This window comes from Spinacia oleracea, chromosome 4 (genome assembly GCF_020520425.1).
Source record: "Spinacia oleracea cultivar Varoflay chromosome 4, BTI_SOV_V1, whole genome shotgun sequence".
NCBI lineage: Eukaryota > Viridiplantae > Streptophyta > Magnoliopsida > Caryophyllales > Amaranthaceae > Spinacia > Spinacia oleracea.
In genome coordinates, this window is record NC_079490.1 from 172,598,967 (window position 1) to 172,742,335 (window position 143,369).

At 37.8% G+C, this 143,369-nt stretch overlaps 10 protein-coding genes and 2 non-coding genes across 37 annotated transcripts in view; 2 read left to right on the forward strand and 10 right to left on the reverse strand.

Annotated features, from left to right (window-relative positions):
- Nucleotides 1–2,630: 2,630 nt before the first annotated feature.
- On the forward strand, nt 2,631–8,624 carry LOC110786649 (monosaccharide-sensing protein 2). Of its 4 annotated transcripts, none has more exons than XM_021991212.2 (6): nt 2,631–2,954; nt 3,473–3,590; nt 4,339–4,905; nt 5,597–6,534; nt 7,341–7,528; nt 8,003–8,624. In XM_021991212.2, the coding sequence occupies exons 2-6, from the start codon at nt 3,512–3,514 to the stop codon at nt 8,427–8,429; spliced, it is 2,199 nt and encodes a 732-aa protein (XP_021846904.1). In that variant the 5' UTR covers nt 2,631–2,954; nt 3,473–3,511; the 3' UTR covers nt 8,430–8,624. The 4 variants fall into 4 exon arrangements, with proteins under 4 accessions (XP_021846904.1, XP_021846905.1, XP_021846906.1 ...); XM_021991213.2 differs by having other exon boundaries at nt 2,733–3,320; XM_021991214.2 differs by having other exon boundaries at nt 2,733–2,949.
- Nucleotides 8,341–12,421, reverse strand: LOC110786605 (RING-H2 finger protein ATL80). 3 transcript variants are annotated; one of them, XR_008932368.1, is made up of 3 exons: nt 10,050–12,421; nt 9,462–9,645; nt 8,341–8,895 (listed from the first exon to the last, which is right to left on the reverse strand). XR_008932368.1 is itself a non-coding variant. In XM_021991156.2 (2 exons), the coding sequence occupies exons 1-2, from the start codon at nt 10,605–10,607 to the stop codon at nt 9,628–9,630; spliced, it is 576 nt and encodes a 191-aa protein (XP_021846848.1). In that variant the 5' UTR covers nt 10,608–12,421; the 3' UTR covers nt 9,223–9,627. The 3 variants fall into 3 exon arrangements, 2 of the variants coding, with proteins under 2 accessions (XP_021846848.1, XP_056698871.1); XM_021991156.2 differs by lacking the exon at nt 8,341–8,895 and having other exon boundaries at nt 9,223–9,645; XM_056842893.1 differs by lacking the exons at nt 8,341–8,895; nt 9,462–9,645 and having other exon boundaries at nt 9,821–12,412.
- Nucleotides 12,422–13,130: 709 nt separating this feature from the next.
- On the reverse strand, nt 13,131–14,569 carry LOC110786650 (homoserine kinase). The gene has a single exon (XM_021991215.2). It carries the CDS (start codon nt 14,443–14,445, stop codon nt 13,333–13,335), a length of 1,113 nt encoding a protein of 370 aa, XP_021846907.1. The 5' UTR covers nt 14,446–14,569; the 3' UTR covers nt 13,131–13,332.
- A 7,679-nt stretch (nt 14,570–22,248) lies between these two features.
- LOC110786651 (glutamate receptor 3.2-like) lies at nt 22,249–28,132 on the reverse strand. Of its 2 annotated transcripts, none has more exons than XM_056842894.1 (7): nt 27,747–28,132; nt 26,637–26,913; nt 24,540–25,876; nt 23,976–24,253; nt 23,673–23,704; nt 23,177–23,571; nt 22,249–23,026 (listed from the first exon to the last, which is right to left on the reverse strand). In XM_056842894.1, exons 1-7 carry the CDS (start codon nt 27,807–27,809, stop codon nt 22,526–22,528), a joined length of 2,883 nt encoding a protein of 960 aa, XP_056698872.1. In that variant the 5' UTR covers nt 27,810–28,132; the 3' UTR covers nt 22,249–22,525. The 2 variants fall into 2 exon arrangements, with proteins under 2 accessions (XP_056698872.1, XP_056698873.1); XM_056842895.1 differs by lacking the exon at nt 27,747–28,132 and adding an exon at nt 27,464–27,650 and having other exon boundaries at nt 26,637–27,005.
- A 4,986-nt stretch (nt 28,133–33,118) lies between these two features.
- On the reverse strand, nt 33,119–41,140 carry LOC110786652 (putative disease resistance protein RGA4). Of its 3 annotated transcripts, XM_021991218.2 has the most exons (5): nt 36,880–41,140; nt 35,957–36,078; nt 34,722–35,128; nt 33,959–34,034; nt 33,119–33,363 (listed from the first exon to the last, which is right to left on the reverse strand). In XM_021991218.2, exons 1-2 carry the CDS (start codon nt 40,314–40,316, stop codon nt 36,072–36,074), a joined length of 3,444 nt encoding a protein of 1,147 aa, XP_021846910.1. In that variant the 5' UTR covers nt 40,317–41,140; the 3' UTR covers nt 33,119–33,363; nt 33,959–34,034; nt 34,722–35,128; nt 35,957–36,071. The 3 variants fall into 3 exon arrangements, with proteins under 3 accessions (XP_021846910.1, XP_021846909.1, XP_056698877.1); XM_021991217.2 differs by lacking the exon at nt 34,722–35,128; XM_056842899.1 differs by lacking the exon at nt 34,722–35,128 and having other exon boundaries at nt 33,959–34,076.
- Nucleotides 41,141–42,085: 945 nt separating this feature from the next.
- Nucleotides 42,086–51,789, reverse strand: LOC110786654 (putative disease resistance protein RGA3). 5 transcript variants are annotated; one of them, XM_056842898.1, is made up of 5 exons: nt 51,604–51,789; nt 47,212–50,418; nt 44,352–46,682; nt 44,119–44,230; nt 42,086–43,667 (listed from the first exon to the last, which is right to left on the reverse strand). In XM_056842898.1, the coding sequence occupies exons 2-3, from the start codon at nt 50,127–50,129 to the stop codon at nt 44,366–44,368; spliced, it is 5,235 nt and encodes a 1,744-aa protein (XP_056698876.1). In that variant the 5' UTR covers nt 50,130–50,418; nt 51,604–51,789; the 3' UTR covers nt 42,086–43,667; nt 44,119–44,230; nt 44,352–44,365. The 5 variants fall into 5 exon arrangements, with proteins under 5 accessions (XP_056698876.1, XP_021846912.1, XP_056698875.1 ...); XM_021991220.2 differs by having other exon boundaries at nt 42,086–42,816; nt 43,029–43,667; nt 47,212–51,789; XM_056842897.1 differs by having other exon boundaries at nt 42,086–42,850; nt 43,029–43,667; nt 47,212–51,789.
- Nucleotides 51,790–54,112: 2,323 nt separating this feature from the next.
- On the forward strand, nt 54,113–56,869 carry LOC110786598 (protein FAR1-RELATED SEQUENCE 5-like). Its single transcript, XM_021991150.2, has 3 exons — nt 54,113–54,912; nt 55,122–56,556; nt 56,648–56,869. The coding sequence occupies exons 1-3, from the start codon at nt 54,113–54,115 to the stop codon at nt 56,867–56,869; spliced, it is 2,457 nt and encodes an 818-aa protein (XP_021846842.2).
- An 18,376-nt stretch (nt 56,870–75,245) lies between these two features.
- Nucleotides 75,246–88,986, reverse strand: LOC110793323 (protein NUCLEOLAR COMPLEX ASSOCIATED 4). The gene is made up of 15 exons (XM_021998186.2): nt 88,486–88,986; nt 87,962–88,054; nt 87,768–87,841; nt 87,069–87,130; nt 86,917–86,959; nt 85,651–85,748; nt 84,034–84,125; nt 83,027–83,128; nt 82,324–82,382; nt 82,060–82,234; nt 81,786–81,959; nt 76,832–76,991; nt 76,632–76,689; nt 76,426–76,531; nt 75,246–75,679 (listed from the first exon to the last, which is right to left on the reverse strand). The coding sequence occupies exons 1-15, from the start codon at nt 88,867–88,869 to the stop codon at nt 75,548–75,550; spliced, it is 1,812 nt and encodes a 603-aa protein (XP_021853878.1). The 5' UTR covers nt 88,870–88,986; the 3' UTR covers nt 75,246–75,547.
- A 2,573-nt stretch (nt 88,987–91,559) lies between these two features.
- Nucleotides 91,560–91,666, reverse strand: LOC130460457 (small nucleolar RNA R71). Its single transcript, XR_008920322.1, has one exon. It is a non-coding gene; the product is annotated as a small nucleolar RNA R71 (small nucleolar RNA).
- Nucleotides 91,667–97,662: 5,996 nt separating this feature from the next.
- Nucleotides 97,663–97,769, reverse strand: LOC130460169 (small nucleolar RNA R71). The gene has a single exon (XR_008920113.1). It is a non-coding gene; the product is annotated as a small nucleolar RNA R71 (small nucleolar RNA).
- A 22,106-nt stretch (nt 97,770–119,875) lies between these two features.
- On the reverse strand, nt 119,876–129,460 carry LOC110793324 (alpha-1,3-mannosyl-glycoprotein 2-beta-N-acetylglucosaminyltransferase). 14 transcript variants are annotated; one of them, XR_008932373.1, is made up of 20 exons: nt 129,156–129,458; nt 128,412–128,462; nt 127,341–127,428; nt 125,801–125,863; nt 125,412–125,446; nt 125,239–125,315; nt 125,063–125,108; nt 124,902–124,964; nt 124,157–124,223; nt 124,015–124,083; nt 123,831–123,900; nt 123,562–123,623; nt 123,221–123,311; nt 123,020–123,113; nt 122,367–122,429; nt 122,193–122,231; nt 121,591–121,761; nt 120,684–120,810; nt 120,311–120,368; nt 119,876–120,213 (listed from the first exon to the last, which is right to left on the reverse strand). XR_008932373.1 is itself a non-coding variant. In XM_056842903.1 (19 exons), exons 1-18 carry the CDS (start codon nt 129,222–129,224, stop codon nt 120,315–120,317), a joined length of 1,272 nt encoding a protein of 423 aa, XP_056698881.1. In that variant the 5' UTR covers nt 129,225–129,460; the 3' UTR covers nt 119,876–120,213; nt 120,311–120,314. The 14 variants fall into 14 exon arrangements, 8 of the variants coding, with proteins under 8 accessions (XP_056698881.1, XP_056698880.1, XP_056698879.1 ...); XR_008932372.1 differs by having other exon boundaries at nt 119,876–120,225; XR_008932371.1 differs by having other exon boundaries at nt 119,876–120,232.
- A 10,197-nt stretch (nt 129,461–139,657) lies between these two features.
- Nucleotides 139,658–143,369, reverse strand: part of LOC110793325 (uncharacterized) — a 12,850-nt gene continuing 9,138 nt past the window's right edge. Inside the window, exons 11-13 of the mRNA XM_021998192.2 lie at nt 143,062–143,369; nt 141,661–141,772; nt 139,658–141,268 (exon numbers count right to left, since the gene is read on the reverse strand). The exon at nt 143,062–143,369 is cut by the window's right edge and continues 32 nt beyond it. Coding sequence (XP_021853884.1) covers nt 140,126–141,268; nt 141,661–141,772; nt 143,062–143,369 — 1,563 coding nt within the window. The 3' untranslated portion in view covers nt 139,658–140,125. The remainder of the gene's footprint in view (nt 141,269–141,660; nt 141,773–143,061) is intronic.

Consider the following 143,369-nt stretch of genomic DNA (forward strand, 5'->3'; position numbering starts at 1 on the left):
AAAATAAAATAAACGGGCTAACCCGCCGACCAAAATCTATAACTATACTCAAAAGCATGTTGTGCTTCATACTCACGATTACAGGTTGATTTTTATTTATTTTTGTTATTGTACCTACATGTTCATTTTTACCTTATTCCATGTTCATATTTAGCAAAAACCTAAACTACATGCAAGTAGTAATCCGTACATATTAACCCCCTTTTAATATAAATAAAATAATGTTTTAAAAAATGAAGATGGGGACGTGCATGTTTATTTGAAACTTACGTTAACTAATTGTACTTACATTTAAAAAAAAGTAAACCGCTCCATCATATTCATGCCCCCGTGTGTAGAATCGAGTTTATATAAAAAGAGTAAACAACGCCATGACTAAGCACAACATCTTACTACTGAAATTTTGACCTAATGGCAAAGAACGAGGACATGTGTGTGACAGGTAGGGGTGTGCACAGGTCCAAAATCGGACCCGAACCGGTTGGACCGGTGGACCGGAATTTTCAGAATCCACGAACCGAGGATCGGATCGGAAAGAATCCGGTCCGGACCGGACTCGGACCGGAAAATTCAAGTCCGGTCCGGTTTTGGACCGGCTTGGACCGATTTTGTTATTTTTTGCGATTTACAATCTTAAACTCAATTTGTTTTTACAATTTTATCTTTTTACAACCTATATTTCTCTTTAAGTATGGCATACATCACATCATAAGCTTAATTTAAAGGGGATAAGGGCCAATGACATACAAAAAATCTCCAAAGTTTTTTTTTTTTTTTGCGTGGGAAGATTAATGCATGTGGACTACAAATTTGGCTCTTCTATATATATATTTTTAAAATTATATTCCGGGTCACCGGTCCGGACCGGAAAATTCCGAGTTTTGACCGGACCGAACCGGAATCGTGTATTTACAAGGACCGAGGACCGGACCAGAATCTATTGGTCCGGTCCGGTCTAGTCCAATTCCGGTTGGGTTCTGGTCCAATTTCTGGTCCGGACCGGACCGTGCACACCCCTAGTGACAGGTCTCAGATTAAACCCACCACCCTTATTTGTACTCCTTCCGTGATTTATTAGAGTCACACTTACCATTTCTGGCCGTAATTTATTAGGAGTTTCACTTTTATGTTTTTAGTAATTTTCCTACCACCATCAAATTAGTACTCCAATATATTTAATTTACCATATAACCCACCATGACATTAAACAATTTATTTCAGAAACTCATCCCACCAAAGTTACTTGGTCCCCACTTGTTTTATTTAACTAAAATATTTACCCCAACTCCACTTGCTTTATTATCTTCTCTTATTCTACTCCCTCCGTTTCTTTTTGTTGTATTCGTTTCCATTTTAAGCGTTTCATATTGTTGTATCCATTTAGAATCTATTCTATTTTTGGACATACATTTTATCCTAAAATACCCTTACATTTCTATCTAATTATCAAAATACCTAAAGATTCTACCAATATTCCCACATAATTTTCCTCACCCATAATATTTAATTCTTTTCCCTTCCCCATATACCCACTCTCTCACCTCCTTTATCACCTATCATTATCACTTCTCTCTCTTACCTTATTTCTTTATTATTTTATCACTCCTTTATTTATTATAATCTCTTACACCCAATCATTTATCTTACACCCAATCATTACACTTATACCTATACAAACCAATATTTCAATTTTCTTAAAAACCACACCAGATTCCAAATGGATACATCAAAAAGAAATGGAGGGAGTACTATTTTTCTTTAATACCCGTGCCTAACCAAGTGTGACTCCTAATAAATTAGGGAGGGAGTAACTTACATTCATTGTGACTCATTCACATTAATTTGTGGACAATGGACAAGGGTGATGCACCAAAGAACATATGTACACGCGCAAAAGAACACGAGGTATATTATTTCACCTTTTTTGTTATAAAAAAATGAAAAACTAATTTACTTTTTAAAGTATAAATAATAAATATATCCATGTTCTTCTCGAGCAATTTTATATTATTTTAGCTTTATATTTGTGTTCTTAAAAGGCACAATGCTCCATCGTCTAAATTAATGGCGGATCTTAGTTTGTGTTGGGGTGGGCCTGGCTCCCCCGGCCGGAAAATTCTATAATTTATTTTTAATTTCGCCCCCCTAAAATTTGTGTATAATTACATAATTACATAGTATATTGCTAATTATTATTTTTCTTACGGACCCCGTAAAACTATTCAGGACCCGCCCCTGGTCTAAATTGCGTCATTCGCACACCAAAATAAAGGTTAAAAAAAAACAAGCATCTTGATATATCACTGTCATAAAATACGAATACTAAGAGCATCAATTGTGGCTTACTCTTAGCCCACTCTTAAAGAGAGAGAAAATTTAAGAGTTACCTCTTAAAAAATAAGAGCTAACTCTTAACTACCTCTTATTTAGAGGTTGATTGTGACTTCCTCTAAATAAGAGGTAGCTCTTAAAAATAAGAGTGGGGTGAGGTGGAAGAATTTGATGTATTTTGGTTGCTTTTTATATTAAAAATAAAAATAAAAATAAAAATATTAAAAAACAATATAAGAGGTAGTGTTTAAGAGATAGTCTATTTCTTGGTGTTTTTGGTAGCTAACTCTTGTTAAGAGGGAGTGATGAGGTGTACAAGGAGAGAGACTAAGAGGGGGCAAATGAAGAGTGAGCCTACAATTGATGCTCTAAATACTAAGACGATGAAGTAAGAGTGTATTTAAGTGGACAAAAACCTCAACAAACTAAGACTGCGCCAATCACTCTGCCTCCACTGCGAGAGGAGAGAGAGAGGAGGGGAGAGAGAAAGTTAAAGTTACAGCCTTTCAGGGTGACAGGGAAGCTGAGCTGAGCTGAGCTAAGCTGAGGTGTGAACAAGGAAGAAGAAGAACAGGGCAGGTGTCAACACTTAACAATATCAGTCGGTTGCAGAGAGGGGCATGGTCCTTACCTCACTTTTCCCAAATTTCCCATTTTTTTAATTTAATGTTTTTTAAAATTTGAGTGTTTTTGTTCAATTATTTTCTCAACGTTATGCTAGAATAAGTTAAAAATTTCTGCCTTTTTGAAGTAGCCAATACTTTGTTCTCAAATTGCATTTCTTCACTGGTTAGAAATAATTCTCTAAAATACTTTTTTTTTTTTTTTATTATTTCTCAGTGATAAAGGATAGATTTTTCCGGAAGGTGATTAACAAAACACTTCATGGAACTTTTTATTTTAATTTTAAAACCAATTATATGGTTATAATTTGTTTAAAATTTTCTGAACCACTCTGTTTCCACTTTGAAGCATCATTTTCTTTAAAGGTAAGTTGCAAAGAATTTCATGAAAGCTGCCCATTTTCTCATCTGGGTCTGCCTTATTTCCCCTTTTTCCCCCCCTGTAATTGCATGTTTGTCAATTTGTTTTCTCTGTAAATTGATTAATTTACCTGAAATTTTAATTGGGTTTTTGACAGATTATTGAAGAAGAGGTTGCATAAGAATTTGACGTAAAAATGAAGGGGGCAGTATTAGTTGCAATTGCTGCAACTGTTGGGGATTTTTTGCAAGGATGGGACAATGCTTGTATTGCTGGTAATTGTTCATGAATGATTGAATTCTGAACTCTTTGCTTTTTTTTTTTTTTTTTTTTTTTTTTTTTTTTGTTTTTCAAAGTTTAATTGTTTGTTATGAACCTCAAATTAGCCAATTTGGAGGCCCCTTTGCTCAATTTTTGTGTAAAGTTTAAAACTTTTGTAAAATTTACACTATTGGTAGAAGTTTGGGAAAACCCTTAAAATGGGTTTAAGTTTGAGGAGGAGAGGAGAGAAGGATACATAGAAAATTACTCCCTCCGTTCCTTGAAGATCATCCTGTTTATTAAGTTTATTAATAGAACGTTTAGTAGCCGGTAATAAATGATGTAAATGAGATGAATCTAAGTGTAATTTGGCAAGGAAAGTAACATCATCATAATGTTCATGTCAATGCAATCTCATCCCAAACTTGTGTTTTTTTCTTCATAAATCTTCATTATCACTCAATACCAACCAAAAATGATATTGGATGGTAATGGAGATTTATGAAGAAATTGAGATACTTGAGGTGAATTGACATTATGCATTGAGTTGTGGCTTCCCTCACAAAATTTACAATATAAATTCATTCTCATTCGCGCCATTTATTACCTGCTACTAAACAGGCCGTAACAACTTTAAGAAATGGAGGGATATCATTATATCAATCAATTTGGCAATTTACAAAACCTTTGAGTATTAGATTATGAAAAAAAATCCATTTAATGAGGACTATGGTGGGTTTTGTTTCCTTTGTTTTGATCTAGGTGCTGTTTTATACATCAAGAAAGAATTCAACTTGGAGAGTGCACCAACTTTGGAAGGCTTAATAGTAGCTATGGCACTAGTTGGAGCCACTCTAATCACAACATGCTGTGGACCGATTGCAGACCGTATTGGTCGTCGCCCTATGATGATTATCTCATCTCTCTGTTACTTCATTAGTGCCTTAATCATGTTGTGGTCTCCTAATATCTATGTTCTACTCTTGGGTCGACTATTAGATGGTTGTGGAAATGGTTTGGTTGTCACTCTTGTTCCTCTTTATATATCAGAGACAGCTCCAACTGAAATAAGGGGTTCATTGAACACACTTCCTCAGTTCACTGGTTCTGGTGGAATGTTTGCAGCTTACTGTATGGTTTTTGGGATGTCATTAATGGAAAAACCTAGCTGGAGATTGATGCTTGGGGTTCTTTTAATTCCATCCAGTATTTATTTTATATTAACTGTATTCTTCTTACCCGAGTCTCCTCGTTGGCTTGTTAGTAAAGGAAGAATGAGTGAGGCCAAAAGGGTTCTTCAACGATTGCGAGGCAGGGAAGATGTTGCTGGTGAGTCCATTTGAAAACTTTGCTTCTACAACTTAAGCCCCTTGTTAAAATTTCTGCAATTTTACAGGGATTGAATGACATATACTGCATTGTTTTTTTTAACTTCCTGTTCGAGGAAAACAAGCATGTTAGCGAAAGGTAAATTAAATTACGCTAACAGTTGAGAGTTCAGTGAACTATGTATGCATTAAGGCTCCATTTGGTAGGGTGTAAAACGTTTTCATGGAAAACGATTTTCCCCTTTTCAACCATTTTACGTTGTTTGGTTTGGTAAGGGACCCTAAACAATTTTCCATAACTCCCTCAAAAGTGGAAAAGCCCTTTCCATTCAAAGGGAGAGAAACCACTTTTTCACTTTTCCACCTTTCCTTCTTACCTCCCTCTGCTTTCTTCCCCTCAATCTTCACCATCTTCTCCCATTTTCTTTCAAGGAACCAAACAAAACTAGTTTGGAATTTTGTTTTCCCCTAGAAAAAGTTTTCCATGGAAAATCATTTTGTACTGAATACGTTTTACACCAAACCAAACGGAGCCTAACTTCTGAGTGAAAATGAATGTGCATGTTAATGTAAGACAGACCAGAACAGATAGTAGGATGGTCATTATAAAGTAAAGGGAGTATGACTGTTGATTGAAAATTGAAAGCTGAAGCAATGTGATCTCATTTACAATTTTTTTTTGGGATGAACAGCTGAGATGGCTTTGCTTGTTGAGGGACTTCGAGTTGGAGGTGAAGCATCAATAGAAGAATACTTAATTGAGCCAGATGCTGGCATTGCTGATGATCAAGATCCAATGGTTGTCAAAGATCAGATTAAGTTATATGGGTCCGAAGTAGGCCAATCCTGGATTGCAAGACCAGTCACTGGTCAGAGTATGCTCGGGATTGCATCTCGCCAGGGAAGCATTCAAAACCCTAGTAGTTCCTTTATAGACCCCCTTGTCACGCTTTTTGGTAGTGTACATGAGAAGCTTCCAGAACAAGGAAGCATGCGAAGTATCATCTTCCCAAATTTTGGTAGTATGTTTAGTATAGGAGGAGGGAAAGATCCTAGAAACGAAGACTGGGATGAGGGACATGATGATGAATATGTTCACCATCATGAGGATGATGATGATGATTATTCTGAAGAGGATGACAATTTACGGAGTCCACTTATGACTCATCAGGTTTCAGGTACTGATAAAGCCATGGTTGCTCCTGCTTCAGGCAGCATGTTTAGCATGAAGCCTAGTGGTTTAATACAAGGAAGTGAAGCTAGCGGCATTGGTGGTGGTTGGCAGCTTGCTTGGAAATGGAGCGAGAGAGAAGGTGCGGATGGGAAAAAGGAAGGAGGGTTTAAAAGGCTTTATTTACATCAGGAAGGTGATGCTGGATCTAAACGAGGGTCTGTGATCTCTCTTCCTGGTGGTGATGTTACTGGTGGTGATACCGAGTTTATTAAGGCAGCTGCGTTAGTGAGTGAACCTGCCCTTTATTCGAGGGAGTTTATGGATCATCATGCAATTGGACCAGCTATGGTTCACCCTTCTGAGGCTGTTGCTAAAGGACCTAGTTGGAGGGACCTTCTAGAACCCGGTGTAAGGCGTGCATTGGTTGTTGGTATCGGACTTCAACTTCTTCAACAGGTAAAAAGACCTACTCCTTCTGGAAGGAATATGCTTTCTTCTCTTCATTTAGGCTCCGTTTAGTAAGGTATAAAACGTTTTCATGGAAAACGATTTTTCCCTTTTCAATCATTTTACGTTATCTGGTTTGGCAAGGGATGAAAAACAATATTTCATCACTCCTCAAAGGTGGAAAAACCTTTTCCATTTGAAAGGTAGGCCACTTTTCCACCTTTCCTCCTTACCTCCCTCTCCCTTTTCCCCCCCTCAATCTTCACCATCTTCTCCCATTTTCTTTTAAGGAACCAACCAAAGGAAAACTAGTATGAAATTGTGTTTTCCTTTGGAAAATGTTTTCCATGCACTAAAAACGTTTCACCAAACCAAACGGAGCTTTCAGTTGAAGTGACATTGAGCATTCTAATGTTTGTCATGCATCAGTCTGATTTTTTTGTTTTTTTACATTACTTTTATTCAGCATGTGCAGGAACAGGAATTGTGTTTTCAATCTTTTGCTCTTTTTTCTACCTCTAGTGTCTTCATCCTGTTACAGTCTTAGGCCCGTCCCTCACGGCCCTACCGTTCTTTTTCCTAATAGTTACTGAAATAAAATCATTGAACGTTAAGACTTGATGGGATCCCCCGATTGTCTGATTAAGTTACACAGGGTTAGCAGACATTTTCCTTACAGTCTGATTAAGTTACACAGGGTTATTCAGTCAATTCCCATCCCTTGCTTCAGTATTGTCTATTAAATTGTCTTGTGAATTGTAATACGGCCATGTGATTGTTTGCATGAAAATGAAAATGTCTGTTTCTTGGTGCAGTTCTCTGGGATAAATGGGGTTCTGTATTACACACCTCAAATATTAGAGCAGGCTGGAGTTGGTCATCTTCTTTCGCACATGGGTATTGGCGCTTCCTCTGCAGCATTGCTCATCAGTGCACTTACGACTCTTTTAATGCTTCCTGCTATAGCTGTTGCAATGAGGGTTATGGATATTTCTGGAAGGAGGTAATTATTTTCAGATGTTTGTTTCAAAAAGAAAGCAATAAGTTTTTATGTGATTGCATTTTCTGCTCATTTCTGTTTATGTTGAGCCTGTAACTAGGATCCAAGCCAGAGGCATAGAGCGGCTAGAGCTATTTAGGCTTTATTCTGTTCACCTTATTCTTATTAGACCAGAAAAATCAGACCATACAAAAAACAATCACAGAAAACATTTAGACCAGCTGAGACCATATCAGGTTAAGAGAACAAGGACTCTTTGGTTATTAATTTTCAAAAAAATCACGCATGCTTTACAAAATTATTTATTTGATTGCTTTTGTTTTGTGTTCTCTTTGAATTTGATTTCAAGTTCCAACTAAAAATTGCCTATCAAAAAGGTCAGCTCAGCTCAAGTCACTTGCACAGTTATACCTCTATTATTTTTGGTAAACCTTTCATTTGTTTTTGTGTTTAAGTTAATTGTTTTCATCTTTGCAGGACTTTGCTATTGACCACAATTCCTGTATTGTTCCTATCGCTTGTGGTCCTAATACTTGGAAATATCATAAACATGGGAACCACGGTGCACGCCGTGATTTCCACGGTCTCAGTAGTTTTCTACCTCTGCTTCTTCGTGATGGGTTTTGGCCCGGTCCCAAATATCCTATGCGCAGAAATTTTCCCAACCAGGATTCGTGGGCTCTGCATTGCTATATGCGCGTTTTCGTTCTGGATTTGTGATATCATAGTTACTGATACACTTCCTGTGATGCTGAAATCTGTTGGACTTGCTGGTGTCTTTGGCTTCTACGCAGTTGTTAGTGTAATTGCATGGATTTTTATCTATATAAAGGTTCCTGAAACCAAGGGCATGCCCCTTGAGATAATTACTGAGTTCTTTGCTCTAGGGGCAAGACAACCTTAAGACAAAAAGAACAACTTACATCTGTTACACCCGTTTTTATTGTTTTGCTAAGGGCCGGGAAAGGGTTGTTTCCTTCCCAAACTCTGGTATTGTTTATCAATCAAAGTATATAGTTCTGTTGCAACTTCTTTGATTACAGCATTTCTGAAAACTTAAAGACTGTTAAATTACAAAATTTCAGGCAGCATTATTTCAGTAGTATTTCAGTAATGGTAGTCTTATAAAACCATCCACAACATTGAGCTGTTTCTTCTTAGTTTTCCACAGTTGCTGGTTTTATACAAAAAATTGAATCTTGATGCAGATTGTTCAATTTCTGAAACTTTTCTGATATTAGTATGGTTTAATCTGAGTCCTAAATTTCTGAAAAATGACTTAACTTTCTAACATTGAATATACTATCAATGGGGGAAGCATACAATATACCTGAAATACCTCTCTAACTTTCTTCCAATACTTCTCTCCACTGAAAGTTCAATGAAACAGACATCAGAACTACGACGTTTTGGCATCAGCTAAAGTGAGCAAGTGAAGTTGAGAATCAGAACTTAATAATTGAATAGGATAAGATATGAGCTTAAAGATTATGGGGCTTCCATTAATCGGTATAATGGAATATACCATATATTCTTCTATTGTCATACACAAGTAAACAGAAAAAAAGTGATAGTGCACATCAGAGAAAGAGAATCAGTAAGGCTCCATATTATTTTCAAGCATCTTGAATTAAAAAAGGAACCAGCATTATATCAATGACTTAAAATATCTCAAAACAACAACAAAAAACCGGTGGTGCACACAAGTTCGACTCTTTCGATAGCCAGTTCAACCAATCATGAAAACAAAAAGCAGTCTGCAAGTGTTCGGCAGCAAGTAGTGACAAGAACTTAAAGCCAGCACTATATAACACATTAGAAAAAGTTGCACATAATATAGTTGCTTTCACTAATGTGTAAGGCTTATTCTCTAGAGTTTAGACAGCAAAGATCTCCAAAATGAAAAGAACAGACAATGTGAATTATGCTCAAGTACCTGGAACTTGGTTCCTCTGTTGCAGACCATCAGGTTTCAACCGGAGTTTATTTTTGGAATACTGAGAGCGAGCCATCCATCATTGGTGTTGCCCCAACAGTTCTTCTGTTTGTATTTTGTATAGCATGCTACCCTTAAGCAGAGTTGTGACTGACTTTCCGAGACATCATGCCTGAGTCAGGGTCTTGGAATAGCAAGGAAACATAAGAGCATCAAAGGTCTGGTGCTGATAAATGAAGTGATTTTCTGCCACACACTACATAAATAAAGTTGTCTTGCTACACCTAAGTAAAAATGACCTTCCTAGTTGCACCTGATATGATCCCTAAATTCATAGCATATCGATAGCAGGACACAAATTTCCAAAACTTCAGATGATTACCATAACTCACAAAGGAAGAAGAGCATCATAACAAAATGCACATACTTGATACTAATATTTCGATTCAATTTTACACGAAGGTTTCCATTTTGACAAATCAAACAAGAATCCTTCACCTTCAATCAAATGGAAGTAGTAGTTAAAACAAAATGAAAAAGGAAGACACATTTCACTTCCTGTTAATTCTAAGGTAAATATGTACGTACATAGTCTTGCCTGCACACCACATCAATCTCTCTCGTACGAACATCATTGGCAGTGCCATGGAAGCCCTGGTGAGCAGAAAATCCACCACAGTGATGACATTTACCAACCACCAGAACCAACTGTCTACAAGACGGACATGATGAGTGGGACCCAAGCCATGTATCAATGCAGGTTATATGAAATGCATGGCCACATCGTGGAAGAATCCTCATCATATCCCCATCAGAAAACTCTGTCAAACAGATGGCACAGTCGTCAGCCTGTTTGTTACTATCACCTGCTTCACAAAGGTACTTAGTAGTTGGTAGTAACTGGAGGGTTTTCTTATTGAGACCTGGTGGTGAGGTATGAAGGACTGGAGCCGTCATGAAAAGGTTGAGAGGGCGGTGGAGACAAACACAACGTGCTGCCATTACAAGGCCAACTGCACAGATAAGAGCACAACAGAGAGCAGCCAAGATGACGACATAATCTGATGGGCTAGAATGTAGTCCTGCATTATTGGCTGCAGGTATATCCGTGTGAAATTGAGAAAGAAGCCTTAGACCAACAGCCATGGCTTTCCCTTCTTTCTTCTGTTCTTTGAATTTCTCTGAGATCTTATTAAGGAGTAGGAGGAGGAGAAGAGGGGTTGTAGAGTGTATAGGAGTGTGCAGACAAATGGTTTATCTCTCACAGAGGTTCAAGTCTGAGGTTTGCATAGCTTTTATAGTAATAGCAATACAAAAAAGTTACTGTCAGCCAATAACAGGACATCAATTACTTTCCTCCTCCCACAATAAAATAAAATAAATAAATAAATTAATCACCTTCTCCATTTCGAGAGAAATAGATGAGCATCAGCTTATGCACCACTTAGCCACATAACATCAAGTACAGGCCCACCATCCAATATTATTTCTATTTTTAGATTTCCAACAAGTAACATAATAAAGATTTTGCTCTGTTTTCATGTCAGAGTTCTTCCAAGACTTCATAAAATGCATATTGACAGAAAAGTGAATTAATTGTATTATTGAACTATATAAATAGGTTAGCTTCCTTTCTCTAAATGGAGTACAGTTTCACACATTGTTAAAGCAAATGACGGAAACTAGAAATCAGGCCATCAGACTAAAACTCTAAAAGAGAAGTTCTAAGCAAAGCACTGATGCTTAACTGATTACATGCAATAAAACTTGTAAGCATCTAGTCCATTCAAGGGGTCATCAAAGTATTCCTTATGTGACAAAGACAGTTTAAGGTTATAACTTCTACTAGAATTTCATGAAACATGCTAGCATAAATTTCGTTAAAAATAACTTTTAAGCTTCTATTTGAGCTCTTCGTGCCAGGTGAAGTAAAATTTATCGGGATCGAGCCCCATAAACGTACTACTGACCAGTGTTTGGTTAGCTATGGGGCTATGGGCACGGGATTGTGCAGTGGTGTGCAGAAGTATAAACCATAACTAACTTAACAAGGATACTAATTAACAGGATGTGGAACATGTGTTCTTTCCACTATCATTATACGTCTTCATATATTCATAATTTACTTAACACGATACTGATAAATAGGATGTGTGATATACATTATTTGCTTATCTACTATCAAACAAAAAAACTGCGCATTTGGCACTAACAAGAACTAAAGAGCAAAAGCATCTCCCATTTAAACAAATGTTTGAACCTGATAATTAGCGGAAGCACACAACAGCATGACTGCTGATCCTAAAAGCAAGTTAATAAGTAGAGTTCCATTTCTACCAATAGCAACTTACTCCAATAAGTGTATATATAAAAAGTGTGCATATGTTTATAGCATAAGCATGACAAAAGTTTAAAGGAACTTTTGGTAGTGGGATAGCCTAAGTAGAAAAGGAACTCTCCATAATGAGTAGAAAAGGTGGTATATAAAAGAATCTGATTCACTCTATTTAACCTGTGCTTTTGTTCTCCATTAGTCCATTGCACACCATCCATTTTCCCAACATCTACCTAAATTCCACCAAGAAGTATACACTACATAAGTTGAATGATTCTCAATCAATATTCTGAAAACAACTTTTCCATGAGTCTCGATTGGTCAGTGGTAACTGGTGACCCCGTGTACGGTGGATATTGGGAGGTAGTGGTGAACTGTTGGTGATGGTGGTAATTTCCCATTTGTTTTGTCTACAGAGGATGGTCTTTCAACAATGTGTAAACTGGAAATTTGTTCAAGGACACTTATTCTAGAACCGGATAAGAGACATGGTTTAGTATATTACCTTATCAGTAACTTAATAAGTGAAACAGAAAAAGTATGGGGCCACTTTCATGGAATCTCCATTCCAATTCTCAATATATTCATCAAAAGTGGAAATCAGATATAAGCAAACAAATCAGTAACAGACACCAATCAGATAGCCCATAGCAGCAATAATAGAGCAGTAGAAGTAAATCACAAAAATATCTCCTCCCTGCTCAATACAGGGTTTGCTTCATCACAAAAATCTTGTGTATTTTTATTTGACTAAACATGAGCTACTCAAGCCATAAATTTACAAGCACCTGCGCTAGAAAATGCAAGACTCTCATGTTATAATTGAGGTGTCTCCTGCTCTCATGGGAGCCAAACAATTCTATCATATTCTTGTTCTTATTCCTATCCCTATCCCTATCCCTTCAGGATCTGTACTAACTGTCCAACTTAGTGAAGTCATTTCAACTTAATGTATTGCAACTGCAAGGACTATTCAACCATTCACTCAACAATCAAGATAGAAGACCCTGAGTCATACCGTAGCTGAACTAACCACAATATCCTTTTGGTTGACAAAGACTAATGGGTGGTAATACTGGTAAAAGTAAGGTTAAAGTGTTAAACTACAAAATTTTCTATCTCATAAAAGGGACAAGCAGTCAAGCAACCAAATCCATCTACAAGGTTTATATTACATTAGTTCCGAAGTCCTTCAAAACACCCCCTCTCTCAAAGTGCTATTCCATCAAATTTAATTCGTGCAATCAATGGATATTCAGAGTTTACATAACAGAGACCAAACACAGTCACCAAGTTCCATGAGCAGATTCATAATAAATGGTGAAGATCATCTCTCAGTACAAATTGCATCAAGATCACATTCTCAAATTAAGAAGAAACATAAATTCAGCTTCAATGCTCCTTAAATTATAATTCAATTAATCTTCTACAGCAAAATACAATTTATTTCCCTTCCCTAACTCATCTCAAATACTTATCAGTCAAAACTGATCAAAAAGACAAAAGCTTTGAAAAAAACATACCCCCAAACAAAATTCATCTGGGAACACTGCTAACAACTCTAGCACCAACTCTATCTAGCTTTTGAATCACAGCGGCAGCCTTTAACCCTCCTTCCTTCCAAAACGCTTCCACCATTCTCTCTCCGATCTCTCTTCCCTTCTCCTCCCTATCCGTTACTGCCACAGCCGTAGGCCCTGCCCCGCTAATTGTACACCCGAACGCTCCCCCTTCAATAGCCGCCTTCTTCACCGCCATCATCCCGGGAATCAATGGTGCCCGCCTTGGCTCCACCACTTTATCGGAAGACATTGCCTTTCCTATCCCTTCTACGTCACCCATCAAAACTGCCGCCACCAATGCTGCCGCTTGGCTAGAATTCCATATGTGGTGCGGCATCCCGATCTCCTTCGGCAATGCCGCCCTCATCTTCTTCGTTGGGGCTTCAAATTCCGGACTAACCAATACGAAATACAAATCATTAGTCTCAGGGAACTCCAATTTCATCAAATCCAATGGCTCATAACTCCTGATTAAGATAAAACCACCCATTATCGCCGGTGCAATGTTGTCAGCGTGGTAACCGGAAACTTTAGATTCTGACTCAAGTCCAGCGTGTACGAGGTCGAGTGGAGAGAGAGGGGAGCCAAATAGGGAGTTCACAGCAACAGCGGCAGCAGCAGCGGAAGCTGCTGAAGATCCGAGACCGGAGCCAAGTGGGAGCCCTTTTTGGAGAGATAGAGAAAGGCCGACGGAGCGAATGTTAAGGAGCTTCATGGCGGCTAGGGCAGAGATACCGGCGCAGTTAAGAAGGGGATCTTTGGAGAGTTTGGAAGAAGCGTCGCCGGAAATGGAGGAGATGGAGAGTTGACCGGGATGAACGGAGGGGTCAACGGAAAGAGAAACGAAGTCACCGAGGCCATCGACAGCGCAACCGAGGAAGTCGAACCCTGGGCCGAGGTTGGCGACGGTAGCGGGGGCGAAGGTGGTGACGGAGGTGAGGAGTGGTGTTGGTTCAGTGGTGAGAGGTGAGTGGGTTGAGTGGGAGGAGAGAGAAAGTTTACAGATGAATGGGGATTTGTGGGTGGGAGAAGGGGAGTGAGGTGATAGATTGACGGGTTTGAATGGAGATTGTGCGCAGATTGCCATTGCTAGAGGAGAGGGAAAGAAATAGAGAGAGATTGGTTGGGGGATAGAAAGGAGAAATTTGTGAACAAGGAAGAAAGTGTTTACTATATGGTTAGCTATTGGCCCTTGGTGCCACCAAACTATATGGTTAGCCAAAGATCATGGAAATATAGAGAGTAAAGGAACACAACAGATTAAGTCAATGCATTTGGATCCCCCACCCTTTTCAATTATTTTGTGAAATGCGATGCCTCTTTCTGTTCCTCTACTCTCCTTGCCTCCTATGCAGTTATTTGCAGGAATGAAGAACACATATTCATGGCTGGGATAGCTGGAACCTTCACCACAACATCAGCCATTGCAGCAGAAACTCAGTCCATTCTCATAGCCAGTTCTTGGATCATGAACAAGAACTGACAGAATATTACCATCTTTTCAGATTGCACGTGGCAAAGAAGGCCAAGGACCGGCTGAGTCTGTTGGATCAAGGCATTGACTTAACCCCCCCATGTTTAGCTAGTGATATATCAGCAAACAATGACACAAATTTTTTGGAAGCATGCTTGCTTCGTAGTAATTGGGCGATATGTGCCTGTATTTTGACCTCCACAAGGAGTGGAGTTAGTTGAACAAACTTGTTTATGTATGCGTACAATTTAAGTAATTAATTCACTCATTTTCACCAAAAAAAAAAAAAAGTGTTTACTGATTGCTAGAACAGTAGAGCGTAGAACCCTAAGACTTGGTAGTTAAGTCCCCGTTCGGTATTGTTTTTTGTTTCCAGTTTTATGTTTTTACAAAACTAAGAACCAAATTATGAAATACTACAAAAGGAGTAGTATTTTGTTGTCAGTTTTCAAAATCAACATGATTACTATATGTATAACTAGCTTTTAGTTCATGATTCTATGTAAATCATATGACTTTCAAAACCAAAAAACCAAAAAGTAGAAACTTACAATAATATCAAACGAGCTCTAAACTTTTTATTTTTATTTTTTACAACGAAGAATTAGTGTTAGGACGTACGGAGTACTCCATTAGATTATTATCTTAAATATCCTTGCTCAAGTTAGGCATGAAGATTTCGAGCTTAACTTGTGAAACTGAGCATTTTTTAAAGTTTAGATAAATTTGTCAAAAATGATTTTTTATAATTCAAATTTTGTGAAAAATGATCCTATATAATTTTTTTTTGTGAAATAACACCTTAATGTAATTTTTATTTGCGAAAGACAACTTAAGGGAAGTTTCCGGCATTGATTGAGCTTTTCCAGCCATTGACTTGCACGTGAGCAGCACGTGTGGCTTTATTTTGCTACATTTTCAACAACACGCATGGTTAAAGTGATGTTTTATTGGTAGTGCTCGATTTTGATCTATTGTGTCGTGTTTAAGGGAAGTTGTTTCGTTTCCATTAAACATGTCCGTTTTTACAAGTTAACATGTAAAATGAAGCCACACGTGCTGCTCACGTGCAAGTCAATGGCTGGAAAATCTCAGTCAATGCCGGAAACTTTCATTTGGTTGTCTTTCGCAAAATAAATAAATTACATCGAGGTGTTATTTTACATAAAAATATATATAAGGTGTTTTCTCGCAAAATTTGGACTATATATAAAAGGTCCTTTTTTTGCAAATTTGCCTAAAGTTTATGGTGAAGATATTGCCAATTAGGCCTGTAAAATACACACCCGAAAATCCTGGATATTGGATAAGAATTTGTAACTCGTAACTCGATTTTATCCGAATTCGAATAACCTAAAAAATAATGGGTCAAAATCCGGTCAAACCCGTTTTTTACCCGACCGATTAAAAATCGTTGTGTAGTAACCCATTCGTATTTAATTAAAATATACATTTCCCATAATCGGGTATTTAATTAAAAGATATACTTTCTATTTTTGGAATGTAATGGGCCCCACTTCCATTATATTAATCTTTCTCTCCCTATTGTGGCCCCACACTTACTCACAATCTTTTTTTTTACTACAAATAAATAATTCATCCACTATCAAGTTCTTGCAATAAATTATAATTCAATACCCAATTTTCATCTCATTTTAATAAATGTAACTCACCCTCCTAAAACTATGCGCTGGTCAAACTGTATATTTTAATTAAACACGGAGGGAGTAATAATTAATAAATGAGACTGCGAAAAAGTTTAAGCACATTAAACACGTTGTTGTTACTTTTGTAGGGTGTAATATGATTTTAATTTGAATTATGATCTTAATTTGAATAGTTGAATTTGAGTAATTATAAACTTGTGTAAGAAATTTTGTTAATTTATGGACATATTGTTGTATATGGAGTATTTATTACCCAACTTACAGAAAATATAATAAGCATTTTAAAATATCTCTTGAACAAGCATTTGTAAACATGAACCCGGAAGTGACTGACCCAAACTAACCCTTAAGTAATTTTTTAACAACCCGGCCCGATCGACGGGTCTAATGCGAATTGTGTCTTCGTGAGCACGTAAGAGGGAGAAGTTAGTCATTCTATTATTGCATCTTGAATTTTTTTTGCAGTATGACTCATTTTGTTTTGTGCTTTTATTAAATACTAGGCAAATTTGTTAAAAACCACCTTTTATAATAGAAATTTTGCGAGAAACCACCTTTTAAAAAAAATTGCAAGAAGAAACCCGATTTATAAATATTTTTGCGAAAGACCACCTTTAGCCGGATTCCGATAGTTGACTCATTTTGCCGGCGTTGACTTACACGTGACTTGCACGTGACTTGTTAAAATAAAAAATTATATCGTTTTTTCTTATTCTTCCCTTCAATTTAACTCCATTCTCTTTCTCTCGCCTCTCTTATCTCACTGCGCCATTTTTTTTCTTCCATGGAAGTTGTTGGGCTTCAATTTGAGCTCAAAATATTCTTGCACTAAACTACAATTGAAGGTACATAATTGCTTAAATTTACTCTTTTGTAAGTAAATTTTGTGGATTGTGATTGTTTTGGTCGAATTAGGTTTTGTAATTGCGAAAAATGAAATTTGCAATTATTAACTAATTATAGGCTGTTTCTATCTAATAGTGTAATTTGTGAATAATGTTGAAGAATAAAAATTTGGACTCGAATCCACATTCTGATAAGAAGTAGATGTGAAAATATGAAATTGAGATCAAGTTATGTAATCTTGGAATCGTCAAAAGAATAATTAATTCAAAAAGTAATTGCAAATTTAGTAAACAATCGTAACTAGCATTATCAATTAAACCAGTACTAGTAGTTGTTGTTTCCTACTACGAGTACTATTCATTATTTGATGCACAAAGTCGATCAAGTCGATCGCAAGTCTGAAGTCTCAAGTTGTGAATGTGCAATTACAAGCTGTCACCTCATTAGATTGCATTCACTTCAGCAGGGACTACAATAGTTGTGTTATATTCATCTATTTTTGAAGTTTTGAAGTCTTGGGTTGATGGTTATAGTTGAAATTGGAGACTAAGAAAGAGATTAATTGTAGTATTAAAATCTGTTTCTTAATCTTTTATAGTTTGTACCTGATAAGAATGGATAATTTAACATTGGAGGATGAATTAGTAATACATTGTTTGCTTTATAGATAGCTCACAAATTGGATAAATACTCTAATAGAGTAGATATTGAGATGTGATTTGATAGGGGGAAGCAATTTTATTTTGCTGGTAAACCATTTGGGGATTATAGTCTGCAAATTACAGTAGCTTGATAGATTTATTAAGAAAAAAATTGTCAAAATTGGATGAGTCGATCGAGTTTCCTGGGTTGTAGACAATACAGCTATGAACCTATTACTTTAAACACAATTATGTAAGCACTAATTTGATTACGAAGGCATATTTTCTTGTATTAATTTTTGTTTGATTTCTGAATAAGCTGCAAAGTAAAACCTGCTTGTTGAATGTCATCAGGAGATGGATGTATTTAAGGTCGACAACGCTGCTCAAAGGGTTCAATCGTGGCTCAGAGATAAGCCTCAAACATCCTCCTTGGTGAAGGACACAGTAGCTTATGATCATGCAGAATCGCAGATAGAAGACTACCATTAATCGACAGATAGCAAGCGATGTTGAAGATGTGATTGATATGTTTGTCTAATGTTTGTTCAGTTGATATGTTTATCTACTCTGAGAGGTCAGGATAGAAGCTATTCCAGAGATCGAGGTCAGGATAGAAGCAATCTAACTGAAAGTACAAGTTAAGCAGGGCAATGGGGTTATTGGTGCTTGTATTATTGTTTATTTTGTAGTGTATTTGGTTAGATTAATGTTTAGTGTATGCTTGATGGTGTAACTTGCAAAGTAAAACTTCAAATGGCAATGTAACACTTTGATTTGAAATGTAAGACTTCATTTGGAATGAAAAAATTGATTTTGGAATGAGATGAACCAAAATTGACTTTATTTTTAGAATGAGATGAACCAAAGTTGACTTTATTTTTTGAATGAGATGAACCAAAGTTGACTTTATTTTTTGAATGAGATGAACCATACTTCTGGTCTGCTGGTTTTCTACTTCTTTTTGTCTCAGAATACGAGCAAGAGCATGATGCACACAGAAGCATAAAAAAACGTCTGCAGTTTCTGTCCTGTTTTGATCTTCTTTGCAGGTGGTTGTTCGACACCGAACAGACTTGATCAAGCCAGCAGGATCTCCATATTTGCTTCTGAACTCATCTATTTCCTGTAGCTGCTTTTGAACTCATCTGCTGCCAGTCAACTTTCCTTAGCTAAACACAAAACACCACTACAACTAACAACGACCAACCATCACCAACTATTAAACTGACAGGAAACTAACAGCACAGATCATTAAGCTCTAATTAATCTGCATCAGGCATGTTTCTTATCAAAAAAAATTGAACCAAACATCTAATTTAAACAGAAAATCAGAAATGTAGTTAAAAGGATAACACTTTCCATTGATCACAAAAAAACAGTCAGAAGGCTGTTTGTGTTACATAAACTGATGCAGTAGTTTATAACCAAAATTAAACATTTAAAAGCACCTTAAAACTAACATCTAACTTCCTAAGTCTGTGACATGAGACGATGCAACAAAAGTGGATCCAATTTGTCGTGACTGTGAAATTGGAGCAGAAATGGAACTGGACTTCTTTGCCATTTTTGAAACGGGACCTTTCTTAGATGACGGTGCAGTTGCACCTTTCTTCGATGTTGCTTGCTTAGGTGCTGCTACTTTCTTTGTTGTTTTCTTAGGTGCTTGGATTGGTGTAGGTGCTTGCGGTGGTGCAGGGGCTTGAGATTGAGATTGACTGAGGGTGGTTTCATCACTAGTTTGAGTGGCTTGAGACTGACTCAGCGTAGCTGCGTTAGACTGACCAAGGCTGGCAGTACTAGAACTTGGCCTCCCACCTTTGTTTCTAGTATTTGCATCTGACAGGGGAACATTTTGGCACTTTGGTTTGTAGTGCCCAAGTCCACCACATCTAGAGCACCTATTATTTTTCTTTGCTCTTTTAACCAACTTTTTCTCCTTATCCTCTCCTGATGACCCTTTTCCTTTTACTTGGCCTTCCAGGCATCTTTCTATAAGGAGGGGGAAGCGGGTGTGGTTGAGGTGTGGTATCCCATTGAGTATGGCCTGGCATGGCTTTGAATGCAGGAGAGTAGGTGGCTGCATATGTGCTTACATGGTAAGCTACGTGTACAAACTCCTCATATTGCAACCTCCTCTTCACAATACATGCTAAGGCATGCCAACATGGAATCCCCATAAGACTCCATCTATAGCACCCACATACCTTGTTCTTCAAGTTCACCACAAAGGTATCCCCGTCATCATCAACTTCGAACTCATGCAACCCGGCCTGATTGATTTTCATTTTTGACACTTGTAAAAGACCATTGTGAATCATTTTCACCACTGAAGGCATAATAACCCCATCAAAGCTTTTTAACCCATTTCTCTTTGCACAACATCTTTTCATTACATATCTCCTAATCCACTCCATTAGGGAAAGTATAGGTTTGGACCTTGCATCTCTTAACACATTGTTAAAGCTCTCACAACAATTGTTAAGAAGCATACCCGACTTGGAACTTGTACCGAAGGCATGCCTTGACCAATTGCAAGGCGGTATTGCATCTAAGTACTTGAATGCCTCAATATTCAAACCTTTAATTGCCTCCATATGTTGTTTAAAATGATGCTGCAATTTGTAATGTATTAATTAATTAGATTATTAGATTAGACACACGAAAGTCCATGAAAATGTAAAACATTGACCAGTAATACTATCTAACCTTTGTGGATGACCTTGCAGCTTTCCAGAAACTCTCTCTGTAAATCTCTCCCGGGAACTTGTTCTTGAAATGCTCTTTTTCAATAATCAAGATTGACTTATATAATAATCCAATTTCACATATTATACTCATTGCAACCCTAAATTTTTTTAAAGCAATGATTTGTACGTGGGTGTTTGATAAATCTTGTAATTGTTCCCTCACCATGGTTTGTTGATGATGTAGATTTTTTTTTAACCCATTGCCCCAAAAAATGTACGAGTGAAATTGTGAGAAATTACAACGAAAAATATACGACGAGAGAAGGGAGGAGAGAGAAAATAAAAACTTACTACGTTTCTGTAGGTTTATGCTCTCAGAACTATCAATTTGATGTCTGCCATGGAAGAGTGTAGAGGAATTAACGAAGAGGAGAAGGAGTAGTGAAGTGAGGGTCTCAGGAATGAATTGCACAGGCGGCAGAAGAAGAATTGAGGGTAAATAATAAAGAAAAAACGATATAATTTTTTATTTTAACAAGTCACGTGCAAGTCACGTGTAAGTCAACGCCGGCAAAATGAGTCAACTATCGGAATCCGGCTAAAGGTGGTCTTTCGCAAAAATATTTATAAATCGGGTTTCTTCTCGCAATTTTTTTTTTAAAAGGTGGTTTCTCGCAAAATTTCTATTATAAAAGGTGGTTTTTAACAAATTTGCCTAAATACTAATTAACTTTGAGCGATACGCAGAGTTGAATGACTGTCGCAAAAAAATGTGCATTCCTTAGTGCGTGTTGTACGCTCAAGTCTCGTAATTTTTGATTCAACCATTTTGATTCGCAAGTTAAAGCCGACATCACAACAAAACAATTTGTTCTTCTTGATTTTTAGAGACGCTGGAGAAAAACCAAGCATCACAAACCGTCATGTCAAATTTGTAATAGGACAACTAACCAAATATGAATCACACCAACCTTCTAATTTCAAAGTGCATCAGATATGAGAAGAATGACTTGTCTTGTACCTATCGTTGGAAAGCTCTTTAAGCCTACTTTCTAGCCGAATCAAAATCGTCTCATTCCGATCTGTAGAACTTGAGATATCATCAAAAGAGTGAATGATTGTCCGTTTTGATGCTTAGAAAAATAACGTTTAGCTTCGTTGTTGACTCAAAAGCTATCCCGAGAGACATGTAATGAGCCTCGAGTCAACATCTCATTCGTTCATCATCCAAATCAACTTTGAACACTTCGAAAGCATCCAAATGACCGTAAAATCACATGAAATATTAAAGAAAACACGAACGGCGCATAATAGAGTACAATAACAACAACTTATGTAAATGTGACTCTAAATGCAACTAAAATGAGACGAATGCCTAAAAATGCAACCTAAGTGCGCCTAAAATACCCTATACAAATATGATTTATCTATTACGTTAAGGGATAAAAACCCTCATCACACTATAGCAAATCATTTCCCGAAAAGATGTCTACACAAAGAGTAGACTTTTCTTTCTTTTTTGGGAAAAGGAAAAGTACATAAAGTTGGGATAACTAGAAGCAGAATTGGAAGTGTATAATAAAATTGCACCTGTGGGCTTCCATTAACACTATTATTTAAATTTACACAGGAATCTGGTTTGTCCATCATCGTTTTTGCAGCATGATGGTCTTATCACTGTCACAGTTGCATATTTGCAGCCCACTGCATGCCCTGGTATACTAGTAAGTACTAACCTGTATACAATTAATGATTTCTACCTGATATACTTCTCAAAAGAAGGTTAAGAGCAAAGTTTCTATATTTAAACATAAATCACATGAAACTGGGATTAGCTTTGATCCTCTCATCAACTCCAAACAACGCTATTACGATTATCTCCACGATAACTGCTAAAATCTGCACTTTTAGACGATTTCCCCGCTGATTCAGCCCCCATTAACTCACTGCCATGAGTTGGCATTGATGCAGAAATACGTTTCCTTTTCAACTTTCTCTGCGACATGTCTTCCTTTTTGTCAACAAATGACCAGAATGTCTTCAGACGTGCAGACCGAGAGTTGCCCTGGACTGAAGGCTCTGAGTGTTGAGGCAAATGATGCTGGTGGAACTTGTAGAGCATTAAGGAGAAGTATATGATAAGAGACATGATACAAGCAACACCACATATAAGGAATAGGCCAACGAAGTTGTCTAGCTTAAGCTGTTCAGAGTCGCTTACAGCCTGTGATTGACAAGCATTCTTTTTCTTGAGCCAAAGCTCGGTAATATTTTGTAGGCTGCCATTCTCTGATAGCTGGAGAAGGGCCGTTGACATGTCAAGGGCTAATGGAGAATCTCTCTTAAAAGCCTGAGAAACAAATAGAGTCAGCCTGTGTCAGTAAAGACTTAAAAGACAATTTCCAAGAGATTGTTAGCAACAACATTTGTGGTGTACGAGTAATTACTAAGTCTAATCACCACAATTAATTACTTATAGCTCTTGGTTAGTGATACTTACAAATCCCCAACCACTCTTGGTGAATTCCTGGCCTGCAACAGCAAACTGGCAGTAACTTGAAAGAAAAAGATCGACATACGGCTGTTCATCAACCACAGCAGCAACTCTTCCTGTTTTGAGAGCGAAAGCATATTCTTCTGGGGAGTTTAGAGGCTTAAGCCTTGATCTGGGAATATTAAGTTCCTCATTGAGATAGTTTTCTGCATAAGACCCTACTTGGTATCCTATAGGTGCAGTGCTAGTAATCAATGAGTCGATTCCTTTTATTGAAGATGTTAGCTGTTGGACGGTCAGGAATGAAGTCAAACTAGCTGTATAACTTGACTGGATGATCAACACAACAAATAGCCATATGACAAGAACCATCCGACCAAGTGTGCTCACAGTGTTTTCTCCTGAAAGTTCAAAATATATCAACAAAGATCAGAAAATTATGACAAATACAAATCCAAAACAGATATGGAGTATTCAGAAAGATTGATTAGAATAAACTTACTGTGGGCAAAAAACAGGGTTGAGAAACTAAACCTGAAAATTTGAGAAGAAAATAACGAGTGTGAGCCATCATAAAGTGAAGAGCACAATACAAAACTGTAAGTGGTTGTTTGGTTCATATAGATTTAAATAAGAAGCTGAAGTTCCTGGGAAGTTGAAATCGTTGATATTGTTTGGTTGACAAAAACACAAGAAATTCAACTTCCTGAGAAGCAACTTCCCATGCAGTGTATGATACTTCATACAAACCACATAACCACTTAGCATCTGTCTTCATAATGCACAATCGTGAAATATGACTTACCATAGAATTGTCATAATCTGTTTACCAGGAGGCCCACGAAACTCGTCATTTAATCTATGTTCTAGGATCCAAATAACTGCCCCGACTACGAGAAAAAAAACAGCTGTCACCGCCCACATGAGTGGTGTAAAGGGCCTCAAGAAAGCCCAAGCATTAGAGGTTATCTTTTTAACCGGGGCTACTACGACCAACCCTGAATCTGCATATGGCTGAGTGAAGTCTACAATCATCGTGCGGTTGGTCACAATTGCAATGTCTCCCACAGCAGCATCAAATTCCTAAAACATCATCGACACCATTATAACCTTTCTCTGATAAGTACTCCCTCTGTCCCTTATTGTTTGCTCCATGATCCAAATGTTCTTTATTAAGAAATGGGTGAGTGGAATTAAGAAGAGACAAAAGTGGTGGGGCAAATGTATTTTATGTGGGAGTAAAGTTGTGGTCCCAGGATCAGTTATAGTGAAGGGGCAATCTTTTGGGGACGGCTTAGAATGGCAAATGGGGCAAACAAATAGGGACAGAGGGAGTAACAGAAATAAGACGTAAAATGTTTATACTTACACCCGTTGAAATCCTAGTCACGAGTTCACTATAACTGGGATTTTTACGCCCATCTCCGAAAAATATGAATTCATACGGAACTGCATACGGGAGCAACTTCACAGCGGCTTCAAAAACATCGATGCAATATCCACGAATAGCATGAGTTTGATTGTCTTGATAAACAAATTCAGTAAAGCTGACCCTGCGAGGAATCCCAACCCTTAATTTTCTCCCATCTCGAGGGAAAACCCATCCACGAGGCTGCTTCTTAGTTCCTCCAGGCCACACAACACTGTACAGCTTCTGACTGGCACCTGAACGGTTCTGCGGACTTTCACGAAGTATCTCTGGTGCTAAAACAGACAACCCAGAATAATTTGACCAATACCCAATCTGCTTCATTTGCCTACCAACTATGTTAATGACATCAAAAGAAGGGTTAACCAAAGTTCTGTCTGGATTGTACCAAATAGGGCCTGTGAGACCTGTCATATTGGTTTCCAGTATCAACTTAAGCAATTCACTTCCTCCGTCAAAGATACTCAAAGCACTTAAATTCATACTTCCTCCTCCAACAGCAGTTAAGGTCGGATCATTTGAAAAGGAAATATTGTTGCCTTGAAGTAGAAATACATTAAGAGCACGGGCAAGTAACCAAACAGTGTCATAGGCATACAACCCATAAACATTCAATCCAGTTGAGCCTTTGCTCAAGTTTTTCCACCTAGCAATAAATTCCTTTTTCCTTTTTGAGTCAGGAGTATGGGGCCGAAGTGTGATTACCCCCTGAGTCTTTTTGTAAATATCTGGATCTGGATTATAATCTAAATTGGCAGGCAACCATGCAGTAGCTATCCAAACATACCCTTCTCCTGTCATGCCAAGCTGCTCAGCTGCCTCGAGAATGATTGGACCGTAAGTAACCATGGTATGAACAACAAGCACCCTTGATTCCATATTCTTCACCTTTGCTAGTTCCTGTTTCACTACACTAAAATTTCCTCTGATATCAGGGGGTAGAACTGCCTTATAAGAGATCTTGCCACGCCTCTCTGCAAGCTTGTCACCTAATGCAGTGATGCCATTCCGACTCTGCTCATCATCAGTAAAGATGGCTATTACCTGGGTCCAACGAAAGTAGCTTACAATTTCCGCAATGGCAGCCATCTGAAACAGATCATTGGGGGCAGTTTGGAAAAAGTAGGGATATTGGATAGGTGATAATGTAGGATCAAGGGCAGTGAATGACAATAGTGGAACATGGAGTTCATTTGCTAGGTGAGAAAGTACGTGTGCCATTATGGATGTCTGAGGGCCAATAATAGCAACAGTATCCATCTCCATGAACTGCAATGCTGTGATCAATGAAGAAATTTAAATAACAAGCTTTAAAAATCTCATACAATACATGTTAATGCTTGTTTGACATAGTCCCGGGCTTCGGGGGAAGGGAGAAGTGGAGAAGGATATGAGAATTCCAAACTGAAACATATGCCTACAAGACACAAGTTCTCTAATTTTCTGACCCAAAAAAACCTCTAACGGGAATAAATGATGTCAACGGGTATGAATTTGTATGTAATTTTGTAAGGAAAATCAATATTCATTCTCATGGTAAATTGGTAATGCTAGTTCACTCAAAATTATCTATTTTTCTTTATAAATTTTCATTACCATCCATTACCATTTGGGGAATGTTATCAGGTGGGAACGGAAATTTATGAAAAAAAACACCAAGATGAGACAAAATTTCATTACCATGGACATCATGATGCTATTTTCTTGCCAAATTACACTTAGATTTATTTCCATTTCCACCATTTACCACCATTTATTACCGACTACCAAACGGGCCGTAAGTTCCCTCCCAATCAAGATACCTCCAAGTTCTCTAATTTTCCGACCCAAAGGAACTTCTACGTTCCCTCCTAATCAAGATCTATACCATTTTTTTCATCCATTTCCCTCAGTATCTCCTTGGGTAAAATAGAGAATAAACAAAAGGGGAAGCCTAGAAAAATAGGTGGCACATATTACATATTTATATTATGCTACGGAGTATGATTTAAAAACCAAAATTTAAAATACAACTTAGATGCATTTACAGGAGTTTACCTCCCATGATGCTGAGAAATCCATTATAATTTGAATCCTGAATATGGAGAGACAGGGTATGACCACCAAGTATGCTGGGATCAGAATTTATATCATCCACAGCAGCCTTCATCCCGATCTCCGAAACCTTACCATTGACCGTGCCAAGAGTAAATATAGCACCGATGTTCACTGTATCAGACCCAGAAGTGTGTTCCAAGAACATCGTACTACAAAGAACTACCAACCATGGCACGATATGAACCACTTCCATGGTGGAATTAGATAGGAGACTGACCTTCACAGTGGTACAAGTACTCTCAATAAGCCTTTGTTATAAAATAACAATACTATCATGCTTAGGAATCAGCTTCCTTCTTCCCTCAGTCACTATAGTTCCAATTAAAATAAGAAAAGTAAAGTAGGGGTAAGCAAATTAACATATAAAATTGACAAATTTGCAACAAAGCATTTGAAAATCGGATTTTCTCAGTTATGATAAAAGGAACTAGAATCTAAGGAAACACCAAAGTTAGGGTCACTAAAAGCAGGACAACAACATATGAACTTGGCAAATCAATACTCGATATTGTAAAGTTCGAAAAGCAGAAAGCAAATTACAGCTGAGATTATGCTAAAACTGTAAGCAAGAAAAGCCTATTTGAAGCTTAAAAGAATTCTTGTAAACAGAAGTTTAGCACTGTAGTGTAGTACACTTAAAAAAAGTCTCACAATATTGCTTAACCCAATAATAATAATCAAGAAATGGCCATTTGAAGTTTTTATAGTCAGATAAAATTGCTTAAAAAAAAGACATAGAAGCTTATTGAACCCAGGAAAATAGAGACCTGAAAATAACAGGAAGATGATGTTGTTGAATTTCAGCTAAAGCTCATATGTCCACCACTTCTGGGTTACAACCCAGAGTACAATTACTTAATTTTTGGAGAGTGGCCACATAATTTAAAAGTGAAAATTTGCCCTTTTCCAAAATAAGGTGGCGGCAAAATAGGGACACAAGTACACACAACAACCATAAACAAGTAAATTAATGAAATTAGGGGGAAATTAATGGTACTTTAATGAAATAAAAGATGAACAATAAGAAGATAAAGAGGGGAAAAAACTCACGAGAGAAAGGAAAAGCTGAAAGCTTCGTTCAGCTTCTTCACATGAGAAGCAAGAATCCACCATTAAATTCAGAAAGTGGCAATTTTTCTAGAGAGAAAGAGAACCCACCAAGTTGAATTGACTTTTCCTTTAATTTTCAATTAAAATTTTAAAAATACAAGACTTTAATATGGTAATGGTTAGGATAAGCTGAAAATCTGGGAGGGATTTAGGAGAGAGAAAAACAAAAAAATGATGCAGTTTGTTCAAATTATTGCAAGAGCACAAACAGCATAAGAACAACATGTCTGTAACTGGTAGTTGTTGGTTTTTGTTATGAACCTGGGAAATGAAAATGAAGGGTGGGAGAGTGGGGACATTGGAGCATTTGAAAGTGCATATCTACATCACTTCCAAATATTCCACAGATGTTTCCTAGGGTGATCAATTAGGGATTTAGGGTCCGTTCTTACCGACTATATTCCCAGAAAAATAAGTACAGATAAATTAAGAATCCGTTAAAAAAAAAAAAATTTAAGAGCGGGTGGGGAGATTCAAATCTGAGACCTAATGTACACATATCCTTAGTTTTAACCACTAGGCTAAGACATCCATTTACTCCGAACCGTATCAACCCATGACCCGTTTATTCCAAACCGTTTCAACAATGACCCTTTTAATTCCAAACCAGTTTCGACCAGAACCCGTTTAACTCAAACCGTTCACGACCCATAAGAGAACATTAATTATGTTGCACTACCAATTAAGCGTATGACTATTAGTTATACAGTGTACTTGTACTTCATGTCTCCCTTTATATACTCTGCTCAAATGAAACTTGTAATTGAGGTAGATGGTTTAGTTCAACTAATTAAGCGTTTACTTGTAAAATTGATAAATATTTTGACTCATGGATATGTCATTTGATCATAAGTTGTAAATATTTTGACTCATGGTTATCATCATCAATCCATAAGTTATTACTCCTCTGTATTTATTTAAGGGATACACTTGTCTTTTTCGTCCGTATTTATTTAAGAGATACACTTGTCATTTTTAGTAACTTATCAACCCCACCATCTAATTAAATAATCTATCTACACTCCACTCCCACCCCATAAAATGACATAGTTCCCACTTGTTTTACTTATTAAAATATTTACCCAACCCCACTTGTTTTATTACTTTATTTCATTCAATTCTTCTTCTTAATACCCCTTGCCCGACCAAGTGTATATCTTAAATAAATACGGAGGGAGTATTAATTTGTTAAATTAATCACATGTGGACGTATACTTTTTATTTCGATACAAATTATACACGGTAACTATAATTTTATTAGTTCATTAATAAATGTTTCGTTAATACGACGTAATAAACTTTATTAGTTATTAGTTCATCGTTATCGTTATCGATAACCCGCTACCTTGTATTCGAATAACCCGATCCGATAATAACCCGAACCGATATAAAATTGATTATGATGTAACCCGACTAAATCCGTTTCAATCCGTCCCGTGTTAGTCCTTTACCCGATTAATCCGATCCGATATGGATCCGCCCCGATATGAGCACGAACCCGTTATAGTCCGTCTAAACCCGTTAACAATCCGTCATGTTCCAATCCGATCTGAACCAACCCGATCCGATATGAACCCGTGCATAAAAAATCCGACCCGACCCGAGCCGATCTCATCCGTTAAGTTTTCAATCCGATCCAACCCGTTAGCCAAATTAATCTGTTCAACCCGATCCGTTTCAACCCGGATCCGATGAGTCCAACCCAAACCCGATCCATTGATCCGATTTGACACCCCTAATCCTTATCAAACAATTTAAATATCCAAATTTGGACTAGTAGTTTTAAATGCTCCCTCCGCTTTTTTACTTGCATCACTTTGACTTTGTTACTGTTCGTATACTAAGTTTGACTTGAACTTTTTACTAATTTAGAGTAATCAAATGTTATTATGTAAAATGTTGTTGGATTAGTCACAATATACATTTTCATAATATTAACTTTTTTAATTTTTACAAATAGAAATTTAGAGATATTTAATGGTCAAATGATGCATTTGGCAAGTGTGCCTCTCCGAGTGAAAAACAGAGGAAGTACAAAATATGTGCCCGTAATTAATGTTTCCACTCTAGAAAATTCCCTTGTTGATGTTTTTGATACAACATTAATCGTTAATCATAATTGTCAATATGTCGTTTCCGACATTCCTTAATTTCCAGGAAAAGATCAAACATGCACTATGTTGCGGGAGAGAGGGGACATTTATTATTATGCTCTAATAAGACCAAGGGCGTGTTCAGCGGCAGCGTTTGAGATAACGAGTAAGTTTTTACCTATTTAAAATGCTACTTATAAAATATGCAAGTGTTTGGTATGGTAGCGGGTGAGGTAGCGCTTAACGATAGAGTTAGCGGTTGGGTAACTTTTGTCAAACGTTAAAAATAGTAGCATTTGAAGGTAGCGGTTAGTGTATGATAAAATTATAATAAAGTTTTAAACAAAATATATAACTTTTATTGTATTTTGCAATCTCAACCGCTACTTTTACCAAACACTCATACGGAGTACTAATTACCCGCTACTATGACAGCTAACCGTTACCCACTACTCCGTACTATAGACAGCTAGCCGATACTACAACAACTATCCGCGACTCAACAGCTAAACGCTACCCGCTACCGCTAGTTTCTCCGAACAGGGCCTAAGACATTACTCCGTTTATTGTCATATGGGTTTAAGGTAAAATCTCATTTAGTTTTGCAAAGTGAATTCTCTCTCTTGATGACGGATAAGGTTCGATAACCATTTCCCTCTGAAATGACAGGTCCATTTGAGCCTGATGGTGATTGACAAGGATGGTCTGATTTTTGTATCCCAAGCGTAAAGATTTGTCACTATACCAAAAATATCATAACGTCATGTGAGTAGGGATGTCAGTGGGGCGGGTTTCGCGGGAGACCTGCCCCGCATCCGCCCCAAGTAGGCGGGGATGGAGGTAGGTTTGGCGGGTGATGGGGCGGGGATGGGTATAAAATTCGTACCCGCCATGGGTGATGGGGCGGGTGTGGATTTTGTGTTGAACCCACCCCATCCCCGCCCGCCCCGCCCCATCCCCACTCGCCCCGCCCCATCCCCACTCGCCCCGCTTCATACCCGCCATGGGTGATGGGGTGAGTTTGGATTAATTTGCATATTTAGGTGATAATATAAATTTATGTGAGAATTTTTATGTTTTTTGTTTGGATTTTTTTTTTGTTATGACGAGTATTTTTTTCGAGTATATAGGTTACTTTAGTTTTAAGGTATTTTTTTCTATAGTTAACTTTAATTACTCTGATATATGGCAAATGTTTGCTAAATAAGAAAAATTAGGCGGGTATTAGCGCGGATATGAAGCGGGGATAAGACGGGATTGATACACAGTTGGGTGGCGGGGCGGGGATGGATTTTAGCTTACACCCGTTGGGGCGGGGATGGGGATGAATTTTGTACCCGCCATGGGTGATGGGGCGGGGATGGGGATGAAAATTTTAGGTGGGGATGGGGATGGAGGGACCTACATCCGCATCCGCCCCGCCCCATTGACATCCCTACATGTGAGCCATCTAATGTGGGGGAGGAGGGAAGCTGATACATATACCCCCTGGATATCAAATAGTAACATATCCTGGATTCTCATTGGTTGTTTTCACATAAGCAACTCAACATGGGATTAAAATTTAAATCTAAAATACCAACTCCACATGGAATTTAAAATTTTAAACCAATCACAACCAAGTGTATTATACCAAAGGGGTATATGTAGCGTGGGAGGAGCACTTGGGAAGTGGGGATGTTATCTTCTTATTTCTTAACCTTAATATTTGCTGAATTTAGTCAATCCTCAATTCTTACTTTTTGAAAACTGCTTCTGAAAAATGCACCACTGCAGCACTTCTCCATTGATTCAATTTATCTTTTTAAATACGGATTTTTCATGAAATACCCCTCAATTTTCACGAAATTCACCAAATGCCCCTCAACTTTCAGAAATTCACCAAATACCCCTCACCTTTAATATAATACCCAAACTACCCTTACTAATGACACGCCGTTAGTCCGCCGTTAGCCTACTTTTCTAATTCACCAAATGCCCCTACAATGTAACTTATTTCACCAAATACCCCTATTTTAAAATATAATTCACCAAATTCCCAAATGTAAAAATTACCTTTTTAAAGCCCAACGGCTAGTTTTTTTGGATTGAAAAATAGCCGTAGCTTATTGTTTTAGTATAAATAACCCTGTTCTGAGTGTTTATTTAGTCACCAAATTGTTTTGTTGTAGTTTCATCTCAGTTTTGTGTCATGAGTTATCATTCAAAATCATCATCCACACATAATGAGTCTATTACCTCTTGTTTTGCATGAATATAAGTTAAAATCACTACTCAAGGAAAGGAAAGGAAAGGAAAGGAAAAAAGGGCCTCCATATTGCAGATAACCAATTGATATTACACTCTATTACCTCTAGTAATGGAGTATCATATTCCTGTTATCCAAGCACATAAGTGGGAAGAAAGTCATGTTCTTAATTTCGTTTCGTGGCCTCAAATAACCGTGAACCAAACACGCATCAAACTCATTAAGTGGTGTTAGTCTTTTGAGTAGAGTTTCATTTGGTTGGTCTTTTATTTTAGAGACATTCTCTTAATTGTATCGCTCTTTTCATATGCCACTCTATAAGAAATGTAAATAAGTAAATTGAGGCATTATATATTTGTATCAAGTGTATTGCTTGCATATACAAAGTACCAAGTAGTACTTGGCCTAACCTAGTTGTTGAGATTGTATCTTACAACCTCAAAGTTGTATTTTGGGGGTGAGGATTCCCTTCCCTTGAGTATCCTCTTATACTCAAGGGGCTTACTTATTAACTCGGGCCGAATAGTTCTAAACTGTAACATACCATTGCCACAGTATCTATCATCACACTGCCTTATATCTTCCATAGTCTCAACTCTCAAATGACTGGAAAGTTTTGGTGACTAAAACAATAAGCTACGGCTATTTTTCAATCCCAAAAAAATAGCCATTGGGCTTTAAAAAGGTAATTTTTACATTTGGGCATTTGGTAAATTATATTTTAAAATAGGGGTATTTGGTGAAATAAGTTACATTGTAGGGGCATTTGGTGAATTAGAAAAGTAGGCTAACGGCGGACTAACGGCGGACTAACGGCGCGTCATTAGTAAGGGTAGTTTGGGTATTATATTAAAGGTGAGGGGCATTTGGTGAATTTCTGAAAGTTGAGGGGCATTTGGTGAATTTCGTGAAAATTGAGGGGTATTTCATGAAAAATCGGTTTTAAATACTATAGAATAGAATATTACAACTTTTGTAGAAAGTATGATGATGAATTCCATTGAGCAAAGATGATAATCTTAATTACAAAAGATGTACTGTAGTTATAATTACAAAATATTAAACGTACTTAATGCTGCCTATAATCATTAAAATGTGCAATGGGCATGACTATAGTTGAGCAATGAGCATCAAAAGGCGTCACCTCCGCCTTCAAATATTTCAGAAGCTTACTACAAAATTCTTTTGTACCGATCCAGTTGCCAAAATCAAAACGCTGCAAACAAAAAACGAATTAGCTCCATATATATTTTGGCGTTGTGAGTTTGTGAAATAAAATCCACATACTGAAGCTAAGACGACAACACATGTATTCTGCAAAATTTAATTTAAACGTCTCTTATGGTTTCAGATGACCTTATTCCACTCTATGAATATTGCATGAGCATACAGATCGATATTGGATGGACAAATGAGAATAAAATATCTAGGCTCCGTTTGTTTTGATGTAAAACGTTTTCAGTGCAAAATGATTTTCCAAAGGAAAACACAATTCCAAACTAGTTTTCATTTGTTTGGTTCCTTAAAAGAAAATAGGAGAAGATGGTGAAGATTGAGGGGAAGAAGAGAGATAGGTAAGGAGGAAAGGTAGAAAAGGGGTTTCCCTCCCTTTATAATGGAAAAAGTTTTTTCACTTTTGAGGGAGTTATGGAAAATTGTTTGTTTTCCTTCCCTTGTCAGACCAAACAACGTAAAGTGATTGTAACGGGAAAAATCGTTTTCCATGAAAATGTTTTACCCCCTACCAAACGGAGCCTTAGTGCTTCAAGCTTCACAGAGACAAGTTAGCATGCATTGTACTAAGTACTAACCTGTATGTTAGGTGTGGCCAGACTCCAGAGTCTAGCTTTATGCTGAAGGAATCTACCAATGATCATCACAGCTTAGCTACACAGGTGAAGATGACAAAACGAAACTCTCAGTAGCTAGCTAGTAACCAAATAGAACATGGCTTCAGAAAAAAAGAAGAAGTAATGACTAGCAGACTATGAGCATGCTTAAGAAAAGTCCACGTGGATTTTTCTAATCAGTTCTTTTACAACTGTGAGCATACTTAAACAAGGATATCTTGATCTTAATATCCTTGCACTGTTGCACATAGGAAAAGAAAAGATGATTAAACAAAACAAAAACAAATTCATAACTTTTAAGCTTTGTAGTATTAAACATTACATACGAAGTAGTAAAAAAATTGAGTCCCAGAATATTGAGTATCCATTAAAAGAAAAGAAAAGATGATCATAGTGGTCAGCAGCCGTTTTTATAGAAGTACTGAAGATAGAACCAAAACTAGCACAGAGGACAGCAAAATGTTCTGGACCTCTTGCAAGAGACTGACTACATTACAGGTGTTTTGAAAGATGGATGTGTAAACAAAGTTAAAAGGTGACTTGATATTCAGCTTTTAGATAAAAGCTCTCGATAAATTAATCTAATAAGAAACTGAAGGAAAAAATTAACGAAAGCAAAGGTTTTAGAACTCGTGTGAGAGAAATTTGAAGGTGTATTATTTTCCACATATTGAATAAGGCAAGAAATAGACTGTAGATGATTGTATTCTTTTAGTAGCAGTACCTTACCAAAACTGAGTTGCTCATTTCCTCTTCAAAACTGAGTTTCTTGAAGCATATATAAAGAGTATACATATCCATCAGGTGATTCTCAGAGTAATGCCTAAACTGGTTATGAACATTACGATTTGTGTCATTAAGTGATACTTTTACATGACAAAATCAATTATCCTCTGCAAGAACAGGGTCATCTGGACTCACCCCCTGCTCCCCACACATACTTACATACACACACTATATCTCCTTCAGATCATCCATAAGGAACACATCATCAATATCGAGCTGGATATTCTTAACCTGGAGGGTGATAAGTTTTTTAGAGAGGTAAAACTTAAAAGACACCGAGAAGCTATCTCTGATGGAGAAAATGTGACCGGCTACAAAAGCCCCCATTGAGAATAATCAACTAACCTATCAAAGAGAATTAAAAGGACAAGTAATTCAGTTTTTGGTATTATGACAGGATATGAATACTGTGTCATTTGTGTATGCTGATCAGCCATACTCCATAAACTGACAACATGACGACAAGTTGTGAGAAGTTGAGGAAGGGATATTACGGAGTAAATTTAAGATAGCAACACATTTCCAAAAAACAAAACAAAAAAAACTGAAATAGCAGCCTGTTTTATTCACCTTATTATCACTTACTTCAGGAAAAACAAGTTCATATAAGATAAGTTCAAGGAAAACAAGGGCTACCCAAGGACAGTTTATAACTAAAATAAGTTCTAATAAGTTCAGAAAAGTGAAAATCAGGTGATAGAACACACCCTCATTCTACTCTTCGAAAATTAGGTCCCTCAAATGTACAACAATCACATAAAAGAAATCAACTATAATTGTTATAGAACTATTAGAACTGGAAAAGATAAACTTATAAAATGTGTAGATCAAACAGTTACGCATCATGTGAACAGCATACTCTGTACTCTAAAAAAAAAGTGCAGTCACATGAAGACTACCTGATGAACTAAAATGTCTAAAAAACTTGCATGATTGATAGATGTCTTAGCAACAGATTGTAAAATGAACTATTGTAACCAGTGCGCCAGAAATAAGCAAAGCTAGAAGAGAGTCAGTTTGACCTTATTTGTGAAACAGCCGACAAAAAAGTAACAAGAAGTGAAGACAGAAAACATGAAATTTGCATCATGACAGATGAAAAGACTGAGACTTAAATTGGAGAGCAGCCACAAATCAATTAAAACAGAACTTCCCAAGAACACCTAACCTTACCTCACAGAAATTTGCATGATGTTTTCCCGTATATATGGAAACCGGAGATCCATAGAAGTTCGCTCAGGGACATGACATTGAAAACTCCAACAGTCATTGAACGGTTTGAACCATGTCAATACCTGAACATTATGGAGATATATCAGGATATATAGGTAGTATTTTCAGGAAAACAAGTCAAAGCAAAAAGATAGTACTCCACCAAGAAATACTAACTACATTTTCCCCAAATCTCATAATCAAATATTAAAATTAATATCCAGACAGCCCTTTAATTACGAATAGGATAATAGTTTTCTTATACACCAATGTTGGACTACAATTGTGATCCATGATGCCTTCTATATGTTCATGTCATGACTAGCAAGCAAAAGTCAAAAGAGTTGTTACATGGCTCTATTACAGATATGGACATGGTAAAGTAACGATAACTTGATCTCAACTTCCTTCCCTGTACTTGTGAAGTGCACAACCACATCCCAGCAAAGGATGAAGTAACATTCGGGTTATGAACATGACTCGTCATTCAATCAAAGACTTAACAAACGTACGCCAGCAACAAGATGGAGTGACTTCTAGAAAACCAAACTTCATTAAATCTCTTTATTCTCTTACACCTTATTTTAATACTAGGTAAAACTTGCTGGCGGATGTAAAACATAGCTACTTCGGATAACATATCTTTTAGATAATAAATTCATTAAAAAGAAATATGGACACGCTACCCAAAGTATAGGGACGGCAACTATGAAACTGAAAAGATATCCCCCCACCTCCCCAACAAAAAATTTAAGCATTTAGTATATGTAAGTTATTAACCTGTAATTATATCACCAAAAAGAGTTTGACCTGACTAAAAAGTACACATTTGCTTCACAAATCAAGATGTGATGAATGGAGTGTGCAACTGTGTAATTACTCACCCTATTTCCACGTAAGGGATGTGTTGAATTTTGGGCCAGTCTTCCCCATGGGGTTCTTTGCATCTATCTTCTAGGTCTCCACAATCAGCTATTTCAAGCTTTTGAAGGGAAGTGAGGTTTTGCATTGCTTCTGGAAGTGATTTCAGGGCACTGCAATAATTGATTGATAAGGATTGAAGAGATGATAAGCAGCCTAACCATTTTGGCAGGGCATTCATACTAGGACACCAAAAAAGTCGGAGGCTTTTGAGGGAGTTCAAGTATTGACACCCCTTGGGAAGACTCATCATCTTTCCAGCAAATTCAAATGTCAGGGAACGGAGGCTTTGATTAAGGGATTTCCATGGCGTGCTGTCATCATCACCTTCGTCTTCAAAGATGCTCAGATTGGTGCTGTCAAATTTAAGTGACTCCAAGGCAGTGAGATGCTCCAACCCTCCTCCTCCTCCTCCTCCAGAAAGTCTCCTCAGATTGTAGCAATGCCCAATTGTAAGGCTTCGCAGGGAAGAGCAACGGTGGAATATCTCCCCAACTTCTGATAAACTCTTCACCTCTTTGGATATTATGTGGAGGGAAGTAAGATATGGCAGGGGTATTGATTTGAGGTAACCCATTATGTTATCAGATTTCACCCTCCTCAATCTGACGCTATCTTGTGAATTTCGAGCAGTGTCATCTCCTATATATTCTGGTATTATTTGCAATGTGTTATTGTTCCTATGCAACTCCAAATCTTCTAGGCTTGGACAAGAAGGAAATGCGGTCAAGTTAGGGCAAAACACAACTTTCAATTGAGAGAGACAGGAAAATCTCCTTCTCCTACTAAAGAGATGATCATCATCAACAACTACAAGCCCGTCCTGTCTCGACCATCCTTTCAAACTCCTGAGAGAGTTAATTTCAAGAAGTTCAAGGGAGGGGAAAAATGTTGTCAACTCTGCTGACTCACAATCACTTGTATTCTCCATATACTCCAACATATACAAATCTTCAAGTACCAATGATTTCAGATAAGGCAGTTTACTCAGCGATGGTATCTGCTCCAAATTACCACAATATCTAAGCTCAATCTTGACAAGCTGTGGTAGAGAGAATGCCCAATTGTCCACTGTTTTTCCCCACCTTGGTATCGTCTCACCACTATACCTCCACAAAATGAAACCCTTGAGATTTGAATGTGGCTTCAGCTTTTCTATTACAGTCTCAGGGTCTACACAACCATCATTATCAAATTCAATTTTAACCTCCGTGAGATTCTCCATGCTCTTCAAATATCCTCCTTCTATGTCATCTATGTCTTCCATATTTCTATAATCTTCACCGATTTTGATATAGATACAGCCTTTTAAGTTGGTGAGGGCTTTTAGGTCTTTGAGCTCTCCATTACATTGACTCTCAGTTGAATTTCTCTTACCCTTACCCACCACAAAAAATGGCAGCACTCTTAGACTAGTCAACTTATTCATTCCTAAAGGCATACAAATCAACTTATCACAATATTCTAAATCCAAATGCCTAAGTTTAACCAATTTGCTAAAATCTTTTGGCAACTTCCTCAAATTTTGGCAATGACTTAAAATTAATGTTTGTAAATTATGAAGTTTAACAACTGAATCAAAGAGTGCAACATCTTTATTCCAGGACAGGTTAAGATACCTTAAATGCAATAGCTTACCTATTGAACGAGGTAAACTTGAAGCCAAAGTTGAAGTGTACGTCAAGTCCAATACCCTTAGACACATCCAGCTATCTAATTGTGTATCCACAAGCGGTTTTCTAGGAAGCCAACAAATAAAAGAACGGATTTTACTCTTAAAGAGAGAGTTTTCTGGACATGTCTCACCAACACAACAAACATGTCGGATTTTGTCTCCTAAGTTGTTTGCATTAGAATTCACCACACGTATTTCCTCCCTCCCTACTTCGTGAGCGACATCATGCATCAAGTCATGGATTTTCACTGACTGGACAACACCAAATTCATTTTTCTTTACATCTTGAAAGAAACATCTCTTTAACAAAATTAAAAAAAATTCTTCCGCGGCATCTTCAATGGTTTGACCTCCCTCTAATCCCACAACATATCCTTGGGCGATCCAAAGGCTAATCAACATCTTCCTCTCTATCTCAGTGTCCTTTGGAAATAAAGCACTGTAGCTAAAACAACTTTTTAACGAGGATTCAAGATTGTGGTAACTAAGCTTTAGTATAGACATGATCTTGTTTTCACCTTTGCCGATTTCAATCAGTTGACTCTCTTCAAATGACCTCCACTTACTTATGTCCTGACCAAATAAAAGAGTTCCTAGCACCTTTATGGCAAGAGGGATGTTATGACATTTTTCAACAATCTTCTTCCCAATCTCTACTAGTTTAAGATGGTTCACGTCTTCCTCCCCTTTGTCATATGCTGCCATCTCAAACAAGCGCCAAGAATCATCTCGGGACAATCCTTCCAACTTATAAGTATGTTTACTCCCTATGACAGTCGATGTCATCTCTGAACGTGTGGTAACTAACACCCTACTCCCCTCTTGACCTAACATTAAGAATTTTTTCAAATTAAGCCACTCCTCACGATCCTCATTCCATACATCATCAAGAACAAGAAAAAACTTCTTTGCCCTTAATTTCTCTTGAAATTGTTTTTGCACCAATTCCATTGTTGACAAACTATCCGGATTCGGCTTCTCACGAGTAACTAATTCTAAAATCTTACATAGGATTGATTTAACATCAAATTGAATCCCATCTTGATCAGAGACACAAACCCACAACCTTAAATTTGGATCAGGAAACTGTTTCTCAACTTCTTTATCATTATAAACAAGTTGAGCAAGAGTTGTCTTCCCCAACCCTCCTACTCCCACAATAGTAACAAAACGAAAATCATCACTAATATTAGGATTTAGCAATAAATCTATGACAGATTTTCTATCATCATCCCTCCCAACAATATCATTTGCATCTAAGAATGAATAAGTTTCCTCTCTCCTTCTACTTACAGGTTTATAATCAACACTAAACCCAAAATTCTGATGGTTTCCGACAATAGAATCCATCTGTTTCTTAATTCCCTTAACCCGGCGAGACAATGTGTAAGCTTGACGCACCCCCTTTATCTCAGAAGAAAAGAAAAGGAATTTACCATTCTTGTTGCGGCCGAGCAGCTTCAATTCCGCAAGAGTGAGGAACTCGTCGAACAAATCATCAGCATCATAAACAGCAGCTTTGAGCTCTTCAATGTATCCGCGCGCTTCGTGGGAGAGATCCCGCTTGGATTCAGCATCAAGGAGGACGTTCTTGATGGCGGAGACAGTTTTGTTTAGATCTGCAAGTTCAGATTCGTAGCCCCATGTATTACATATCTCTTTGATGAGTGCAGACCCAGTAACTTCAATGAGCTTTGCAGTTATGGAGATTCCGAGCTCGGCCATTGTGTTTTTAGTGTGATAACGGATGAACTGAAGGGGAAAACAAGGAAAGATTGTAAGGAGCAGGCTATACTGGATTACTAGTTAGGCATTTTGATCATCATTTTCTCGAACACATGGTGTGCATTCCCCTGGAGTGTTCCTGTATTCAAGTTCTTTTTCTTCTTCTTCTTCTTCTTCTTCTTATCCTTATTCCAATATCCCTCGCCCCTAACGGATAATCGGCGGGTGATTCCAAATCAATAACTACTTCGTATTGACTCGACTGGTTTTGGAAAACCTCGGCTAAGCACATGAGCATGAGCTCAAGCAACAAGCAACAAGCAACAAGCAACAAGCTGAGATTAAGTTGGTGGAGAACTTACTGGAGCTTTTCCGAGTTTATCTCGGAGATAAACACAATAAGTAAATCAAGTGGCAACTTTGGTAAATAAAAGAAATAGTAAGGGCATTAGTCTCTCCTTCTACTCTGACCTTCTAACAGCGCATTTTAGCAATCAGGGTAGTCCAGTAATCGGATCGGGTTTTCCGAGGTGGGTTTTGATGTAGTTCGTCCGTACCACACTTACGCGCCGTCGGGGAAGGCATTGGGTGCGGCAGTTTTTGCGAATTATGGGAGGCGCTGGGGGTGAATGTTAGTGGACGTGTGATGGTGGTTAGGAGAGGTGAGGGGATGTCGAGAGGAGGTGCGGTGAGGGCGGCGGTGCTAACGTACAGTGAAAGGGAGTATGTCAAGGGGTTGGAGAGAGGGACAGTGATGAAGGGTTTGGGGGGACCCACTAACTCTTGGTTTGGTGAGTATTTCTGACATTGAGGGCTCTACTCTTTTGAATTATAGAGTATTTACATCAAATAATTGACAGTCACTTAATAAAAGTATACAGTCAAGTAGGTCCTAATAATAGTCTTATTACAACATTATACAACTATAATCTTAAAATATACAGTCACCTAATTTTTTTTAAACTGACATTTACTATTATATCCCTTGATTTACTTGTTTCGTTTATCTCTGAGATAAACTCGGAATTTCTCAACTTACTGATCCATAGATTTTTTTTCTTCGTAATCAAATGACTAGTGGACAGGTGGACCCCCAACAACCAGTAGGTTTCTTCTCGTTTTATAGTTTCTGCGTAGACCGTATCACTACCTCATCATCTCCTTTTCTTTTTCGAACTTAAGGCTTTGTTTGACAACACTAGGCGAAATCAAGCTGAAACTGATAAGTTATCTGAAAGGAAAATGTAATGCTTGAAACTGAAAAGGCACTTGTTTACATTAACTGTTTGGTGAAACTAATTTCTTAACTAAGTACCTGACACTTTATAGTATTTAAAATTTTTACGCATTTTCCCAACTAAACATTTGCTTTGAGAGAATAGTAACAAATAAAACGAACACGAAGTATAAGATTTTTGAAATATAAGTCACAATTATAATCTACTGTATTACGAAAATTGATTTCAATGATCCTATATTTACTCGTTCTCCAAATAGTCTTACCTTTGGATTTACTATGAATAATTCCACATTTTGAAAGTAGTTAAAGGTAAAATGGGTTAAGTATCATATTTTAATATCCTGGCTATATTTTTATTTTATTTATTTATAAAAAAAGACTTGCATAGAAGGGTGAAATTTGGCATAAACACATGGAATAATGGAATATTATGCACCATAATGGATACATCCATGAATCCCATGATAGACCTATGAATCTATGATTGATCAGTTAAACAAATAAGCAGCACAAAGCATGAGGTCAGCTGTTTAACAGAAAGAATAAAATAACTGAACTTGTATATTATCAGATAATCTCTCAATAAACAACTGCAAGAGTTGTGTATTTGGCTTACACCCTGAGATACTGTACACAAAGTACAAAGCACTGCATATAAAATTGGTGCACGAACCATAACATATCATTTACACTTCATATACAAGTCTTCTCAAAAGATTTACTTGATAATTAACCAATTGGTACCTGGCCATAGTAGAGCACCATAGGCTTCCAGATTCCGGGCCTGGTTTCTATGACCAAAACCCGGGTTTTTCCTGGATGGGCTGGGCCAATCATGATACGGTCTAGGTCAAAGGGTTCACCTTCTAAGAAGAGTCTCCAAGTGAACCCTGCATCATGTGCTTAGCCGAGGTTTTCACAATTAGTCAAGTAGAAACGCCTCCTATCCGTGTTCAAATATATCATCCTCACAAAGTCACATGTACAGCTAACACTATTAACACACTTTGTGCTTATAGAAAGAAATGACAGTTCAAGTCAGTAAGAGATGTTGACAACAGCCAACGGAAAACCTGATCAGCATTCACAGACACGTACATGAGCTTCAAGGATAATTTGAGAAGATTGACCGAAAGCCTTTCTTGGACAAACAACAGCATTTACAACCCCTAGCACTTCAATAGTTCAACCACACAGTCACACAGAAACATCAGAGTTCTCTATGCACCGAACTTGACAATAAAAGACAATGCTTTGAACCTGACAATAGTTCCACAGTTCTTGGTGTTGTGAGCTTCTGACAATAGTTCCACAATATGCTCATAAGTGATAAGCTTAATCCATAAAAATTAACTAAATTTTTAATACAAACTGCAATCCAACTTAACACGTCCTTAGAATACCACAGATTACTGAAGTAATTTGAAAATTTACGCTGAACAGAACCTTTAGTTTGCTGCATAAACACTGACCTGAAGAATGGGATGTTCAATATGTTCAATTGTTCATTGCTCAGCATCTAGCTTTACGCGAACTGGAAATATCAACAAAATGGTCGTCATAGCTTATTGATGCAGGAGAAGATGTCTAGCCTATCACAACTCACAATTTAATCATCACCTAATATTCCATGAGAAAGATTGATTACATTATGTTGTAACCTTCCGACGCCATCAATCATCATGTGAAATTCCAGCAACAATCTCGTCTTCCTAATCCCTTATGTTTACACCTAACTGCAGTGTTTCATTCCTGCCGCGTATACAGAAGTTTCCAAGGCTTGGACAGGAAGGAAATGATGTCAATTCAGGGCAACGATTGATATTCAGTTTAGAGAGACGAGGAAATCTCAATCTCAAAATGTCATCATCATCCTCAACCAACCCCTCCCTCCACCATCCTTTCATGCTTCTGAGACGGAAAATGTATAAAACTTCAAGGGAGGGGAAGAACGTTGTCAACGAATCTTCTTCAATGTCGCTGCTAGTGTTGCTGCTTCTATTCTCCATATACTCCAACTTATACAAATCACAAAGTTCTAGTGATTTCAGAAAGGGCGGTTTACTCAGTGATGCCATTTCCTCTAACTCATGACAATGATGAAGCTCGATCTTGACAAGATGTGGGAAAGAGTTAGCCCAATTTATATAAAGTAAGGGTGGGTGTAAGAAAAAAATAATAAAGTAAAGAAGTGAGTGGAAAATTGTAAATATTATGGGGTAAGAAAGGTAAGGTAGTAAATTTTCATGTCCATAAAATAGAATAAAGCAAAGTGTAAAGAACATTATGAAACAGACTAAAACAGAAAGTGTAAAGATCATTTTGAAACGGAAGTAGTACGTCGTTACAAATATTATTATAATTAGAAAACAAGAAAAGGATAAACATTGATGTTAAGCACTTGTAAGCATTGACAGTTTAGTGAGTGTCTATTGCAAGAACGTAATTTTGTAAAACTTTTTGGCATTGACAAACATTGATGTTAAAACTATTGTGCAAAACTTATGCTCAATCAAACAGTCAGTCATGCTCATCTTTGAGAACTGAGTTGCTCATAATCACCTGAAGACATGCTTGTTTTTGGAAGTGAGAATCAACCATTCACCCTTGGTCATCACAGCTTCTTGACGAGTGAGAAGATGAATCAAAGTCACCACCATGCACCTAATTGTTCCTGAGAAATCGCATAAGGTATGTTGTAAGAAATACATTGAGTCTAGCTTACACAAAGTTTGGAGTAGAATTTAAAGATGACCATGACAAAATATAAATGGGATGAATGGAGTACGTGCTACCTTTCTGTAGTTATTCAGCTAAAATAAACGTGGGGGATGTGTTGAATTTTGGGCCAGTCCTCCCCGTTATGTTGTATGTATCTTTCTTCGAGGTCTGGACATCCAACTATTTCAAGTCTTTGAAGGTTGGTGAGGTTCTGAAGTGATCCAGGAAGTGATTCAAGGGCTTTGCAATTCTTGATGAACAGGGATTCAAGAGATGATAAGTTGCTTATCCAGTCCGGGAGGGCTTCAATATCTCTACACTCAGAAAAATTGAGTTCTTGTAGGGAGGTCAGATATTGCACTCCATTTGCTGTAACTGGCATTTCTCGATCTTTCAGCAACAGAAATCCCAGGGAACGGAGGCTCTGATTAATGGATTTCCAAGGGATGCTGTCGTCAGTGATGCTCAATTGATCATTGCCGGATAATAATTTGAAATAAGCCACCTTATTAATTACTAGCTTCCTTAATTTTCTGACTCCATCTTGTGAAATTCCAACAATCTCATTGTCTGTATGCAACTCCAAATCTTCAATACTTGGACAAGCAGGAAATGATGTTAGGTTATCGCAATCCGAGATTACCAATTTAGAGAGACGGGGAAATCTCAGTCTCCTACTCAGCATATAATCATCATCATCAACAAACCATCCTTTAAACTCTAGCAGACATTCAAGTTCAAGAAATTCAAGTGAGGGAAAGAATGTTGTCAAATCTTCATCATCATTGCCTGTAAGTGTATTCTCCATATACTCCAAATTAAGCAAATAGCTAAGTTGCAACGACTTAAGAAAAGGAAGTTTACAAAGTGATGGCATTTGCTCCAACTTTATACAAGCATAAAGTTGGATCTTGACAAGATGTGGGAAGGAGATATCCCACTTATCTTCTCCTCTTCCCCACCTTGGAATTGTTGTACCATTATACCCTTCCAAGATGAACCTCTTGAGATTTGAATGTGGCTTCAAATTTCCCATCAAATCTTGACCTCCGTTATCAAACTGCATTGTGACCTCCATGAGATGTTTTGTGCTTTTTAGATATTCTCCTTCCACATTTCTTCTATAATTATTACCAAAAGTGATGTGGATTTCGCCTTGTATGTTAGTGAGAGCTTTTAGGTTTTCCAGCTCATCGTCACTTGGGTTTTCAGATCCCTTGCCTACTACAAAGAATGGCAACACTCTGAGACTAGTCAACTTATCCATGCCTGACGGCATACTAGTCAGCTTATTGCAACCCCTTAAATTTAAGTGCCTAAGTTTCAGCAGTTTGCTAAATTTTTTTGGCAACTCCCTCAAACTGGAGCAATAATGTAAACTTAATGTTTGCAGGTTATGAAGTTCGGTAATTGAATCAGGGAGCATCTCTAGTCTTGCATAACTCAAGTCAAGATACCTTAAATGTATAAGCTTACCTATTGAATTTGGCAAGCTTTCAATTGATGAAAACTGCAATTCCAACGCCCTTAAGCACACCCAATTGTCTATTTGTTTATCCACCAAAACTTCCACTCGAGCGCGACATATAAACGTACGAATCTTACTCTTAAGGAAGAAGCTTTCAGGATATCTATTACCACCATAATGCACATGACGGATATCCTCTCCCAAATTATTCATAATAAAACTCTGTATGCAAATTTCCTCCAACCCCACTTCTTTAGAAACACCATTCATCAAGTCAAGCATGTAAGGCCACTCAGAATCACTAAATATACGAGAATCATGCACACGACTAATTTTATCTCCTGTATTGTTTGTAATAGCACTAATATTTTCCGGACCTATCAACATATCTATGACAGCGTTTTTATCATCCTCCCTCCCAATAATATCCCGTGCTTCCACATAGGACCAAGTTTCATTTCTCCTATTACAAATAGGTTTATTATCAATACTAAACCCAAATTTCTGATGGTTATTAACAATATCATCCAACTGCTTCCTAATGTCCTTAACCTGGCGAGACATTCTATAAGCTAGTCCCGCTTGGTTTTTGGAAGAAAAAAAGCAGCGTACCTTATCAAAGAGCTTACCACGCTTGCTCAAGGGTTGGAGTTGCTTCAACTCAGCAAGGGTGAATAACTCATCAAACAAATCATCAGCGTCATAAACAGCAGCCTTGAGTTCTTCAATATAGGCGCGCGCTTCATGGGAGAGCTCCCTCTGTGACTCGGCATCAAGGAGCACATTCTTGATGGTGGAGAGAGTTTTATTAAGGTCTTGGAGTTGAGATTTGTAGCCCCACATATCACAAATCTCTTTGATGACAGAAGACCCGATCACTTCAATGAGCTTTCCAACAATCAAGATTCCAAGCTCAGCCATTGGGGTTGTCAGTGAGCTGATGGAAAATTAGAAATGATAATTGTAAGGAACAAGCTAGTTTGAATAACACTAGTTAAGACTGGGTAAAGTGTTGCCGTGTTGGTACCCTCCGGCCTCCACACTAGTACTGCTATAAATATAGAAGTCCTGCAACTTACAGAGTATTTTAAATCATGAATTAGTATTGGATACCGCGGATGCCTTGTGCTAGTACATGTATAACAATATTCTTTATAAATAAAATACATAGCCAAATTGTTTTTCTTGGAATCGTCATTTGAAATGATAACATATAATATGATATAGTAGCTTTTAGTCTTGACATCTTGAGTTCAAGTAATTAAGTTCATTGAATGAATTATGAAACAATGGGAGTCATCCAACCGGGAAGCAAATTACTCAACATCAAACAGTACAATCTATAAAAATGGAAGCAAGCTGCATATTTCAAAGAATAAAATACTTATAGTAAATTACAATGTAGATATGATCATTACAAAATCAAAATGGAATAAAATCGAGTTCGCCTTTCTATAATTACTCACGGGATGTCCTTGTGAGGGATGTGTTGAATTTTGGGCCAGTCCTCCCCGTTAGGTTCTCTGCATCTTTCGCTTAAGCCTTGACTGCCCTCGATCACGAGTGTCTGAAGGGATGTGAGTTTCCGCATTGAATCGGGAAGTGATTCCAATGCAGGGCAAAAACTGATGCACATATACTGAAGAGATAATATGTTGCCTATCCATTCCGGGAGGGCTTTCAAATATTTACATTGAGAAAATTCGAGTCTTTGGAGGGAGGTCAAGTACTGCACCACGTTTTCTGCAAGTGGCAGATGGCTATTTTCCAGACTCTCGAACTGCAAGATATGGAGGCTCTGATTAATGGAGTTCCAATTGATGGCGTCATCTCCAGAGATGCTCAATTTGTCATTGCTGAATATCGATTTGAGATGCTCCACCTTATCAGTGAACAATGTCTGTAACCTTCCGACGGCATCATGTGAAATTCCAGCAACAGTATCGTCTTCCTTATCCCTTATGTTTACTCCGAATTGCAGTTTTTCGTTGCAGTCATACAGAAACAAATCTTCAAGGTTTGGACAGGAAGGAAATGATGTCAATTCAGGGCAACGATTGATATACAGTTTAGAGAGACAAGGAAATCTCAATCTCAAAATGCCATCATCATCCTCAACCAACCCCTCCCTCCTCCACCATCCTTTCATACTTCTGAGACCGTAAATGGATAAAACTTCAAGGGAGGGGAAGAACGTTGTCAATAAATCTTCTTCAATGTCACTGCTAGTGTTGCTGCTTCTATTCTCCATATACTCCAACTTATACAAATAAAAAAGTTCTAGTGATTTCAGAAAAGGCAGTTTGCTCAGTGATGGTATTTGCTCTAACTCATAACAACAATAAAGCTTGATCTTGACAAGATGTGGGAAAGAGTTAGCCCAATTATCCATTGCTCTCCCCCACATTGGAATTGTCCTACCCATGAAATAACAACTCAGGATGAACACCTCGATATTTGAAGGTGGCTGAAATTTTTCAATCCCTTCATAGTCAACATATGCTCTATCATCAATTACATGTCTAATATCAAATTTGATATGAACCCCCTTTAGATGTTCCAATCTCTTCAAATACCCTTCTTCCCTATCATTGACTTCCACATTTCTATAATTTTTACGGAGACTGATAAGGATGTAGCCTTTTATGTTGGTGAAGCCTTTTAGGTATTTAAGCCCACCATCGCATTGCTTTCCAGTTCCCTCTTCTCTACAGCCCACCACAAAATATGGTAGCACACTTAGACTAGTTAACTTATCCATGTCTGAAGGCATACTACTCAAACATACACAGCCTGATAAATTCAAGTGCCTAATGTTTACCAATTTGCTAAAATCTTTTGGCAACTCCCTCAAACTACTGCACTCAGATAAGTTTAATGTCTGCAAATTATGAAGTTTAGTTATAGAATCAGGGAGTGTTTTCAGGTAACGGTTCTCTCCTAAATTAAGATACCTTAAATGCAATAGCTTACCTATTGAATCAGGCAAACTTTTAATATTTGAATACCTTTCTAAGCACAATACCCTTAGGCACATCCAGTTGTCTATATGTACATTCACCCAAGGCTCCTCAACGCCCTTACAAATAAACGAACGAATCTTATTCTTGAAGATAAAGTTTTCTGATGTGTAACCGGTAGAATGAACATGACGAATTTTATCTTCAAATTTATTTGTTAAAGAACCCAATACACAAATTTCCACCCGCCCCACATCTTGAGCAACATCGTGCATTAAATCATGGACTTTAACAGACTCCACATCACCATAATCATCCCTCAACACATCTTGAAAGAAACATCTCCGTATCAAAACAGAAAAATATTCTTCGGCAGTATCTTCTATGCTTTGACATCTATCAAATGGCACGATGTATCCTTGTGCCATCCAAAGGCTAATCAACGTCTCCCTCTCTATCCTAGTGTCCTTAGGATATAATGCACAATATCTGAAGCAACTCTTTAAGGAGAAATTAAGATTGTGGTAACTAAGCTGTAAAATAGACATTATTTTATTATGACCACTATCAATTTCGGTCAATCCTTTCTCTTCAAATGATTTCCATTTAGTTATGCTCTGACCGAATAGAAGACTTCCTACCACCTTGATAGCAAGAGGAATATTGTAACATTTTTCAACAATGTTTTTCCCAATTTTAGCTAATTCAAGATTGTTTCTGTCTTCCTTCCCTTTAACAAAGGCTGTTTTCTCAAATAAGAACCAGGAGTTCTCTGGAGATAAACCTTCTAACTTATACGTATATTTATCCCCTATGATCTCTGCCGTCCTCTCTGAACGTGTGGTTATTAAAATCCTACTTCCCCTCTGACCTAACATTAAGAATCTTCTCAAATTCTGCCATTTTTTAAAGTCTTCATTCCATACATCATCAAGAACAAGGAAGTATTTCTTTTCTCCTAATTTCTGTTGAAGTTGGTTTTGCACCCATTCCAAGGAGGAGGTACTATCAGGCTTTGTACCAGAAACTAATTCGAGAATCTTACAAAGGATCTCCCTAACATCAAATAGCTCTCCATCTTGATCAGAAACACAAACCCACAACCTTAAGGCCGTTTTTGAAAATTCTTTAATTACCTTTTCACTATTGTACACAAGTTGGGCAAGGGCAGTTTTTCCCAACCCCCCCACTCCCACAATAGTCACGAAACGAGAATCCCCAAGAACACTATTCAAACCTAGCAACATATCTATGACAATCTTTTCATCATTCTCCCTCCCAATAATATCCTCAACATCCACGTAGGAACAAGTTTCCTCCCTCCTCCTACAAATAGGTTTATAGTCAACATTAAACCCAAATTTCTGATGATTACTAACGATATCATCTAACTGCTTCCTAATTTCCTTAACTTGACGAGACATTTTATAAGCTTGACCAGCCTGATTTCTTGAAGAGAAAAAGCAGCGTACCTTATCAAAGAGCTTACCACGCTTGCTCAAGGGTCGAAGTTGGTTCAACTCAGCAAGGGTAACAGCTCATCAAACAAATCATCGGCATCATAAACAATGGCCTTGAGTTCCTCAATATAGCCGTGTGCTTCATGGGAGAGCTCCCGCCTGGCTTCAGCATCAAGAAGCACATTCTTGATGGTGGAGACAGTTATGTTTAGGCTATCGAGTTGTGAGTTGTAGCCCCACATGTCAAAAATCTCTTTGATGACAACAGACCCAAGCATTCGATTAGCTTTGCAGCAATTGAGATTCCCAGCTCAGCCATTGTGGTATTGAGTGGGATGAGCAGGTGAATGACAGAATAAACAAGGAGAAATTTGAAGTAGAAAAGTATTAGTATCGGGGAATGCAGTGATCCTCCATACTGGTACTACTATAAATATAGAAGTCCAGCACAAACTACGTTTACTAAGTTCACTTATTTTACTGACAAACTAATGTGCGTGGCGGACTGGTTAGTTTGTTTTCTTACCGGTGAAACGCCCCCCAACACGTGAAAACGCTATACAAGACTCCCAAACAACATTGATCACTGTTATATTATTACTGACCAATTCTAACCGTTGCTTGGGAATCGGGAGTTACTGTTTCAGAATGATCAAATAGAATACTACTCCTACTATATGATATCTTGCTCCTAGGACAACCTTGGACAGATCTAGGGGAATGCGAATATACAAAGCACCTCCTCAAAAGACCCGAATACATAATGCATTTTAAATTGCAACAACATAGATCACTGTTATGTTACTACTAGCCAATTCTAACCGTTGCTTGAGAACTGGGAGTAATTCTTAAAAAATAATCAAATGGAGTACTACTCCTACAGGGCTACAATATGATATCTTGCTCCTAGGACAGGATAACCTCGGACAGATCAAGGCCGGAGTGCCAATAACTCCTCAAAACACCCGAATGCATAATGTATTTTAATTTGCAACTCACATGTATTTTTGGATTAGCTTCACTCAGAGTTCAAACTCCCAAATCTTTAGTTAAATGGGACAATGCAAATACTATGATCTGAAATAAGGATGGGTGACTTGATTAACATGTCACTAATCTCTCTAATAGTACAATTATTAAAACAATAAGATGAAGATTCCTCACATGTCACTAAATCTGTCTGATAATTAAGTATTAAACATAAAGATCGATCACAAACATCAAATTGATACAAGTCTGACACTTTTGATAACACCGAGGTTACGAGGTTTAACTAGTTTAGGGTTTGACAACACACACTATCCAATCGATTCACAATCTCAAAATTGATAATCCGAAGCTAGTAATTAAATTAATTTGAATAATTAAACTAAATCGGAGGTAAATTGATCCACACAAAAAAATAATCGTAGAGGATTAAACAAGAAGAAAGAAAAACCTGCGGATTTTGTAAATGGTGAGTGACGCTGAGAAGAGGAGGAGTACCAAGTCAGCAATATCGGCACTCAGTTCGCCTATGGTGCCATTTTCACTTTGTAATTTGCACAAAGGGGTGATGGAACCGTGGAAGTAGGGATGTCAGTGGGGCAAAGGTTTTGCGGGAGACCCGACCCGCCCCGCATCCGCCCCAAGTAGGCGGGGATGGAGGTAGGTTTGGCGGGTGATGGGGCGGGGATGGGTATAAAAATCGTACCCGTAATGGGTGATGGGGCGGGTGTGGATTTTGTGTTGAACCCGCCCCATCCCCACTCGCCCCGCCCCATCCCCACTTGCCCCGTTTCATACCCACCATGAGTGATGGGTGAGTTTGGATTCATTTGCATCTTTAGGTGGTAATATGAATTTAGGTGAGACTAAGTTTTTTGTTTGAATTTTTTTTGTTATGACGAGTATTATTTTCGATTATATATGTTAACTTTAGTCATAATGTATTTTTTCAATAGTTAACTTTCATTACTCCGTATATATGGCAAATGGTTGCTAAATAAGAAAAATTAAGCGGGTATTAGCGCGGGTATGAAGCGGGGATAAGATGGGGATGGATACCCAGTTGGGTGGTGGGGCGGGGATGGATTTTAGCTTACACCCGTTGGGGCGGGGATGGGGATGAATTTTGTACCCGCCATGGGTGATGGGGCGGGGATGGGGATGAAAATTTTAGGTGGGGATGGGGATGGAGGGACCTACATCCGCATCCGCCCCGCCCCATTGACATCCCTACGTGGAAGGGGTTCTATAACTTCTATGGGCCGTTCGGCAAAATTAGCGATAGATAGCTTTTAGCGGTTGAGTAGCGGATAGCCGTCGTAATAGTCAACTGTATAAAGGCCTTAATGATGAATTCTAGACGAGCTACTCAGTCTAGAAATTTGGTGTGCATGCTAAATGTAGAGTTAGTATTCATTCATCTAATTATCGTTAGCCTATGATATAAACGTGTATTTATGTTAGTTACTTAAGAGTTTTAATTTGATTAAAAATCTTACTGTAGATCAAATAGGTAATGGACTAAGTCTAGCATTCCTAATACTCCCTCCGTCTATCTTTGTTCTTTACGTTTGGTATTTTTCAAGCGTTTTAACGATTAATTAATTTGCATCGAGATTCCTCAATTTTTTTTATTTAAACAAGATAATTTACATTTATTTATAATGTTTTTACTTTTATCAAAATACTGATATTGGGAAATGAGAAAATTTTAATGTCCCAATGGAAAGTGTGAGAGATTAAACCCAATGAATTTAATTGGTTAAAATAATAATTGGACATAAATTTTAATAGAATAATAAGTCATTTATGTGATAATATAAAAGAAAATGTAAAACACATTTTGAAATACAAAAAAAAAAAAAAAAAAAAAAAACGTAAAGAACAAAAAGAGTGGGAGGGAGTAATAGAAATCAAATTTATATTTTAGAATTAATTATTAATTAATTAAAGTTCTATTAATTTGGGAATCTTAAGTATTCAAGCCTAAATTCTTACGGAGTAACTAATTTGTTAAGTAAATCAATTAGTTAGCTAAGTACTTAGGTTCCTATAAACTTGGAAATCCTCTAAAGTGATGGAAAAAATCACATCAATCGATTTAGGAATATGAAGATCATGCCTAGAAACTGGGATGCAATATCTAAGACATTCTTGAGAGCTTAACTTTTTCGGGAGTCCATACACATAAAATGGTTTTATGTTGACTGGACTTAGAATGCAATGGGTGATTGACATGTCAGATTGTACATTTTGGTTTTAGGTGGGAAATGGTATATTTTAGGAGGGAAAGGTTTTCATTTTTCCCGCCATTTTGCTCTTCACAGCGGGCATTCTAGCGCCCAAAAATCCTCTGAAATTTTCCCCGCCTAAATTTCCCAAAAAAAAAAATAAAATAAATAAAAAAACGGAAAGTGAAGCTGAGCATTAACTATCCACAGAAGTTTATCACTTACCAAGCTTGTTGTAAGAGGTGAATATTCATGAACTCCATTTCTACTTTTCATGTAATACAAAGCAATTACTAAGTAATCTTTTAACTTTGTTATTTACAAATTTGTTCTCCTTTTATGTTTATTGTTAGTAAATTTTTTTCCAGAACCAAATCCTTATTAATGTATTGTGATTTTATTACTGTCGTATAATCTATGAACCAATAATTTATTAAGCGGAATGCCCGATGTTGTTGATTGAAGTTGACGGAGAAACCTATGTACCTTGTGTGTATAAGATTTTATTTTCGTGGATAAGATATGTATGTTATCCATTTTAATATAATTAATTGTATATGTTTAATTAAAAACAAAATGTTATTTTATTATATCAATTTTTTATTTGTTTATTTTCATTTAATTTGAAAATTTTCGATAACTATTTATTTGTATAAAAGCATTGTATGATTTAATTTAATTTGTATTAATTTATTATTTGTTTAATTTCATTTGTTATGCCAGAGTACAATGGTTAGTATAGACCTTAATGTTGAACCTGACGTCGGAGAAGGAACTATTGTGAATTCAACTACGCCAACCACCCCTTGTCCAGGAATGTGTTTTGAGTCCGGTAGTGAGTTTTTTGAATTTTGCAATCGTTATGCGTACATGACTGGTTTTGAGTTGTTTGTAATATATAGTAAGATTAAGAAGGAGTACAAGGATAAGGGTGTTAGTAGAGTTGGTATTGGTGAGCTTGAGGCTAGGCCTCATACGATGGAGATGGTCAGATTAAAGTGTAAGAAAGGTGGCGTGAAATCTAGTGTCGGGTCTAATGTTAGTGGTTGCAACGTTTTTTTTTATGGTAAAGAGAAAAACGGAGAGTTTGTAGTTATTAGTTGTGATTTGGTGCATAATCATCCTCTATTGCCCGAAAATAGTAGGATGATGGTTAACTATAGAAGCATCGGTAGTGCTACCTTTGATAGGGTAATGATAAATGAACGTGCCGGTGTTAGCATTAGTAGAAACTTTGGCACGCAATTGATTGAAAAGGGTGGTTTTGATAATATGACGTTCAACAAAATAGATTTGAGGAACGCCATAGCTGTTGAACGTCGTAAAACCATGTTTGAGAAAGGGGATGTTGTTGCACTTGAAGAGTATTTTAAAGCACAACGAGATCTGAATGGCGATTTTTATAGTTCTATAGAACGAGATGAAGAGGGTATTTTAAAGAACGCATTCTGGTCCGACGCGCGTAGTAGAGGAAGTTGCAAATATTTCGGGGATGTGATCAGTTTCGACACCACCTTTTCTAGCAACATGTATGTTATTTTATTATTTATTTGTTTCTATTACATAACTGTGGTTGTTAGTTTTATGGGTTATTTAGTTTAGTCTTCTTGAAATTGAATTAATTGTGCATGTGGTAGTGCATGTTATTGTAATGTTATTTTGTATGCATGCGATAATAGTAAACTTGATATTGTTTTTCCATCCTACTTCACACAGTAATAATTACTGAATTAACTAGGTATCGTATGCCATTTGCCCCGTTTGTTGGCGTCAACCACCATGGGAGGTCAATTGTTTTTGCTGCCGCTTTAATCTCACACGAAGACACTCCGAGTTTTGTTTGGGTCTTTGAGGAATGGCTTAAGTGCATGGGAAAGCCTCCTAAGGGAATTATAACTGATCAAGACAAGGCAATAGGTAGAGCGATAAGCATAGTTTTCCCTGGGGTTCCTCATAGGCTTTGTTTGTGGCACATGCTACAAAATGCCTCTCGCAATCTCGGCAAGCTCGATGAATGGAAAAGCATCGACACGCTAATTAGAACCGCCGTTCATGACATGCTCGATCCCGAGGAGTTTGATGAGGCTTGGTGTCTTGTGATGGACAAATATAATCAACGTCAGGGTTGGATGCTGGATGCGTATGATAAACGTCGGCAATGGGCACCAGCTTACAATAGAGGTAAATTTTGGGCTGGAATGTCCTCTACGCAACGAAGTGAAGGTATGAATCGCACATTCAAAATTCATGTAAACTTAGATTGTGGATTAACGCAGTTTATTAAAAACTACGAGTTCTGTATGAAGATAAAGGCAGAGGAAGAGTCGAAGGATAATCATAATAGTATAGATAAGCCTCCTAAACTTGATGTGGACAAGAGTGTGTTAGCTGAGTATGTGTTGCATACTGTATACACCAATGAGATGTTTGCTGCGGTTGTGAATGAGCGTAAAGGTTTAACCCATACGAACGTAACCAAAACCAATGCCATAGGGTCACTTGTATTGTATAGAGCAGATGAGAAACTGACCTCCTCTCATTGGAGGAAAAGGTTCAAAAGTTACGTTGTTAAAGTAGATAAGGTTAAGGGGGAAGTCAGTTGCTCATGTCAGTTGTTTGAATTTAGGGGTATTTTATGTAGGCACATACTCAAAGCAATGGGTGTGGAGGATTTCCAATTTATACCGGAGAAATATATACTAGATAGATGGATGAAGCAAGTTAGGTCGTATGAGAGTGTTAGGGTTTCATACTATGATCCTGAAGAAACCGCAACGTTAGCCAAAGCTAAAGAGCTTTCCCAAAGGCATAATTATTTGAAAGAATTAGCCATGCGCAATGAAGCTGCCTACAAGTTATATACGGAAGGCACTGATAGTCTTAGGCTGAAAATGGAGGATGCAGTCGGTATAAGAAAGACTGGTGAAGGAGGTGATCAGTCTATTTGTTGGTGGGATCCCGAAGCACGTAACGTATTTGGTCGTCGTAGGCTACGACCGAGGGAGTGTAATGAACGTGCCCTAAAGAGGGCATCTCAACCTGCTGAGGATGGTGCCATTAAAACCCCCATTGATAAGAGGCATGTTGGGCGGTCTAAGAAAGGACCGTATTCAATTTACGACAAATCAAAGAAGAACCAAGCATGTAATCACGCTGAGATTGCAGCGAACGAGGTAATGTAAAATTGTTTGTTTTTTTTTTTATTTGAATGTTTATTTTTTATTACGACTTATAATTTATACAAGTTACGGTAATTAATTGTAGGAACTCATAAGGTCTACTTATGGCCATATTCCTAGCTACCGGGCAAGGCAAGAGCATGCGAACAACGTTCAGGATGCCCGTTTACATTCCTCATCCATTGGACCTGTTTTAGAAGACATTCCTGAATCATCTCAAATAAATTTGTCCGAAGATATATCTCAAACTTTTGATTATGATACCTTTGAATGGAACACAAGACTTGGAGGAAGATTGACCATGTAGTTGTGTTTATCAATGTTATAATGAATTGGGTACCGTATTATCTGTATGGAATTTTTGCGCTAGATTGTCATTTGAAGTTTGTGTATTGGTACTTTTTAAATTTAATCTAATTTTTAACTTTAAATAAACGCAAAGCGTTGAACTGAATTTGACATCAAAATAGTATGGGGAAAAGCAACAAAAAAAAGTGTGCGGGTTAGGGGGGGTGGGGGGAAGGTTAATATGCATAATGCCGCTGCTACCAGGTATCGAACCTCAGACCAAAGGGGAAGCAATGCTCTATGTTAAGGCAGTAACCATTGTGACGTGAGGCCGAAGCCATTGCCTCATTTGCGTCCAGAATATACTAATAGTTTGACTTAATGCTCCACGTGCTGATAAAAGTAATTAGAATACCGTCTTTAATTACAGTTCGTTGACACGCATACAACGATTAATTAATTAAATTAAATTTACTACATTGGAATATTTTTACATTTATTTTGTTCACATTTGTTGTTGAAAATGTTGAAAATGTTGATGTGTTTCCAACTGATTCCGATTCCTCTACACATTTCATGATGTCCTCCGGAAGGAAGGTTCGGCCTGCTCTGGACAACGGATGGACTCGGAATATAGGAACAAGGTTATTCTTATCAAAATCAATTAATTCCGCAGACCAAAGTTACGTAAGAATGATAAGTATCTTGTTATCATCTACGCTAGAGTTAAATGTATGTAGGTTTAAAATAACCGAAAAGGGAGTTGTTGATGCATGAATTACATATTCCGGGGGATTAAGAGAAAAATATTCTGAATAATGTAACAATCTGAATGTGACTGAATACAATATGATCACATCGTAATATTAATCCACCCAAATTCTAAAGAAATCATTGTTGTAGTAGGAATTTGGAACGAAACTTATGCCGGATATTTGCCTAGAATTAATTTCAAAACGTCATTTGACTTGACCTCATTGTGATGGCTTCCCACCAACCGAGCAAGTAGGAATTTCCTAACACCATTATCGTTGTCCAAATAAGTCTGCAATTCAAACCATTCAACTGAATCATCGTTTGTATGTTGTTTAATTAATAACAAAGCCATACAAAAGTATTGTGTTACCTTCATCATATCTTGCACATTCTCCAGGACAGACAACAAGTGGAGCATGCACAACAAGCCACAGTCCGTACCGATTTTCGCGGACGGATTGTTTCTAACAACAAATTTGATATCGCCTTTTGAAAACGATGACCACACGTCGTTCTCGGTGGGTTGGGGTGGAATCTGCCCAATTATGCTAGCCTGGTGTACATCACAAAAAGTTTCAGGACGCATGATTCACAATTCGATTTATCATATCAACTAACAAATAAAAATTATAGAGGACGTACAATCTTGAGGCCTAGTAAACGGACAGCAGATTCAGCTGTATGTGGCTTTATCCTTGGGTCAAATAACCTCAGCTCTCTTCTTCCACCGGATATGTTAATCACTAACCAATTGTCACCAAGGAAAAGGGGTATATACAACTGCATTTCAAGTGGGTTTAAGCTGAATTATGATTAGGCCAAATAGCGTGAATATATGAACGACATAAAATGGATATTTTACCTCTTTGATTTCATTCCAAACAAAGTTGTTTGCGAAGTCTTTCTTTATTTCATTCACCTTCTGCACCTCCAACTCCATATACGTGTTTGATTTTATGTCAATTTCCATTATATCACTCTACAAGAAAATGGTCATTATTGTTATTCTTAATCCACCTGCAATAACATCAACTCTTGTAATACACTTACCAAAAGCGTTGGGTGGATCACGTATGATTTATTTCCAGGGTTCGTTAAGATGTCCATGTTCAAAGTAGCACACCAAGCATCCATAATCTGTAAGTGGAAATTACCATTATGTTTCCGAGACAGAATATCGTGGCCCATATGTTATGAAAACGCACATAATTTGACAACACATACCTGGAGATTTATTTCTCCTGGAATCGTAAAAGAGGAATACAACAAACCACGAGTCAGTGAATGTCCCCCGCATTTGAAAAGAACTTGAGGTGCTTTTTTGTTTTTTGCCAGTATCGTGTCAGCAATCCTTGCATGCTTAGGATGAACCAACGGCGGTTGATTTGCGAAGTCCCTTCTGTGGATGTCATCGTCGGACTGTGTTTCATCATCTTCTTCGTTGGTATCGTATTCATCCTCGGAACTTCTACTGGATGTTCTCTTAGCAATTTTTTTACGCTTCCTTTTATTAGGGACTTTACCCTACGTATTTGGTTAACAACCATACATTTCATTAGTGAATGTTTTCAAAATTTTGGAATAGGCTGTATAAAATACTATCTGGTTAAGGTAATCTACCTTCTTGTTTGGTTGTTGCTGATCCTTGTGTTGGCGTAAGTTGACCTTTTGCACATCTGGAGGAATTATGGGTTCCCCAACAACATTGTCTCCTAGATGATGGATCCAAGGTGGTATTGTAACTGGTTTTCCAATTGGGTACTCTTTACCGTAAACAACGTCTCGAACCACCTGTTTTCAGTGTGTTATGACATTGGTGTGTTAGTGCATTCATTCCTTTTCTCAGCTATGATAATGTGAGATATGTGTGTGTTTTTACGAATTTACCTCCGCTTTTCCAAACTCGCCGTTGGACCCTTTATCAGTAGCAATGACCAAGTCCATGTCCTCGGTGGTCCAAGCACCTATGCGTGGCTTTTCTTTGCACCATAACTTTCCAGTTTTTTTAAACTTGATACGATCCAGGTATGCAATCTGTCAACATACAAAATACTGATTAATAATTCACCACAGTGTTATAACACAGATAAATCAACTATTAACTTACCAATAATACAAACGCAGAAGCTTTTCCTGGTTCCTTCCCACGACCTGTCATCCATTCATACACAAACCCGCACCAATTCCATGTAGCCGGATTCTCAACGTATTCTTTCTTCAATAATGGTAGTAGTTTTGGGGTTATGAAGTTGTACTTGTTCATACAAAATAGACTTCCCATAGTCAACAACAAGAAATGCCTTGTAAACCAGAACTTATTGACCTCAACACTACATTTGTTGTAAACCTCTGTGTAATCAATCCCACTACGAGTGTTGTAAGCAGTTTGGAATTCTACAATTTCATCCTCCCCTAATGTCATTGAGTTGAAGTCTTGGTCACCAATTGGTAAGCCAGTGATCCAAGATATCATTTCCTCATCAATTGTAATCTCGTAGTCATCACGTATAAGAAGAACTTGTCTCTTCCAGTCCCACCGCTTTTCTAACCAAGTCATAAAATGTCTATCTACCTTGTTTACCTTAAGTTGTAGAATGGACCTAAACCCCGCACTCGCAACCCAATCTTTTCTTACTGGACACATTGCATTCACTGCGTCTATAACTAATTGAGGGTAAACCCTTAACGACGTATGCTGAACAAAATGAAACATTTATGGAAACACGTTACAAACACGACAAGCAATGGTTACGAATTGTTGTTGTAGACTAATAAAGCTTAAAAAGTAAAATACCGGTTTTGCTGCCTTGCTTTGACCCTTCCCCAATGGTGGCCTTCCTGGGCCACCCGAAACCCATCTTCCAAGAGGCTTCCCACGCTTCAACCGTTCATCATCCGTCAAAGGCGGCCTTCCTCTCCTAGGCCAGTGTGGACGTTTATCTTTCACCACCCTATCCGTTTCCCTTTGTGGCATCTGCTCATTATTAGGTTCAACGTTTGTTGGGTGGTTGATAACATCATCGGACTGGTCATCGTGTGGGGTTTCTTGATGTCCAGGTAGAATGTCATTCTAACAATAGCAAAAGTTGCAGCAACATGTAACATTACCCACTAATACAATTGACCACTGTTATTTTATCAAGTAATTTTGAACTTTAAATAACTAAGTAAGACATTACGGTTGTTTTACCTCAATGTCTTCAAAGTTTAGAACCGGGCTTGAATGCTCACCAATGCCTATATCGTCCCAAATTTTATCCTATTGTAAAGCACAACATTATACCCGTAAAGGATCATATTTGAAAAAAATTGTGCGTGTGTTTTCTTATAACTAAATAACATTATTCATTTTCATCTACTTACAACTTTTTACCCAATTTCTCAAAAAGTAATGTCTTAAAAGATAATACCTGAGACACTCCGATGTCGTGAAAGATGGGTATCTCTTCCGTTTCCCTTTGTCCATTTTTCTCTATTTGAACGGTCTACATCATATTCAACAGAGTAATTACTTGATTATATTCTAAATGAATACTTAACCTTGCCTTTTTCCATCATTTATTAGCTTATTATTATTTTAGGTTCTCACAAAAAAAAATTTCTAAACCAAAACGGATGTTAAGTGTAACATACTTGTGGGGAAACAGTAGAACCGGCGCCACCATCAACGGTGTTTTCTGGACTGCAATTTTCGTTCTCTTCGAGGGCATCGGCTTCCAATTCCTCTTGTTCTGGGGTTGTTTCACCAGTATCGCAATCAATTGAATCTGAATTCATGGCATAGGCTGCAGCAATCGAAGCCACCTCCCCAAAATCGTGTGCAGCAGGGTCGTCCCTAATTGATTGAAACTTCAATTACTAATCAATTTTAAAACAAAATACACATGCAATCATGTTTTAACATGAACACAAACCAAATATATTGATTGGTGCATCTAGAATAAGGATTTAAGTGATGAGATCAATTTTACTTACATTCACTGTTCACGCGGGTGAGGCCGTCGGCGTTTGGAGAGAGTTTGGGTGTTGTAGTGGTTTTCTAAGTAAATGGTTGAGGGAGACCAAGCTTTAATTTTTTAAACCGGCGAATTTAATTTCCAAATAAAACAACACATGAAAAACAAATTGGTCAAACATGGTAATGATGTCGTCCGACATGTAGGTGAGTAGGTGTTAGCTTTTTCAATTTTCAAATTAACTTTAGTTGAAAAAAAAATTAAAATATAAATAATATCCTAGTTGTGCACCCTCCTTAATAATTAATTATAATTAAATTGTTGGTTATGTTACAATGTGTACAAATATGTCAATTACTAATGAACAAGGTCAGTATTAATGATTTATTAATTACATATTTATGTCGAAGTAATAGTATAAATTTTTATTAACCATTCATGTTCCTCTAAATTTTTAAAAACCATTCATGTATAAATGTTCATGTACCTTGAATGATTGACTTAAAACGGCTTGATAATAACCTAGTAGATGATGACACCTAATTGATCTCCTTACCAAGATTAGACAACCGTTCATGTTTCCCGAGCCATCATCCATCATCGGTATATAACCTAGTAGATGATGACACCTAATTGATCTCCTTACCAAGATTAGACAACCGTTCATGTTTCCCGAGCCATCATCAATCATCGGTATAACCTAGTAGATGATGACACCTAATTGATCTCCTTACCAAGATTAGACAACCGTTCATGTTTCCCGAGCCATCATCCATCATCGGTATATAACCTAGTAGATGATGACACCTAATTGATCTCCTTACCAAGATTAGACAACCGTTCATGTTTCCCGAGCCATCATCCATCATCGGTATATAACCTAGTAGATGATGACACCTAATTGATCTCCTTACCAAGATTAGACAACCGTTCATGTTTCCCGAGCCATCATCCATCATCGGTATATAACCTAGTAGATGATGACACCTAATTGATCTCCTTACCAAGATTAGACAACCGTTCATGTTTCCCGAGCCATCATCAATCATCGGTATATAACCTAGTAGATGATGACACCTAATTGATCTCCTTACCAAGATTAGACAACCGTTCATGTTTCCCGAGCCATCATCCATCATCGGTATATAGCCTAGTAGATGATGACACCTAATTGATCTCCTTACCAAGATTAGACAACCGTTCATGTTTCCCGAGCCATCATCAATCATCGGTATATAACCTAGTAGATGATGACACCTAATTGATCTCCTTACCAAGATTAGACAACCGTTCATGTTTCCCGAGCCATCATCCATCATCGGTATATAACCTAGTAGATGATGACACCTAATTGATCTCCTTACCAAGATTAGACAACCGTTCATGTTTCCCGAGCCATCATCAATCATCGGTATAACCTAATTGACATCTTTAAAACACATACACAATTCATTTAACTAATGTGCATACAGGAATATACCAACAAACACGAAGGACATTTAAAACACATACACAATTCTATAGCAAATTATTGTTACAACTATGGTGGACCTGACTACTGTTTGGTGAAACAGGGATTGGTTCGTCTGCTTCTTGCCTACTACAAGGATTGGGTCATTAGCTGATTGGTTGCATGACCAACCCTTTGTGTTGGCGGGAAAATTTAATTTGGTGATTAATAGTGTGGGAAAACAAATAAACTTGCATTCATACTCATATACACAACGATTTCATCAAACAAAATAAATTACACATCTTATTAATTAATTTCTGTTGTGACAAATAAAATATGTGCACCACATATTACGCCAAGTAATCCCGCCATTTCTCCAACATTTGGTCTTTGGTGAGTCAAAGAAGTGCCATATAAATACAACCCTTGAAATTGTACACATATTCATTCAAGCAATCAACTACATACACAAAACCGATACCAAATCCACTAACCCATTTCCTTTCAACAATGGCAAAGAAATCTGGCAACCAGTCAACCCCACGAACAAGGAGAGGAAGGAATGTATCATCTGGAGGAAGTGCATCCCAAACTATCACAGTGAATGGAAAAGGTAATTTTTTAATGTTTAAAATTTGTCAAAACAACAATGTGGTCCTTTAGTGTAACCAAAACAATACATAACCTAATGTTGTTTTAAAAATTGTAGATGTTCAACCCACCAGAAGATGGTCTAAATACCTGGCTGTTGAAATTGAGCAGGAGAGGTTCAAAGTCGAGTGGAGAATGTTCATGAGAGTGGTGATTAATCGTCTAGGTCCTTCAGAGACATCGAAATTGCTAAGTGAATTACATTATGTTCCTAAAGTTAGCGAGGTTTTCATGGATGAAAGGGACTCCTATTTGTTAGAAAACTACTCTTGGCAAGGTATTGAACCAAACTCGTCTGGGCAACGTATAATATCGGTGGCTAAAGCGGACGACAGGTTAATCAAGAGGGAGCCAATTGAAGAGAATGAATACTTAATGATGATCGGGAGACAAAAGAAGATTGAAGTCATTGACTTGACCGACGAATAGTTGGTGGCTTGTTATAATCACGATGTTCTACATTTTTTAAATCATTAATGTAATATTTAGTTAAGGTATTTCATGTATTAACTTCTATTTTATTACATTGTGTTGTTGGAGTTAACAATGTTAACCAGTTATTATAAATTATTTGTGTGCATTTTATTATGTATGTATTATTAATTAATCGTACATCACGCTTTTCTAGTCAGCATCGCATTATTGAATGTACCTTTGGAAACCCCGCTTTTTACACAATTCCTTTTGAATAACTACCCAACTGTACGACAAAAACCAAACACAGATACACAAAATCGGTGAAGGAAAAATGCTCTCCGTGGAGGAAAATTTAAGGTAAATTATTCCACACTTTGTCAACCATTGATTTTCTACTTGTTCAATTAGATTCGTTTCAATTAGATTGGTTGATTTGAAGCAGTCTATGATTAAATGTGATACAGGCTTTGCAATTGGAAAACAATAATATTCCTTACCATTTGGTATCATGGGAAGTTCATTTTCCATCCCAAGAGAGGATATGAGAATGGATTGTCACAGACGATTATCAGTAATAGAATTCGTCTAAGCCTTACACATATGGAACACCTAATCGAAGAATTAGGATGCCGAAAAGAGTATACGATCTGGTTCGTTGCAGATATGGACCGATTTCACGAGGATGGTGTGCCAATAAAAGATGAGGATGACTTTGTGAAGCTGGTTGAACTCACAAAAACCAATCCACTTGTTCAAATCGTGGTTCAACATCGAGATGTTGAAGAAGAAGGGAGAGGGGCTGCAAAAAGAAAGGTTGCGGCCAGCCCAACAACATCTACCAAAAAACCTAGGGTGAGTCACATTTAATTGTCCATACACTACTTTATTGTATTGTGCTATGAATTATTTGATTCCATGTCTAATAAATATTATAATATTAATAGACTAAGAAATCGAATGGAAAAGACTCGGACAGTTCTGATTCGCATACTGGATCCACTAAGGATAACGAACATATCGGGAGGAAGGTAACCACTCATATTTTACGCAACTACGTTAATTAGATTTTTTACAACGACCTAATATTAATTTCACAACCCCGATATTATAAAATATGCATGTAAAAGTCTGATTTTAATCAAAATGATTAACTCTCCCACTAAGACAACTTCAAATACTTACAGATTCCTAGAATGGGATGTGCTCTTAGTCAATTTGGAATTCTACTTGGGAAATTATCCGGTAAATAAAAGTTGTGGATTGTTGATATGGGCTTTGAGGAACTTTTATTCACTAGGATTTTCAATATTGACCCAAAGTTTGGGTACTGGATTACATCCAGGTTTGATCCTAATACCTTACAAATAAAGGTTAGGGACAACTACATGGTTACAATTGATGAGGAAATGGTACATTGGGTGTTAGGAATACCGTCCGATAAAGAATTGATGCATCCGAGTTTATCAAATAAGAGCACAGCTCTAACCATAAAAAGATTATACAAGCAGAACACAATGTACGGAGCTGTTACACAATCTGAAGTGTTTGGTAAAATCGTCTGTCACCGGCCTGATAAAGAGTCCTTTCAAAGAGACTTCTTATTGTACGCACTAGGAACCATTTTATGCCCAACTCAAAAGTGTGGATGGATAAGCCCTTTGCATCTAAGCGTCCTACAGATAGCGAGCGAAGCATCCACTTATAATTGGGGACGTTATGTACTGGACTGGCTTATCAAATATGGAAACAAATTCAATTCCTCAAAAGAAGGATACGGGGGGTGTACACTACTTTTGCTCGTGAGTACCACATTTGAAACATTTTGATTAATAGGGTACGATAACTTGTTTAAATTGTATTTGTTAAAACAGTTACTCTGTTCTTACAGATAATCTACATCGATCGACTGGCGTACAGTACGAGAATCCTAAAAAAATTTCCAAATTCAAGTCGTCTACGTCTATGGGACCAAGAAAGCGTGGACAGGGTCTTGAAATCAGACAAAGGACCAGATGGTTCCTATGGGTTCGGAGAGGTAGTTGTGGATTATGTGTACGGTGACATATAAATACTTTCTATTAAGATTTTGTATTATTTCGTTTTTTAATCCTTCATTTTTTTTTAATTTAATTCTGTGCATGAGTGTAATATCAGTAGGTCATTCAGTTTTTTAATTGTGCGGGAAATTTGTGATCCCAATAAGTGATTGTAATAAATTTGTTTTCATTCTTTTCCTTGTTATGTTTTCACAATTCATAAACATTTACTGAATATGTAAAATTATATGTATTAGAATGAGGACTCATTGGAATTATTTTTCCATTTATGTCCAATATTATACCAAGTATAACATATAATTTTCAGACAGACCAACCAACATCCACATAACAACGGTCATATTTAGAATGTACCGTTTTTTCAAATCTATAACCAACATATTGGACTATAAGTATGGCTTGCCTACTTCAGCAAAGTACTCTTGAAACCAAACAGTTCCACTACAAAACTATAAATCACAAAATTAAGAGCATGGTTTTAGATTATGAATCCCGAACCTCATCCCCGTCAACGAGACACACCCGTGGGAGTAGAGTGAAGAATTTGTTTTGCTACCATGGTCAAAAAGCCAAACTTGACCTTTGTAAACACACGAAGAACGCTGGACAAAGGTTCTACTCATGCCCTTATTGGAAGGTTGGTAACAAATACACTAATTTTTTTTTTCAGTGCCTACTTTAGTATATGGGATGGATAATAATGATTTAGATTCGGATGCAGGACGATAATTGTGGTTTCTTCACTTGGGAGAACGACATCAATATCAACATTGTTGAGGTACTTCAAGAAGATAATTCAAATCTGCGGGAAGAGAGTGTGCGATTAACTCTTGCAAATGAGATGCTCATTGCCCAAATCGAAAAGGCACGTGACGCAGAAGTATTCATGTACAAGATGGCATTCATGATAGCCTTTGCCTTGCTTATTTATTTCACTAGGATTTGATAATTGTAATCGTTTTCTACATTTGCCTTACAATGCTTCTTCACGTTATTGTTCGTTTAATTAATAAAATAAATTCCCTACGCAACTTTTTTTTGTGCCATTAACTTAAAGTATGTATTGACAGAAGTCCTCAAATTTACAATAATGAATAATAGATTATTGTACATCATAACCAAATAAATTATGAAATGGAACTCAAAAGCTTTACTTGGGATTACAATTCCATTAACAATTACAACAAAAATAATTTATACAGTTAATGTTACAGCAGAATTGAGACAGGCACGACTTCATTAATTTCGATAAAATTAACCCAAGCGTCTGCGTCTTGGGAGTTGGTACAAAAATTATTGCATCATTATTATTACATACACAATATATTTTAAAACCGTAAAATAAACTTAACATACACAACCAGTATTATATCTCGTATAAATTGAAAACAGGTTAAATAAAACAAATAAAGGTAGTCCAATAGTCAACAAACCTATCACATCATACGTTGTCTCCCCTTACACTCCCATTCTTGTCTAAAAATTCAGAGAAAAATCACTTTAATAGAACTACAAAGAAGTAAGTAAGCTTCCAAGAAACAACTCCACAAAATCACTCTCTCAATAAAAATAAACTCCAAAATCCTCCCTAAACTACATCTTCACGGAATGGAAAATCAACAACAACAAGATGGGGAACAACAGCTACCAACACAACTTGGGTTGGAATTGGTAAGAAGCTTACCTCTCAATTCTTTATTTCATGTCTATATAGTGATTATGTAGGAATTAATTCTATTATTTTAACATTTGAGATGAAATTATTTCAAAACTATTGATGACCCCTTGGATGTTAATTGATTGTTAAAGCTAGATCTGGAATTAATAATTTAATTAGTTGTGGATTGTGGTGTTAGTTACGAAATTTAAATAAAAAGAATGCTCAATTGCTAATGTTGTTCTTGATTTAATAATTTTGTGAATAATCAATCAAATAATTGGGGGAGTGATTGTTTAATACTACGATTTACACTTCAAGTTGTGTTAAATGATTTTGTTTCCTACACAAAATCGAAATAATGTAGGTGTAATTGGTAAATTGTAAAATGGAGTCGTTAAACTAAATTTCATTACAAAGGGGTTGTAATTTGGGAAAATTATTCTACATGTTTGTGTGTATAATTTTGTGTATTTTTAAATATTTAATTACATGAACTAAGATGGAGTTATCTACTGCGAACGTTCGAGTGGACATTAAAGGAGATGATCAATTTATGTATATAGTCATATAGTTGTCCAAAAAGTAGTAATTATCCTAAATTGTACTATTCAGCTTCTGGTTTTGCAATTTACTGATAGATATTAGGAGATGATTACTAACTTTATTTTAAATTAAAATAATAACATTGCAGCTGAAACCAGAACAACATTGGGCACTATTCGACGAAAACATTATGGGGAGATTGATATTTCCACGTTTCACGTCTACGGAGGCAATGGAAATAGCTAAAGTTTGCAAAAAATGGAGAGAATTTGTCATGATTAAAATATTACATTGTGACGAAGTAATGGATGATACTTGGTAGGGCAACGACCTTGAAGTATACCGCGACTAAGGGTTTTATGAACACGTAGTAAAAAATTTGGCGGCTAGATTTTGCAATAACCCAATAATTTTTCTTACATATCCCATTTGCGGATTCATATGCTTGTAAAAGTATATTTTATTACACAACGTTTTCTGTTTCATTAACATGCATGAAAGGGTCAAATTAATATGACGTCAACTAAATAGGTCACAGTAAAATATAATTTCAACATCATTTGATATTAAAGTAACCACAATGTCAAATTTCGGTAAAAGAATAACTAAAAATAATCACGTAGTTCAAATTTGGGGAAGAAATAAGGGTAATGATGACACCCACAATGTACCTTCTGTCGATAAAATTAACTCTTACATTTGCGTATTTTGGAACTTATTATTGGTAATGGATGAATAATTTTCCATACACGACTAAAATTAAAAATAAGAGAGACAAATTAAAAACGGATAACTTTTTTTTAAAAGAATATACACAAATAAATAATTTACATTTATAATTTATGGAGTCAAAAAGTCAACAAGGCAATCACATCAACCTTTGTCTTCCCCATACTACCATACCTGTCTCAAAATTCAGACTACTTTACATGCAAAAACTAAGTTCATTTTCCTTTTACATATAATCAGAGTACACTCATTCTTACATCACACACCTCACAAACTCATTTCACAAAGCTCAAAAAAGAGAATCATTTCCTCTCTCTCTCCACAAACCAAACACGCCCAAATTTGAGTGAACTCATGGAACACCAACACCAACAAGAGCTTCCAGAAATGGCGAATTACAATTTGGGGCCAATCGTGGTATGGATCCAACCCTTCCTTTGTGTGTTTCGATTATTGTATACTAATTATGTTGTACTTAATTACTAATTTAAGTTCTTTTGATAACGAAATTGGAAGTGCTTGGTGTTGTTGGTCACGAAATAAGTTGTTTTGGTCACGAAATTGGAAGTGCTTGGTGTTGTTGGTGGTTGTTTGTGATGGGTGTTGGTGTTGGTGTGGGTGTAGGCGATGGTGATGGTGTTGTAAATGGTGGTCTTGTTTTTGCTATTCGTGTTGCTGTTCGAGTTGTACTAAGTTAGGATTGGTGTTTTTTGTCTTGTTTCTTACAACAATCCAACAGAATTAAGAGGTCACATGTTCAATTTTGGTAACTAAAAAGTATAATTCATCCATTTAATGTTTAAAACTAATTAGGGTTTGACTAAAAATTGGGATTCCATGTTTACATTATGAACAACTAATTCAGATCTGGACAATTTCATTCGCCAAAACTGGTTCTACTTCACATATTAATTTGCTAAAAAGGTAATTAGATTTAATCGAGATTAATTGATAATATGTGTTCTATTACAGAAATTAATTAATTGCCACTCATTTTACAATTGCTTTCAAAGTAAAAACAACATGTGAAATTGGTGACAACTATAATAATAAGTTGGTTAATAACAAAACGAACAAATGTTAAATACAAATGTATCAAAAAACGAACATATGTGTACATGACACTCTATGGTAATCTCAAAAACATCTCATTTTTTACACATTAGATAGTTCAACCATTAAATCTGCTTGCATCACATTTTACAACTAATTGCATCCCATTGTGAGTCATCTTGCTACCCTTTTGTTAAACAAATGCTACAACAAATGTGCAGCCGTTTGGACCGGGTTTTCGATTCAACCCAACAGACGAGGAACTAGTTCAGTGGTACCTCAAAAGAAAGATCACAGGAAAACCGTATGGTTGGGAAGCTATTACTCAAGTGGATTTCTACAACTACGAGCCGTGGGAACTGCCAACCCTATCACCGTTGGACTCAAGGGACAATTTGTGGTTTTTTTTTGTACCAAGAGGAGAAGAACGTAAGAGATTGACTAGGGATGGTCAATGGAAAGGTTCTGGAGCGACAAAATATGTGTTTCATTTGGGAACAATTGTCGGAGAAGTAAAAAACTTCTACTTCAAATGGGGTGAAGAACATACGCAATGGAGGATGAAAGAGTATTCCATTACCGGTGATGACGTTGGACACGATCATCACAAATATGTCATCTGCAAGCTTTACTACAACGGACCGTGGAACGAAAACCAATTCGTTGAGGAAGAATGGGTTCCACTCTTTGATCCTCCACAAGTCGCACAGAGCGAAGATAACGCAAACCACCAAAGTATGGCAAACAGTGACCATGCAGGTAACATGCAAATTTACCCCATGTTATGATACACATACTAAACAATTTCGTTATAAATTTAATATGGCAGGGTATCTAATTTAGCATTTCTTATTTTGTAGCGAGCTTCATCGAACTGGAAGAACAAGATCATTTGCACATGATTTTGGACTCGTTCATGCCCAAGTCTACATAAATTCAGTTCGATATAGTATTAACCGACTAATTGTTGTACGTAATTCCAATTGTGATGTGGAAACATTTTGATGTTAGATAACATTCAAACTAACGTATTAGGTTTATTGGTTGAATGTTTGTAACCACGTATATCACTGAAATTATAAGTAACATATTAATAGAAATGAAAATTTTAAACATGTTGATAGAACTACATAATATCACAAATTAATTTCAACAAAATATATATGATTCACATACCATAACTTATGAATTATAAAATAATTGAACGTACTGTATTCATTTCATTAGGTATAATTAAAAATATATTTCTTTTGCGTAACATTGGTAATTGATTTTTGATTTGTTTTAGTTAAAAATACGTGAACATTTCATAGTAGATGATAAAAATATTAGGTGAGATAACAATTTTGTAAACTATTTGCACCCATTTACTTGAAAACATTCAAAAAGAGTTGCACACAACTTGGAAGAAGAGAAAAATGTTCAAAAGGAGTGATGATTACCACCACGAAATCCATTTTTCCATAAAAAAAAACTATTACGCATGCATTTCCTGGTACTGTTTCTTATTAAAGTATGTTTAATATTCCATACTTGATTTATCTATACAAAATATAAATCACATAGAACATAAAATTAAAACATCTAATAACGAATAATCAGATAAATAAAAAATATTAAAAATATGGATTCTATCACAACAACCTTTGTCTTCCACCCTATTACCAAACCTCACTGTATACTCAATCAACTGTACATGCGAAAAATTGCTTCAGTCCACTGTTTTTTTTAGTCCGACCACCACACCTTTACCATAAAAGCTTCACCAACTCAACTTCATTCCTCACACCAAACAAACCAACACCTCTGTCTCTCTCTCACACATCACACGCGAAAAGAAAAAAATCTACCAACAATAACTATGGTCAATCAGATTTTGGGGGAGAACTTGGTTTGTATACTACCATTTCTTTGTCTAATTCATCAATTTTTTACTAGTTTTATGTTAATTTAAGTCGAAATTACGTGTGTTTCATTCGAATCTTTAGCTGCATGTTCCCTTTCATTATTCTTGGTGTTGATAATTTTGTGGTATTTTCTTAATGTTCTGAGTGTTGATCTGTTGTTGGTGGTGATGTATTCTGTTATTGTTGTTGATGTTACTCGATCTGTTGTTGGTGTTGGTCATGTTGTTGATCGATCTGTTGTTGGTGTTGGTCTTGTTGTTGATCGATCTGTTGTTGGTGTTCTTGTTGATCTTGTGTTCAATGTAGATGCTAGGAAGTAGAAATCAACATACTCATTTTCTTAGCTAATTAGGGTTTCCTAAAGTGGGATTACGTGAAGATATATTGACCACTTACAGTGGGATTACGTCGGTCCCACATAATGCTTAATTAGTCATCATTAGTTTATTTGTACTCATTACAATCGTAAAATATACAAATTACGACTGATTATTTAGGTTATAGGACCACATTTAACTACAATTTTTAACAACAAAACAACTAATTACGTCCTTTCTTTAACAAAATTCAAGTTAAAAAAAATAATAATAACTAAAACCCAGCAAAATTAGTGGCTATACAATAACTTTTACTAGATGCATAAGCTAATGAAAACAATTTTTACATGTGGGTTGTATACTTTCTTTTGATGTTGAGATTAGTTCAGAAAACTGCATTTATTTACAAATTATTAACTTGAAATACTATATATTTCGAAACCATAAATTATTTTTCGAGGAAGAAACGAAGTACATGGTTAGATGGAGTACGTCGTACACAACTGTGTCACTAATGTAGTAGCAAAATCACAACTTTTACGCGCAATTTTTATGCTAGGAAGTATATTGCAACGATTTAATCAACTAATTCGGGTTTTACTCTTAAGTAGTGTTGTAGTTGTTTGTCAACCTAATTATGTATTCTGCACAAATTTACAGAAGCTTGCACCTGGTTTGAGGTTCCACCCGACGAATGAGGAACTACTAGTGTGGTACCTAAAAAGAAAGATTAGAGAACAACCTTTAGGTTGCGAGGCAATTGCAGATATTGATTTCTACGCATACGAGCCATGGGAACTACCACATATGTCACCAATTGATTATGGGGAAAATGCATGGTTCTTTTTCGTACAAAGAGGAGGAGTGCGTAACAGATTGACGCCTAGTGGAGGCCAATGGAAAATCTCAGGTACGGCTATAAATGTGTTTAATTTGGGAACAATGGTAGGAGAAATCAAAAGTCTGTCGTTCAAATGGCGTGGAGAACATACGTTATGGAGGATGAAAGAGTACCACCTTACAGACAATGACCTAGGAGAAGAACAAGGAAGTTACGTCATATCCAAGGTTTACTCCAAAGGACCGTGGATCGAACATCAGTTTAGGGAGGAAGAGTGGGCAGCAATCTTTAACCCCCCACAAGCCGCACCGAACGCACAAAACGTAATCAACCAAGAAATTGAAAACACTAACAATGCAGGTAACATGCAAATTAACCCTCGTATTATGATACTCATAACAAACATTCTCAGTATGACTTTCATATGATATCTAATTTAGCAATTGTAATTTTGTAGCAGGCCCTGCCCAAGATGTTGAGTTGAATTACATGGATATGGAAGATCAAGATTTTGTAAACAATGTGCTCGCCTCGTTCATGAACTACGGATGCTTGTGATGCTACAAACATTCTGATCGACTTAGCAATAACCGAGTTTTTGTTGTTAATTTTTAAACTAATGCTATGGACAACATCAACATGTTGCATACATTAAAGTAACGTATTAAGTATGTTGCGTGAATGTTTGACAATCTTACACTTGGAACAATAACGACTCAATCCCGTAAAAATACACACACGTTTGCAATAACCAAACTCCAAAACATATAATGTAGCAAACAACGGATTGAGTGGTAATGGATTAAATAGGTTCATTATCAATTCATAAAAAAATACATATCCTCATTTATATTACAACTAAATCTTTACACTAACTACAGTTTATACACAATTTATTTTAAGAATGTTTCTTGTATACAATTTAATAAATCAACGATTTCCTTTATATACAATATAATTTACATTGTATTGTAAAGATAATGGAACCGAACATATACAATTCCTATGCAAAACCAACAATGGCTTCGGCCTCACGTCACAATGGTCACAACTACAACATTAACATAGAGCATTGCTTACACGAAGGTCAAGGGTTCGAGTACTGGCTTGAGCATAATAAAACGCGCAATTCACTTCTTCCCTACCAACCCCCCACCCTTTTTTTTTTTGCTCCATTTTTATCCAATTGTCCAGAATTTTTCGCTCCATCTTTTTCCAATTCAATCCAATTTGTGAACAACAAACCATGTTTTTTATTTGCAAACTTAAACAAAACATTGATAAAATTAGGGAATACTATCACTTATTAGGAAAAAAATATGCAAAATTAAACCAAATCCAACATTGGAAATATCGACATAGAAATTACAATTTCAAAGGAATTACTCCATTGACATAGATGATAAAACGATGAAGAAGGAGAATTCAAAACAAAGATCTTTTACTGGAAAATCAAAACAAACGAAACATAACAGATATGCAACAGTAAACCAAAACCAATATTGGAAATATCGACATAGAAATTACAATTTCAAAGGAATTACTCCATTGACATAGATGATAAAACGATGAAGAAGGAGAATTCAAAACAAAGATCTTTTACTGGAAAATCAAAACAAACGAAACATAACAGATCAACTGACTTGGGGGAGATGAAAAACATCGGTTTCATCGACATTTCACCAAAAAAAAAAAAAAAAATTAAATCCGTTTATTATTTGAATTTCAAATTTGAATTGTACTAGAAATTTTTTCAGCTGACTAGACAGTGACAAAGCAATGACTTGGCAATGATAACCAATTGGTGACCATTTTAAGCTGAGTCATCTTAAAATGGTTTTATGTGTGGGTTTGGCAAACTTTTTCCCCTTCCTTAATAAACACTCAATCATTACCTCTTACACACTTTCTAGTTTTCATATTTAAGAAGGGATGGAATATTAATTTAACCTGAATGAAGTTACTTATTGTTGCTGATTTAGTTCCATCTTCTAATCTTTCCCAACACTTGCATGATCCCGGCAGCAAGTGCGTCGTCTCCTGACACAAAGCCGATGAAAGATCAATTGCTTGTACTGGATAAATAATGGGCAGTTGTGAACAGTCATTTACTGTCCAGAATTACTCCAACAGCCAAATTAAATTCCCATTGTACCCCTACTTAATCCCACTCCTGATCCTGATTGATCAAACAGCAATCCTAGAACCAGTCAAATTTATGACTTCATATCAGCTAAATAATTGATCATTCTCAAGGCAAAGAATACATATAAAGAAAAGACTGTTGATATGATAAACAGGTAAAACTATATGAGAATATGTGGTCTTCACACACTTCTCTATAGCAGAATTAGATTCTACAACTCTTTCGCGTCCTCATAGCTTCCGTCATCGTTGAAAGTCCAGCCAGGGAAATCAGACTCCGAAAACAAAGACGATGGTGTTGCTTTATAGAATGCAAGAGGGACTTGCTTTACCCTCCTTCGCATCTGCAATCAAGAGTAGCACCAATTAGACGTGTTTGGAAAACATGGAGTTGTGTAGCAATTATTCATGACAGGATAAAAGGTCCTCTTCAATTGTTAGTTGGTCATAATTCTTCCACAAAATTTTACAGTTTTGAATGTGGTGGGTAACTTGTGCAATGGGATAAGAAATGACTTTAAATAAGTCCTTGAGTGAATTGCTTCAAACTACAAAGTGTAAACAAGTTTCATCGAAAACACTAACTACTGTATCTATCACAGAGTGACCTTTTTTAGTTTCTTTTGAAGGTAAGATGAAGTGCCCTACTGGTCGGAACCCTGCATGGGTCAACCTGCCCGGGTTAGCAGGTTAGACACTTTGAGAGTGAGGGGTGGTAAAGGGAACCCTCCCTTAGTGAGGATGAACCCCCAACCTTTTGGTTGGAATATGGAATCCTTTCCGCTACGCCAAGACATTGCTTGGTACACAGAGTGACCCATGTACCCCCACTCAACACATCTAAATACTGTAAGATTACTACAGTCGATATTCAAACGAGTGTAAAACAAGAGCAGTAGTAAACTATTGCATTGAAAAGTGAACCGACTCTTGGATTTGTTAAAAGGATCTCTAAAACAACACTTCGTCTGGAACAGGTGGTTTTTTTCTTTTCCCTCCAGTATATGCTACGAACTTACGGAGTATTTCACTCACAACAAACAGAGCCTTAATTTTACTGTATTAAATACTTTTATAGAAGCAGTTTTACCTCCTCCCTGAATATTGTTGCATATGAACCAGAACTGAAGTCACCAATCATTACTTCTGCAGTTTTCGCTCTCACAGTCAAATCATTTTCAAGTGACAAAACAAATCTACAAGAAAAGGCAGTACATTAGATGGTAATAACAAAGATGACTACATAAGGTGGAAGTGCAGCTATCACATTATAATAAAGGTCATAGCAGCTCGTACCTTGAAACAGGCGGACAGTAATGGTGACGCAGTGTATCAATCTCCCAAAGAGAACTCCCTGTTCCATATACTTAACTAATTATTGCAAGCATAATAATGCGCATGGTTAATCACCATCACCAAGTTTTTGTTTTTTTTTTCCGGCATAATCACCTAGTATTATAACACTCATGCATAATACATGGATTCAAGATGCTTACTCATGGCGTTCGACATTAGAGGATCACTTGCTTCATTTTTGAACAAATCAACACCTTGTTTTTTTCTAATCACACCAGAGGCAACACCAGCATTTCCGTCAGAACTAACACACTGTTGCTCAGATTTTTTGTCATCCTGATTAGTTTCTTTACCAGATTCCTACAAGTAGAAATAAAAGCAGATGCAAAGGAAGTTTTAAAATGTGTAGAAACTATAAGGAGAGTCGCTTATGTTAGTGATAAGCATTGAATGTGTCAATATTAATTGTAAATCAGTTCCTAATATCTAGGTGTTTAATTAGTTGTATACTTCCTATACTCTAGCTGTGTATATCTTATTTTACTAGCTTAGCTTAATACTCGGTCTTCCTCTTGTATCTAGGTGAGTTTGTTAGTGGTTTGCAATATATATATTGCTGCACATATTAATGGAAATCATCATTCTTCCAACCTTTCATGGTATTAGAGCGGGTTCGATAATCGACCAATTTTTTTTTCTATCAACAACTCTTCCTATGACTAACTCAAACACTATCCCAAATGATGCTGAACCATCTTCCCCATTAGTTGTTGTCACGCTAAGCAACATCCTCAAACTCACCACCTCCAACCACTTGTCTTGGAGGCTGCAAGTTCGGGCAACCCTCATAGGTTATGGCCTTTACAAATTTCTTGACGGATCCTTCGTTGCTCCACCAACATCTATCATCAAAGAATCAGTCTCTGTTCCCAACCCCGCATATGACACTTGGGTTAGGCAGGACAATCTTCTATTTGGTGCCCTAATAGGCACTCTTGAACCTACTGTGGTTCCGCTTGTTGCTCGATCGGAGACGTCGAAGCAATTATGGGATACTCTTGCTAATACATTTGCCAAGCAGTCTCGTGGGCATGAAACACTTCTCAAACTTGAGTTTAAGGCCATTACCAAAGGCCCTAAATCCATCTCTGAATTTATGAATGAAATCAAGGTATGCTCCGATAAATTGGCAGTACTTGGCTACCCTCTTCGCCCTGAAGACATCACTGATCGTGTCTTGGAGGGCCTTGATAATTCATACCAAGCAGTGATTGATGCCGTTCAAGCACGAGACTCCCCCATCACCTTTGATGCATTGTATGAAAAGTGTCTTGTTCGCGAAAACACCATTCGAACTCAAGCCTTAACCAATCCGTCACCACTTCCTGCTTCCGCACATGTCACCATGGCCAGGCCTAATGCTTTTACTTCTCAACCACACCCACAAGCCACCCACAATCATTACAGTGCAAACTATCATGGCACACAAAATCAACAAGTGTCCAGTGGGTCCAATGCACCTCACAGAGGCTCTTACAACAACTACAAGCGCAACAACTCCAAGAACAAGGGTGGTTATCAAGGTACTTGTCAATGGTGTCACACCAAGGGTCACTCTCTTCATATGTGCCCCGTATTTCAGCAACGGTTTCCCAGTGTTAAGCCGCCTCCTCGGCCAAACAACTATAATCAATCTGCCCCACAAGCACATGTGGCCACAGCTTCATCCGTTAGCAACTCGGCCCCTTGGTTATTGGACACGGGAGCAACACACCATGTCACTCATGATCTCTCCACACTGGCCTTGCATAATCCCTATGATGGAACTGAAGAAATAATTATTGGAGATGGTACAGGGGTTCCTATCACTCATATAGGTTCCACTTCTTTCCCTACTTCCTCTACTCCTTTAATTTTATCTAATGTGCTTCGTGCTCCTACTAGGACTCGTAATATCCTATTCATTTCCAAACTTTGCTCAGAAAATAACCTTCTAATTGAGTTTTCTTCTGACCATTTTGTTGTTAAGGACCGTCTCACGGGGGCACATCTCACTAGGGGACCAACTAAACAAGGCATTTATGAGTGGCCATCTTCACCTTCCATCCTAGCTTTCTCCACAGTCAAAGCATCAACAATAGATTGGCATCACCGCCTTGGTCATCCATCCCTTTCTATTTTCAAAAAAATAGCTTCTAGCTTTAATCTTGATGTACCAAGAAACTTTTCCTTTAATTGCAATTCATGTCAATGTAATAAAAGCCACAAACTTCCTTTCAGTCAATCTACTATGGTGTCTCATGATTGTTTAGATCTTGTTTATACTGACTTGTGGACCTCACCTGTGCACTCTTTGGATGGTTTTAAATACTATGTTATCTTTGTGGACCATTATACCAAGTATATTTGGTTTTACCCTCTCAAACAAAAATCAGATACTAAAGCCGTCTTTATCAGATTTAAAGCACTTGTAGAGAAATTTTTTGGGAAAGTAATTAAAACTTTATATTCCGATAATGGCGGAGAATATCAAGCCCTCGCTTCTTACTTAACCATCGACGGAGTCTCCCACCTCACATCCCCACCTCATACACCCGAACATAATGGGTTTGCCGAGAGACGACACCGTCATATTGTGGAAACGGGACTTTCTCTTCTTGACCATGGTCGTTTGCCTCTTGAATTTTGGACATATGCCTTTACTACGGCATCCTATCTCATTAATAGGTTACCTACACCTACTTTAGACCTTAAATCTCCATATTTTTGTCTCTTTGGTGTGTCGCCTAATTATTTGAAACTAAAATCCTTTGGGTGTTTGTGTTATCCATGGTTAAGACCTTATACCAGTCATAAGCTAGATCCCAAGTCTAAGCCATGTATTTTCTTAGGTTACTCAGAAACCCAAAGTGCCCAAGTCAGTGGCTCAAGCACTTCAAGATCCTCTTTGGCGCAAGGCCATGGAAGATGAACTTCGATCTCAACATGAACTTGGTACTTGGAGTTTGGTCGCTCACGATGGTACAAAAAATCTGGTGAAATGTAAATGGATCTTTCGTATAAAATATCACAAAAATGGCTCAATAGAAAAATACAAGGCTCGTTTGGTTGCAAAGGGTTTCCAACAAAGACCGGGGATTGATTTCACGGAAACTTTTAGTCCAGTTGTTAAACCGGCAACAATTCGAACACTTCTTGGGCTTGCAGTAACCAATAATTGGCATTTGAGACAACTTGATATTAATACGGCATTTTTACAGGGCACTCTAAAGGAAGAAGTATATATGTCGCAGCCCCCGAGCTTTACAGATCAGGCCTTTCCATCCCACATTTGCAAGTTACACAAAGCCATTTATGGTCTACGTCAAGCTCCGCGAGCTTGGTACATGGAGCTTACAAATTTTCTCCTTGGGGTTGGTTTTAAAAGGTCAGTTGCAACTACATGGACAACTCTTTGTTTATTTCACATCATTCCTCTACCCCCCCTTTACCTCATTGTGTATGTGGACGACATCATCGTCACGGGTCCAAACATAACAAACCTTGATAAGTTTATCGAGACTTTGGTGAAACGGTTCTCTTTGAAAGTTCTTGGTGATTTATCATATTTTTTTGGGAGTAGAGGTGACACCCACTACCAGTGGATTATTTCTTAGTCAAAGGAAATATATTGGAGATCTTTTAGAGAAAATGGGGATGTTGAATGCTAAGTGTTCTCCAACGCCAATGATTGTCTCTCAATCTTTGACTGTTAACTCAGGTGCTAAATTGGAGGCTCCTACAGGGCAGCAGTGGGTAGTCTGCAATACCTTACTCTTACACGTCCTGATGTTGCATTTACGGTAAATAAGCTATCTCAATTTATGCATTGCCCTACGACAGATCATTGGTCAGCTCTCAAAAGACTCCTTCGTTACTTGAATGGCACCATGGACCGAGGTATTACTATATATAAAGACTCTCCTCTTCACTTGCACGCTTTCTCGGATGCCGATTGGGCGGGTGATCGTAATGATTTTACCTCCACCATGGGTCACATTGTTTTCCTTGGGAAAAATCCCATAACATGGATGTCCAAGAAACAACGTTCTGTGGCACGCTCGTCGACTGAAGCCGAGTATCGAGCAGTAGCCAACACTACAGCTGAATTAATGTGGGTTAAGAATTTGTTGAGCGAATTGGGTGTCACAATTAATCACACTCCAGTCATCTTTTGTGACAACTTGAGTGCTACACACCTTAGTGCAAATCCCGTATTTCATTCGAAGATGAAACATCTGGCTCTAGACTTCTATTTTATACGAGAACAAGTTCAGTCGGACAAGCTCCGGGTAGCTCATGTTCCATCAGGAGACCAACTGGCAGATTTTTTGACGAAGCCCCTATCTAGACCACGCCTTGATACATTGTTAGCCAAGATTGGACTTTCCGATGGACCGTCCATCTTGCGGGGGCATGTTAGTGATAAGCATTGAATGTGTCAATATTAGTTGTAAATCAGTTCCTAATATCTAGGTGTTTAATTAGTTGTATACTTCCTATACTCTAGCTGTGTATATCTTATTTTACTAGCTTAGCTTAATACTCGGTCTTCCTCTTGTATCTAGGTGAGTTTGTTAGTGGTTTGCAATATATATATTGCTGCACATATTAATGGAAATCATCATTCTTCCAACCTTTCAGCTTAATGACAAGAACAAGTCAATGCTTCAATCAAGAACTAGTCAATTTTCCCCTATGCTTCACTTTGAAACTAAGAAATTCAATGTATAAGAACAACCAAGTAATAGAAGCAGATGCAGCAGCAATTACTAAACCCACACCTTCTTCACACAAGCAACAAAAGTAATTCTTGTGAGGAATCCCGATAAATAAAAACAGAATTCAAGAACAGAAAACAACAGAAAAAATATACATACAAAGAAGAGGGGACCTCAAACACAGGCACAATAGGTCGGATGGTATCCTTGTGAAATATCATGGTGACCAATGTTTTAAATGCTAAACTAGTTATATCACATAGAAAACAAATATAGGTCTAAACAAGGAAATGCAATCACCTAAATGCCAAACACAAGCAGATCGAACAGATACATCGAGCTATTTATCTAAATTTACTGTTTTCACGTATTTAATTGAGAAAAAATACCCTACCCGGTGAACCAAACAGTTGATAGATGGATGTCTCCGCAGAAGATTGTGGACTAGAGCTATTATAACCAGTGCCCCAGAAGGAGGGACTGCAAGAGAGAGTCTGCTCAACTTCTTTGTGAAAGCAGCAGCCAGATATGCAGGAAGAAGTGGCGATTTCAAACAGGAATCGAGTAGCTACATAAAAAAGTGCATTACACATAAGTGACAAATCAAAGGAAAATTCGTATTCTGAGGAAGACTACAAAATAAAGTTCCACAGAGTACCTAACCTCACCTCAAAGAATTTTGCACGGTGTTTTGCCATAAATATCGAAGGTATCAGTAGAGCATATAGCTTCTCATAGAAGTTGGGGTATTCCAACCCATACTTTGTCATAAGAATGAAAAGACCACTTAGAGCCATGACACTGACTACTCCACCGATGTCATAAGACTTGGTCAAAAAGTCACTGCAAACTCCGTGTAGGAAACTAAATCGTAAGCACAAGAATTTGGCGATGAGGGCAAAGAAAAGGGGGAAGAAATAGAGTATACTCACCATAACATGACAGGATTGGACAAATAAGGAATGACTCCCTGATGCAGAATAATAAGCACCTGAACATCATGGAAAGGTAAGATGAATGGGCAACCATGTCACGGATAATGAACACAGATAGAAATAAGGTAACACTGATAAGACCCAGTCTACATAAAGCATGAACTCTGTGAAGCCAAATTAGTGCTGATATCATGATATGTTGGGGTACCCTGAGAAATTATATCAGGGTTAATACCAAGTTTAAAACGGCCATAGCCCAGTTCAACAGGCATTGTGGAACAGTTCAAGTCAGTCCAACTGATATGATGAACTGAATGAATGGAACAGTCCACCCCACTCTGCACAAGGACTGGACCATATCTAACCCAAAACAACCTGGTACAGTCAAAACAGCACCAGGAGTAGAGTGGTTCAGCCTGTAGCCATCTCCATTCATTGGCTGATTGGCCTTTGAAATTTTGGATGACAAAGAATTAGAAACCCACCAGTTGTGTTTTTAATAATTTACACCCTAATATGTGATCTAAACGCCACAAATATGGCAACTCAACAGACATTTAGGAATTTAAGGCTTGAACTATTTATCATACCTATATCAGCTTCACAGAAAAGTCAAAATTTTGAGCATCTTCCTTTTGCACACACATCATCAGTACTACAAAATAAACTACCAAAAAAGAGAGAGAAAAGATGGCCTTACCTCCTTGTAGACTTCAAGAGGAAGTGGTAACCTAAGAAATGACATCCATGCCTTTGTAAATTTCGGTTTCATTCTTTTTGAGACTTTTCCCAAAGAAACATCCTGGAAGACATTAAAGGTTTATGAAAAAATATAAAGTCAAAACTTAGTGTTGAAGAATCCAGTAGCATACAATTAGCAAAATGACCACCTGTGCATAGAAACAGTATGCAACAAACTTCGAGCATAAATTGTATATTAAGGATTCTAGACCTAGTTATGGTAAAACCGAAATTTAAATATTTCTAGCTGCTAGGTATTCAGAAGATGGATGCAATTATTGTATAGATGGTGTGAAAGAAATTGCATGGACCATGTGACAGGGAAAAAAATTATATCGAACATGGAGAGAGGAGAAGGCCAAGCGTGCCAAGCATGATAGTGGGACTGGTAGGAGCACCAAATCAGCATACCACCTTCACAAAGTGAAGTAAATATTTGGAAGAAAATTGTTAAGCATATTAGGATAACACAGTTGATTTGATGTGCCACATAGCAAGACTAAGAAAATGTATCATTAGTTTTCTTGACATTTGACATTTTGTTATTTGTTGAAAGTACTCCGAGTATAAAACTACTCAATAGAATTCCGACGGAAAAAAGACAAGTATAGTGACTTATTTGACAGCACTACACTCCATCCAGATTAGAAAATTCAAGAAGAAAACAATGGATTAATACACAATTGCCTAGGGTAGATACAAAGAAAACGCCGTTAAGACAACCTAAATTGTGTGAGTTCATGTCTTTACCCTCCATTTACACTATTTCTGTTCCCAATTAACACTGGAATAGATTACAAACTGTCCATCAAATTGCACAGCAGAAAGAAAAGTCCAGACATCTGTGCTATCACGACAACTAAACAACCAGAACAAACACAAAGAAACTTTCCCATCAAAGGCAAGTTACTTTGCTGAATTATGAACTGCAAAACATAATTTCAAGAAATAGAAAGAAGCACTAACATTTTTCGTGGATTTCTCTCCTTTTTTCTGTTTATTTTCCCCTTCTGTATGCTCAGCATCCTCCTGCCCACTGCCTCCTTTAGATAAGAAGTCTAACCCATTGAACCAAAAATATCAAATTTCAGGTCACCAAGAGCGTTCGCAATCACAGGCTACTAATGAAAGTGGCAAGTAAGAATATAAGCTAAGAGAAAAGAATTTTGAAATTCTGGATTTGGCCCAACTCTGTTGTTTGGAAACCCATAGAAGTTGGAACTGGATTTTGCCCAAATCCAAGATAATAAGAAAAAATAAATCCCTATTAGTGGATTTGAAATTCCAAGTCAAATGACATCATTTCAATTCCTTGCTTCATCCTCATCTTGCCTTCTCTCTCCTCTCTCAAAGCCAGAGAGCTTTCTCCTCCCCTAAGTTGGTCGCCTCCACCAGATCGCCACCACTCTCTCCCCTCTCCCTGCAATCAACTTTCTCCTTCACCCACCTCTATAACCGTCGTCTCCACCCTCACGATCAACGACCATAACCACCATTTCTCTCCACTAAGTTCTAAGACTCCACCGCTGCCACCACCACCACCACCTCCTCCGACTCCTTATCTTGCTGCTCTACGACCTCCTTCAAGACTATCATCTACATAACCACCACAACCGCCACTTCACCACCATCGCAGGCAACCACAGATGAAGATATTAGCAAACGTTCTTCGTCGATGTTAGATCCAAAGTCGTCGTTCCTTCACTGCCGGTGCTACTGGCGGTTATGCATACCTAGTTTGATTGTTTGGTTTGATAATTAATTTTTATCTTGATTTTCAATTAAATCAGATCTTTTTCGTTATCAAAAAAGTAGCAATAGGATTTCGATCACTTTTGGTTAATTGTTATTGGAAAAAATTATGAAAATAACTATCCACATTTCCATTGTTTTTTGACAATTATTTTTCAATTTCTAAATCCATACGAAAATTTATCAAATTGTAATTATTGGAGATTACTCTGCAACTATTATGGAACTTTCTTTGGCAGCATTGTTGTGGATTCAATTTTCCATATTTCTTTTACAAAGTAGAAATTAACAGTTCAAAAAAAATGTATTGAAATACCACTTACTTCCCGAACACTGTGGTGGAACTGAAATGCCGGAATTTAAATTATTGATGTTTGCCAAACACTTAATTTGGAATTCAATTTCAGAATTTCAAAGTTCACATTTCACATTTGAAATCCAGTATTTCAAATGAATTCCAAGTTACCAAACACTGCCTAGAGAAATTTCGAAGACAATGACATAGAGGAAAACTAATTTAAACATCATTCCCGTAAGAAGCTCTGGCGTCAGTGTGTCACAGACTCAGGCTCCTGATGGATGATAGAAGTTGCAAGTAAGGTTTACAGGAAGTTTTTATAGCATCCCTGCATTTTGGAAATGGAATCTCAGTCTAGTTTTGGCAATGAATTAAACAAAACTAGATTATTAAAAACATCTTTTAGGGACTATGCAAATAAATAAATCTGACTAACAGCGAAGAAAAAGAAGATTGGGAAATCATAGGGGGTGAAAACAAAGGAACTTGATGGACACCAGAAGCTAAGTAATCAAACAAGAAAGGGGTATCACCTGCACTCCACATCTCAATAGCAGCTTTCTCATCAACGTTTCCTAGAGGAGGAATATTAGATAAGATGAAGTGGATCTTCTTTATCGAGCACTCTAAGCTGTTACAGAGAAAATGGTAAAAAAAGATCAGAAAACTAACATATCTAACTTATGAATAAAGCATGTAGTCAATCTCGTCACAGGCTCACAAAGCAAGCTATAAGTAGGTTTGCATAACTGGTTTCAAAGCCTTGAATTTCAATACCAGTTTTGATTTACTTTTTCCGGCAATAATTATCGGGATTAACACAGATATTCTGCAATCTTCGAAGGAAGGGACACACTATGAAAATTTTCCCCTTTCCTTCCCAGGGAACACGGTCAAAACCAATACTGAACAAACTCTGCCTATTTTTTTCTTTTTTTCCTTACTTTGTGTGTGTGTGGGGGGGTTGGGGGGGGGCGGGGGGGATGGGGTGTTTAATTAAAGAATGCATTTTTGGTTTGATAACCAACACAACTTACAGAAACATTTGAGAGGATATCACAAATCAACTGGAATTTTTTTAAATCATTGAAAATACCAGAGTACATAGTTGACTATAAATAAGAATCTTAAAAATGTGAAGGCAAATAATATAACGAAGTTAAACTAAATTATGCTTCTCCATATGCAAGTTTGTCACAAGCACCAAACCATAGGTGACAACCCAAAATAAAAACCAAATGAAGAAAAGTCCTGGACTAATCAGAGGCTTGGTCCATTTCCCCTATAATATCGAAATCTAGCAAGAGGGAGGCACCAGAAAAACTCTTGCCTACTGATGCAGAATGAGCGCAGGAAACTGCAGGACCAAACTATAAAGTCATAGTAATTAAAATCGAGACAAGAAACTAGGACCATCGGACAAGGATAACTTTCCAACCATGTGAAAGGGGAAGAACGATTTAAAAGATGAGTTAAGATCCAAAAGGACAAAATAGACTACTATTATAACAATATGACACACTTTCCGTGGTAAGTAAAGTGTTGCATATCCAATAACAAATGGATAAAACTAAACCAATAAAAGAAAGCTATGTAATGAGCTAAATAACAAAAAACATATAACTACTCATCTCAAATTCAGAAGATTTAAGGTGTAACTGCACTAGGTGATCAGAGTTACAACCACCTATCTGAAAGTCACGGGCTAAATGGCTAATGCTGTCAATATATTGTGATTAGCTACACGAGGTACAAGATACAAGAAATAACTTCTGCAGAAGTGAGAATTACAAACTAACCTTGCCTTTGAATCATCTCCACCTTTAATCACAACATTATCACCTAGAATAAATTAGGTAAAGTGTTTGAAAACTACATTGAAATTTAACAGACCATAGAGGATAAGATCAGTGGTTAACAAGAACACACATAAAGTGAGAAAATCAGGTACCTGAACTATTGTCTGACTCCAGTGATTTGCATAGTTTTTCAACAGTAATGAAGGTAAAGTAACTGCACCAAAATGTTCTAACGTAAATGGCAGAACCAAAAGGTCCAAAACCCATCATATAAATTCAAACAGTCTCCTGTAAAGTCATGATGCGTCTGTTCCTTCCCAATCTAAATACCACCTAACTGCCGTTTGGTGGGTGGTAATAAAGGGTAGTAATAATAATTCTTTTTGTATGTAATTTTGTGAAGAAAATCTCATATCCATAACCATGATAATAGTAGTCTATCCCCAAATACCTCTTTTCTTCAGCTATTGCCATTACCACGCGTCACCACTTTAGAGGTGGTTTTTGTGGTAACGGAAATTTATGGGGAAAAACATGTTTGGGGATGGGGTTCCATTGACATGGTAATGATTATGGGGTTTCCTTGCAAATTTGTTCAAATAAAAATTATCATTCCCGCAATTTATGACTGATTGCCAAACGGGACATAAATGGATTAAAAGTCTATGAATAACTCATAAAATAGGAATGGATAAATTGGGATACAATGTTATATTTTAGGCTTTCGGCCTTTGCTTCACTCAGACCATAAAAATTCACAAATATATATATATATATATATATATATATATATATATATATATATATATACATGCAATTTGAGAGACAACGGAATCGGAAAAAGGCCATACCGTACGTCAATGTACTTAAAGTACGTTGAAACTAAGGATTCTAGTAAGAATTCAACTTCCAAGGACGAATAAACCTGCCAGTTAAAGAGCATGTACATAACATTACAAGGAATCCTAAAAGCTGCAAATTCATTACATAAACAAGAAGCAAGATGAAAAAAACCAAAATTTCACAACAATGGTAATTAACTCACAATTGCCCGAATAAGGTCTTTGTATAAAGCAGAACAAAACTTTCCTCCATTTCCAAGCTTCACAAACTCCATTATAGTATCCAAAACAACCTCCTGACAAACAAAAACGGGAAAATCAACTTCTTGACGGAATTTAATTAGAAATATGTGAATAGCATCGACATTAAAAGCTAAACGAAATACAAATGAGAGACAATTCAGCTAAAATTGAAAGAAGAAAAATATTGAGTAGCTCAACTTTGAAAAGTACCAAAATTTATCAAATTCGTCGATAATTATCAATACATAAAGTGATAGAATCAATAATTGATAAAATATTACAAACATTATACGGAGTACTAAAAAAAAAATTGAGTAGCTCAACTTTGAAAAGTACCAAAAATTTATCAAAGTCATCGACAATTATCAATATATGAAGTGATACAATCAATAATTGATAAAATATTACAAACATTATAGTACGGAGTAAAAAAAAACATACACATTCATATCAGTAAGGGGAAGAAAATCCAAAAAAAACTCACACGAACAGTCTCTTCACACTGGGGAGAAACGGCGATAACAATCAACAACTTGACGAGTTCGTCAAACTTAGAGCGGAGCCAAGTGCGATAAATGAGCTCGGGATCGGCATCGGCATCGGCGGTGTTTGTGGCGGCGGCTTTAGAGGAAGAGGGGAGGGAAGGGAGAACAGGTGAGAAGAAGGATTGAAGAGAGAGAATTGATTCCACGACGTACTTAGGAGGTGAAGAAGGGGAGATGTATGTGAGAAGAAGAGGCAGGTTGTTGATGTGAGCTCTTGAGGAGAGAAGTTGTTGGCCTAGGGTTTTCAGCTCTGATAGACTGCGTTTGTCTCTCTTTTTCTTGGTGGTGGTGGCGGCGGCGGTGGCGGTTCTCTTAGGCGCCATTGTTGGTGAGTTTTGAAGTGTTTGCAGGTTAGAGATCGATGAAGGAGAGAAGAAGGGTTTAAGGTTTTGGGGAGAGAGACGGATAGAGGGGGTTTTAGCTTAGGGCTTGTGTGTGGTTGTTTTTTTTTTGTTTTTTGTTTTTTTGTTTTTGGTGTGTTAGCGCTCGGTTCATCCATAGGGCTAATCCGGATTCGGAGCGAGTTTTGGGTGGTTAGTTTTCAGTCTCCTCCCAATTGTTGTTGCAGGGGATCGAACACGGGTTCTCCCTACCAAGTTCAGTCTCAATCACCACTGAACTAACAGGCAATTGGTTGTGTATTGTTGTTTCTTAGGCCCTGTTCTTTTGGCTTATTGCAATTTTAAGACTTATTTTGCAGTTCAGTTCAGTTAATTTTAGTTCAATTGAGTTCAGTTTAGTTCAGTTCAGCTTTAAAGAATAGGGCCTTATTTCCTTTTGTTGGTACTGCTCGTTACCGACAATATATCAATCAAGATGCATTATTGTTGTTTACTGATGAGTCATATTTGTATAGGGTATTTTAGGCGCATTTAGGTTGCATTATTAGGCATTTTTATCATTTTAGTTGCATTTAGGATCACAATTGCATAAGTTATCGTTGTCGTACTCTATTACGCCCCGTTTGTGTTTTCTTAATGTTTCAGGTGATTTTACGGTCATTTGGATGCTTTCTGAGTGTTATGAGTTGATTTGGATGATGAACGGATGGAATGTTGACTCGAGGATCATTGCATATCTCTAGGGATAATTTTGAGTCAATAACGAAGCTAAACGCTATTTTTCTAAGCATCAAAACGCACAAGCGTTCACTCTTTTGATGATATCTCAAGTTCTACATGTCGGAATGAGGCGATTTTTTATTGGCCTAGAAAGTAGACTTCAAGAGCTTTCCAACGACAGGTCACACGTCCTTATAGGCATTGTAGAACAAGAGTTATGACATAAACAAGATGGCTCGACTATCCGATTCGCCCGAAGCCCAAAACGATGGCCCAATCTTCCCCTTGGGCGCGAAAACCAGCGACCCACCAGCGGGCCCGCTGGTTTCTCCGCCCAGCTACTTCCATGCGGGTTCGTTGCGTCGTTTCTCGTGATCGTTCAATTAAATGATAACTTATGTAATTACTATTATTTTTCCTTTTTTTTTGTTGAGAATTTAGGAAACACTAAAATACCTCAAGGGAATTAATGTATTCCCTTATGCTTTTTATTTTTCCTTTACGTTTTCAAATCCCTTAGAACGCTTTTCACGTGAGTTTTGTTTTTCTTCCCTTTTCCATTGTTGAACCCTAGCTTTCAATTTTCAATTCATCAATCTAGAGGTAATTCAATAATTTCTTTTGCTTTTATTCTTTCTTATTATTTTCGTTTCTTAGATTAATTCGTCCTTTGATTATGAATCTCGTTTTCATTATGTATTTCATGCTTGTTAATTCAATTATGAGCGAGTAGTTATATTCTAGGGCTAAGTTAGGGAAGCCATGTTTATACCATGATTGTTATGCAATAAAGTTTGCTAATCTATAGATTATTGCTTGAGTAATTCCAATTGATTTGTTCTTAATCGTTGATTCATGTTATCGGCCAATTTCATGGATTAATTATCTAGCTAATAGGAATTAGAATCGAAAGATCGTGTTTTTAGAGGCTTTGTACAATTGGCAATTCTGATTATGTTAGCGATCGTACTGCATATGTTGAATTGAAAGTGTTAAGACCCGACCGTAGGATTAGCATGTACTTTAATTACTCGGCCTAGTTTATTCGTTGTCGAATTGAATTGTGTTATTGGATTGGTATAAGCATGGTGAACCGAACAGACGCCCTAGACCTTTAATTCATTGATAAATTACGCATTTTTATTATTGTTTTAGCTTTAGTAGTTAATACTCAAACTCAACTTTCGTTATTGAAATAGTTCGTATAATTGGGCAAAAACTAATAGAACTTGTCTCCCTGTGGGATCGACCCGTATTTGCTAAGTATCTGCTAACAACAGACACCGTGCACTTGCGGTATCACTTTTTAATCTATCAAGTTTTTGGCGCCGTTGCCGGGGAGACGGCTAGATTCTATTAGTTTTAGTTTGATTATTTGAACTGTTTCCATTGTCTCATTGGAACTTTTAGTTCCAATTGAGGCAAATTTCACTGCGTTTTCTTGTCTGTTGTTTATGCCCAGGTCTGCTAGAACGGGTACCTTAGTTCCACCCGATCCCGATCTTGGTAAGACTCTTCGACAACTCAAAAAGAAACAACAAAAGAAGAAGCAGTCAGGGGTTCAAGACTCACAAACTCCACCGAGTCACACGATGTCTAAATCCTTGAAATCCTATGGGGTTCCTTCCTCAAGCAGTGTTCCGACTGGGCTTACGATGCCAACTATCGAAGCAGTCAACTTTGAGATCAAGCCAGCTCTAATCTCCATGGTCTCACAAAATCAATATGGTGGTCATCCATCTGAGGAACCCACCAACCATCTGCAAAGGTTCAACCAACTATGTGGCACTATCAAGCATCAAGGGGTTACTCAAGACCAATTGAAAGTCATGTTGTTTGGTTTTAGTCTTCGTGATAAGGCTCAAACATGGTTGAATGATGTCAAGGAGACAGAGTGGGGTGCTATTTCACAAGCCTTTCTGGAAGAATTCTTTCCACCCACCAAGACTGCTGAAATAAGGCATAAGCTGACTACATTCACTCAAGAACATGGAGAGTCACTTAGAGAAGCCTGGGATAGATTCAAGGCATTGCAACGGTCGTGCCCGCATCATAATATTGAAAAATGGTTCTTGGTTCAGATTTTCTACCATGGTTTGCAAGATGAAACAAAGAACACGGTTGATTCTGCTTCTGGGGGTGTTTTTCTTGACAAAGAAGTGGATGCAGGTTATGATTTCCTTGCCAATCTTGCTGCTAATCATTACAACACCACCAGAACTACATCTAAGAAGGGCAAGATTGATGTCGATGCTTATGCCCTATTGTCGTCACAAGTGGCAGCCTTGAACCTGAAGATCGATTCTTTGAAGGCCCCTCAGTCTGGTACTCCCCCAATGAGTATCAATGCTATGTCTAGTGTAGCTCCAGTGACAACTTCTTATTGCGAAGTATGTGGAATCCAAGGTCACTTTGGTCATGAGTGCTCTTATAGTTTGCATGATACCACGCGAATGGAGAAAGTGAATGTTTTTCAACAGAGGCAACCCGATGACCCATATTCCAACTCGTACAATCCAGGTTGGAGGAATCATCCAAATTTCTCATATCGAAGCAACAATGCTCAAAATCCTCAACCCCAACAACAATGGTCGCAACCACAGTTCCATCCACCTCAGGCACATGTTGCTAGGCCTCCATTTCCACAAGGAGCCTCACATAATGCTCCCCCGGGGTTCAATAGACCCTCGCACCAAGGCTATCAGCAACAACCTCCACAGAGCAATGCCACTCCAGAGCCTAACATGAGTGATTTGTATAAACTCATAGCGAACATGCAGAAGACCTCAGAGATTGCTCAAAAGAACCACGATGAGAGCATAAAGGAGTTGAAGAATCAAAATAGAATATTGGAGAACCAAGTTGCTCAACTCGCTGATACTTTGTCCAAAACGCAACCGAGTAAACTTCCAGCGCAATCTACGCCGTCTCAAGATCACACTAGAGAGAGTGCTTGTGCCATTGTTCTTCGGAGTGGTACTACATATGATGCCCCCTCCATACCTACTGATTTTGCGGATCTTGAAAAGGGGAGAGAGGAGGCTAGAAGGACGAAGGAAAGAGTCAAGGAGAAGGTTATCAATGATTCTCGCCCTTTTGTTCCTCGATTGCCATTCCCTCATCGACAAAATAAGTCAAAGTGTGATCATCAGTCTGGTGAACAAGCATATGTAGAAAGAAAGACTGCGGATGTAGGGGTTGAAACCCCGGGTGTTGAGAATGAAATAGAAAAGAAGGAAAGCGGCAAGGAGAAGGTTACTGATTCTCACCCTTTTGCACCTACACTACCATTTCCTCACCGAATGCAGAAAACAAAGGTTGATCAACAGTTCGGTAAGTTCTTGGCTATGGTCAAGAATCTCGAGGTAACGATTCCTTTCACTGATTTAATATCTCAGATTCCTGTGTATGCAAAGTATTTAAAGGAATTAATCACTAAGAAAAGGGATCTTGGTGGTGTAGAGAGAGTGGCTTTAACTGAGGAGTATAGTGCTATGTTACAAAACAAGTCTCCTCCTAAACTAAAGGACCCCGGTAGTTTCTCCATCCCTTGTCATATAGGTGCTTTATTCATTGATAAGGCCCTGTGTGATTTAGGTGCCAGTGTGTCCGTCATTCCCATCTCTATTTACAAAAAGTTAAACATGGGAGAATTAAAATGTACCACCATTACTCTTCAAATGGCCGACCATTCTATTAAATACCCCTTAGGTGTTTTAGAAGACGTCCCCGTGAGAGTAGGTAAATTCTATATTCCCGTAGACTTTGTTGTGCTTGACATAACAGAGGACAATCAGATTCCAATAATCTTAGGTAGGCCATTCCTTCATACTGCAGGGGCAGTTATTAATGTTAAGAAAGGGAAGCTAACCTTGACTGTAGGGGATGACAAGGTGACCTTTAGCTTGTCTCATGTGATGAAAAGTCCAATGCAAGAAGTGTCTTGTTCAGTGATTGCCTCTAATTCTAAGTTGCCTCATTCTTATTCTAGAAATTTTTCAAATAATGCACTAATTGGTTTGAAAAGGTTTGCAGGTGATGATGATCCTGGTGATGCAGTTGCTGCTAGTCCAACAATTGGAGCAAGATGTTCGGTGCTCGATGGCACCAAGTTCAAAGCGAACGACCAACGTTTGAAGCTATACACTGAAAAAACGTTCATTGGAAAATTGGAGACGGCCTGTCTCTCCGATTTACCTATCGACGCTTGATTTTTGAGGTTTAGAGTCAAGCTAATGACTTAAAACGAGCGCTTATCGGGAGGCAACCCGATCTCTAACTCTCTATCGTTTCAAATTTTTTTTTTTTTTTTTTTTTTCATTTTATTTCTATTTTAATTTATTTATTTTCTATTTGATTTTCTTACTTTTCATTTGGAAAATTCATTGAAAATAAATAAAAAATAAAAATAAAAAATTACAAACAACAAAAGAACAAAAATATTTTATTTTGATTTCACATGAATTCGTATTTTTATTTTATTTTTAGATTAGTTTTTCGTTCATCGTATTTGTTCATTTTTTTTTGCGTGTTCTAACTTTTACTAACGATCCTAATTTTTTATTATAGTGGTGCTTGATTCTTTTTTTAAAGATGTGTAGGTGCAAGATCGAGTTAATTCCGAAAATTTTAATGCATCGACAAGCCGCAAGTGGATCAACAATCTCGCGGCAACCAGCTACACTATGCGTTGCACCCATGCTAGCGAGCCCAGCGAGCGCTCCCTCGATACAGCGAGGGATCTCTCGCCATTCATAACTGCCCAGCGCTCGCCCAGCGAGCCCGCTTGTCTGTTTTACCCAAATCGCCTCGCTCTCTGCCTTGCCCGCTGGATTGCCAGCGACCACGCTGGATTCCCGCCCTCCCCTTATTCAAAAAGAAAAAGAAAAGCGACTGACCTTCCCTCACCCACGAGCAGTCCCATCCAACGTCTCCCTCCATTACTCGTCGGCATCCACCCCCCGCCTCAGCGAGCCGCCGCCGGCGCTGCACCGACGGTAGGCGACACCCCACTCGCCGCCCCTCTCTGCTCTCTTTCACCACCCACGCAAGAAACCTTCGAACTTCCCTCTCTCTCTCGCACCACCCTACGGCCGGCCATCACCCTACCGGCGTTACGCCTGCGCCGAGCCGCCGCCTGCAACCCGCCCAGCCTACATAACCCGTCGTACCTCCCTCCCTCGTGTGCGGTTCTCCTTGAAGCACGAAACAGCAACCAACTCCCTTCGCGAATCACCTTCTTTCCAGCCACACCAGACCACCAGCGTCGGCGCGCCGCACCACAAGCCCACATCCGCCACCTTCCCTCCCCCTGCAACCCCTCAAATCTCCCACCTTCACCATCATTTTGTACATGAATTACAAACCCTAATTTTTAAAATCAATTTGGGGGTTTTTGTTTTATTTTGGGCATTGGCAAATTGTAGTATTGGTGCTCGTTTGCGGAATTCATTGCATTTGCAACCAAATTTTGGTCTTTATGGTGCACAAAAGATATTAAAATTTCAAAATTTCTAAAGTTTATTCACTCGAATCATATTTTGAAAAGAAAATTGGAATTTTAATGACAATATTGGTTGTTGAATTCAAATGGTTGTCGTTGTTGTGCATATTATATGAATTATTTGTTGAGATTGGTTAACGTTCGTTGGTTGTTGATTTTGAATTTTTAGCATTGGGCGAATATTGTCTTGCTTGGATTGATTGTTGGGATTGATCGTGGAATCTTGAATTATGCACCATCTTGGTTGATTGAAGTATTTTAAATGGTGGTTGTTGCATCATGAAATCAACAAAACCAACTAGCTTTCGCCCAAATCCACCACATCCATGGAGATTGGCTCTTTGCGTCGTCAGTTTGAAGCTTCTGGCCACATCGCTTCTATTATCGACAGTCCTACCGAGTCATACTCGGTCGACGAGGCTCATCACGAGTGAGTGATATATGCGTTTTATATAGAATTTTTACCCCCGTCCCTTAGTACTTTTATGTATCAAACGTGCTCTTAGGAGCCGTTTCTAGTACTAATGTGTGTTATTGAGTGTGCCTTGAGTTTCAGGTTTGATTATGAGAAATTGGTCGTTTTAGACCCGTTTCATTGTTGATCAAGGCCACTGTATGAGTCCGAGAAGTTCGGGACCTCCATCGTCGACTTTCGGGAGCCTGAGATGCTTATGGTTGAGCCCCGGGAGTTAGACTTGGTGATACGGGCGAGATACATTGAAGATTGCAAATCGCCCTGGAAGCTGAGGGCGAAATGCAACCATCGGGCGGAAGTATAAGCAAGCCAAGTTCATCAACGTGCGCCCGATCGGGCGCAGCTCGCCCGATCCGGATCGGGCGGTCACTCTGGAGGCTTTGTGGAGATTTCGCAACCCGCCCGATCGGGCGGATTTTGGCCCGATCGGGCCGACTATCGAGTGATTCGCCCGATCGGGCGAAGCGTCGCCCGATCGGGCGACGCCAACCCCCAGCAGTTTTTCGCGTTTTTAATTCCGTTTTTAGGCCTTATTTTGGCAAAACTATATAAGCAAACTTGTTTTATTTTTTAGGGACATCTTATTTTCCAGCACTAAACCCTAAGTTTATTTTTCTAAGTTTTATTTCCTCTCTACATTAATTCAAACACTTAGTTCGATTGATGTAAAAACACAAGCTTTCAATTTCCATTGTTGGAGAATTAGGTATTGTTTCTTACTTTAATTTATTCTATTGCTTTGATCATGTTTTCCATTATGTTAATCGCTTTGTTATTAGTTATCATGAGTGAGTAGTTTAATTTCTAGGGTTTAGGGGATCCATGAATGCATGATTGGAATTATATGTGGACTTGATTAATTGATTGATTGATTATAATTTCTATAGCTTATTATCATTGCTCGTCAATTCTGTTCGGCCGGACGATTTTGATTTGAGTTTGATTAACCTTAGATTATGCGCCGAGAGGTATAAATCTGATGTTTTTGGTCTGTGGCTATTAGATAGGAATTATTTCTAGTACGTAGCGAGAGCCCGCTAGTTGTTCTATCCTAAGGGATTCATAAGATTCGAGAGATGCATGTTTTCCTAGTTATGATTGTTAATTAATTGTTATTGTCCGTTGTCCAATCCCGGTCTGCATTTGTGGTGAACCGCTGCCCTAGATTCCCTTAATATTGTTATATTCCAGTTTGATTATTTGCCTTAGCTTAATATACAAACCAATCCAATTCTTTGTTACCAGTAGTCTAGATTAGTTAATTAATAGTAGAAAGAAAATTGTTTCCCTGTGGATACGATCCCTGCTTCCCTTGCTATATTTTTAGTTGGTGAACGTTAGGTTTATCTTTGATAGGAGTGCGATTTAGCCTGTCAAATTTTGGCGCCATTGCCGGGGAAACGGTTTTATTTTCTGTTGTTGATTGATTATCCTAGATTATTGTTTGTTACTACTCAAGGAACTCACGTTCCTTGAGACCGGATCTCACATTGTTTTGTAGTCTTTGTCTATGCCCAGGACCGTAGGTACTAGTAATCTTACTCCGTTCGATCCTGAGCCCGAAAGAACCTTTCGTAGACGAAGAACTTTCATTGCACAGTGTGGGAATTACTCTGATTCTGATCATAATATTGGCGATCTTTTTCCTTCAGATACAGATTCAGTTTCAGAGATAGAGATGGGTGACGAAAATCTGATACCGCCACCTACCCCACAGCTTACGGACTATTCTAAGCCAAGTCTGTCCGTGCTACCAAAGGCGATCATGCCTTCTATTGCAGCTGAGACCTTCAAGATTGAGCCCGCATTGATTAACATGATCGAGAGACGCCAGTACGGTGGGGAACCAGGTGAAGATCCGAATCTTCACATTCAGTCCTTTATCCAATATTGCTCCACCATCAAGCAAAAGGGATTGACTCCGGAGCAGACTATGGAGATACTTTTCCCGTTCTCTTTGAGTGGGAAAGCTAAACTGTGGATTAATGGGTTGAATCGGGCGGCTTTGAAAATCAATAATTGGGAATCCTTGGCTCTTGCTTTTTATGTTAAATATTTTCCACCTGAGAAAACGGCTCGTCTGAGGGGTCAGATATTAGGTATCTCACAACAAGCGGATGAGAGTTTGTTCGAGGTTTGGGAGAGATTCAAGGATTTGCAAAGAGAATGCCCGCACCATGGTTTAGAAGATTGGTTCTTGATTCAGCAGTTTTATAATGGTCTGGGCAATGAGTCTAGATGTTTGTTGGATTCAGCTGCCAGTGGGAGGTTCATGCAACTTGAGGTGCCTAGAGCTATGGAGGTGATTGAGGAGATAGCCATTCACAATGCCCAGTATGGAAATCCTAGAGGTCTATCTAACAGGGGTGGTAAGCATGATTTAAATTCTATTGAACAATTAACTGCCCAATTGACTGCTTTACATTATAAATTCGATAATATGCAAGCGGCCAATGCTCAATCTGCCCAACCTGTTAGTGTAGCTGCTATGAGTGCCCAACCTACTACTATTTGTGAAAGTTGTGGAATGTCTGGTCATTATGCACAGGAATGTAGAAGCTCTATTGAACAATGTAATGCTTTTCAATCCTACAAACAAAACAACCCATTCTCCAACTCTTACAATGAGGGCTACAAAAATAACCCTCTGCTTTCCTACAGGAGCAACAACATCCAAAACCCTCACCAAGTTCAACATCCACCACCACAACCATATCAACCCCCACACCAACAATCTTACCAACCCCGAAACAACTACAACCAACAGTCTAGTGGGCCACCTGGGTTCTCTAGACAACACACATCACCCCCACAACCACAACCTCAAGCCACACAGCCTGACCCTATGCTAGTAGAGATGAGAAACATGATGCTACAAATGCAAAAATCTCTAAGTGAAAAGGATGCAAAAATCGATGTTCTTACTGCTCATAACAAGATCATTGATACACAGTTGGCACAGATGGCCACTACTATTGCAGGGAGGCCACCAGGCCAACTTCCTTCACAGCCCGAAAATAGGGAGTCTGCTAATGCAATTACATTGAGGAGTGGTAGGGATTATGATGGTCCTTCTATGCCGGTTGAGGTTGATTCCGGGGTGTCTGCTAGTGATCTGGTCAGTGAGGAAATCCCAAAGATAGTTATGGGTGAAAAGGAACCAGCTGAAAAGATAGTCAATGAGAATGAGGCTACAACTGCGGTTAAGAAGGGAGCGGATATACAAGTACCACCTACTGCACTCCCCTTCCCAAACCGACAACTCAAAAATAAGCTAGACAAGCAGTTTGGCAGATTCTTGGAAGTGGTCAAAAATTTGCAGGTAACGGTTCCTTTTACTGAATTAATTTTACAAGTTCCTGCTTATGCTAAATTCATGAAGGATATTTTGACCAGAAAACGTGCTTTTTGTGAGGTAGAGACTGTAGCTTTCACTGAGGAATGTAGTGCTTATTTGCAAAACAAGTCTCCACCTAAACTTAAGGACCCCGGGAGTTTTTCCATCCCATGTAACATTGGCACCGTATTTATTGATAAATCTTTATGTGATCTAGGTGCTAGTGTGTCTGTCATGCCTTTGTCTGTCTGTACTAAACTGAATATGGGTGAGCTTAAGGTTACCAATATCACTCTACAAATGGCCGACCGTTCTGTCAAATATCCCTTAGGTGTTTTAGAGGACGTCCCTGTTAGAGTAGGTAAATTCTATATACCTGTGGACTTTGTATTATTAGACATGCAGGAGGATTCTCAAATTCCCATAATCTTAGGTAGACCCTTCCTTCATACGGCGGGGGCGGTAATTGATGTTAAAAGTGGGAAATTGACATTGTCTGTTGGGGATGATAAGGTGACTTTTAATCTGAATAGTGCCTTAAAAAGTCCCATGCTAGAGGAGGAACAATGCTATCGCATAGATGTAGTCGATTTTATTACTCGTGATAACGTCTCCCAAGTTCTCGAAAGAGACCCTTTGGAGGCAGTGCTTTGTTGTGAGTCTTCTGCAGGTGATAGCAGTTCTTGGAGTGCTGAAGTGGATGCTCTGGAGTTGGCTCTTAATGGTGGAGAATCTGAGCCGGAGGGCATCAAATTGAAGAGGTTAGTTCGGCCGGTTTGTTCTGTTAAAGAGGTAAAGAAACCCGAACTTAAACCTCTTCCTGCTAACCTTAAGTATGCGTTTTTAGATAATGAACAACTTTGCCCTGTGATCGTCAGTACTGCACTTGATGCAGGCCAGTTATCCCAACTTCTTATTGTGTTGAAAAGGCACAAAAAGGCCATTGGGTACAGTATTGATGATTTAAAGGGTATTAGCCCTGACTTTTGTATGCATAGGATACATCTAGATGAAAATCATAAACCATGCATTCAACCCCAGCGTCGTTTGAACCCTGTCATGCAAGATGTTGTAAAAGCTGAAGTTATGAAATTGCTTGATGCGGGTATAGTGTATGCTGTGTCTGATTCTAAGTGGGTGAGTCCCGTTCAGGTAGTGCCTAAGAAAGGGGGGACAACTGTGGTGAGAAATGAAAAAAATGAGTTGATACCAACTAGGGTAGTCACAGGTTGGCGCATGTGCATTGATTATAGGCGTCTTAATGTTGCTACTAAAAAGGACCATTTTCCCCTTCCCTTCATTGATCAAATGTTAGAAAGGCTAGCCTGTCACAAGTTTTTCTGTTATCTGGATGGTTATTCTGGTTTCTTTCAAATTCCCATACATCCAGACGACCAGGAAAAGACCACCTTCACCTGCCCCTATGGTACCTTTGCATATCGTAGGATGCCTTTTGGTCTGTGTAATGCGCCTGCTACTTTCCAACGTTGCATGATGAGTATTTTTTCTGATTTTATTGAGTCTATCATGGAAGTGTTTATGGATGATTTTAGCGTCTATGGTACTTCTTTTGATTCTTGCTTGCTAAATCTGACTAAAGTTTTGAAAAGATGTGAAGAGTGCAATTTAGTCTTGAACTGGGAAAAGTGTCATTTCATGGTTACTGAAGGGGTGGTTTTGGGACATTTGATATCTGATAAGGGCATTCAGGTGGATCGAGCTAAGGTCCAAGTGATTGAACAATTACCCCCTCCAGTTAATGTGAAGGGTGTTAGAAGTTTTCTTGGTCATGCGGGGTTTTATCGCCGCTTTATCAAGGATTTCTCTAAAATTGTTAAACCACTTACCCAGCTCCTTCTCAAGGATGCCCCGTTTGTGTTTACTGATGCTTGTCTTGAAGCCTTTGACAGGATTAAACAGGCACTGATTTCGGCTCCCATCATCCGTTCTCCCGAATGGGATATTCCGTTTGAGATAATGTGTGATGCAAGTGATTATGCAGTTGGGGCAGTGCTGGGTCAGAGAAAGGAGAAGGTTTTACATGCCATCTATTATGCAAGTAAGACCTTGGATGAAGCTCAAGTTAATTATGCAACTACTGAGAAGGAGCTTCTAGCTATAGTCTATGCCTTGGATAAATTCCGTACCTATTTGATTGGATCCAAGGTGATAGTCTATACTGATCATGCGGCCCTTAAGTATCTGCTCTCTAAGAAGGAAGCCAAGCCTAGGCTTATTCGATGGATACTACTGCTACAGGAGTTCGATCTAGAGATCCGCGACAAGAAAGGGGCTGAGAATGTGGTTGCAGATCACTTGTCTAGATTGAGGTATGACGATGGTAAGGGATCTACACCGATTAATGATTCATTTCCGGATGATCATTTACTTGCACTTGCCAGTCAGTCACCATGGTTCGCAGATTTTGCTAACTACATTGTAGGTAGAATTCTTCCGGCCGATCTTTCATATCAACAGAAGAAGAAATTCCTACATGATGTCCGGTTCTACTTTTGGGACGATCCTTACTTGTTTCGTGAGACTGCTGAAGGGTTATACAAGCGTTGTATTCCAGAATGGGAAGTTCAAGGTGTTATCAGTAGGTGTCATTCTTCACCTTATGGTGGCCACCATGGACCGTCGAAAACAAACGCTAAGCTGTCGCAATGTGGTTTTTACTGGCCTACTATGTTCAAAGATGCACAGGATTTTATTATGGCTTGTGATGCGTGCCAGAGGGCCGGCACTATTTCGAGGAGGTATGAGATGCCACAGAACGGGATCCTTGAGGTTGAGATTTTCGATGTGTGGGGAATTGATTATATGGGACCATTCCCATCGTCCAAGGGTAACTTGTATATCCTTGTTGCTGTAGATTATGTGTCAAAGTGGGTGGAAGCCGTTGCCTCACCTACTAACGATGCTAAGACAGTCATCTCCCTGTTCAAGAAGATCATTTTTCCTAGATTTGGGGTTCCGCGCGCTTTGATCAGTGATGGAGGGTCACACTTCCATGAGAAGCATCTGGATACGCTCCTGCGCAAGTATGGAGTTTATCACCGCACTGGACTAGCCTACCACCCTCAGACGAGTGGTCAAGTTGAGGTCTCCAACCGAGAGATCAAATCTATCCTTGAGAAAGTGGTGGCAAAGTCTAGGAAGGATTGGAGCGATAAGCTAGATGATACTCTATGGGCATACAGAACCGCCTTTAAGACACCTATTGGTACCTCCCCGTATCGGTTGGTGTATGGCAAGGCGTGTCACCTACCAGTAGAAATGGAGTACAAGGCTTATTGGGCAATCAAACAGCTCAACATGGATGCAAAGCTAGCCGGTGAGAAGCGGTTACTTCAATTAGGTGAGCTCGATGAATTCCGACTACAAGCCTATGATAGTGCTCGGATTTACAAGGAAAAGACCAAGAAGTGGCACGACAATCACATTTTGCATAGAGAGTTCGCGGTGGGCGACAAGGTTCTACTTTTTAACTCTAGGCTTAAGTTATTTCCTGGAAAACTTAAATCTAGGTGGTCTGGGCCGTTCACTGTGATTATGGTAAGCAAGTTTGGGTCTGTTGAAGTAGAGAATGGGAATGGTGAACGATTCAAGGTCAACGGGCAACGTCTGAAGTTGTACCATGATGGGGCTACTGTAGGAGTGGTTGAGGTCCATCACCTCCATCCCTCCGCCTCATAAACTGCATATTCAAGGTAACAAGGTCGAGCGGGACCTAGAAATAAACCAGCGCTTTGCGGGAGGCAACCCGTATTTTATCGCTTTAAGTAGTATAAGTTTGATTTTTTGCATTTTTCATTCTATTTTTGTGTGTTTAGTTAGTATTTCCATACCTAAGTGTGTTTAAGTATTGTTTTTTTGGTGTTAGTGAGGCGAGAAGAGGGCATTACGCTGTTTGGGTGTTTAATAATGTGCAGGCCTAAAGCTCCAAGTTCGAGAAAGTGAAATTACGCACAAGGCCAAGCACGCTGCAAACCGCCCGATCCGTATCGGGCGAGGTGCGCCCGATCGGGCGCGCACGGATGAGTTTCTTGCAGTTTATTTCCGCCCGATCGGGCGCAGCATGCCCGATCGGGCGGTCCAGCGAGTGGAATGCTCGATCGGGCGCTTTGGCGAGTGGAACGCCCGAGTCGGGCGTTTGTTTGCCCGATCGAGCGCAAAAGACGAGTGGAAGGCCCGATCGGGTGAAATTATTTTGCCCGATCGGGCGGTTGATGAAATTTTCGAGGAAAAGTCAAGGATGATTCTGGGCAGGAAAAAGTCAAGAAAATGAGCTTTCGCAAATCGCCCGATTCGGATCGGGCGAGGTGCGCCCGATCGGGCGCGCACGCATGTAAAGAAAAGGATCGCATCCCGCCCGATCGGGCGGAAAGTCGCCCGATCGGGCGAGACGCGATTTCAGCGATAAACTCACGGTTTCCCCAATCTTTCTTCACTTCCTCTTCATCTTCAACCTAACTTTCTCTCACTCCTCCATTAAACCCCAACTTCCAAAAACTTCAAACCACCATATCTCCCTCAAATCTCCACCAAATTCAACAATTCTTTCATCAAAATCATCCTCTCATCATCCTCTACAACCTACACCTAACCGATTTAAGTTTTCTCTCATCCCCACAAAATCCCCAAATTCACCCAAAAAGCTCAAAAAACTCAAAAATTCAGATTTTTCATCAATGGCAAATAGACCACAAATAAAATGCACGAGGGTACCAAGAAACAACATGAGGCTTCCACAAGCCGAGCTCGGGAACCGACACCACCACCTCCACCACCGCAATTCGAGCCCGACACGGATTTTCCGGATGTCATCTTTATTACGGAGGAGCAACGAGCACGATTCATGCACCTCAAATTGAGGGAGGTAATCCCTACTCGCTTTATATGTCAAAAATCATTGCATGATATGGGAATTGAGCGTGATGTAAAACGTGTTTTTGTTGGTGTTGGTATGAGTAGCATGTATGGTATGCTCCGTCTCACATTTAGGCGGTTGACTCTAGAATTCTTGAGTAGTTTTAATGTTCGTAGGGATGGTTATCGAACCGTGTCATCGGTTCAATTTCGTGTGATGAACCGGACCTACACCATGAGCTTATCTGATTTTGGTAGGATTTTTGGATTGTCTACCACATATAGTAGGAAACCCAAGGAGACTCACAATAACTGCACCATGTGGGGAAAGCTTACGGGCAATGCGAATCCCGGTAGTATGCAACATTTGCATGCTTCCAAGATTCAACACCCGGTACCCATTGTCTTCTACAGGTTTCTTGGTTTTACGATCTTTGGTAGGGATGAGACCCAGAATATTAGGAGTACGGAGCTAGAGATCTTAGGTGGCTACGTTTCCGAAGGAGAGGAGAGCTACAAAATGAACCTTGCACATCACATGGCCTCTCAATTTTACTCCATAGCCACATCCACACATACTACCAAGATTACCATTGGTGGGTTGATCACCCACATAGCCATGGCCACGGCCAATTTTACTGAGGCTAACCAGATTCCAGTTCTGGGTAGCAACTTGCTTGATTTGGCTTATTTTGCTGGACTCCGTAGGCTACAGGGGGAGCATGGGTTATTTAGGCCGGGAGCCATGTACTGGATGTTCGAGGGAAACAGGCTTTTCACCTTGCCCGACCCTCAGGGCCGCACTAGTTTCAGACCCGGTCAGGCTCATTATCTATTTGTTGGATTTGAGCAAGAGCCTCAGCCTGACCCCCAGCCTCAGCCTGACCCTCAGCCAGAGCCCCATCAGTACCAGCCAGAGCCTCGCACCTACTTCAGGAGGGGGCGTCGAGACACGGGGAGGCCCCAGAGTGGCCCGGTAGTTCATGAGGATCAGAGGTCCATTGATGAGAGGTTGAGCAGACTTGAGCTCGGGTTCCGGGAGTTCGCAGCTGATCACCAGAGGACCATGTTCCCATTTTATGATCAGTATGCCAGGCAGGGCTATATTGCCCCAGATTACGAGCACCCTACCTGGTTTACCTATCCCGCGGAGGGATATGGAGCTCCGGGTTCTATGGGCACCTTCACACCCACCCAGTACGGAGGGTGGGGAGCGGGTCCTAGTGGGCATGCTGGCCGAGATGATGGTGATGATGATGGTGATGATGGCCAAGGCCATCAGTGATGCCGAGATGATGTTGATGATGAGGTTCGATACCCTTGAGCCAATGAGGACATTGTCTGATTTGGTTTAGGGGGGGTTTCACACTACTTGTACATTGTAGGTATGTCTTTCTTTTATTATTGCATTTCTTTATTTTGGTGTGTTTATTTTGGTGTGTTTAATGCTTTCTAGATTAGTTTATTGCTTTGAAAAAAAAAAAAAAACACAAAAATACGTTCCGATGAATACAAAACCATGCTTCCCTGTGCCCCTTGATTGTAAACTGTTTTGATTCTTGGTTTTTGATGACGAGCATTGTTGATTTGTTAACCATGATTTGAGATCCGATTACTTTGATGCCTTGACATGAGTCAACTCTGACCAACTACTTGTGGACTTGGTGCTTGACTAGTTGACTTGGTTAGGATGTGTGATAGCTTCCTGGTGTGCCATTGATTTTGAGTATTGGTTTGCAACTATTAGTAATGTTTTATGACTCATACACATGCACATTGTGGAGGACGAAGGCATTTTTCTATTTAGGTAGCCTTCAGATGAAATTAGATACGTTTGTTCCCTCTTTTTCTACCCATGTTGTGCCTGTGCCATTTATTCGGTGACTAACCACATTACAAGCCCGTAAATTCCCCATTGGTTACTAGTCCCAAGCCTAGCTTGGGGGAGCTAATAGTAGTGATGTGAGGGAGTTGCAGTGTGGTACATTTTGAGCATATTGAGTATTGAAAAGGGAAATTCTTCTTATCATGATTGTTGTTGAAAAAAATGAATGAGATGAGGAGAATAAAAGAAAAAAAATCGTGGGAAGGTTCCCAAAAAAAAAAAAAAAAAAAAAAAAAAGAAAAAAAAAAAAGAAAAAAAATGAGATTGAGCAAGAAAAAAAAAAAATAAGAAGGAAAAATCGTTATTCTCAAGAAAATTCAAAGCATTGTTTTACTCAAGTATTGTAATTTCTTATCTTTATGAGTGATTGATTTTAATTGTGAAAGAAAGGCAAGAAAGTATAGTGTGGTTTGTTTGTTGTTTCATCATGTGTTGAGTGGGAAGTTGTGGTTGTGGTCATCATTTGTGGTTGACCATGGTTTTGCTAGGATTTATGCTCCCCAAAGCCAAGGCTTTAAGCTCACATTTTACCCAAATTTACCGCACCCTTACCTAAGCCTAACATTACAAGCTTGAAAGACCTTCCGACCTTTGTGCATAGAGTTGTATTAATGTGAAAGTAGTTGTTTATCAATGCAAGTTATGACATGACATATTTCGAGTCGACTATTAGGTTGAGTGTATGTTTTTCTAGACACACGAGTGTTGTGAGTTTGGGAGGGCATTGTTCACTCATATGTTGGGAGGAGAGCGAACGGGTACATCTTTTATACGCCACATAAATGAGTGACGAGTATGTGAGCACTAGTCTTGAATTCCAATGTGCATTTTTGGTTCGCTTTGCGTGACGATTGTTAAGGCGGATTAGCGGTTGGATGGATTTGATTGGTTGACATTGATGCATGCTTGTTGGATTTTGCCTTGAATCGTATCCATTGTTTTAAGATGTGTTTGGGGTGAAGTTGGTTTATGTATTCATCGATGATTTCTTTGCTTAGGGGCAAGCGAAGATCTAGCTTGGGGGAGTTTGATATATGCGTTTTATATAGAATTTTTACCCCCGTCCCTTAGTACTTTTATGTATCAAACGTGCTCTTAGGAGCCGTTTCTAGTACTAATGTGTGTTATTGAGTGTGCCTTGAGTTTCAGGTTTGATTATGAGAAATTGGTCGTTTTAGACCCGTTTCATTGTTGATCAAGGCCACTATATGAGTCCGAGAAGTTCGGGACCTCCATCGTCGACTTTCGGGAGCCTGAGATGCTTATGGTTGAGCCCCGGGAGTTAGACTTGGTGATACGGGCGAGATACATTGAAGATTGCAAATCGCCCTGGAAGCTGAGGGCGAAATGCAACCATCGGGCGGAAGTATAAGCAAGCCAAGTTCATCAACGCGCGCCCGATCGGGCGCAGCTCGCCCGATCCGGATCGGGCGGTCAATCTGGAGGCTTTGTGGAGATTTCGCAACCCGCCCGATCGGGCGGATTTTGGCCCGATCGGGCCGACTATCGAGTGATTCGCCCGATCGGGCGAAGCGTCGCCCGATCGGGCGACGCCAACCCCCAGCAGTTTTTCGCGTTTTTAATTCCTTTTTTAGGCCTTATTTTGGCAAAACTATATAAGCAAACTTGTTTTATTTTTTAGGGACATCTTATTTTCCAGCACTAAACCCTAAGTTTATTTTTCTAAGTTTTATTTCCTCTCTACATTAATTCAAACACTTAGTTCGATTGATATAAAAACACAAGCTTTCAATTTCCATTGTTGGAGAATTAGGTATTGTTTCTTACTTTAATTTATTCTATTGCTTTGATCATGTTTTCCATTATGTTAATCGCTTTGTTATTAGTTATCATGAGTGAGTAGTTTAATTTCTAGGGTTTAGGGGATCCATGAATGCATGATTGGAATTATATGTGGACTTGATTAATTGATTGATTGATTATAATTTCTATAGCTTATTATCATTGCTCGTCAATTCTGTTCGGCCGGACGATTTTGATTTGAGTTTGATTAACCTTAGATTATGCGCCGAGAGGTATAAATCTGATGTTTTTGGTCTGTGGCTATTAGATAGGAATTATTTCTAGTACGTAGCGAGAGCCCGCTAGTTGTTCTATCCTAAGGGATTCATAAGATTCGAGAGATGCATGTTTTCTCAGTTATGATTGTTAATTAATTGTTATTGTCCGTTGTCCAATCCCGGTCTGCATTTGTGGTGAACTGCTGCCCTAGATTCCCTTAATATTGTTATATTCCAGTTTGATTATTTGCCTTAGCTTAAAATACAAACCAATCCAATTCTTTGTTACCAGTAGTCTAGATTAGTTAATTAATAGTAGAAAGAAAAATGTTTCCCTGTGGATACGATCCCTGCTTCCCTTGCTATATTTTTAGTTGGTGAACGTTAGGTTTATCTTTGATAGGAGTGCGATTTAGCCTGTCAGTGAGCACTTTCCATCTCTCTCCCTTGTTTGAGTTATATTGTTGCTATTTTCACAGTGTGGGCACTGTGTTTTGTTTGGCTTGGGGGAGGGATATCTATCTTTATTGCTTTCTAGTATAGTTTTATTGCTTTTTTTAGGTGTTGTACGCTTTGTACCATCCATTAGGGGTGGGAGTTTACGTGCAACGAAAAAAATGTACTGCTTTCCTAGTGTTATTGTTCAATTTAGTTGCATTCTTACTTGCATTCTTACTTGCATTCTTACTTGCATTCATATGTCTTTATACCCTGCATTGTGCAATTGACTTTCAAACTATGTTCGGGCTTTATTTGACTCTCTTGAGCTTCTTTTGAACTTAGTTATGATTCTGAAATTCAGTCGGTCATGCTATACAATGATAACTGCTTGGCATTGTGTGAACCAATTGAATGGTATGCGGTAAGATGTTGGTCTCGTGTCAAGAATAGCTAGCCAATTATCTTGTAGGTCACCTTACTATGTGTTTGTGTGATTGATGTGACTTGTTATCGTATGATTTTGGCTTGAGATTCATTAGTAGTTTAGTTGCAACTCACGCATGCCGCGTATGACAGAGGCCATTCTCTTAGGAAGCCTTCAGACGAACTTAGAAACATCAGTTTCTGCCTTTCATACCCATGTTGTAGCCTTGTCCGTTTATTGTTTTAACTCCACAAAATTGAGCCCTATTAGCCCCGTTGGTTACTTGTCCCGAGTCTAGCTTGGGGGAGCTTCGGTGTTCGTAATGGTTTCATTGATGTTGATTGATTGGCACACTAAGCCAATAGTTCGTGGTTCGAGGCTATGTTTGGATTTGTGGTTCGGAAATGGTGTATATTATTGTTGGCACCCAAGCTTGTAACAGTTAGCATTAGATTTATTTATGTACTTTCGATTTCATTATCTAGTTTCATTTTCATACCAAAATAAAGAGGGAAAAAAAAAAGAAAAAAAAAGGGAAAAAAAAGAAGAAAAAAAAAATCAAAAAAAAAAAAAAAAAAAGAGAGAAAAATCAAAGAAAAAAAAAATATATGTTTTTCGTTTTTGTATGTAATTTGAAAGCAAGGAAAGGGGAATGAAGAAAGATCATTGACATTATATTATGTTTTCCCTTGGTTGTAACTTGGTTGATTGTTCGGGTTTCATGGTTCGATGGAGTTGGATTTGCGTTTTTCGTTTTTGTATGTAATTTGAAAGCAAGGAAAGGGGAATGAAGAAAGATCATTGACATTATATTATGTTTTCCCTTGGTTGTAACTTGGTTGATTGTTCGGGTTTCATGGTTCGATGGAGTTGGATTTGCGGCATTATCACGCCGACGCATATAGTTCACATTTGCTCCCCAAGTTGGACCTTACTCTCACTTTTTCCCAAATTATACCCTACCCTTCCTTTTCACCTAGCCCCATTACAAGCTTATTATAAAGACCTCTTGATCGGCATGTTTGTTTTGTGATTGAATGAAAATCGTTTCTTGCTATTGTCATCTTACCCTATGTTGCATCATATATTTATATTCTACAAGGTATGCGGCGACGACTAGCTTGATTGAGAATAGTTTGTGGCTAAGCTTGGTTGTTTCGATTGTGGATCACGATGCTTTGTGGTTCTATTTGTATCTGAGCTAGATTTCCGTCTCAATAACTCTGTTTGATTGTTTGCTCGAGAGTTAGGTTGGTCTTACCATGGTTTTATGAAAGTCATGTGCGTCTTGTTTCTCTATCTTTGGTTTAGTGTTGCTTGGGGACAAGCAACAGTCTAGCTTGGGGGAATTTGATGAGTCATATTTGTATAGGGTATTTTAGGCGCATTTAGGTTGCATTATTAGGCATTTTTATCATTTTAGTTGCATTTAGGATCACAATTGCATAAGTTATCGTTGTCGTACTCTATTACGCCCCGTTTGTGTTTTCTTAATGTTTCAGGTGATTTTACGGTCATTTGGATGCTTTCGGAGTGTTATGAGTTGATTTGGATGATGAACGGATGGAATGTTGACTCGAGGATCAATGCATATCTCTAGGGATAATTTTGAGTCAATAACGAAGCTAAACGCTATTTTTCTAAGCATCAAAACGCACAAGCGTTCACTCTTTTGATGATATCTCAAGTTCTACATGTCGGAATGAGGCGATTTTTTATTGGCCTAGAAAGTAGACTTCAAGAGCTTTCCAACGACAGGTCACACGTCCTTATAGGCATTGTAGAACAAGAGTTATGACATAAACAAGATGGCTCGACTATCCGATTCGCCCGAAGCCCAAAACGATGGCCCAATCTTCCCCTTGGGCGCGAAAACCAGCGACCCACCAGCGGGCCCGCTGGTTTCTCCGCCCAGCTACTTCCATGCGGGTTCGTTGCGTCGTTTCTCGTGATCGTTCAATTAAATGATAACTTATGTAATTACTAATATTTTTCCTTTTTTTTTTGTTGAGAATTTAGGAAACACTAAAATACCTCAAGGGAATTAATGTATTCCCTTATGCTTTTTATTTTTCCTTTACGTTTTCAAATCCCTTAGAACGCTTTTCACGTGAGTTTTGTTTTTCTTCCCTTTTCCATTGTTGAACCCTAGCTTTCAATTTTCAATTCATCAATCTAGAGGTAATTCAATAATTTCTTTTGCTTTTATTCTTTCTTATTATTTTCGTTTCTTAGATTAATTCGTCCTTTGATTATGAATCTCGTTTTCATTATGTATTTCATGCTTGTTAATTCAATTATGAGCGAGTAGTTATATTCTAGGGCTAAGTTAGGGAAGCCATGTTTATACCATGATTGTTATGCAATAAAGTTTGCTAATCTATAGATTATTGCTTGAGTAATTCCAATTGATTTGTTCTTAATCGTTGATTCATGTTATCGGCCAATTTCATGGATTAATTATCTAGCTAATAGGAATTAGAATCGAAAGATCGTGTTTTTAGAGGCTTTGTACAATTGGCAATTCTGATTATGTTAGCGATCGTACTGCATATGTTGAATTGAAAGTGTTAAGACCCGACCGTAGGATTAGCATGTACTTTAATTACTCGGCCTAGTTTATTCGTTGTCGAATTGAATTGTGTTATTGGATTGGTATAAGCATGGTGAACCGAACAGACGCCCTAGACCTTTAATTCATTGATAAATTACGCATTTTTATTATTGTTTTAGCTTTAGTAGTTAATACTCAAACTCAACTTTCGTTATTGAAATAGTTCGTATAATTGGGCAAAAACTAATAGAACTTGTCTCCCTGTGGGATCGACCCGTATTTGCTAAGTATCTGCTAACAACAGACACCGTGCACTTGCGGTATCACTTTTTAATCTATCATTTACCTAAGGTAATGTTCTCTTCCCCTGAATTTGACTTATCTTATCTTATTGGCCCTGGACTTATCTTATTTTATCTTATCTTATTGACCATTATCTTATCTTATTTGAACTTATTGACCATTATATTATATTATCTTACCTTATCTTATTGGAACTTATAGTATTACTTTATGGAACATTTATCCTACCTTATTTTATCTTATCTTATCTTATTGGCCCTTATTTTATCTTATTTTATCTTATCAAACCTGAAATAATTGAAAATAAGGCGAAGAGAACAGAGTCTAAGTATATTTTTTTGCCCATTAGTGATCTCTACCGCATTTTCTCGTCATCAGTAATGAAAAAAAATGTGAAAGGTTGTACAATGTACCCGGATACATTTAATATGCTCTACGTTGTCGTAACTATAGTGAAATACTTTCTCCGTTTCTTGCCAACGCATAACTTTAACAATTTGTATCTTTAATAGTCAATAAGTAAAAATTATAAAAAAAATTAATATTCAACAAATATATAGTAAGACGAGTTTAACAAGGACCACTAATTTGTCAGATTTTTTTTTCCCTCTAAAAAAATTGGGTGAAGAAATTGGCAAAAGGACTAGCCTCTTTGATATTTGCCTTGAATTTCGTTTATGTTTATGCCATCAACCAACCTTCCACCGATGTCTTGGTAGCAGCCAAACAGTGTCGCTGCCACGAATAGTGGTGCTACATGTTGTGCAATGGCTTTAAAGAGAAAAAATGAGGTAAAGATGAGATTTTGAAGTTCTTTCTAAAGTAACTCATACTACTCCGTATAAGTTGGTTTGGTAAGTGAAAAAAGTCCTAGAGTGAGAAAGTCCTAGAGTGAGAAAGTCTCTAATTTGTAGGTTTTTCAGTAGCAATTCAAGATCCAGTCTTTTTGATGGAGGAGCAACTCCATCAATCACCCAAACCACCTGATGATATATGTATGCAAGAAGTGGTTCCAGACCTTCGACAAGATAAGATAGATCCTAAGCAAGGTGGGTCGCATAGAACACAGAGTTTTCGTGAGGTTGTAGCCTCATCTTCACAATGGTTTGAGGAAGCAAGAAGGATTGTGGAAACGTCTAAAGAATGGGATGAAGTTGAAGAAATGCCACCAGAGGGATCACTAACAGTCCAATTTAGCAAGATGACCTTGGACAAGTTGCGATCACCGTGGAAATTGGCTTTGATGGGTAAGTGCATGGGTCTAAATGTTCGAGCAAGTTTCATGGAGACCCGAGTTCGAGCTATGTGGCGAGTTACAGGAGGATTGGAGGTAATTGATCTTGGTAAAAATGTTTATTTGTTTCGTTTTACGGTTAATGATGATTATGAAAGAGCCTTGTTTGGAGGGCCCTGGTTCATTTTGGATCATTATCTAATGATGTCTACTTGGAAGCCAAATTTTCGTCCTTCGATTAACACTTTTGATAATATGACGGTTTGGATAAGGTTTACTGAATTACCTGTTAAATATTACGATAAGGAGGCCCTTTTTGACATTGCTAGGGTGGTTGGAAAACCAATCCGGGTAGATTATACAACGGATAAATTAACTCGGGCAAGATATGCGCGAGTTTGTATTGAAATAAATCTCAATGATCCTCTGGTTACAAAAGTTTGGGTGGGTGGTGCTTGGAAATATATCTCATACGAGAACATAAATTCATTGTGTTTTGCATGTGGAAAGATCGGTCATCTAAAGGACACGTGTTTGCTGAAATGTAATGAGGAGGACAATGGTAAGGTGGCTTTAGATGGAATTCGTACTACCACTATGGATCATCAGGTTAATGGGCCACTAAATAGTTTGGAGCAAGAATCACAAAAGCAAATGGGCTTTGCTGACAAGGCACAAAATAAAGAGGGGATAGGTTTGAATGGGGCAGATAATTATGGCCCTTGGACGATTGTAACCAACAAAAGAAGTGGTAAATCTAAATTGGGCCAAGGTCGTTCAGCCAACTCTGGTTACAAAGGAGCAAATTCGAGAATTAACGAATACAGAGGTAACAAAGGCACGCCAGTAGTTAATGCTAATCAATTCCCAACTAGTTCCAATCTCGATATACGAAAGGGCAAAGTATCAACCAATTGGAGGAAATCAACTCTTCGGCTAATTTGGGTTTTCAAAAAATTATTATTGATGGAGATTTTAGGGTGTCCTCAGCAAGCAAGAAATCGAAGGGTTTGGAAGAAGAATTGGGACACGTGCCACAAGCATTAACACACTTGGTAGGTGGGAGTGACTCACCTATTTCTTCTTTACCCTTTCAAATAAATTCAACTCCAGTAAACCAAAATAACACTCCATCTTCTCACTCTTCTTCTACTCTCTCTCCAAATCTTCAAAATATTTCTGTCTCTTCTGTTTCGTCTTTCAATGACCAATCGAATTCCATCTCCACCTCCATTGGAGAACAATGTCAATCAATCTCAGCCAATGCAGACCTCATCTCCTCCTCCAATAACTTACCAACGCAGAGGTCATCTGAATTGGATAGCCAGAGGGCCAAGGCTGAACACGCAGAATCAAGTAGCGGAGGGCGACGGTCAATCGAACCAGATTCAGTCCAGAACCCTCAATCCGTTCCCACAACATCCAACGACGAATCCATGCTTATCGGAGATGGAGACAAGGCAAGTGAGGAAAATTGCATGCATGCCAGTGAATATAGTGGAATCGCTGCAGAGGAGAGAAACAACACAACTCAGGAGGCCAATACCTTTAAGGGTGGGTCGTATGAACCCACTTCACATGCAAGGTTTCAGAAATCCAGCTCCACATCCAGTATTTCGCGAAGAGTTTCAGACCACGCCCTTGCTGTTCGTCACGGAAAGTCTAGATTTGGCCCGATCAGATCGCTCAGTCGCCATGTTCAGAACTCAACAAGAGGTAGTGGGAGTGCAATTGGAAGCTCAATTTTATCAGCCATTTCTGAACCATCACAGAATCTTCACTTCAATCTCACCAATACGAATGGCGGATGTAACCTTGATGAACATGACGGAGCATTGGAGAGATTGGGAGGAGTACTATCTCCCTTTGAATAATGCTCCAGGAGAAAAGCCAATGGTGACGCTTCAACGACCCCTTCCCAATTTAGGTATGAAAATCTGTCTATGGAATGTTCGTGGTGCTTCAAGGGATAAATTTATCCCTCATGCATGGATTATTGTGGAAGATCATCGTCCTTCCATCTTGGTTATGGTTGAAACAAAGTGTGAAGAATATCGGGCAAGGGAGGTAATGTATCGTCTCAGGTTCGATGATGGTAAAGTCATTCCTCCCACTGCTAAAAGAGGAGGAATTTGGTTGTTTTGGAAGAAGGAGGTGGACATCGTTAGCTACACAGCTTCATTCACTCAGTTCCATGTCTTATTTCACTTTAAGAATGTGGTTCCTGAGGTCCTAGTCACTGTAATGCATGCACCCAGTGTCCCTGCAGTGCGACATCAAATGTGGAGAGACATGTAGCAAAGCTTACCCCCCCCCCCCCCCAAACCCCGTGGCTGGTTATGGGTGATCTCAATGAGGTAACAAGTCAAGCTGATAAGCAGGGTGGTAGACCATTTAGGGTGTCTCAATGCAAGGATTTGAACAATTTTGTGGATGCTGCGGGTCTAGTTGATTTGGGCTATGATGGCTGTCCTTTTACTTGGACGAACGCTAGAGATGGTGCAGCTCTCATTCGTGAAAGGTTGGATAGGGCTCTGGTTAACTCACCTTGGCTTCACATTTTCCCTCATACTAAGGTACACCATCTCCCCCGTACCTATTCTGATCATGCTCCCATTTTAATTTCTTTAGATAATCCTAGGGTTGATGGACCCTTTCCTTTTCGCTGTAAAGAAGTTTGGTTAGAACATGCTGATTTCTCTAAATTTTTTGTTAATAATTGGCTTTCCTCTGATTCTAATTTCTTAGAAGGGAGGAATCGTTTTCTGACCAATATTAAGAACTGGAATCAAAACGTTTTTGGTAATCTCTTTTATAAAAGAAAGCGTCTTTTAGCTAGGATCAATGGGATTCAAGTAGCTTTAGCTAATAAGTATTCTGGCTTTTTGGTTAATCTGGAAAGGGATCTTTTGAAACAACTTGATGATATCTTAAATAAAGAACGTCTGATATGGGCTCAAAAGGCTGGTATCAATTGGCGAAAGTATGCAGATTATAACACTAAGTACTTTCACATTTTGGCCAAGATTAGAAAGATCAGGGGGAATGGATCACAGATCAAACTGTTTTAAAGTCTTTGGCGGTTAATCATTTTAACAAGCTTTTCCAAACCACTCATATTTTTAGCTCGTTCAAAAATTCGGGTTTGAGTCCTTGTAAAATCTCAGATATGGATAGAACAAACCTTATTAGGGAAGTTACTATTGATGAGGTCAAGTCCAATCTTTTTAGTATGGACCCCATTAAGTGTCCTGGTCCCGATGGTATTCAAGCGGTCTTTTTTCAGAAACATTGGGATTCCTTAGGGTCTAAAGTTTGGAATTTTTGTGTGGATTGTTTTAGAACCGGAAAGATACCTCATATTATTAATGAATCTTATATTTCTCTTATTCCGAAGAATGATAATCCCTCTCTTATAACTCATTTTCATCCAATCGGGTTATGTAATACTATCTATAAGTTAATCACCAAGATTATTTCTTCTAGAATAAAATGTTTTTAAATAGAATTATTAGTCCTTTGCAATCCAGTTTTATAAAGGGACGGGGTATTGAAGATAATGTCATTCTGATTAAGGAAGTAGCTCACTTTTTTCATAAATGGAGAAAAGGTCAAAATATTTTTGCATTGAAGCTTGACCTAACTAAAGCCTACGATAGTTTGGAGTGGCATTTTATTCGTGACACTTTAATGTGGTTTAATTTCCCGGATCAATTAATTAGGCTTATCATGTGTTGTATTACTACCCCGTCTATTTCGGTCCTGTGGAACGGTGAAATTACTTCTGCCTTTAAACCTACTAGGGGAATTAGACAGGGGGACCCCCTTTCTTCTTACATTTTTGTGCTGTGTCTAGATCGTCTCTCTACTTTAATTGAAGAGAAGGTTCGAATTAAGGAGTGGCAACCTTTAAAACTCACTAAGTCAATTCACATTTCTCATGTTTTTTATGCCGACGATGTTTTCTTATTTGGCAACGCCACTAGGAATAATTTGGATGTTGTTTTAAATACCTTGGAAGATTTTGGCACCCTTTCTGGTCTTCGTCTTAATATTCAAAAGTCTTCTCTAATCTTTCCTTTGAAAATGAATCATGTTGTCAGGAATGATCTTTCAGCTGGTCATGACTTTAGAGTTACTAGTTGTTTTGGCAAATATTTGGGTGTGGATATTAGGCCTAATAAGCTCAAAATCAGTAATTTTATGGGGCTGCTAGATAAGACTATGGATCGTATTAGGGGTTGGCAAGCTAAATTGCTCAATATGGCTGGGAGGTGTACTCTGGTCAAGTCTGTGCTTAATTCTTATCCTCTCTACTCTATGCAAACTAGTATTCTACCATGTAGTGTCCTTAATCTTTTGGAGAAAATTTGTAGAAAGTTTTTGTGGAATAAGGTGGACAGGTCGCATTATGTTCCTCGTACTAATTGGGTGCAGTTACTAAACCTATGAACTTAGGTGGTTTGGGTATTAGGAAACTCAAGGAGTGGAATTTGGCTTTTATGGCGAAATTAGGTTGGAAAATGATAAATAATCCAGAAAAATTGTGGGTGCGGGTTTTCAATGATAAATATTTAAAAACGGCCAATTTTATGGATTATTTACCGTCTTCTACCAATTCGCCAATTTGGAGAGATATTTTAAAAGGTCGTCGGATTTTAGCAAATGGTTTGATTATGGGGATAGGAAATGGGAAAAGCACTTCTCTTTGGTATCATCATTGGGTTGGAAATGAACCGTTATATAAGCTTATGACTAGGGATGTCCCGGATTCCAAAGCCCATTGGTTTGTCGCCCACATCATTCGTGATCATAAATGGTACTTGGAGGATATTAGACACCTTATCTCTGAAGATATTTGTAACTTAATTCTAGCTACTCCTTTGTCTAATCATAATGAAGAGGATTTTATTCGATGGAGATTTTCTAATAATGGCAACTTCACCATAAAGTCAGCTTATTTCTCGATTTGTGAGCCTCTCTGGAACCCTAACCCTAATTCCTTTAATTGGAAAACTTTATGGAAAGTTAAATGCCCTTTTAAATATAAAATGCTTCTTTGGAATGCAGCTCATGAAATTCTGCCAGTAGCTGAAAAAATCTCGCGTTTCATCCCCAACTTAGTTCCAAGCTGTACTAGATGTGATTTAGGTGCTGAGAATCATTTGCATCTTTTTCGAGATTGCTGTGAGTCTAGTATAATATGGAACTTTGTTTTTCAAAGAATCAGCTTTGCAAAGAATATCAATCTAAGTTTGTTTTTTAATAGTAATTGGAGTCAGTGGATCTGTTTTAATATGTCTCAAGGTATGGATTGGAAAGTTCTCTTTTGCGTTTGTTTTTGGCATCTTTGGAAATCCAGGAATATGGCAGTCTTTGATCAAAAGATGAAAAAAGTTTTCTCCATTTTTAACTCAATATTCGTGGATTTCTCTGCCACTAATCTCATTTTGCAGGGTAAAGGAAAGGCAAAAATTAGCCATGCTGATAGGCTAAGCAAGGCTTGGAAAGCACCTTCAGAAGACTACATCAAGCTCAATACAGATGGAGCCTGGAAAGAAATTAACAAAGCAGGTGGTGGGGGTGTTTTTAGGAGACCTTCTGGTTCCTGATTTTTGGGTTACTCCTGCAAATATTTCTCTATTTCCCCCTTGGCAGCTGAACTAGATGCTGTTAAGGATGGATTAATTATGGCGGAGGAGTATGGAATCAAGAAGATAGAGGTTGAAACTGATGCTATCTCTTTGAAGGTTATGCTGGATACTTTGGATCAGAATTATCATCATGAGTTGTCTCCAATCATCAATGATGTTGTAAGCTTGTTAACAAAATTTGAGAGTGTAGAGTTCATGCACATCCCAAGAGCAAATAACACTGTTGCACATGAACTTGCTGCATATGGAATGAATATGTTAGAGAGAAAGAAGGTGCATTTTGTTGTCCCAGAATTTGCAAAAGTCGTTTTTGAGAAAGACTTTCACATTATCTCCCCTCGTGCTGGTGTTGAGGATCCTTTTCCACCTATTGAAGATGATGGAGAAGTGCTGGAGGTAAACGATTCAACCATGGTGGAGGATATGGATACCTCATAAGATCACTTCTTGGTAGGCTCTATTCCAATCTCTGTGAGGCAGGATGGAGTAGGCTCTTCTTCAGGTGCTCATAACGAATCAGACTTTAATGGAAAGAACAAGGATAAGGGGAAAGCCATTCTGCTGGAAAAATAGAATTAAGGAGTCTTTCTTTCTTCACCTAGTTGGATTAATCAGTGAATATGTAATTTATGTGTTGTTTGTCTTTTGGACCCTAGGTGAAGTTTTTGGTTTGAACGTAAGTAGGCTTAGCAATAGCTATAACCGTATCTTTTGGGCCGCAAGTTTTTGGGTTTGGGCCATTGTAGTTTGTGAACTCGTCTCCGCTGCTGCGGTTTAATCTAATATAATTCTCAGTTGTGTGTTAAAAAAGAAGTCCTTTCTAAAGTAATTTTTACTCTTGTTCCAAACTTTTAAAGGAAAAAGTATTCCCCTTGATCATTTCACCTGTAATACTTCCCCCCATGAATAAGTAAACCCAATACAGGCGACCCCTTTGCATATTGCAAAACTAAGTTCAACGTTTGCAAATCGCAAAGATAAGGCACTAAAAATGAAACATCAAGTAGTAGTGGTATTATTATTGCAAATCACGCTACGACAAGCGATAATGCTAAAGGGAGGAAGTTCATGCATGCTAAATTACCCGACAGAGAAATTACCAAGTCAACAACGTTTAGGTCATTGACTTAATATTTTATATTGTTATTGCTTAAGTTAGATAACTAACAAACCAAATTGAAGGAGTGAGAACCCAATGAAACTTTAGTTCCACACATAGCTACTCCGTATTTTAGAACATTGTTAACCATGTGCAAAAAAAATCACCATCCCTCTTTCTCTCCCACTTTCTCACTCATCATTTTTTATTTTTTCCATTAGCAAAAAAAATCTTTCATCCCTCTCTTATCCATAAGCAAAAGAAAAACTCCTCACCCCTCTTTCTCTACCCCTACTTCTCTCTCTAATACCAACAATAATAATAAAAAAATAAAAAAATTTAGAAAATGAGTAATTAAATTTTTGGTACGTTGTAAATAAGCAAATTAGAGAGAGAAATGGAAAAAAAATAAGTGTTAAATTATATAAAAATTGATGCCTAGTTGTAGATCTTGAATTTTTATGAATGATGGTAAATTTATTTTATTTTATTATGAATCAGAAGTATAAACAAATTTCCTTTGAAAAATAGTACTCCGTAGTTACATGATTTTTTATGTCATGCCACATGGCGGATTTAGATTTGGTGAATTTACCAACTCCAAATCTAAAAAATCCCCTAAGAGCAAAATTTTCCCACCCATTAACACCCAAATTTTGTCCTTTTCCCCTTATTTCTCCCCAAGTGCAAAAAAATACACACCATTAACAATGCTCTTAGTTGCATACAAACCATATTTTGCACTTGAGCATGAAACTATGCCAGTATGCCACTCTTGCGGTCTTGCCACATTCATAAACATATCTGCCATACAGTCTATCGCCTGGTATTAAAAATAAGCAAGTACAAATTATATAGAGTAGCAGGATTACAAGGGTCTGTAAATTGAGACCTACACTACCTTCTTACGAGTCACTTGGGTCCAACTTTGGTTGTGTCTGTTCAACAGGTAGCCGAGTCTGAACAACGAAGCATGTGCTTTAGTAGATCATGGAACGACATCACATGAGAGTGGAATTTACCAAAACTGTTCGTTAATTAGTGTCACATGAGATTTCACCTATGCCATCACAGTAAAAACATTAATTTACACAGATTTAAAAACTATACCAAACTACAACATGATGAAACTCCAAATGTCCCTTCTTTCAGTCATTTCTAAATTTTTCTGCCTGGTTACTTCTCTTATGAAGTTATGAGACCTACAAATTGGAACGGGTAGGGCCGGGGGAGGGGGGGGGGGGGGACAATCGTAAATTGTTGTAGGCTCGAACCTGTATACATTCAGGTTTTCTCAATCCTAAGTTGCTGTAGTGAATCTGGTCCATAAAGGAAGACACGCTTTGTAGTCTGGTATCTGAAAACTACTACTCCCTTGTATGCTGCCCTGGGGACAGCATCCTAAACCAACAAAAACATTATAGTCATGTACAAGAAGTATACTTTTCAAACTGTCTCGATTAAAGGCACAAAACCATTAACTTGCATTTACGGAGCTCAACGGGAACTGCTCGGCATGCAAAGCTTGTTTATAGCAGGATAAACAGCTTCAAATTACAGCAAACACAAACAAGCTACCAAGATTATGGAAGAAAAGTAAGTAGCAACGACTCTTCCCACTGATCATACCAGGATATAACATACCTAACAAATATCCTTATTGGCAAGCTACTACGATGAACAATGTCGGAATTTCGACACGAGGCAAAAAAAGGTAATGGGAGAAAACAAAAGATGAGGTGGAATTGAGAATGTTTTTTCTACATCAAATAACCCGAGGCCTATATTAACTGAAAGAAAAAAAGACTGGACAAGAGTTGGGGGGAGGAGGGCGCTGAATAATGCCTGCAGTGGTGCAGCCTTGCCCTTACTCGGAAGCAACGGTCTGCTACTTCTAAGAATAAAAGGTGCAAGCAGTTAAATGAGCCCTTTAGACCATCATATAGCCAAAAGCCAAAGAAGAGAGAACCCTTAAAAGCAAACAAGTTGATTAAAATAGTATACTAACAAGCATTTAAATACATATTAGTTTAACTAATAACATGTTATCTTTATTGTGAAGAGAACACCGAGGCATGGCCCAGAACGGAAATTCAATACTAATTCTAATTGGAGGAATTGGAGGCATGGGGCAAAAAGTAAGAGATGTAATTTCTAAACAAACTATGAGCATTAACATACCTTCCATTCTTCAAAAATACCAAACTGCCTGGCTATGCTTTCAAACTCTGGCTGATCCGAATACTTGATGCGTACATCGCCATCTACACCATTGGCCTTCACTACAGCATCAGCACCATGGATTGGTTTAGCCTTTTTCACAAGGCTGGCAAAGTATTCCAAATAGTTGTCCTGAACATCAATTGATGAGATTACATGAAAACTGAAACAACATTGGCCTTCATAATAGTTGCAAAATCTACACTGAGCCAAGAACTCAAATGCAAAAAAAAATCAGTATTCATGATCTTGTTGCTTAAGTTGACTCGAGAAGCACAACAGTCAACAGATATTATCTGCCTGATAACTTGTTGGTGCTGTATAATCCGTTAATCTAGTTTAAAGGTATAAACAACTTAACAACAAATCGGTGTGGTTAAGTTGGTTAGACTGTTACCTTTAAATTAGATTAGTGGATTATACAACACCAACAAAGTTATCAGGATGGACATCTAAATTAGAATTCACAATAACGTCCTCAAATTTATAAGCATCCAAAATCCATCCTAATAATAATACAGACTTAACAAGTACACCTGTAGGAAGGTTCTAGTGTAACTAACCTCCACCAGGTAGCTTAAATCCATTGACTTCCACTTAACCTAGCAGAAATGAAGACCACATGAGGTAAGAAGTTGAACGTTAGAGAGAGTTTAATGGTGTCTTTATTTTCTTTTTTTTTTTTTTTTGGGGGGGGTGGGGGGGGGGTCACACCAACACAGAAGATAAGCACTCACATTCACATCATTGAGTTTAATTGGCGCAAGATATTGGCTGAAAAACTGCCCTAGACTGGAACCCTGCGGAGAAATCATTAAGAGCTTTTCAATAAGCAGTGTGGAATTCATTCTGAGAATCAAAACATAATGTCACATACAGTTGATATTAATGCTCAAAACAAACAGAGATCTAGCGGCAATGTCAGATGATAAGTATGCTAACAATGCCTATAACCAGCATATGGATAAAGCAACAACTATAAATAGTAGTATATTTTACCATTCAAGTCAAAATTAGACCAACTTGATAAAAGGGTGAAAGTAGAAAAGATTAAGATTACATCAATGGAATGTCGAACTTGCAGCAACGATAAAGCACGGATACTCATACTCCGTGTTTCACATTTCAATGATGGAAACTAGGCAAGTAAGCCAGCTAAGAATACATGTGTTTTTGTTGACTATTCTTGACTATAAAATTCAGTTTTTGATGATAAATAGAATTCACTAAATAGGAAAAAATAGATTTAATGACAGTCAGTTTCTAAACATACACAGTCATACAGATGCTACACCAATGTATACCATGAAACTTTAGCTTTGCTGATAAAAAATAAAATGTCAAATGCATATCAAGTTTAAAGCATGAAAAGCGTAGGTTAGGATCATACATGCTCACCAAAATTATACGTTCTGCAGACTTCTGGTCTTATAAATTGTCGACCCTTGTGATTCTCTTTAAGTCTTAACCAATCATCCCAATAAGTAGAGTTTTTGTCAAGGCAAAACTTATACATGGATCAATTAAAACGTGCATGAACCAATTAATGCAAAAGAATGCACAAGATGAAAAACTAAAACAAGAAGGATATGCCTTGGGCCACTTTGGTGATAACTCATCCCATGTCTCTTTCGACAACATCCATCCAAGCCCAGGAAAGAAATCAGATCGATAAAGCACATCTGCATAAAAACACAGAAAAGATTGATGAAACAGGTCTGTGCATAGATTATAGGAAAAATACACAATAAATTAAACAAGCAACAACAATTACAGTAAGTTCTCAGATATTCCTTACAATTAAGCGACAAAGAACTGACATACTATGCACCACAATGGATACAGCACGCGTAGACTCCAGCGGCTTTTGACAGAGCAGAATAATTTCATGGGTACATCATTCTAGGGATCAGTAAGGAATACAGAACTTACAAGGGTCATGCACAAACTGCTTTTGTCCATTATCATTCCAGGAGGAAACAGCCATGATTGACCTATGATTCACAAATTAGCAGCACAAAGCATGAGTTAAGCAGTTTAAGAAGGTCTACAGAAAAAAATATGGTAAAATTAACTGAACTTCTATTATCATACTAAACCCTCGTTGAATAAGTAGCTTTTTGCAAGTCGTCAATTTAGGTTACATCCAAAGATATTGAATAACTTGAAACATTAAACACAATAGACAATAAGAAACGTGCCTGTCTCTGTCAAGTAAACCTGCTGCAGCCTCAAAATACTCAAAAAAATCAGGGGCAATCTCCATGTCATCTGCATTTGACCATAGAGGTGAACATCAGCACAAAGCCAATTCTCTAGTTAATTACACTATGGGAAGGCACATGATTATGTATGCAAGACAGCATGATCAAAGTATTATTGTACCTTCAAGAATGACCACTTTGCTGAAATTGTGCTTGTAGAACAACTTGTCCAGTGCCCACTTATAATGACCTGGAAGAAGCAACTCTTTCAACCTGATGAAATAGATTATTAATGACACAAATCAATATCAACCGGTTCTTACGTGCAATTTTATAGTATGCAATCAATTCTCCAGGTCTCTCTGTACGGATAGCTTCATAATCCAAGTGCTGCAATGAATTAAAAGAGTATTAGTGAAGTATAATTTTAGAATTAGTAGCCACATTCTATATTTTACAAAAATGTGGGAAAATTTGCATAGTGAGAGAGAGTAAACTAATACAGTACCCAGGGGTGAGGGAGGAGCATCTTCAAATCTCAATCTCTCATTCATCTAATCAAACCTAATAATCTTGCCAATTTTAAACCAAATGAATGGTGTCAACCCAAAAAAGGTAATCCAAGTTCAAAGAACATATTTATTTGCTGTCAATTGGTCACTAATACAAAAGGCTTCAAAGATAAACCCTTTAATAGAAAACCTTTGGGCATTTCCGTGATCCTTTGATTTGTGAGAAATATTTTGCGATACTAGAGTCATGAGAGAGCATAAAAAAATTAATTTAGAGTGAGAATGAAACGTGTCTTTCTACTTTCATGTTTTTATACATGCATAATATAAACTTATATAGAAACGAACAGAAAATAAGTGAAACAAATCTAACTCATACGAGCAGGTGACACGGCCTTGCAGATTACCTCCCCCCTCCCCCCCCCCCCCCCCCCCCCCCCCCCACAAAGAAGAAAATAGTGCCAAACTTCACATAAAACATCTAACTGACAATTGAAAACAATATGTACTAACTACCACATATACGGTGGTGCCATTCATTAAAGGAATAAAATACCTGCATGTAGGTTATTTGATCATAACTCAGTGCCTTGCTTTTGACTTTTGAGTCTGGTCCATCCTAATAGCATTACCAATATTACATCTTAAATCTTCTTCAAACCAGAAAATAACATACTATATGAAAACATCACCCAAACAAATAACCCAGAAATTTACCTGGGATACAAAAAGTGGGTACTTCGATGCAACAGAACCATGATATCTGAAATGATAGTGCTCTAGTTAGCATATATATAGCACTTAAGCACATTCAACAACGGATTATCAGAATCGACACAGTTGATTTCAAAAGGCAAACTTGGATTTTAGATCCATTCTAACACTAGACATACTTCAATATTGAATTGACAGTTCTTTCCAAGTAATCAGCACGATTGCAGGCCATCACCACAACAGCTGCCACTGGCACCTAATGGATTCAGTAGACAAGAAGAGAAACTTGATCAAGTACTCAACGACTACTTCTGAAAAGGGAATATAAGTGATTGCTCCATTTGATTTGAACCTCTAGTTTCTCATTCAATCTTTGAAGACCTTTTCCTGCAACATCATTAGACATTTGCTCGGACATGAGGCATCAGGCAATAAACCATCTAGAAAACATATCCATTGAAAATCCATGCTTCTAAGTTTTAACTTTTAAGTACGAGTTTGAAAGAGGAAGCAATATGATATTTTCACTTACAGAATCAAATACATTGACCATGCATATTTATAATATAACACATGAACTAAAATGCAATTGCTAGAACCTAGAAACCATTTTCTGTAGACTGAGTCATGCAATATACTTAAAACTCAGAATAAGCAGGCAAGAAAACCCCCAGTTCAAAAGAGCAAATGACTCTACAGGGTAGCAGAGAATGGAAAAATCAGGAATCAGTAAGTACATACTCTCAAGATCTCGGACGAGAGCTCTCAGGTGGACAGTTTCTTCATCTCGGCGCTTTTTCTCATCTAAAATAAAAATAATAGTTTTATTATTTGAAAACAGATAAATTAGTCAACAAAGCAAGTAATTTTTCAAATTAGCGCAACAAATAATTGATTTACAAGTTCACATCTGTATTCTCAAAAGCCTATGATAGAGTATATGTGCATTGTTGACCACTTAACCTCTTCAGACAAAGACAAAATAGATGATATTTTCACGACCAAAACTTAACTTTATAATCACATAGAACAAGAAAGATATGTATATGATAAAATTACAATTTTCAATAAGGATAAATAAGAGAGCAACCGACTTCCAATAAAATTCAACCATATCCCTGGAGAACATAGTTGATATTCAGTGTAGCTACATTCTACAAAATGCAATATGTCCATCTGTTTTCAGATAAGTTTCCTTCACAAGGCTTTTCGAGTAACCTTGCAAAACAAATAACTATAACCAAATAATAATAATAATAAAAAGCATAAACAAAAAAACAAAGCTTTATTTCCAAAAGAATGAGGTCGACTACATGAACCAAGAATAATCTTCTGTGTCCATCCACAAAAACCTTCTTCCATTCGCTTATATCTTGCGCTGCATGCTCTTACAAGCCCATTTTCTTCATGTCATTTTTAACTCCCTCCGTATAAGTCAACATCTTTTATTATCCCCATTGTCTCAAGATTCCCAACCCCCCACCTTCCTTACCGGTGCATCCTCTAACAACATATCACAAGCCCAAACCAACATAGCCGATTCTCCCTCATCTGATTCTTAATATCCACGCCAAAAAAAAGAGGAAAACAAAAAAAAAGAGAAAAACACACAAGCACAGATCAGAAAAATAAAAAATCTATGCTTATCTCAAAGTTGACATGGACAAACAAGACTCATGAGCATCATTTGGCAATACAGTCTCTTCATCACAAAAAGTAAACTGGTAAAAGTTTGGAGAACCAACACAGTGGGGGCCATTAGCCTACTCTCCAAATGTTCCCCTGCCACTATTCCAAATTGTGTACCACAACCTTTTACTGCCCATTTTAGCTTAACAACCTCTGGACTCGGTGGAAAACAAAGCACTGTCACATTGCTCTAACATACGTCGAAGAAAATGGGGAAGGATGATGGAGCAAATTCTCAACTACGGTGGAGTAACAACAAGGGATATGAAATTCGTGAAAATTTTCAGTATCAAGTTCTTTCTTAACAGTTTATGCTTTGCCTATGCAGGATCTTTGGGTTTCAACCATTCTGTTTTATATGCTTAGCTCCAATTAAAATATTTCAGTTTTATAACACTGCTCCAGGAGTCCAGGGCTATTAATTTTGGAGCAGATTTAGTTTTACTTTTTTATTCCCATTCAGAATACATTTTAAGCAAAAAAAAATGGCAAAAGACAAAAAAAATTCAGCACAGTGAGAAAACCATAGACTGTATATGATAAAAAGGAGGTGACTGAAACCTAAAGAAGGCTACACCAAAAAATAGCACACCTTTTAATGCTACAATCTGTCCTTGTTGCATGCTTATTTGATCAATATATAACCGTGTCTGTCTTGTACAATAATTCTCCGCCTCAACCTGGAAAACGAGGGCGGTGGGGAAAGAAATCTTGATTAGAAAAGTACAAACAAACACTGATGAAATCGGTATGTTTGTCTTCTAGTAGGTTCATTCAACATTCAAACTACTATACCAAGATAAATGTTGATGCATAGAAAACAAAACAAGGTTTCAACACCAGCATACCATAAAGAGTTGCCATGCTAGAAATGCTGCAATACATAACAATGTACAATCATGACAAGTAGGTGAATTCCCCAACTTAGAATTGAGAACTTCCTAAAGTGGATTCCATTAATATCCTAACTTTTGGAAGGATTCGGAAACAAAAGTTGATTGTTTTACTATACAAGTAATTTCTATTTGCTAGACGCCCAAAGAAAGACAAAAGGAAGATGGAGGAGAAGAAATTCAGAAGAAAAAAAAAGAACAGAATAGCATCCCCAATTAAGATCGATTGCTCTAAGCAGCATAATTATTAAGTTGTAACCTATTCTTAATGAATAACCTAATGCCCTAAGATATCCGCTCATTTCAGAGATTGACAGTGTGATCAAAACATAAACCCAAAATTCCCAAACCTTATTCTAAATAGATGCCTTTATACCTATAGCCTCGAAGTCAACAGATTAGCAACGGTAAACCCACTTAATTTTCCTTTAGCCCCTAGAATGAAATCAAAGACTTTGGTCACTAATCCAGAGACAACATCGTACTGAGTTTCTACTGCTAAAACCCGAATTTATTGCTTTTACAAACTTTAGGAAATTGATTTGTCAAACAATAAGGTAAGGTTCCTAGCTTCTGCCAGATAGTGCCACCACAAGATCAAAAAAAAAGGAAGAAGAAAGAGAACAAAACTTAAAAAATATATAGAAAAAAGGAAATTTAATAATGAAGTCAATACCATTTTAAGGTAACTCAAATTAGAATAGAAAAAATCACACACAATCCATTATTAATAACAGAAGCATCATGAATTTTAAACAATGTCCACGTACCGCAGCAGCCAGGCGATCAGCATACTTCGATTGTGTAGCAAACAGCCGCATCTAATACAGAAAGAAATAACATCAAAGACACACAAATGTTAACACTCCACAACTCTTACAATTTATAGATGGCAATGACATTCAGAATGTGGCAATAAACTCTACAAACTTCAATATGTTGAAAGCTAAACAAAAACCGACTTTCACACCAGAAATTGGAGGCGTTAATGTTATCGACTAGATATGCTCACACTAGCCTGATCTAGTAACACCAATTTGGAGTCACCATCACAAAAGCAATTAAACCGTACATCATTTCAAGAGATATTAATCTAGCAATAGTAAACAGTGATAATTGCTGGAAATACCGGTGAACCTGAACTTAACTCTTCCTGCTCGGAACTCACACCGACATTTACCGGGCAACAACTCAATTGTAGGGCCTTAATTATCAAAACTTCCCAGTTATAAAATGCAATTAATAAAACCCCTCTTACAGTCTTACTCCGTCTCTTAGCTTGAAGCAACAAATTCCACCACACCAAAAAATTCCGTCAACGGTTTTTCCAATACATATCAGTGCACTCAAATCATCCCAAATAAATCATAAACAAAAGGAAAGTACTTGCTCAATTAACGAACACCTAAATTAATGTAAATATAATTAATTGCTTAAAGGATGAATTTAGGGTTACAAAGAAGTTAGAATTGAAGGAAATTGTTCATGATGCGAAATTAAAATTGTTTAATTACCTGGATGAAGATAAATGCGACGGCAGCAACGAGGAGAAGCCATCTGAAATCGCAAGAAAATCTCGCCATTTTAATTTTTTTTGGAATGATGGGAGGTTGAAGTTGAGAGTTACGATGAAATGATCAAAGGCTTCTTCATCAAGCTTTTGAGGCAGATGAGTACTTTGATCTATAATCTGTGATGAGTAGTTGAGTTCTAAATTTCTAATGGAGCTTGGTAGACTGAAAATTTTCAAGTAGGGAGACTTCAAGACTTTGTCGTGTGTTTTGGTTTCCACTAGATTTGTTTCTTTTTGTTTTTCACTTTGTTATGCAAGATGTTTGGACATTAGGCATGCCAAAGGCCCAAAAGGTCGTTCTATGAAATTCTTCTAAGGTGTTATTGTATTAATTTCAACTTTAATTGTATTTGTCCATATTCTGTTGAACTTAATTTAAATTCCATTTAGTTTAGTTCAATTTCATTCAGTTACATTCAATTCAGTTTAAAAGAATGGCACTAATAATAATTATTATTTATTATTCATTTAGTTCAGTTCAGTTCAGCAAAAAAAAAGCTTAAAAAAAAAACAGGATCTATGCCAATTTCATATTTCGTACTCCCTCCATTTCTTTTTGATGTATCCATTTGGAATTTGGTGTGGTTTTTAAGAAAATTGGAATATTGGTTTGTATGGGTATAAGTGTAATGATTGGGTGTAAGAGAAATGATTGAGTGTAAGAGATTATAATAAATAAAGGAGTGAGAAAATAATAAAGAAATAAGGTAAGAGTGTAATACCCCGAATTTTTAAAACTCGATTAATTAGGCTTAATTATTTTTATTTAGCTTAAAATCGTTTTAAATCCTAAATTCGAACTTTATTTTTAAATTATGAAGTTTTATTTCTCTTGACATTCTAAGATTTGTTACACGATTTACTTTTCGGATTTTATAATATAATTTTTCTTTTTTATTTACGAGCTTAACGACCTTTTTAAATCTTAATTATTTTCGGATTTTTGATAATTTCGAAAAGTTCTTATTTTATTCGAAAACTAAATTTATTTTTCGTTAACGATATTTTTTTTTAAAGAGATTATTTCGAAACTTATTTTTAACCATTTCTATTCCAATTAATTTCCTAATAATAGAAATCAATTTTCTGAATTTTGGCCTAATAATATGAAATTACGAAAATGCCCTTGGAGCACCAAAAATTCCATTTCCCTTTCTTTCCTTGCTCTCCACGTACCAAGCAAAAATGAAGAATTTCTTCATTTCTCTCTTCCCTGAATTCAGTCCATGTTCATGCCTTGCTCCCCAAGGACCTAAGCTTCTCTTTCACTCCACTTAAAACTATAAATCAGATCAAAGTCTGCCCCAATTCTTCATTCAATCAACTCCAATTTCAATTGAATTTCAATAACTAGAAATCAATTTTACTCCCCTTTTTGTTTCCTGTTTGTTCGAACCACCACCATCGCCGGTGGCTGCCACCACCATTGTCTACTGTCAACCACCCAACTCCACCACCTAGCCGCTCCGTTGGATCACCACCGCAACACCTCCCTAATTCCTCTTCCCTTCCCGCAGCCACCCACTCCCCTGTTCCCTCCTCCTTTCTTCTCTTGCGGCACCACCAGCGTCGCACCACCGCTCCCAGCCACCCTCTCCACTGTGTGAACCCACCTCCGTCCCCAATAACCGGCGAGCCGCCGCCCAGAACGGCCCAGAAACACCCTCAACATCCCCTGCCTTGTTCGACCTTCCTCTCCCCTCCCCTTGTTGTTCCGCCGCCTCGGAACCACCCCACCTCCGACTCCTTCCAGGCGAGGTTCCGGTACCACCCAACGACACCGAGAAACCCGATCCCCGCCGCCACCTTCTTCCTCTCCTCCTCCCTTTCGTGTTCCCCTGTCTCGGCCCTCCCCTGTTCTTCGCGTCAGTTTCAAAAAAAAAAAAGAGGAGAGAACGAGTTCCAGTAATTGGAACTTGGTTCTTTCATTTTTCACATTATGGCCCAACTCTTGTCTTAGGCCCAATATCCTAAAGTAAGCTCCATTCTCTCTAAAGCACTCATGTTAATCAATTATTATTTGTTTTAAATGAAATTTAAATGATAAATTCAGATTTATATTTTGGACTGAAAATTGGATTTAAATAATATTTTCGTTAATTGATAAAATTAAATAATGTTTCATGTAAATCGATTTATGAAACTTTGATTGAAATTTCGTTTAATAATATTTTCAATAATTTATAAAATTATACTTTTATTAAATTCATTATTTCAAAAATTTCACTAACTATAAATTTATTATTATTTTTAAGTATTTATTAATTTAATACTAATTCAATAATTCGATATGTTGAAAGAAATTGGACTCGGGGCTCAGGAAGGACGATCCATCAGACAGGGAGTATAAAAACTACGGTTGAGGTAACGGTTATTGCTAGTACCCGCATTCCCTTCGAAATGTATTTATGAATGATGTTATGAATGATTGATGTTTTATAATGATGTTTTATGAATTGCGGGATTACAAGTATGATTTGATTGAATTGTTTTACGATAATGCAGCTTTATGCAAAGTATTGATTTAATGAATTATTATTCCTGAAAGAAATGATTTTATGAAATAACGAGATTTGATGGTTTATTGAACCACCCTGAACGATTGAGATTTTCCTGATTAATGTTCGATTAAAAGAAATGTAAACATGATAAATAAAAGTGTAAGAACTGGTCAAGTTCCCCTGATATGGAGCCCAGGCTCCCCCTGATAAGAAGCACTGGCTTCCCCTGATATGGAACCAAGGTTCCCCCTGATAAGAAGCACTAGCTTCCCCTGATATGGAACCAAGGTTCCCCCTGATAAGAAGCACTGGCTTCCCCTGATATGGAACCAAGGTTCCCCCTGAAATGAAGCACTGGCTTCCCCTGTTATGGAGCATTGACTCCCCCTGTTATGAAGCACTGGCTTCCCCTGTTCGTAGGAGACGTCCTACCATGTTTTCCTGTAAAGTCATGACGACCAGAATAAATACTGTTAAAAGGAAAAAGATTAATGAAATGATGTTCCTGAAATGATGTTCCTGAAATAATATTCCTAAAATTAATGTTCCTGAAATGATGTTTTTGAAATGATGCTTCTGAAATATTGATTTATTAAATGTTTTACTATATTCTATTCTCCCTGTTTATTAAATAAAATGAATTGAAATGATGTTACGATGCTAGGGTAACTTGTTACTGAGTCTTCGGCTCACCGTTTTGTTTTCCGTTTTAGGTACTGCTGGGGACCACGGAAACGAGTAGTGGCGAGGATTTCACTATTACCAAGTTCACCTAAGTTAATGTTAAGTTGTAACAAGTTTCAGTAAAGATTCGAGATTAAGTTATGTACTTTGATTAAGGAATTGAGAAGGATGATTATGTGAATTTTGGAGTTTAATAGCTTATGATTGATAGTTGCCTTGTAATTCCCAAGAGGGAGTTACGGCGGGTAATGTCCCGACCGAATTAGGTTAATTCCGCTGCTAATTATGATTAAATAATTGAATTAGAGGTCGGGGCGTTACAGTTTGGTATTCAGAGCAAAGGTTCTGGACCATAAGTGCTAAACCTTACTGGTTTTTGCGCATAGTAGAATTCAATAGGCTTTAAGCAAAGAGTTTTAAGGAATAAGTTAAAAAGAATATGTTAAAAACAAGTCAAGTTAAAATGAAATGAGTGTGAGCGTAGGAACGCACGGGATAAAAGGGATTCATTTCTTATGTTATTGATGTTTTCTTGATTGAATATGTTATGCGAAATATCGATTATCGAACTTACCAACGATGCCACGAACGAAGCTCACAACAAAGCGCAACATTCACGATAAAGTCGCTCACAATGAGGTTTCCTACGTTGATTTCTATGACGAGCAATCTATAGTAGACCCCAAGGAGATGATGGAACGATTAAGAACTGCAAGTACGTTGTCAGCTGAAGTGGTCAAGATTCTCGAAAAACGAAAGTCACTAATGCAAACGAAATTGCGTCACTAATCACCCTCGAATCCAACAATCTATGATCGCAAGCCAATTCAATGGAATTTGAAGACTAGGTCAATCATATGGATCAACTACTCGAGATTTTCAAAATACTCTAACGAATGGAATTGAATATTGTGCTAAAACGAATACTTTTTATTTATGTCAAGGAAAAGATTATTTCGTTAAAGAATGTCCTAAACCACCTCCAACGAATATCGGAACATCAACCTCGACCAATCATGAACGAAGCAACAACAATGCTAAATCCATCACGCTCGTCAACATACGTAAGAGATTACATGATAAAGGACAAAGATGACGCCAACGCCGATATTATTTTGATTTAGCTCTCTCTCGCTTTAGAATCGAACTTCCCTGGATTTTATGTTTACCGTCACATGTCATGTTATGAGTTTTTCTATCTTAGATAAACTAGGCAAAGTTTAAGCATTTCCTTGGAAGAAGTTAAGTTAAGCACGGTGCGAACTCAAAGATTTTGTGGATATGAATTGTTTTGAGGAATTTTCATGGTTATGAAATCTTTAAGGATAGAATAAATATTATAGTACCAAACGAGACCAAGGATGTATTTCATGAGTGATGGATCACTAATTAAGTTGAGGTTATTTTAGGTTTAAAGTGTTCAAAGTTATGAATGATATTGATTCTAGGGTTACCTCCCCGTGTTAGTCATGACGAATACATTAATGTTTATAAGTACTAAAGTCTATTATCTAGAAGATGATTGGTATGCCTTATGCCTCTATTAAGGAAGCTAAGGAGTTATACAGAAAAGTTATGAACCCAACATAAGTTATGATAAAAGACCTATTTGAGTTGACACATAAATAAGATCTTGAGGATTTTACCAAAATAAAGCTATCAAGAATTAGTCTGTCAATAAGGTTAAAGGATAGATTACCGAAAGAGCATGATTTTGTATGTTTATAAGTGGCGAATCACCAATTAAATTAAGGTTATTCAAGGTTTAAAGCGTTCAAGTTATGATTGATTTATGAGTTACTTTTCCGCACCCTTCATAATGATTGTTTTGTGGTTGTAGGTACCTAAGTGTGTATTCATATATGTTAAGGAAGCTAAGCTGGAACTTTTAAAAGTTATGAAAGAATATGATTTATGGTGAAGAGATGAAATTGATTGTACACATGAAGTTCTGAGAATTATACCAAAACAAGTAATCAGGAATTAGTATGTCAGTTACGTTGATGGTATTCTTGGTTTACCTTTTCGCGCCTTTAATAGGGAGTATTTTTGTGTATTTATTTAAAAGGATACTTGATAATCTCCATAAAGGAAGTTGAACTAGAGAATGTAAGGTTTTTCAAAAATGTTCTGAGGGAAAGTACGATTTATGGCGAGGACATGAAATTGAGGTTGCATATAAAGCATTGAAATAAGTTATCAAGAATTCCGTCTATCAGGTTGATGATATTAATGAATGTTATAAAAGAGTTATGAATGATTAAGGAATGAAATGGAGTTGAGAATAGAAATTGACAAAATGACATGTTTGTAAAACCAGGTAGGATGAACTAAGTTTTCTAGAAGCTAGATTGTTTATGATAAAGGCATGTTTGATGGCTTAGCATTCTTCGCAAAATATGAGATTTTTTTTCGACCTAAGGATAAGTAACAAAGTCATATGACTAACGATATATTTCTAGTCACGCGATTGGACTCAAACCCCCGCAACGAACGTAGTCAACGAAGTTGTTTGACGTATAAGAAAAGATCGAAGGTCGGAATCAAAACGAATCGAATAACAAAAGTCAACGACAACATTCCTGCAACAAAGAGGCCAATAGCAAATGAAAGTGAAATGTCTCTAATTATTTTTCCATGAACGATATGATGTATGAATTACTATGTTTTCTATGAATGATTATGTTATGGTCAACCATGCTCGTGTGTTAGATGTTATGCTTATGTTGAATTTGAAATGTTCACATGAATTATGTCTCTATGATATGGATTATGTTTATGCTGACATGGCATGATTGTACTAGTAGTCTAATTGTTAAACATGGAAGCCGTCTCCGATGGAAGTTCTCCTGAGCTCAGAGTACGAGATTGATATAAATGACTTTTACAAATTATTTGAGTATTGAAATTGGTAGATAAATATTTATTTTCATTACATATACATATATTTTCAGAACTATAATTTTGCATTAAAAGTTACTATTTTCGGGAGAAAATATTTTCAAACAAGATATCACAGAGTAAAATAGGAGCCTAGTCTATGCTAACAAGTTTGCCCCTTTTATGTTCCTTGCTCCTCGATCCTATTTTATGAAGTAAAGTGGAGATACGAAAGACGATGGCGGAATGTAATTGACCTTAATGACGATTAAGGATCAATATAATTTTGCCCCTTTTGTATTCTTTACTCTTCAATTCTAGGTCTCGAGTTGAAGCGGAGTCCTAAAAGATGATGGCGGAATGAAGGCTAGACATTGTCGGGATTTAAATTGTGAGATCTTGGTTTTAAAATAAAACATCATACTTTTATTCGAGCATTTTCAATTTTCAACAATCATTTTATAAATCTAATTTTCAAGTTTCGAGGACGAAACTTTTTCTAAGGGGGTAAGAATGTAATACCCCGAATTTTTAAAACTCGATTAATTAGGCTTAATTATTTTTATTTAGCTTAAAATCGTTTTAAATCCTAAATTCGAACTTTATTTTTAAATTACGAAGTTTTATTTCTCTTGACATTCTAAGATTTGTTACACGATTTACTTTTCGGATTTTATAATATAATTTTTCTTTTTTATTTACGAGCTTAACGACCTTTTTAAATCTTAATTATTTTCGGATTTTTGATAATTTCGAAAAGTTCTTATTTTATTCGAAAACTAAATTTATTTTTCGTTAACGATATTTTTTTTAAAAGAGATTATTTCGAAACTTATTTTTAACCATTTCTATTCCAATTAATTTCCTAATAATAGAAATCAATTTTCTGAATTTTGGCCTAATAATATGAAATTACGAAAATTCCCTTGGAGCACCAAAAATTCCATTTCCCTTTCTTTCCTTGCTCTCCACGTACCAAGCAAAAATGAAGAATTTCTTCATTTCTCTCTTCCCTGAATTCAGTCCATGTTCATGCCTTGCTCCCCAAGGACCTAAGCTTCTCTTTCACTCCACTTAAAACTATAAATCAGATCAAAGTCTGCCCCAATTCTTCATTCAATCAACTCCAATTTCAATTGAATTTCAATAACTAGAAATCAATTTTACTCCCCTTTTTGTTTCCTGTTTGTTCGAACCACCACCATCGCCGGTGGCTGCCACCACCATTGTCTACTGTCAACCACCCAACTCCACCACCTAGCCGCTCCGTTGGATCACCACCGCAACACCTCCCTAATTCCTCTTCCCTTCCCGCAGCCACCCACTCCCCTGTTCCCTCCTCCTTTCTTCTCTTGCGGCACCACCAGCGTCGCACCACCGCTCCCAGCCACCCTCTCCACTGTGTGAACCCACCTCCGTCCCCAATAACCGGCGAGCCGCCGCCCAGAACGGCCCAGAAACACCCTCAACATCCCCTGCCTTGTTCGACCTTCCTCTCCCCTCCCCTTGTTGTTCCGCCGCCTCGGAACCACCCCACCTCCGACTCCTTCCAGGCGAGGTTCCGGTACCACCCAACGACACCGAGAAACCCGATCCCCGCCGCCACCTTCTTCCTCTCCTCCTCCCTTTCGTGTTCCCCTGTCTCGGCCCTCCCCTGTTCTTCGCGTCAGTTTCAAAAAAAAAAAAGAGGAGAGAACGAGTTCCAGTAATTGGAACTTGGTTCTTTCATTTTTCACATTATGGCCCAACTCTTGTCTTAGGCCCAATATCCTAAAGTAAGCTCCATTCTCTCTAAAGCACTCATGTTAATCAATTATTATTTGTTTTAAATGAAATTTAAATGATAAATTCAGATTTATATTTTGGACTGAAAATTGGATTTAAATAATATTTTCGTTAATTGATAAAATTAAATAATGTTTCATGTAAATCGATTTATGAAACTTTGATTGAAATTTCGTTTAATAATATTTTCAATAATTTATAAAATTATACTTTTATTAAATTCATTATTTCAAAAATTTCACTAACTATAAATTTATTATTATTTTTAAGTATTTATTAATTTAATACTAATTCAATAATTCGATATGTTGAAAGAAATTGGACTCGGGGCTCAGGAAGGACGATCCATCAGACAGGGAGTATAAAAACTACGGTTGAGGTAACGGTTATTGCTAGTACCCGCATTCCCTTCGAAATGTATTTATGAATGATGTTATGAATGATTGATGTTTTATAATGATGTTTTATGAATTGCGGGATTACAAGTATGATTTGATTGAATTGTTTTACGATAATGCAGCTTTATGCAAAGTATTGATTTAATGAATTATTATTCCTGAAAGAAATGATTTTATGAAATAACGAGATTTGATGGTTTATTGAACCACCCTGAACGATTGAGATTTTCCTGATTAATGTTCGATTAAAAGAAATGTAAACATGATAAATAAAAGTGTAAGAACTGGTCAAGTTCCCCTGATATGGAGCCCAGGCTCCCCCTGATAAGAAGCACTGGCTTCCCCTGATATGGAACCAAGGTTCCCCCTGATAAGAAGCACTGGCTTCCCCTGATATGGAACCAAGGTTCCCCCTGATAAGAAGCACTGGCTTCCCCTGATATGGAACCAAGGTTCCCCCTGAAATGAAGCACTGGCTTCCCCTGTTATGGAGCATTGACTCCCCCTGTTATGAAGCACTGGCTTCCCCTGTTCGTAGGAGACGTCCTACCATGTTTTCCTGTAAAGTCATGATGACCAGAATAAATACTGTTAAAAGGAAAAAGATTAATGAAATGATGTTCCTGAAATGATGTTCCTGAAATAATATTCCTAAAATTAATGTTCCTGAAATGATGTTTTTGAAATGATGCTTCTGAAATATTGATTTATTAAATGTTTTACTATATTCTATTCTCCCTGTTTATTAAATAAAATGAATTGAAATGATGTTACGATGCTAGGGTAACTTGTTACTGAGTCTTCGGCTCACCGTTTTGTTTTCCGTTTTAGGTACTGCTGGGGACCACGGAAACGAGTAGTGGCGAGGATTTCACTATTACCAAGTTCACCTAAGTTAATGTTAAGTTGTAACAAGTTTCAGTAAAGATTCGAGATTAAGTTATGTACTTTGATTAAGGAATTGAGAAGGATGATTATGTGAATTTTGGAGTTTAATAGCTTATGATTGATAGTTGCCTTGTAATTCCCAAGAGGGAGTTACGGCGGGTAATGTCCCGACCGAATTAGGTTAATTCCGCTGCTAATTATGATTAAATAATTGAATTAGAGGTCGGGGCGTTACAAAGAGGGAGGAGTGATAATGATGGGTGATAAAGGAGGTGATAGAGTGGGTATATGGGGAAGGAAAAATAATTAAATATTATGGGTAGGGAAAATTAGGTGTGAATATGGGTAGAATCTTTAAATTAGGATTTTGGTAATTAGATAGAAATGTAAAAGTATTTTAGGATAAAATGTATGTCCAAAAACAGAATAGATACTAAATGGATACAACAATATGAAACGCTTAAAATGAAAACGGATACAACAAAAAGAAACGGAGGGAGTAATACGTAGTATCAACTTTGGCAGTAATACCGTTTCGTGAAATTCTTCTCACTTGTTATTGCAAGCGTTTGTCATTTTCACAATATCGACTTTCGCATATACTACCTAGGAATAGTTACAAAGGGTATTTAGAATCTCATAGTTTCATTGCCAATTTCCGTTACTCTGTACTTTTTATTACTCCCTCCGTCCCAGATTAGTTGTTACACTTTCCTTTTTCGTCCGTCCCAGATTAGTTGTTACACTTCTAAATTAGGAATGACCCCACAATTATTATATTGTCTCTCTTCCCACTAAATTTGTTTTTGTCCCCACACCCTCTCTCATTCAATTAAAAAAGTACCACACTAACTCCTATCACATCTACTTTTTCAATAAAATAACAATTGATAACCACACTACTACTTATCACATTAAACTGTGTGCCCATGAGAGTGTAACAACTATTCTGGGACGGAGGGAGTAATAAAACTTAAAATATATGAAATTCAAAGGTGTACATTGATATTCTCATGCAAAATACAAAAATGGGATTAATCCAACAACAATACTCCTCCTGTAGTCGTATGGATAAGTGTTCCTTATAATTCTTTAATGTGCTCAAATTTCCATTGTATGGATAAGTGTTCCTTATTAAAAAAATAAGAGTAATTATTCCCTAATTTCCTGCCATTCAGGTAAAAGAATTATAACATATATCCAAGTGTACTCAAAACGGTGCTCCTGCCGAATAGTAACTTAAAATTGGGGCACCTAAAATCCGAACCTTGTCACGAGTCAACTTAATTCCACACCACCTTAGAAAATAATGCAAAAATCACCATACTACAGTCTACAGTAACGTTGAGTCATGTAACAAGGTGATTGTAAAGAATAACATACACTCGTGCTGATGCTACAAAGCCAGCCCACTACACTTTCATTACAAGCCACAATATTGGCAAAGGAACAAAAAATAACAAGCAGGAAAATGGCAATAGCAAAAAATTAAAAATTGCAAACCCAACAAACCCCCAAGAAAATATATGATAGAGGAGGTGTTTACAAAGGTTTTTTAAAAAAATGTAACTGATAAGCCGGGAGAAAAAGCCGCGTTAATGATTGATGCAGTGATGTTTCGGCTGCTTGGTGCCACGTGGCAAACCTGCAGTACGCTAGGCAGCCTGTAAAGACACCAGGATAAAGCAATTCCAAGGCTCAAACATCTGTAAGTAAAACTGCTTCAGCATCGAAAGCACAGAACAATGGATATATAGTCCAAACTTGCTTATACTCTAAAATGCACTCCAACTATCTGTTCGTTCTTTCGGGGTTTCACTACCCACCGTAGACTTAAATGGGCCAGAAGAACCAAATGCATCCACGTCTCCCCTTGGTGTTTCATTGCCCAGTGATGAACCAAACGGCCCACCAAACCCGTAAGAATCAAACTCGCCCCCCCTTGGAGTCTCACTGCCAAATGATGATTTAAATGAACCAGAGTATCCAAAATAGTCTGATTCTTTCCTGGGTGTTTCACTGCCAAGTGATGACTTGAATGGTCCACCAAAAGGGTCAGCAGCATCTCCTCTAGGAGTCTCACTCCCCCAAGATGACTTGAAAGGCCCAACAGAACCAAAAGGATCACCGTCTGCTCTTGGCGTTTCACTACCAAATGATGACCGGAAAGGTGCAGTAGACCCGAAAGGGTCTGAATCTGCCCTAGGTGTTTCATTGGCCATAGATGATGACCTGAAAGGTCCAACGGACCCAAATGCATCTATCTCTGACCTTGGTGTTTCATTTCCTAGCGAAGACCTAAATGCACTAGAACCGAAGGGATCTGAGTCCCCCCTAGGAGTTTCACTGTCAAATGCTGACTTAAATGGCCCAGAGCCAAAAGCGTCTGAATCATCATATGATGAAAACCGATCCCCGTAATCGTAATCATTATTACTACTTCGCATAGAATCAAACCGTGAAAAGGTGGTCTCCCTTTGCTGAACTGACCTTTCATCATGTGAGTCAAAGTCTCCAGTACTCCGCATGGAATCAAATCGAGAGAACTTTTCTTGAGGCTGGAAACCACTATCTGAAGATCTAAAGGAATCAAACCTTGATAAGTTGAAACCACGATCTGGCCCTTCACCATATTTCTGCGGAGAATAGCTGGATTCATAAAGTGGTGTGCTTGGAACAGAATCTGCAAAAATGCTCTGTTTAGGCAAAAAGCCATCTGCTGGTGTACCAGGTACTGAATCTGCAAAAATGCTCTTTTTCGGCAAAAACCCGTCTGCTGGTGTGCCTGGTACAGAGTCTGCAAATATGCTTTTTTTGGGCAAAAAGTCATCAGCCTGAGATGAACTAGTCCTGATAGGAGGCAGAGTCCATTGTCCATGACCAAACAAGTCATCATTATGCTTGTCACGATCCATCTCCTGAAATACAAGTTATTAACATCAAGGTTAAGTTGGTAGGACTATATCAGCAAATAGGATGGTTTTATGGAGGTCAGAAAACTAGCTTGATCAAGGGGGGGCATTGTCCTTGTCAATTTTAGTAGACACAGCAGCCAAAAGTTAACAGTAGAAAAAATCTGACAGGTAGCAGCCAAAAGGCCCAAACCCCCAAGTGAACTAAAGTCAGTAATAGACATAAGCATGACAACTTCTTTTTCCAGACCTTGACTTTTCACGCTGAAGAAGTAGACTCCACAGATTTCTCGTTGACTGTTAACAGAGTTTTAACCAGAAAAGCCTATTTGTATATAGTATTCTAGTAAGATTCAGAGGTTCTTTAATAAGTTACATAATCATACAGTTTTGTATACCTTTGAGAAACCCCAGATTGAGTCAGCATCATCATTAGTGTCAAAAGTTCCCTGTGAGTGCTCATCGAAACTCTTCTCCCCAGATAAGGAAGCATCAGCAATCCTATCGTCACTGCATCAGATAAATAGAAAATATTTTCAGTTGGAGCCAAAATATGGGAATAAAACGATTGACTTATGAAATCGGACTATTATATCCTGATTAGACCTGTTCAACGGGCTGGAGGCCCGTTAAAAGCCTAAGTCCAGCCCGTTTTAAAAAGGGCAGAGCCCTTTATTTTAATAAATGGGCTGCGCTCTTAAAGGGTTGATGTTAAGAAGGGTTCTTAAAGGGATAGGATGAGTTCTTATAGGGTTAAGTTATAAAGGGCTGGGATGACTTTATTTTACTTCTGTTCTTCACTTCTTCCCCAAATATTTATTTGGCAATATCAATGGTGAGGCCTAAAAATCTCATTCTCTCTCCTCTTATTCTTCCTAAACCTCCCTCTTTCTTTCCCCTCTTCCATGGACAAACAACAGAAAAGAAAGAATAGCTCACTTCGTCATTGTTGTCGTCTGCAAAAGCTCCAAAAAGTTGAGCAAGAGCTTCAACTTCAGGCTTCCGATAATCTCGTAATCTATGGAAGAATGCGCACATATACCACATTTTTTACTTTCTCTCTCCTCAATGTCTGCTGATTCAAAATGGTGAGGATTCAGGTTGCTTAAGCTCTGAATTGATTAAAAAAAAATTCTGTATGAAATTCAGTAAGCCCATTAAATTCTGCTCTATGTTAATTTCTCTATTACAAATGATTTCTCATAGGCGTTGGGGGAGAGCAGAAGGTGATGGAGGAGAGAGAAAGAGAGTGAGTGAGGCAGAAGGTGAAGAATGAGGAGAGAGATGAGAAACTTAGGTCCATTTTGTTAACTCCTAAAACAAAAGTAACCTGCCAAGCTTACTGTTTAATTGTGCCATTTGGCCCGGTCCATCCTGTTTAAATTCGGCCTAGCCAAGCCCATTTAATATTATTAAGTATCCCAGCCCGGCCCGTTTAACTTCGGCTCAGCCCAGCCCTAATCCGGCACGTTGAACAGGTCTAATCCTGATTATCAGCAGGTACAACCGTACAATAAATTGGCAGAGCTTTGATCTAGACCATAGGAACAGGAAATGAGTTTGCGTATATAGATATACTGATATACATTTCCTTTTTTTCTGCTACTACGGATAAGATGTAAGTCTTATTTTACCATGCAGAAAACCTGCATGGTTTCTAATAACAGAAGACACTATCCTGGAGACCTGATCATTAGAGAGAGGCATTTCATAAACTTATGCAACACATTCTATATAAGCATTCCAAATAATTCACCAGATTTCCGTCAATTTACAAACTCAGACAAAAGAAGGCATACCTCAGAGATTCCTTGGCACGAGGTGAGGCATCTGAACTTCCAAGCTTTCTGAAATGGTTGTCCTTAAATCCATCCCGTGGACTTCCATGTGAACTTCTAGCTGAAGGACTAGAAACTGAATTCTTTAACATGTCACCTGCTTTAGGGGTACCTACAACACTGTTTTCAGCCACTTGATCATCCTCTGTAGACTTGGCAAACTTAGATTCAGCATCTGAGGTATGTTCTGTATCACCCTCAAAAGCTAAATTCTTTTCTTTCTTTGCAACTTTAATTTTTGTTTTCGGTGGTGCAATGACGTTTTGCAC

What these genes read in the sequence shown, in the direction of transcription:
- LOC110786649 (XM_021991212.2), top strand. Translation starts at nt 3,512, where the DNA reads ATGAAGGGGGCAGTATTAGTTGCAATTGCTGCAACTGTTGGGGATTTT. An exon ending in GGACAATGCTTGTATTGCTG is followed by an intron (nt 3,591 to 4,338) that starts GTAATTGTTCAT and finishes GTTTTGATCTAG; the next exon opens with GTGCTGTTTTATACATCAAG. An exon ending in ATGGATATTTCTGGAAGGAG is followed by an intron (nt 7,529 to 8,002) that starts GTAATTATTTTC and finishes TCATCTTTGCAG; the next exon opens with GACTTTGCTATTGACCACAA.
- LOC110786605 (XM_056842893.1), bottom strand. Translation starts at nt 10,607, where the DNA reads ATGGCTGTTGGTCTAAGGCTTCTTTCTCAATTTCACACGGATATACCT.
- LOC110786650 (XM_021991215.2), bottom strand. Translation starts at nt 14,445, where the DNA reads ATGGCAATCTGCGCACAATCTCCATTCAAACCCGTCAATCTATCACCT.
- LOC110786651 (XM_056842894.1), bottom strand. Translation starts at nt 27,809, where the DNA reads ATGGTGGATTCTTGCTTCTCATGTGAAGAAGCTGAACGAAGCTTTCAG. An exon ending in TGACTAGGATTTCAACGGGT is followed by an intron (nt 24,254 to 24,539) that starts GTAAGTATAAAC and finishes ATGATGTTTTAG; the next exon opens with GAATTTGATGCTGCTGTGGG. An exon ending in CAGATTATGACAATTCTATG is followed by an intron (nt 23,705 to 23,975) that starts GTAAGTCATATT and finishes TCAAATTTTCAG; the next exon opens with GTTTAGTTTCTCAACCCTGT.
- LOC110786652 (XM_021991217.2), bottom strand. Translation starts at nt 40,316, where the DNA reads ATGGCCGAGCTCGGAATCTCCATAACTGCAAAGCTCATTGAAGTTACT.
- LOC110786654 (XM_056842898.1), bottom strand. Translation starts at nt 50,129, where the DNA reads ATGTCTCGTCAAGTTAAGGAAATTAGGAAGCAGTTAGATGATATCGTT. An exon ending in ATCCCTCACAAGGACATCCC is followed by an intron (nt 46,683 to 47,211) that starts GTGAGTAATTAT and finishes ATTTTCCATCAG; the next exon opens with CTCACTGACAACCCCAATGG.
- LOC110786598 (XM_021991150.2), top strand. Translation starts at nt 54,113, where the DNA reads ATGGTTAGTATAGACCTTAATGTTGAACCTGACGTCGGAGAAGGAACT. An exon ending in ACCACCTTTTCTAGCAACAT is followed by an intron (nt 54,913 to 55,121) that starts GTATGTTATTTT and finishes TGAATTAACTAG; the next exon opens with GTATCGTATGCCATTTGCCC. An exon ending in CTGAGATTGCAGCGAACGAG is followed by an intron (nt 56,557 to 56,647) that starts GTAATGTAAAAT and finishes AATTAATTGTAG; the next exon opens with GAACTCATAAGGTCTACTTA.
- LOC110793323 (XM_021998186.2), bottom strand. Translation starts at nt 88,869, where the DNA reads ATGGCGCCTAAGAGAACCGCCACCGCCGCCGCCACCACCACCAAGAAA. An exon ending in TTTAAGTACATTGACGTACG is followed by an intron (nt 87,131 to 87,767) that starts GTATGGCCTTTT and finishes ATTTTGGTGCAG; the next exon opens with TTACTTTACCTTCATTACTG. An exon ending in GAGAGAAATCCACGAAAAAT is followed by an intron (nt 83,129 to 84,033) that starts GTTAGTGCTTCT and finishes AATGTCTTCCAG; the next exon opens with GATGTTTCTTTGGGAAAAGT.
- LOC110793324 (XM_056842900.1), bottom strand. Translation starts at nt 129,224, where the DNA reads ATGGCGAGATTTTCTTGCGATTTCAGATGGCTTCTCCTCGTTGCTGCC. An exon ending in CTGATCGCCTGGCTGCTGCG is followed by an intron (nt 127,429 to 128,411) that starts GTACGTGGACAT and finishes CTCGTTTTCCAG; the next exon opens with GTTGAGGCGGAGAATTATTG. An exon ending in ACAGATTGTAGCATTAAAAG is followed by an intron (nt 125,864 to 127,340) that starts GTGTGCTATTTT and finishes TTTTTATTTTAG; the next exon opens with ATGAGAAAAAGCGCCGAGAT.